A 144,179-nucleotide genomic window follows, 5' to 3' on the forward strand; every position below is an offset into this window, starting at 1 on the left:
GCATTTGCCTGAAATGGTGTTTTTTTAAATAGAAAAATCACACACATATAATTTTTAATTTATGTAATTATGTCTGGCCCTGGATAACCTTGTAGTAGATTAGATGTAAAAGAGTTTGAGTTCATGGCTTGAGGTTGAAGTGTTGGAATATTGTTTCTGGCTTTTATATCTGAAACATCCATATATAAGTTTTACATTCAGAAAATCAAAATATAATGCTCCAGGACCTCCACAGTGATTTAACAGGCAATTACATGTATCTGGAATTTGGAGAAACTTTAAATTTGACACTCTAAATGGTGCAATTTGGTGCATTACAAAAAGGAGAAGATACTGTTGTGATTTAGGTGTTTAACTGACTGCATGTAATTCATGAAGATAGTTTTATAATGTTGGTATTTCTCATATGACATACAATGGACAACCCCGTTTGTGGTTTCAATGTGTAGTAGATTTTAATGTATTGTAGATTTTATACTTTTTTCACAATGTGAGTGGCCAATATGTTATTATTAAACTAAACATAAGCTAAAAGCAATAAATAGACCTAACAAATGATGACATAAGAATCTTACACCACAAAGGTGCAAATGTCAGGGGGATGTATTTAGTTCCTGCACTTGAATCAAAGTTTTTTGTGGCGTTATCAGGTTTTTTTCCACGAAAGTTGTCGGTTTCTGAATTCTTTTTCACATCATTTTTTACAGAACACTGTTTATCTTTGCTATGCACAATTTGTCATTGTTTTTTGGCACTTGGTTTCTGAGTGATAACTGGAAGACAAACAGGCATAAAATTGAAACATCCACTTTTGGTGGTGGTGTAGGTAAATCCATAGCAGAAAAATGAGAGTGATTGAGGCACTTCTGATTGAGATATAATGCGAAATGTACACCAAATGGGCTTTTCATTATTTCCAAGACTTTTCCTGACTTTGACCTATGACCTTGAAAATTGAATCAGTTCTTCAGGATATTAATCTTCAGTAAAATTTTCATAATGATATATGAAAAATTGTAGGCTCCAGGCTGTTGACAAACAAACAAACAAACAAACAGGGGCAAAAACATAACAAATAATACATTCTTAGACATGAAATGCAATTTACTTAATCTTTTTTTTTTTTTTAAAGGAACGAAAAGTGGCACACATTACCTGCAGTATTTTTAAAAGGTAATATCTGTTGTTTTTCAGTCGGTTTGGTAATTTTAATTAGTTTTATACGTATGATAGAAGGAGAAATGCGTTGTTTATAAATGCACTGCATGCGTAATGCACGTTTTCTATAAGTGTGAATGATGTCATAGTTTAAATCCGCCGTTGAATGGGGGGGGGACTTGTAGCCTTCTGCGCCATGTGCTCAACAATGAGAAGATAATCCTGTTCTGGAGATTTCAAAAAAAAGACTGAATGCAAGTATTCGTGACAAAAAAGAGTGTGCACATTTTATTTTCCTTTCACGGATGCGCGTTGATGAGCTGGGAGGAGGAGCGCATCCTTCCGCTCGTTGTCCGTGCGGTATGTGCGTAAAGTTGATTCTTTGGACGCACTCTGGATGTGTTTTTGGACCGAATCGTTACTTGGATGTGTGTGAGAAGAGCTGCTTTGGACTCCTCGGTGAAAAGGTCTGACAAGTGTGTCCGAGAGAGCCGGAGGGAAAAAAAAAAAGAAAAAAAGGAGGAATATAGCTGAGAGAGACAATGCGGGTGTGCGCGCCGCTCACCCCTCCTTATTACAGTTCACACCCGCGTTCAACACGAGGTGATGCGCGGAAGATGTGAGAGGACTTTCTCTTGATTTGTCCAATTTTTTTTATTGCATTTTATTTAACATTCCCGCTTAGAGAAAAAAAAAATCGTTTTGATTGAGAGAAAAATAATAATAACAATGAAATTTCCAGTGGAGAACCCGATGAAGCAAGTTAATTGGGACCCAGAAGCAGGTTGGTAAACGCTGTTTTCTTACTATATGATCACTAATAATAGTAATAGTAATAATAATTAGCAGCCTTTCTCTGTTAGATATATTTATGCTGCATGGTTTTTATTATTTTCACCGCATAAAAACTTACGCAGGGTTATTATTCTTTAATTTTGTTTTTTTTTTCACATTGAGTCTCCTATTTCCTGCTTGTTTCTTTAATGTGTAAACCTTAAACAAAGCATTTGGGTGTATTTTTCTTTATTCTCCATCCTCAGCTGTTAGTTTGATCAAGCTAAAAAAAAATCGCGACCATCAAACCGGAAAAGGTGTCAAAATAAAAGTAGTTTTCTTTCCCCTCCCAAGTCATAGTTTTCAGAATTCAAAAATTTGTAGACATGACATCACTTATGGCGTGTTTTCATAACATTCATTAATTAGTTTATAGATGATTTTAAAAAAAAGAAGCTTAAAACCTGGGGGACAACACCCATTTGCTTTGCTGTAAAAACAGTAAAAACAAAAAGTAAAATGTCTTCTTTTATTAAAAAACGGTCTCTTTCTCTCTCTCTACACACACACACACACACACACACACACACATATATATATATATGTGTGTGTGTGTGTGTGTGTGTGTGTGTGTGTGTGTGTGTGTGTGTGTGTCTGGCATGCTTTTAGTCCAAGCTGTGCAATTTGGTACTACTTGCTGGATATTAAATAATAAATGAAGAGTCTATTTTTACTTTGTAATTTTGTATCTATTATATATGATTAGGAGATTAAGCCAAAATAAAAGAATGAGAAATCCAAAATTGCAACCAGAATAAATAAATATGTCTTTAGATTCCAGCCATTTAGTTTAATTGTCTGTGTTTTGCCCAGATGTAACCACTGACAATATTAATAGAAAGTCTGAATTTATTAAAACACATTTGCTTATTTTAGAGCATCAAATGTTTTGTATTTCTGCATTACATGCTATGTAAATGTCATGTACAACAAAGATAATGACATCAAGGGTGCCCGAAAGACTTGCAGTTGTACAATGTACTTAATATCTCAGAACGCTAAGTAAGATGTTACTTTAGGTTTCTCACCATGACACTGCAAATTCTGACACAGTTAGCATATATTTTTCACATTTGCTTCAAACTGGACAGCAATGCTCAGAAAACATTATATTACTAGGTGTGTCTTAGTTTACAAAGTCATTAACATTAGTCAGAAAATATCACTGCTAATTCAGGGGAGAATTAAGAAGTGGGCTGTAGGAGGAAGCAGGAAGTAAGATGCTGGCCTGTTGTAGACCCAGTCCCTAAGAACTCCTCCACAGGTGTTGACAGACTGATGACACACGTGTGTTTTCAATTGTGACCATCAGAGGGTGCTGTAGAAATGATGATGTAGCTGTTGCGAGACAAGAGCTTCAACAAAAGCTGTAAGCATTAGGGTTGTTTTTAAATTTGAAACTGAATAGTACTTAATGATGGAGGTGGTTTATTAATAGCCAACGTAATTTTATACTACAATGTGATCCTGCTTTTGCGATAACTCATTCACAATGATCATGTCTGAGCTATCAGCCAATCATGTAAACCATCTTTATTATTCATTCATAGAGCCTGTCCCAGCAGCCACAGGGCGTGAGGCAGCATACACCCCGGACAGGACAGGGTCACATATAGATGGACAAACACAGTCACACATGCATGCACAGCTATGGTCAATTCAGCATTGCCAATTCGCCTAACCTGATGTTAACTTACTCATTAGTATGTTGTCTGTCTCCTTGGTGATGATGGAGTATTTATTTCACTGTTATAGCAGTTCCCTGCTCAGTTATTGATGACGTTAATTTTAAAATAACGTTATCTGTTTTTCCTCCTCTTTCTGCCACTCTTCAAAAACACACTTTGCACAGTAGGTGTCTTTCCTCCTCAAAGCTGCAGTCATCTGTTTAGGTATCTCACAGCTAAAACCTGGCTCCAAACTTGTATAATTTAGACTGAAGAAGCCACTTGGATGAGTGGTAGAAAGACATGAAGACCAAAACAAGACCCTAGCTGATTTTGATTTTATTTGTACATGAAGGTACATTAGCTGCTAAGTGTGCTACCTGTGCTCAACACGAATGTAGTTTGAAGATACTTAAAAAAAAAGAGATGTTTAACATGTTAGTCATTTAGTGAGTTTCATAAGAAAAAAAGAAAGAAGAAGAAAAAAAGGTTTCATAGAGGTCAAAAATGGTCAACAACACAGGTTTTTCTTTCAAATCATCGCGTCAGCAGATGGTTTTTACTGGAATCACTTGCTGTCATGGTTGGTATCCAGGAAAAGCTGTACCCTATATGCCCTTAATGCACTCGCCTGATGTTGGTTGCCAGTGCAGCATTTCTGTTACTCTCAGGAAAAGCAAATGACAGCTACCATTTAATTTCCTCAATAAGCGCTTTATTTTGATTTCACTTTTACAGGATGTTGTGCATGCACATGTTCGCTAGGTTACCTTGACATTCAACTGTGAGGTTCAGCTGGTGAGTTAAAAGCTTACAACTTGTCTGGGGCCAGTCAGACTCAGTAGACTGAAAGCAAATTCAAATTATCCATCATATTTACTACATATTGTATTATATTTGCCTTCCAGTGGTGGATAAATGAAGCTTTGGTAGACTAATACACATTCTTCAATAACAAAATGGCCAAAGTGCATATAAATACATAACATTTCAAGGGTAGAATCATAAAATGTGCATAACGAGTAATATTAGTTTTCCATTCTGTGTTCTTTCTTGAGCGGAACTGAGGAATATATCTGTTTTATGGATTTAAGAGTCTCCGGTGCACATTTTCTTTGCCTTAGTAAGACATATTGGAAGCACGGAGCATCACATCCTGTTAGATCAAAACACTGCTTTCCACTTGGGCCTGATCTAATTTACAAAAATCAATATGAAGCATGACTTCAGCGCTTTGAATTTTGCAAAGAATATCAGCAAGAGTGAAGGGGAAAGTTTACAAAACAGTAGTGAGACCAGTTATGTTGTATGGTTTAGAGACAGTGGCACTAACAAAAAGACAGGAGGCAGAGCTGGAGGTGGCAGAGCTGAAGATGTTGAGATTCTCTTTGGGAGTGACAAGAATGGACAAGATTAGGAATGAACATATCAGAGGGACAGCTCAGGTGGGACGATTTGGAGACAAAGTCAGAGAGGTGAGATTGAGATGGTTTGGACGTGTGCAGAGGAGGGACCCAGGCTATATAGGGAGAAGGATGCTGAGGATGGAGCCACCAGGCAGGAGGAGAAGAGGGAGACCAAAGAGGAGGTTCATGGATGTGCTGAGAGACGACATGCAGGTGGTTGGTGTGACAGAGGAAGATACAGAGGACAGGGTGAGATGGAAACGATTGATCTGCTGTGGCGACCCCTAATGGGAACAGCCGAAAGACAAAGAAGAAGAAGAATGCGTGCTGAGACATTCGAAAGCAAACACATGCACATCTTAGTTTGGTTGTGCAAAATCACAGATTGTACCTGTTTATACTGTATAATAATGGTAATGAGTGTGTAAATAAAGGGCCCACCTATAATCACCACTTGATTATAGGTGTGTCCTTGCATTAACGTTCTATACTATGTCCATCAAAATGTCTGCACTAACAGTATTGATGTGGAGAGAAATATTGGTCAACTCTCAAACTTAATTTTCCAGCAAATCTAAAAGTATAGCTACAGCCACTGCCCTTAAATGCCTACAAATTGACAGTGGATGTTTTGAACTTCCAGTGCTTGTGAAAAAAGTTTTCCATTATTGATTCAGTCATGAAATGTAGATTAAATAATAAGATTCATAGCTCCATCCTGGAACAGAGAGTGAGATGGTTCCCGGGCGTCCTTGACTCATCGGGGCGCCGTGTGCCTGCTGGTATGCATCCACACGTTCTGTTTTGCATAAGTGGATATATTTTATTAAGCAAAAGAATGATACTTAAAAACAAAACCTGTTGCTGAGAATTGCATCATTAAAGACAACAAGCTCTGCCCATGGCTCAGAAGCACTCCCATTAGAGGAAGATGGGAGTGTCAGAGGTGACGGCTGTGGCTGAAAATAGCTTATGCAGTGCTTTAAGGAAGTCAACATATGTGCACTGCTGAAGAGCTGTTCAGCGCTCGATGAGCTGATCCAGCACGTACGCACAATAAGCATAGAGATGTAAGCCGCTGCTTACATCAATAATTTAGATAAAGAGAGTAGAGACCTGCAGTGGAGCTAGATCATAAATGATTTTGACCCATATCTACTGGCATTCACATCAAGTATCACCAGTGTTGCCACAGCTACTTTGAAAAAGTAATCCAATTACTGATTACTGATTACTCCTTGAAAAAGTAACTTAGTTACTTTACTGATTACTCAATTGGAAAAGTAACTAAGTTAGATTACTAGTTACTTTTTTAGTTACTTTCCCCAGCTGCCAACAACAACCCTCTGCCACCTCAACATGACAATGATACCTGTTTTGCCAAAACTCACTTTATAGTCACCCTTTCTTCACTTCAATGAAAATAAATACTTGTTTTATAAAAAGTAAAATAAAGACCTCTTTCTTGACCTCATATTTAACTGCTGACAGCACTGTAACAGTAAAACTTGCCATTTCTAACCTACATTGTTTATAAATGTAACTATTGAATTGTTTCTAACTTTTTTCTAACATTTAAATTCTCTCTAAACATTTTACTTGTCCAAATTATTATTATAAGTAGTATTAGTAGTTGTAGCAAACAAAAAAGGCTTCAAAACTGGACCTTTAATCTAGGGGTGTTGAGGGGGCACATCCCTGCCCCACGCCCCCATTCCATCTGGATTCGCCCCTGCTTTGGCGTCTGAGCACAAAGAATGGATAACATATTTATGCAGAAAACATGACCAGATTTACAGGTAAGAAAGTTATATTATGTTTTCACATCATGTGCTCCTCAGAAAGAGAGTTTAGGTGCATTTGAGTGGAAAATACTGTTAGTTGTTGATGCGTCGCGGAGGATCAGCTGTTTTTAACGAGCAGATACGGAGCGGCTCAGCACAGAATTCTAAATAAAGGAGAAAAAAGCATAAAAATGTCTTTGTAAAGCTCAGTGCAGGTGTGCTGTTGTCACCGTGCTTTAAGAGGTGAGGACGAGTCATAGCTGCTGTAGAAAACCGCAGATGAAAAGCTCACAGCTCGATTAAAGTGAGCAGTTCAGTCGAACCCCGACCTCCTGCCCACGGACCAAGTTTAATGCTGCTATCGACCCACAATGCAAAAATAATAGTAACGCACAGTGACTTGGAGAAGTAACTTTAATCTGATTACTGATTTGGAAAGATTAACGCGTTAGATTACTCGCTACTAAAAAAAGTGGTCAGATTAGAGTAACGCGTTAGCGGCATCAGTGAGTATCACATACTCATGGTGGCGGGCACAGCCAAGCTAATCGGCTAACAGATAATCCCCAAAGCTAACATTTTCCGTAGAGGATTTTCAGATAACTTTGTAAACCATTAGCAGAACAATTGGCTTCCACTAAATTTAATTCTGCTAACTTTAACACTCAAAATGGCTTGTCAAGCGACAAACCCAGATGACATCATGAAGCCAATACAGAAGTGCAGTTCCTTGACTGACCACTAGAGGCTGGCTCCAAAACAGAGCACTTTTTCATAGGATTCCGTGTTAAAATGTCCACCTTTAGAGCATTAACATACATGTTTACAACCTGGGGGAGGGTGAATTTTTTTTCTAACATCTTAGTTTAAGGTGTTTCAACCCATAATCCTCTGTAAATTTGGCGGTGTGTTCGCTTTGAGGGACAGCTGCTGAGCTGAGCATCACCGTGACTTGTCTTAGCTCAGACTCTGCTGGTAACGGAGGCTATGTCTGTTGTTTTGGAGTATTTTGTTACAAACACCTGGAATAATCTGTCTTGATGTGAGGTGAAACTTCCTCATGGGTCATATGAGACATTTCTGTAGCAATATTTGAGCTGAGTGAAATTCTTGTCGGATTTGATGCTGTGTGTTAACGGCATTAGCAATTATAGTAGCTGTCAGTAGCTTCATTTGTTAGGTCCACTTAATCCACCATTATTGAGAAAATAAGTGGGTCATAACTTTTAAAGTCCACAACAAAGTAAACCATCAGGAGAACAATCAGTGGCGGTGTCAGGGGGGGACTTGGTGGGGCTTAAGCCCCACCAATAATGAGCCAAGCCCCCTCTCAGCCCCCCCCCCCCCAATAATTCTGCCAATAATGTGAATAGCGACTGACATATTTGTGGATCTCAACTGCAGTTTTGTGCTGAGAATGTCTCAGTATTGCGTAACTGAGCAAAGTGATGAATGTGTGTGTTCGGTGATCCACCAATGCTGAATCACCCTTCACAAACAGAATTTTCAGTTTTGCAAATAAACATCTATTTGTAAAAACCCACACACAAGTTACAAATCAGAAATTTGTGTTTTGGATCACAAAGCACGTGTACAAATCAAAGGATATTTGTAAATCACCCTCTGTGCATTTGCAAGTATTAATGAGACAAATTTAACTCCATACTCCAAAAATTTAGGTTTCCTAGATATTTGTTACGACCACTCTTAAAACTTCACTTACAACTAAGTTTCTCAGGCTATATCTTTTACTTACTTTTATCGAATGGTTATGACCTCGGTGTTAAATTGATAATCAATTTTTGATATAGACGATTTGTGTAAGGTTGATTCCATGCATTGTCTTGAGCACCATTTCAATGAATTCAGTTTGTATACCTATGTGCAAGTTTACTGAACTTGCAATCATTCTAAGTGATGTGTGTGTGCATTGAGACCACATTTTAGAGGAGCACGGGTGACTAAAACATATACCTTGATATTTATAAAGGAATTTACTATATATTGTTCATTTTGACGACATTTTGTGGAGCCCCTCCAACTTTTACCCCCCCCCCCCTCAGCTCCCCCAACAAAAATTTCCTGTGCCGCCACTGAGAACAATCACACAGTCCCCAAAAATGTGATTTAATAAACACCCAAACCCAGCTTAGGCTGTTCGGATCCGATGTGTTCAGGCGTCTTTCGTCACCCCAGGAGGCATCTATGCTCCGCTTCTTTATGCATCAATGAGTTCATCATGCGACGCTCAGAACCTGACCCAGACACGGGCTTCATATCAGCTGTTCTAGGTCTCGATAGAAAACATAGGTGACGCCACACAGGCTTTGTCCAGTATATATACAATACAGTCTATGACATTTGTTTCTGTTGGAGCATGCTAATCCAAAAACATGAAACTGATGCATAGCGTGAAGGCAACAAGCATCATCTCTATGAAAGATGAGGTCAAGACGGAGTAAATGCATTAATTACATAATTAAATAATTTTCCATATGTGTTTTTTTTTATGTTGAATGTAAACTATTGCTTAATTTCATTTTGATCATCATCTGATCTTGGCATGCTACACCTTTTTGGGAAACAACTCTGTGTTTATGCTAACATATTTAAGTTTCAGGTCTTTAGGTCTGTTTGTCAGATTTTTAGTACCAAAGCAGAAAAAAGCAGACATTAATATAATAAAGGTTAGTGGACATTGGTAGCTTCAGCTAAATCTTTTAGCACTTTATCAGTTTAGCATTATCACAGATATCCTTTTGGTTAGCAGATTAGCATGAGTGAAGCTTAACTTTTGGGTTAGCTGTGCCCACCACTGGTATTTTGAGAGGTTTTATTATCAATGTTTGCATAAAATTGTACACTATAACCAATTCAGGTCCTTCCACCAGCTTTTGTTTTATCCATAATTGTCAGAGTTATCTTAATCAGAAAAAAAACATAAAATTTAAAAATCTTTCCACTGTTCTTCTAGCGGCAGTCCAGACCAATTTGGCTCCTCCCAAAAAGGTTCAACCTGGGATGGTTAAGTCAAGCCTGGTCCAGGCCAGTGTGGCAACCATGCAGAACCCCATGGGTTACGACCCAAAAGCTAATGGCCACTGCCCACTGCCACGCCTTTCCATCTCCTCTCGCTCTGCAAGCATGGTGGCCAGCATGGACACCAGCTGTGACTGCTCAATGGCAGCGCTACATTCAGTGATGAAGTGGAAGACGGTGGTGGCGGTGTTCGTAGTGGTGGTGCTCTACCTGGTGTGTGGCGGGTTAGCGTTCAGGGCACTGGAGCAGCCATTCGAAAGCAACCAGAAGACCAGTATCACTCTGGAGAAGGCTTCATTTTTGGACAGGCACCCCTGTGTTACTCCTGATGAGCTGGAGGCTCTTATCAAGGTGAGTCTTCGAGCTCAGTGTGCACAAGTAGGTTATCTGAAAACCAACATTCAAACCCAAAACCTGCTCTCGCCCAATGATAGAGCTTCATGCAGTCTAACAATAGATGAGCACACTTCATGAGCCAATGCAGTATTGAAAAGGGCAGTCAACTCTGGGGAAACACGCAATCAACAACTTTAAATTTCAAAGTAATTATGTTGGTAGCATTTAAACAAAGTCTTTTCTTTTACTGCAGCATTGCAAATGTCATGGGATACGCATTGTTACATATTTTTAAAACAAAAATTAAATCTAGTCATCACCAAAATATTAATTTGTGTGAGAACAGACAACCCAAAGAAAGAAAGAAAGTGAGGTGTTAAATAAATATGTTTAGTTGGTAGATAAGAGTGAGAAACCTACAGCGTATAAGTCCTTCTGCAGTCCCATATTTAACTGTCACAGCTTGTAATATTTTTATTCTCAGCTTGGATGTTTGTGAGTAGAACCAGTTAACAACCTGAATGGAAGATGTCAGTTCTGTATCTAGACAGGTTGACCATGTATTTTTGTCAAACGTTTTGGTAGATTATAAATATATACATTGTTGGAAAGATTATGCTATGAGGACTCTCAATAACAAAGTTTATAGTTGCACAAACTAATACAGGGCCACTATTTAGAAGTTTCACAATGACTGTCATAAAATACATAATTTGGTCACAATCTAAGTAACCTATATACAGTACTTAATGAAATATCATAACATAAGGCTTGTTTTTGGACAGTAACATTTTAAGTGGCATTTGTGAATTTAACTCCGTATTGCAGTGCTTGCGAAAGGTTTCTCAAAGTAATTACTTGCCCATGTGGTTATATCAGCTATTGATGAATAACATTTCTTAATGCATTGCCATCTGCGGGATCAGAGATCATGAGTGTTCATCTTAGGCTTGCACCCGTGTCCTTTATGCAGTGAAATTCCTCCAGCTTCCTTGAATTGTTTGCTAATATTTTACACCATAGAGGGAGATATATGCAAATCTCTTCCAATCTGTCAGTGAGGAACACTGTTTTTAAATATTTCTATAATTGTCTTGCTGATTTCTTGACGAACTTTATCTCTTCTGCCATTCTTTGCCCCTCAAAGACTCAGCCTTTCATGGATACTGCTTTAGTACAATCACCTCTTTTAAATAACATTATTAATTTTTTTAGCTTCATTACGTGCTCCAATTTGCCCCCATCCTGCCTTTTTTGGGGCGCAATATTTTTCAGGCCTGAAATGCAAGAATGGGCGTGTATTAAGAAATGAAATGAAGTTGACCATACAAAACATGAAATATCCTGGTTCATACTGTCTGCAATAACATAGAAATCAAAGAGCCATTTTGTTTTTTGTTTTTATTTGCCTTTTTGTCATATCATCCCAACTTTTTCTGATTTCAGGTTGGAATTTGACTTCTAATATTAACATTTAATTGATGTTTTGGGCTCACTGTAGCTCACCATTAGCCATGGATGTGAATCATATTTGCTCAAACATGATGTCAGTTCCTCTCTATTTTATATTTACGTTTACTTTTTACATTGAATATTGAGTTGTACACAAATATGGATTACACAAATGTAATAACTTACTTTACCCCAAATCTAAACACTTTAGATTACAATTACCTTGATTCTTGTTTTTCCATTATTCCAAACTTTATTTTGATGCATTAATTGGATTCCTTATCTATGAAAACCTAAGATGAGCATAATTATTATGTTTCTGTGTTGATCAGAAGCCCAATCTGTGTTCTACAGATGCCATTTTGGACTTTCAAAATAGTGGCCATAAATGTATTTCAACAACATTAATATTTAGATTTCAATAGCTTTTCTGTATCCAAAAAAATGAATAGGTTTGCTCATCTACCAAGATTTTGAGTGAAATTTAAATTAGTGACATTGTGAACGTGATTAATCGGTAAGTGCGGATTTTGTAATACTTGTTTGCACGGTGTCAGTGTTTTGTACTGGCCGGTCACCCATCAAAGTGACATAAATGGCCAGAGCACAGAACAGAAAGTGATTTCAGATGTCAGTTTATGGCTGGCTGAGCTAAAGATTTGATTTGTGTATGTGTGTGTGTGTGTGTGTGTGTGTGTGTGTGTGTGTGTGTGTGTGTGTGTGTGTGTGTGTGTGTGTGTGTGTGTGTGCTGCAAAGAGGAATGGGAAAAACTGTCCAAAGATAGGTGCACCAAGCTTGTGGCATCATATTCAAGAAGACATGAGGCTGTAATTGCTGCCAAAGGTGCATCAACAAAGTATTGGAGAAAGGAAAAATATAAAAAATTTGTTGACATTCATGATACAATAGAATTGCAACAAGCTTTTACATCAAAACCTCTAGTTTATAAAATTGCCTCTTTGTTGTGTTTCATTGAAAATGTTTATTTGCATTTTTAATATTCATTAAATAATTGTGGCAAATTTCCTCGGTCACAGTTCACAATGCAGACCAGGTAGCTCATAGGGATTAATGGTAAATGGACATTGATGCTTCTCACACACACATATACACACACATACACACACGCGCGCGCACACACACACACACACTGATGTCAGGGTCCTGCCATGCAATGCACTCACTACACACTGAGAGCAGCTAGAGGATTAAGTACCTTGCCCAAGGGCCCTCAGTGATTTTCCAGCCTGACAGGGGCTTGAACAGAGGATCCTCTGGTCTGCCAACATGAGAGTAGAGAGCAGCTGACCACTTTCGACCTGGCTGTGTGAACAGCATGAAGTGCCCCATGAGTGTGCCGTTACCAAGCAACACACATCATCCAAGCCCCCCCCCCCCGCAACACAAGTGTCATGCGAGTCTGTTGCGCTTCCCACCCCATAACACAGATGTCGTGAGGAGTGTGTTGTCCCCTCCACACCACTATCGAGCATTGTCAGGTGCGGCTGAGGTGGCTGGAGTGCAATCGCTGTCCAGCGCAGCGCGCATCTGGACGGCTGTAATGTCCTGCTGGAACAGCTGACTGCTGTGTACTCACAACTCAGCTGGAGGACATATGTCCTCCAGCTGAGTTGTGGCTGAGTTGTGTTGTTGATGGCTATTGCCATCAACAACATGAACAACACTCCACTCAATGCACATGTGTGGGCAGGCTCTCAAGCTCACATCAGTTCCAGCTGACTACATACATAATTACATAAATACATAAAATAAATAATCACATAATAAAGGAACAGAGAGTGAGTCTTTTCTTTGAGCTGAGCTCGTTCGGTAAGGTGGGCGTGTCTGCACCAGCCAATGCTGTTGGGATCTGTGGACTCACAAGTCACAGCTGGAGAACACATACCATGTTATGAAGGACATCACCTTACAACAGTCCACCTTGAGGCATGTGCGTGGGCATGCTGTCCTCATGTGGAAATACGTAAAAACACATATCGCCTTTGCAATGGGTGGGAGCGACCGCATCAGCGCACACAACTTTAGGCTGTCCCATGTGAAATGAACCATCTGATCATGTGTACACTCAGCTGGCGATCTGATTGTCACGTCACCCAGGTCAGCTATGGTCCACATGAGGTAGTGTCCTTTGGCGTGCTGCTCACTGGACACGTGGTGCCAGAAGATGTGGACATGACAAGAGCACACTACTTCATTCATATCATTTCATGACTGTATGTCTATGATCATGGGTCATATACAGAAGAACAGAAGGCTCATACTTGTATAGTGCTCTTGATAAAAGGGATTAAATACTAGAAATCAGGGTGTTTTTTTGGTGTGTGTGTGTTTTTTCCCTAACAGCAGCAGCGCAATGTGGTGTTACACATTCCAGGTGCTCACACTGTGTTCGTGCGCACGTATGAGCGTGCGTATCATTCACGCCTGTCCGATCGTGTGTCGCTCCCGACAGCAGGTGGAATGTCCCCATTTGTTTTTTGTTCGCGGTTTTTCCTGCTTCTTTCGCCCAACTTCGTGGTATGTGTGAAGGGGCCATAAGGGAAGTCGTAAGCTCTTTGGAGATTAGCATCTCCACCAGTGGCCCTACGGGCCTCCATAGGCCCCTTGAGGTTCCATCATTTTACCAACAAAGTGATTTTATTACAGAAGTACATTAAAGTTAGGATGGCACCTTGTATTGTCACTGCTTGCTGTGATTGGTCCAGCTCCATGATGTTGCACACAGAACCTTTTTGGAACAATAAGCTTTGAGATAACCTCACAGAGGGAATCAGCCAGGTGACGTTTGCCCCTTAATTTGACATCTTCCAAATTCTCTGATGATTGTGGCCTGTTCACCGTCTCCCTCGTACACACTCCTCTACACCTTTTGGAGAAGCACCATGCCAACTACTCCTTGCAGTGATACCTTTCTTAGCCAAAAATACACTATCACACATTTGTAAAAAAAATAAATAAATAAAAATAATAAAAAGTCAATATCTCCTAAGGAGAAGTGTGGCCATATTAACCTTTAGCGTGGTGGGCTCAGTCTGGAGGGAATCAATTATTCATTACACAGGCCAGCAATCACACATCTCCTGTTGCTCGAAGGAAGAGCACTTGAGCCCAAGACTGTGTCCTGGACAAATAATCAGATTCAGAGACACGTTGTGCCAGTAATTGAGGAACTAACTGTAGAAAAAGGCTTAGCACTATGTTGCTGTAGAAAATTGCCCAATTACCCATGTATTAACTCAAGAGATTTTACTGATTCATTTAAAACAACTCAGAAAACAAGCCAAAAGACTATCTGGTCTTGTGATGCTCTGTAATGCCTGTCACCCAGCTGGAGATCATATGTGGCAATGCAGCAGTGATGACTCGCTGTTCTCAAGCTGTTTGACAGAAAAACAGCAACCGCGAGGAGCTCGAGCGAGATGCAAGAAGGCTATAAGGTGTAAGAGTGAGGAAGGATAAACGGCAGCTCTGCGTGCGTTTGTGTGCCCGTGTCGGTCTCCTCCCGTGTCCCTGTGCTGTCCACCTACCCACCGTGCACCCGTAAAGATAGCAGACCTAATTGCTTTTCCCCCTCAGCGTCAGGATGACTCACACTTCAGCACAGTGTGAACTTCTGCTGTTACTGTCACCAGTCAAGTCTCATTTCTCAGTGAGTCACTTATGTCCAAAGAAAGTTGTGGCGCTAGCGGAGAGATGGCGTTGCATATCTGCGGAGTTCTGCGGTAAAATATTACTAATATGCTGCATTTGAGCTCTAGAAGCATGAAGTTATGTTTCGTCACTCGAACAGCTCCACTTGCGTCTCCTCACTGTGAGTGAGAGACAGAGGGATAAAGAGACAAAGAGAGAGAGAGAGCACGCTGTCTATTTCTTCCAGACATGGAGCTGCACTTACTGTGTCAGTCGTTTCTCCACTTGCTGGAGTTTTGATCAATCAGAACGCCAGAGTGAATAGTTGGACAACAGCGGGAAAAATCAATGACACGCAGAGGACAAAATGGCAAAAAACAAAAAACAAAAAAACGCAAGCAGCAGCAAAGTTCTCCACCTGATATCCGCTTAAAGTTTTGAACACGCCAAAACTTACAGATGGACTTGGTGGACATCAGCTGACAAGGTGCGCACTTTGCAGATGGGAAAATTACCTTTGTCAAACAAAAATAATGCAGTCTAATCTTTTAGTCTACTAAACTTATTTAGTCGACTAAGGTTAGTTGCCCAACATTAGCTGTCTAATCTCCATTTCACATAGATGGCTAATCTACAAGTTTAGCCATCTAACGCTAGTCAATAATTTTCATGGACTTAGCGGCCTCGAGCGTGCCGTTGGTGATGCCTCCAGTGTACAAGAGTTTTGTTTCCTTCCGGGTTGGTTTTCTGCTACAACCATGGTCGAGTTCGGCACACGGTCGCCTTGGAGATGTGGATGGTGTCGCCGACAACCTGCTGAAAGGTCCCACAGGTGTAAAACCTCAACGCAATCGAAACCTGAAGAACTGCTGGCAGGCCATTGCTCCTCCTCATTTGGTGGTTGATGGCTGGCGCTATCATGTACATGATGAACAGGATTGTAGGTGGACTGAGGCACTATTGCTATTGAACCTCGGCCTCCGTAAACATCTCCAATGGATTATTCCAGTCCTGGAACACCTGTTCCTGCTGCAAGGTTGTCCTTCCTTCCTGCTTCATCAAGTGATGGTACATTATAGCTGCCATTTTTGAGGTAAGGCACTGATGTTTTGTCAACTAAAATAAGATTAGCCTCTTCTGTAGCAGGCTAAAAACTTTAGTCAGCTAACATGAAACTTTTGCCAAATAAGCACTTTGTGCAAGGACTAACATCAAAAGATTAGTCGACTGAGTTATTCAACAAAACAAGATTAGACCGCTTTTTGAAACCGGGTCCTGAGTTTGGTCGAATCAGCAAGACCTTATTAAAATACAAAAAAACAAAAACCATTGACTCAATTTGTACAATTTCTGTCAGTGAATGTCCGCCACAGTACCTCCTCCAGTCAATAGGTGATACACGTTTGATATGCAGTGAGTCACTGCTCCTATACAGTACCATTCATGGCAGTCCCCTTTATTGATGAGAAAGATATTGTCTCTTGGTAGATTCTTGGACGGGATGGTGGAATTCTATATCCAGGGTCGATCCAGAGATGTCTGTGTGATGGCTGGGAAATCCCAGATGACTGGGGATCTGAGGACCTCCTGCAGCCTTCATTTGCCTTCACAGCCATTGGGCTACAAGCCATCACCGCCTCCGCGTAATCCGCCGTTGAGGACTTCAACAATGCCATTACGGAAGACACAAATAGCAACTAATTGCAAAAAAAGGGTGTTCAATATTAGCTTTGCATCTCCTCTCTAGCCCTGTTAGAGAGGACATTTACACATGTTGCAGAAATAATCTGGAAAATGTATTTTTCTGACAATTATGATATTTTCATGTGATTTAAGTGATGTCATCATTACATCTTAAATAAACCATGCAATGACAAATGATTACCTGATTAGTATAAGATTTGAATCACCTTTCTTGATGCATTGGTTTTGGAGATATAACGAAAAATGTTTATTTTTCAAGTGATTATGACATCATTCATTTATTCATTTTCTGAACCTGCTTATTGTAGTTAAGGGTCACAGGGGCCTGGGGGCTGGAACCTATCCCAGAACACCCTGGACAGGTTGTCAGTCTATCGCAGGGCGATTATGACATCATTTCATTACATACTAGTGATGTCATCACAACATCACTTATACCAATGACTAATAATTACTTCATCGACAGAAGCTTCAGATCACTTATCTTGACCTACTGGTTTCAGAGATATCCTGGAAAATGTGTTTTACAAACTATTTTCTTGACAGTGTTGTCATCTAGAGACACTCGCTTAATGAACATTCTGACAACATTCTGTTAACCCATTTGTCCTGCTGCTCTTTTATTAAAAGAAACAGGAAAGATCATTAATGCACCAGACATCCACTATCAGTAAATCACCACTCTGAATTTAATATTTCATAATGATTAGAAATCAATAACGGAACATGGCATTGCATTATCAGAGTGCATTATCATGGAAAGTTTTGATCAATCTCAGCTTCTGTGCGGCTCTGTGAAGGACGTGGTTCATTTGTGTAATTGCTTAGAGGTGTTCAGGGTCAAGCTGTTGATATTGGTGATGGAAAAAGTGCTGCAGAGAAGAGTTCCTGGTAGCACATCACAGCTCACAGAGAGGGTGGGTGCAAGCGAGATGGAAGCATCAAGCTCGCTGGATCGCTGCCACCACCTCCTAGGGTAGGATAGAAAGGTAGATGAAGGGTAGAAAGACTCACCGAGAGGATAAGGATCTGCAGAACATTGGCCTGGTCTGTAGTGCTCCTGCAGCATGCACTCAAGGACTGCATGTAAGATTTGAGGGAGCCATTAGTGGTAGTGACTGTGAAACTAAATAATCTCTTTGTCCATTCAAAAAGCAATCAAACACCAGTGCCTGTCCTGAGTCCCCGTCTGCATCACTCCAAGGTGTTGTCCTCATGACCTAAAGGTGAGTTTGGAAAAGAAGGCTTTTCTGCAACAATAACGCAGCACAAACTGGGCAGTGAAAAGGCAGATATTCAGATAAGTGTGTGGCTATTTATATCTCTCCCTTTACTCTAGAAATAAGTTATTTCAGGGTTATTGGCTAATGCTTTGATATTGCCCTCATAGCTTTGCCTTGACTAGCTATTAAATAACATCACCATAATTTTCTAATTTTAGATGCAACCCCCCCCTTCAGCCTCATTAAAGAGGCTGTGCTGATTGAACCGATGTTAATCATGTGCAGGTTTATGAGTGAGCCTGTGCAGTGATGTGGCATTGTGCAGAAGTGTTCTTCCACTCTGTTTTTAAATGTATGCCGTAAGAGCTGATGCATATTTTATTACCGCCAAAGACCGGACTAAAAGCTCGCGCAGACAGAATGGAGCCCGTTATTTGGAAGCACAGCAAAGGTGCCCTTTGCTATGATGATAGTGTCAGCACAACCGGCCATTGTTTTGTACCAAAAGCAAAATTCAAGTTTTAAGTGTCCACAAGCACAGTATACTATATATATATATATATGTTAGAAAATGTATTAAATTAATGCAATATATAATAGATCCTAAATAACAATAGCTCACTGTTTTCAGAATCAGAATCTGAATCAAATTTATTGCCACATAATTTCTCACATACAAGGAATTTGATCTGGTGTCATTGGCGCATAAATAACAAGAAAAGGAAAAAAATTACTTCTGTAAATAATTGGTGCATGAATAACAATAAAAAGTAAATGAAAAATATTTGTACAGTAGATTTCAGTGCAGGGATGATCAATCTGTACCTTGTGGGAGTGGAGGCAGAGGGTACATTGGAGTGTCTGGCATTATATGTAAGTCCAGCTGTTTTGTGTCTTAAGGTTTTGGTCCTGATGGACATCATCAGCCTGCCAGAGGGGAGGGTAACAAAAAGTTTGTGTCCTGGGTGAGAGGGATCGACCACTATCTTCCTTGCTCGCCTCAGGGCCCTGGAGGTGTAGAGGTCTTGTAGGGATAGCAGATTGTAGTCAATCACCTTCTCTGCTACTTAGATGATATGCTGCAGTCTGCTCCTGTCTTTAGCAGCATACCAGATTAAATTATTATTTAATGATTAAATTAAATATTTCAAAACAAGCAACATATGCAATTGTGCACATACAGTCCCTGGAACAGGAAATTCAGAAACAGTGTGATCTTAGTTTATTCCCTTATGTTTTAACGTTTTTCAACACCAGAAGGGGGAATTCAAATGCAACTTTTGGAAAAATTTGTTTTGAAACAGCTGATAATGTATTGAAGCCCCATTTAAAACAGCTCCTATTTTCTTTTGACATGGACAGCCCAGTCTCACGCTTTTTTTTTCAAGATCCCGTAACATTTTTGTGATGTGTTTTTTTATTTATTTTACTATTTCTAATCCTTTTCCCTAACCATAACCCCCACATACCCCCACATCACTGATATATATATATACGAGGGCTGTCAATAAAGTTACGGTCCTTTTCATTTTTTTCAAAAACTATATGAATTTCATTCATATGTTTTTACGTCAGACATGCTTGAACCCTCGTGCGCATGCGTGAGTTTTTCCACGCCTGTCGGTGACGTCATTCGCCTGTGAGCACTCCTTGTGGAGGAGTCGTCCAGCCCCTCGTCGGAATTCCTTTGTCTGAGAAGTTGCTGAGAGACTGGCGCGTTGTTTGATCAAAATTTTTTCTAAACCTGTGAGACACATCGAAGTGGACACGGTTCGAAAAATTAAGATGGTTTTCAGTGAAAATTTTAACGGCTGATGAGAGATTTTGAGGTGATTCTGTCGCTTTAAGGACTTCCCACGGAGCGAGACGTCGTGCAGCGCTCTCAGGCGGCGTCATCAGCCTGTTCAAGCTGAAAACCTCCACATTTCAGGCTCTATTGATCCAGGACGTCGTGAGAGAACAGAGAAGTTTCAGAAGAAGTCGGTTTCAGCATTTTATCCGGATATTCCACTGTTAAAGGAGATTTTTTTAATGAAAGACGTGCGGACGGGTCCGCGCGTCGGCTCGCAGCCGCCGCGATGCTCCGCCACAGGAAAAACACCTCTGCTGGAAGCCTTAAGGACAAGTTGGAACATGTCCTGCTGTTAAACAATTTCTCATATACTCACTCCACTGAAAGCCATCAAAAGCCGCCTGGATTTTACAAATGGTTATCAACACGGAGGTGTTTTTCCTGTGCCGCCACACCGCGTCGGCTGCGTCCCGACGCGCGGACCCGTCCGCACGTCTTTCATTAAAAAAAATCTCCTTTAACAGTGGAATATCCAGATAAAATGCTGAAACCGACTTCTTCTGAAACTTCTCTGTTCTCTCACGACGTCCTGGATCAATAGAGCCTGAAATGTGGAGGTTTTCAACTTGAACAGGCTGACGACGGCGGCTGAGAGCGCAGCGCGACGTCTCGCACCGTGGGAAGTCCTTAAAGCGACAGAATCACCTCAAAATCTCTCATCAGCCGTTAAAATTTTCACTGAAAACCAGCTTAATTTTTCGAACCGTGTCCACTTCGATGTGTCTCACAGGTTTAGAAAAAATTTTGATCAAACAACGCGCCAGTCTCTCAGCAACTTCTCAGACAAAGGAATTCCGACGAGGGGCTGGACGACTCCTCCCACAAGGAGTGCTCACAGGCGAATGACGTCACCGACAGGCGTGGAAAAACTCACGCATGCGCACGAGGGTTCAAGCATGTCTGACGTAAAAACATATGAATGAAATCCATATAGTTTTTGAAAAAAATAAAAAGGACCGTTACTTTATTGACAGCCCTCGTATATATATATATATATATATATATATATATATATATATATATATATATATATATATATATATATATATATATATATATATATATATATGTATTAGCAAATGTATTAAATTATATAATAGTTGGTGCCGTAATGGTTTGCACATTGGGATACCAGTGATCTGGGTTCCCTTTCCGATTGCAGCCAAGATCCCAACTGCCACTTTCAACAGGAGTGCTGGGGAGGAATGAGAGACACGTGCCGCGGGCCCTTCTTAAAATAAGTTTAGGGCTTAAATAAGAACCTCTTCTTCTTCAACACAGATGTTTCAGTGGATTCAGGATGTTTTGAAGCAGTGTTTGTTATTCACAGTGGAACAAAAAGTTTTTGCACCATCCCCAGGCACACATTCTATCTTCTTTAATTCCAGTTTTACTTTTTTGTTGTATATTTCAACAGCACAGCAATGTGCAGTAATGTGTCCAGTGTTCAGGAGGTAGACAAAAGACATGTTAGTTCATCCAAACATGTCTGTGGGATTTTACATAGCCAAAACAAAGCTTTCAATTAATGTGGTGCATTAAAGCTCACCAGATGTAATAGTGTTTCCAGCAATCCCTTTTCAAAACCTGCTTATTCCAGTTAAGGGTCATGGTGCGACTGGAGCCTATCCCAGCAGTGAGAGGCGGGGTGCATCCTGGACAGGCTGACAGTCTATCGCAGGGCCAACACACATGGCACCGGGAGGGAACCCACTTAAACACAGGCAGAACATGCAAACTCCACACAGAAAGGACCAGATCAGAAGTGAACCTGGGACCTTCTGGCTGTGAGGCAACAGTGATAACCACAAAGACACCATTTTGCCGCAGTAGTATATGTTGTCATGATATGTTCTTTTAATTTGATGAGTTACAAGATGAAAGCATTTATTGTTTTGGTTCTTGTCTACATGAGTTGGCCGTGACCTGCTCATTCGCACACTCACTCACTCACTCACTCACTCACTGATCTGCATTTTTGATGTCCAAGCCCTACATTGTTCATTTGAGTTATAAAGACTCTTCATGGAGTGATCATACATACTGATTGAATATTATTTTTTCTTTGTACAGTGAAAAAGTGACAACTGCACTAAATTGAGTCACTACTATCAAAAGAACAGGCAAATTCCTGCTCAAGGGCACGACCAGCTACATTTGCTACAACTATCCAACAAGCACATTCTTGGATTGGTTTTATCATGTTGATTTTGGTATATTATTATTTTATTTATTTATTTTTACCCCTAAATCTGCTCTCTTGCCTCAGTGGTTAAGATCTAAGTAGTGAGTGAATTTGGTTGCTTTTGGATGTTACCATGGTAATATTTCCGAGACAGTGTTTCTTTGGAGTGGATAGAAATTTGCACCATGCAAACAATTTACAGTCTTTTTTTAAATTGTCCTTTTCAAAATTTGGTCCTTAAATTTGATAAATAATTCAGTGCTCTCTTTGTTTTGTGTTTTTTTTTTCTTTTTTTTTTACATCTCACCCTTCACAACTGCCTCACCCACCCCCACCCGGTTTTGTCTTTCACGATGTCGTGACCTTCAATGGGACCTGAAGCCAGTTCATATGTCAGGGATCATCATGAGTCAGTAGGAGTGGGTTATAAATTCACACAGGAAAGCATCAGTAACAGACACACCTGCTACTGTAGGCAAACCTATGTGCACCAGATGGGATAATGTGCTGATTGTCATCTTTGTGTCACAGAAGCAGGATTCACATGATGTTCTTATCTAGAATTCATTTAATCAGAAATCACAAGGTAAAATACGACACTCCTAATTGTTTGCCTAAAGTCTGTCTGTCTGTCAAGCTTTCAGCCAAAAAGTTGTAGAGAGTTGATTATTGGATCAGAGTTGATTAAATTTCACTTCTTTCAGTTATTGGGACAAAGGAATATTTCTGCAAAGGAAAATAAGAAAAAGCATGCCTATTTTGTTTTTTTTGTTTTTTTGTTCTGTCAGCAATTCATCTGTTAAATGAAAGGGGCCGTGCAAAACAAAGGGCATGATGGTTCTTTGACCAGAACTCTGTGCAGTGATCATTCATATGCAGCACTTGTGTGGTGGAACATATTTTTTATTTTGTTAGTGTGTTTTGCTGTATGTGAAGCATCTATTTATGTGTGTGTGTGGGTGACCATGTGCACAGAGATGCTCTATTTGTGTATGTGTGTGAGTGTGTGTGTGTGTGCTATACTTTTGCATACTGGCCACCTGAATTTCCCAACCTGGGTTAATAAAATGTACTGTAACCTTGCAAACTGGATTTGTCTTAATTGCTTTCCCTTTATCTTTTCCTGTCAAATTCTTGTTTCAGCTGTATTAAACTTGAGATTTCAATGATCTTTTTTTCCCCCCAGCATGCTATCGATGCTGTCAGTGCAGGAGTGAGTCCTATTGGAGACACGTCCTACAATTCCAGTTACTGGGAACTGGGCAGTGCATTCTTCTTTGCTGGAACTGTCATCACAACTATAGGTATGGTATATCTACAAGAATCAAGAAGAAACAAGAAAATCTATCCTTCTTGTATTTGTTTCCAAAAAAAACAACAAAAAAAACTGATGAAATCGAAGCCAGTTGTTTTCTTGAATAGAGGGTGTTATTTTTTTTTTTTTTTTGTAAATGTTCCTGTCCCAGAGCCGCAGTAGAATGCTCTCTGCATTTGAACAATTATACACTGGGATAAGCCAATGCTCCAGTGACCAACATTATCAGTTTATGAATGCAATAAAAATAATGCACACATAAGCAAGCTTTCCCTTTTGTTGCTGCCTTTTTTTCTCCCTCCTGAGGTGATCCTCTATGAGACATGGCACCCAGTGGAGAATGTGGTGGAAAACTGATTTCACAAAGTCTGAAACTATTAAGAGCCGTTATTGCAATAACACGTCTGAGTTTTATTTCTCTGCAGAGAAAAGTCTGGTTGATCATACAGCACGCAGGTCTGCGGAGCAAGAGAATGTTGTTTTGCAATAAGCAGACACGCAAACAAGGGCAGTGAACTGTGGCACATCTGTTATCTAACATCACAAGTACATGAGCAAAAAAAAAAAAAAAAAAGCATATGTAACATTGTTGAGGTTGTTGTTGGCACCTTGCGGTAATCATTTCTTAATCTGTTGAAGACACTCAAGAATGAACTCTGCATCTTGCAGTTATCGAGTTATCCAGTTATCAGGGACACGCTGTACGCAGATAAGGACATCTTTATGCACACAAGGTTATATGATTCACCCAAACTTCTCACAAACAAGAAATATGGAAAATCTCAATAGAAAATCAGCATTACTGTAATTGCCAAAACAGGTAATGCCAATAACTGTTGGTTTAGGTTATTGGTGCATTAATGTATTACCATTTTTGATTGATCGATTGAAATTTCCATGTTGCGTTTGTGGCTCAAAGTCCATAGGTTAATTGTTTGCAGAGCTTTTCAGCAAGCTTCTTCATCTTAAAAACACATATTAAAACTTTCATCCAAAAGTAACCCTGAGAAACTAAGGTCACTCAAACTAAATAGCACATTTTCAGGGGTCTCTTAAAAGCTCTCTGCATCCTCTGACATGCAACTACTTGCCGCACTCCCTATGCATTCGGAAATGGGACGTCTGTGACATATGTCACAGATGTCTAAAACAGGTTGTTTCAGGGCTAAATTGTTATATTAGAGCACAATTTTTATATGCACAGGATTAGAAATATGGGACCTTTGGGGAATACTTACATGAAACACAACCATATGTTGCTATAAGAGATAGATATAAACAGGTTTTACTCAAGATGAGATCTTTAATTCACTGTCTGCATAGTGAATTCATTATTAAATGTCAGATGGCATTATAGACTAGGAGATGGGAAGGTTTTATTACTGTGTCAAGGTTCAAACGTTTAGACCTCATAATAAGATGACCACTATCCCAACATGGAAGAAAACCCATTTCTTGATGGTCGCAGGCTATGTGAACCATGAAAAATTGAGAGTTCTTGTCATTTTTTATTGTGGAAAAGCAGCTCAGAGACTGTAAACGCGTCAGATCCCTACTTCCACATCACAGTAAATTAATAATATATAATTTTGAGAAGCACATATTATATGTCAGAAATGCTTCTATAGTACAGCAGAAAATAACTGTGTGTAAAACAAACATGTAGAGGTGAAGGGACAAAGGCCCAAAAGTTTCAATAATCTTTTATTGCACTTTGTATTTTAAAGATATGATCAGATGAGCTTGAGTAAAAATATGCTTTTTTCTAAATTCTATGCAAATTCTTCATGATATGTACAATGCTTTTAGACTCAGAGAGCAAGTGAGAAGAAAGGAAATGTAAGTAAACGTCATGCTGTCAGGAGGTCGGAGAGGCTTTGTCCTCTGTCTGTCCAGGTCCTATTGTGTCTCTGTCACTGTAAAGACATAATTAATGTAATTTTCTTGAAGGGCAACCTAATTATTGTCTTGGAAGAGTCCATTTACTTCAGAGCTCACAAGTATTACATAAGCACTTCAGTTGTTCATGTTACATAAGAAAGCATCAATGAGCTTCTTCTACTTTGTTTTTTTTTTTTCTTTCTGCTTGCATGTTAACAGGTTATGGAAACATAGCTCCAAGAACAGAGGGTGGGAAGATCTTCTGCATTCTGTACGCCATATTTGGAATCCCTCTCTTTGGATTCTTGCTGGCGGGGATTGGCGACCAGCTCGGGACCATCTTCGTGAAAAGCATCTTGAGAGTTGAGAAGATATTCAGGGTAAGTTGCAGTTTCTTTTAATTACTTACAGATGGAGTGGTCTTTGAGCCACGATAGTGTCCTTTTGCTCTTTTAATGTTCAAATTTGATTAGATTAGATAGAACTTTATTAATCCCTTAGGAAGGCTCCCTCAGGGAAATTGAGGTTCCAGCAGCATTGTATCGTAGCACACAGGGTAAGAAGCACACAGAATATCAAAAGTGAAAGTAAAACTCTCTTGGAAAAGAGATTTTTAATCTCAATGAGCTTTTCCTGGTTAAATAAAGGTTTGAATGAATGAAAAAAACAATTGGCAAATATAAATATGTTGTTGTTGTCCATTCGGCTCCTCCCGTTTTTGTGTTCGGGGTCGCCACAGCGGATACAACCAGATCCACATTGATATTTGGCACAAGTTTTACACCGGATGCCCTTCCTGATGCAACTCCAGTGTTACCTGGAGAAACACACACACAGCCGCTAGTGTTCCAAAGAGGTCTCCCATCCAAGTACTAACCAGGTCCCGCACTGCTTAGCTTCTGAGATCTGACAGGATCAGGCTTACACAGAGCAGACTGGCTGCTTGGCAAATATAAATATAAATACACAAATATAAATACTAAAAATACTGCTCACTACTGGCTACTACTGCTCCTCTCCTTCCCATCCTCTGTCTTCCTGTTACCCCTCCTCCCCCTGAGTGAGGAGTTGTACAGTCTGAAGGCCTGAGGGACAAAGGAGTTTTTCAGTCTGTTGGTCCTGCACTTGGGAAGGAGCAGTCTGTGGCTGAAGAGGCTACTGTAGCAACATGGGGTGCAAGATGACAACCTCCAAATGATCCAAATGACCAACCAAATGATCTGCTTTATCTCCTCAGCAAAAACACAAACAGATCAGCCAGACAAAGATTCGAGTGACATCCACAATCCTGTTCATCCTGGCTGGATGCATCGTCTTCGTCGCCATTCCCACGGTCATCTTCAAATACACCGAGGGCTGGACCACACTGGAGGCCATCTACTTTGTAGTCATCACACTCACCACAGTGGGAATAGGAGATTATGTAGCAGGTAAAATAAATACATCATGTTGATACAGAGTATTTTATGGGGCTGATCTTGATTAACTGTGGCACACGGTGTTGGAGCCTACCCTAACCGTCACAGGGTGTGAAGAGGGGGTGCACCCTGGACAGGACACCAGTCTATTACAACACAGTAAAATTGGCATTGACAATTCTGGGATGAAGATCAGCACCTCCAAATCCGAGGCCATGGTTCTCGACCGGAAAAAGGTGCTTTGCCCTCTTCAGGTCAGTGGAGTGTCCTTACCTCAAGTGGAGGAGTTTAAGTATCTCGGGGTCTTGTTCACGAGTGAGGGACGGATGGAACGTGAGATTGATAGACGGATCGGTGCAGCATCTGCAGTGATGCGGTCGCTGTATCGGACCGTCATGGTGAAGAGAGAGCTGAGTAGGGGGGCAAAGCTCTCGATTTACCGATCGATCTACGTTCCGATCCTCACCTATGGTCATGAGATTTGGCTCATGACCGAAAGAACGAGATCGCGAGTACAAGCGGCCGAGATGAGTTTCCTCCGCAGGGTGGCTGGGCGCTCCCTTAGAGATAGGGTGAGGAGCTCGGTCACTCGGGAGGAGCTCGGAGTCGAGCCGCTGCTCCTCAGTCAGTTGAGGTGGCTCGGGCATCTTTTCCGGATGCCCCCTGGACGCCTCGCTGGAGAGGTGTTCCAGGCACGTCCCATTGAGAGGAGGCCCCGGGGAAGACCCAGGACACGCTGGAGGGACTACATCTCTCGGCTGGCTTGGGAATGCCTTGGGGTTCCCCCGGAGGAGCTGGGGGAGGTGTGTGTGGATCTGGAGGTCTGGGCGGCTTTGCTTGAGCTGCTGCCCCCGCGACCCGACTCCGGATAAAGTGGAAGAAAATGGATGGATGGATGGATGGATGGACAATTCTGAGGATGAATGCAGGCTCCTATATATCAATGCTCTGTGATTCTATGTGTGTCCACACTGAAGAAGAAGGCTTCGTTGTCCATATGTGAACAACATACAGTGAAATTTGTCCTCAGCCTTTAACCCATCCTAATTATAGTTTGACACAATCCATCTACTAGGAGCATAATATTTGATGATACTATATGAATACTTTCTTACCTACCTCTATTCAACTTTTTTTTTCATCCAGATATTATTATATTATTAATATTTATTAGTTTCATGATTTTAAAACTCAAACAATTAAGATCAGCTAAATGACCCTTGTAAAGTTGCTACATAAGTATTTCAAGCATAACTGAACTGAAGGAATGTCAGTCTATGCATTGCCTATGGTTATTATTTTTCTAAGAGTTAATTATGTTTCTTTGATTTGCAGGTGGAAACCGTAAGATTGACTATAGGAAATGGTACAAGCCCCTTGTGTGGTTCTGGATCTTGGTGGGTTTGGCATACTTTGCAGCTGTCCTCAGCATGATTGGAGACTGGCTCCGAGTGCTGTCTAAAAAGACCAAAGAGGAGGTGGGGGTTCATTTGATTATACAACTCGCTATTACATTACAGCAGTACAAAATAAAAGGTCAGGTTGTTCTCTCGGTTGTGCTGTCTCTGTTTTAATAGTAATTGCTGCAGGTTCTTCTTGGCCGAGTTGTTCAATAAGAAGCAATGTTACTGAGTTGAAACATTCATTTTTACCTGAGCAAACAAGATTATGTGATTGCAGCATTTTGGTACTAGGTACTAGATACTTTGGTTCTCTTCGGAGGCTCCTTGGGTGCTATTGGAATTACTGTACAGTGTGTCAAACGGTTAGCTGTTTCTGTGGTACTTGATAGTCTTATGAGGTGGGGGTGTTGACGCTTTGATCATCCCCTGGTTTTATGTTTGGGGTTATTGGTTGAACTGATAATTGCTACCTTCCTGGTGTCATAAGCCCCCCGAAGGTTACAGGTCTGCCATACAGCAGACCTGGGCAGGCACCCAGTAGAAACAAGCTGCTACACCTCAGATGAGAGACATCCCAAAACATCTTTGGAATGGTGACCAGAAAGTGATAAAAGAAAGAGGGGAAAACTGGTGGCTACCTGGGAGAAGAATGGTATCAAGGACTTGGAGAAGATGGGGCCTCAACTGGAGTGATGTAATAGTCATAGCGATGGAGTGAGACATCTCGAGAGATGTTATAGCTGCCCAATGTACCAATAGGAGCTGGCGGAACTAAGTCTAAGGCTAAGTAAGTGTCAAACTGTTACTTATGGAGAGATGATGGCGTACTGTGGCGTGCATTGTTGATGTCTACTTATGACTTGGCTGCAGCAGATGGATGGCATGTGATGGCGACTTTCAGGAAACGGGGATGACCACTGTCTTCTGGATTGTTGGCACCACACAACCCCCGCACAGTTCAATACTTTGGCGCATGTCACACACATTGCAGACTTCTAGACCTGAGTTGACCTGACCCTTTTTATAATGCAAAGTCAAAATTAAACCAGCAGAAGGATTTACACCTTTTCCCTATAGACGCGTTAGCCATGACAGATTTTAACTTTAGACCTTGTTCACTGAACGGTTGGATTTGTCATTTTCCAACCAACCTCTACTGTGTACAACCCCAATTCCAATGAAGTTGGGACGTTGTGTGACATGTAAATAAAAACAGAATACAGTGATGTGCAAATCCTCTTCAACCTATATTCAATTAAATACACCACAAAGACAAGATATTTAATGTTCAAACCGATAGACTTTGTTATTTTTGTGCAAATATTGCTCTTTGTAAAATGGATGCCTGCAACACATTTCAAAAAAAGTTTGGATGGGGCACAAAACACTGGGAAAGTTGATAAATACTCAAGAACACCTATTTGGAAACAGGTGAGTGTCATGATTGGGTATAAAAGGAGCATCCCCAAAAGGCTCAGCCGTTCACAGACAAAGATGGGGCGAGGATCACCACTTAGTGAACAACTGCATGAAAAAATAGTCCAACACTTTAAGAACAATGTTTCTTAACATTCAATTGCAAATGAATTTATGGATTCCATCATCTACAGTCCATAATATAATCAGAAGATTCAGAGAATCTGGAGAACTTTCTACACGTAAACGAAAAGGCCGAAAACCAACATTGAATGCCCGTGACCTTCGACCCCTCAGGCAGCGCTGCATTAAAAACTGACATCATTGTGTAAAGGATCTTACACGCGTGGCTCAGGAACACTTCAGAAAATCATTGTCAGTTAACACGTTCGTTGCGACATCTACAAGTGCAAATTAAAACTCTACCATGCAAAGCAAAAGTCAGACATCAACAACATCCAGAAACGCCGCCGCCTTCTCTGGGCCCAAGCTCCTTTGAAATAGACAGACGCAAAGTGGAAAAGTGTGCTGTGGTCTGATGAGTCCACATTTCAAATTGTTTTTGGAAATCATGGACGGCGTGTCCTCTGGACAAAAGAGGAAAAAGACCATCCAGATTGTTACCAGCGCAAAGTTCAAAAGACAGCATCTGTGATGGTATGGGGGTGTGTTAGTGCCCATGGCACGGGCAACTTACACATCTGTGATGGCACCATCAATGCTGAAAGGTACATCCAGGTTTTAGAGGTTTCAGGGACGTCCCTGCTTATTTCAGCAAGACAATGCCAAGCCACATTCTGCATGTGTTACAACAGCGTGGCTTTGTAGTAAAAGAGTGCGGGTACTTGACTGGCCTGCCTGCAGTCTAGACCTGTCGCCCATTGAAAATATGTGGTGCATTATGAAGCGCAAATACGACAACAGAGACCCCGAACTGTTGAACAACTGAAGTCATACATCAAGCAAGAATGGGAAAGAATTCCACCTACAAAGCTTTAACAATTAGTGCCCTCATTTCCCAAATGCTTATTGAGTGTTGTTAGAAGGAAAGGTGATGTAACACAGCGGTAAACATACCACTGTGCCAGCTTTTTTGAAACATGTTGCAGGCATCCATTTCAAAATGAGCAAATATTTGCACAAAAACAATAAAGTTTATCAGTTTGAGATTAAATATCTTGTCTTTGTGGTGTATTCAATTGAATTTAGGTTCAAGAGGATTTGCAAATCATTACCTCCGCCAAGGAGGGTTATGTTTTCGGTCGCGTTTGTTTTGTTTGTTTGTTTGTTTGTTGTTTGTTTGTTTGTCTGTCAGTCAGCAGGATAACTCAAAAAGTTTGATCCTGATGCTAACGTGTTAGCATGTCTATGGCATTTTCATGTTAAAAGTTAGCATTAAGCAGTTGCAGCTGTCATCACATTCGGGTGCATTTGTTTTCAAATTGTAATATTTCTTAAATTTATTTTGTTTATATATAATAATCTAATGATTATTATATACAATTTTAGAGAAAGAGACAAAAAGAAATTTTTTGTCTGTCTGTTTGTCAGCAGGATAACTCAAAACGTTTTGAACGGATTTTGATGAAACTTTGTGGAGTGGTTGGAAATGACAAGAGGAACAAGTGATTAAATTTTAGTGGTGATCCGGATCATGATCCGGATCCAGGAATTTTTTAAAAGATTCTTCACCATTGTGGGATAGGGGGAATTTTGACATTCTTGTTTTTAACTCCACAAAACAAGGCAGAAAAGCTTGAAAAAAAATTAGGGTGTAACATAGTCAAATGTTCTATCAAACAACAAAGTTTGGTGATGATCGGATCCGCATTCCGGATCTGGTGATCCAGATATTAAAAAATATAGGGAAAATAGAAAATGTGTCAGTGTGAGGTGACAAATGAAGCTAGAGATGCACAACTAACACCACATTGTAGCTGAATCTGTACTGATTCAGTAAGGGTCATCAGATTTGATGTAGCTTCAAATGTTATGGAGCTAGATCCAGAAGAAACCGCCATTACCGAAAAAATCGTTTTTATACAATAACTTTTCAACTAATAAAGACATAAAAGTGATTCCAAGTTCTAGTGGTATGTTTTCATGGTCAAGGATGTCAAATATAAAGGAAATTAAAGTGTATGTATCATAGTTTTGGTTGTAACACTGAATTGTTGAATAGATCACTGTGCCAAGGAGGGAATCTCTTTAGGGTCAGTCACCCTATGGCCTTGGCGGAGGTTTGCACTCTCTGAGTGCTTCTAGTGTATTCTGTTTTTATTTACATTTTACACAATGTCCCAACTTAATTGGAATTGGGGTTGTATTTTCATGTCAGACAGTCCATGATTTAAACACAAACCTGGAAACAAACCTTCTGTGAAGGTGAAAGAACAATAATTCCTTCAGTCAGTTTCAGTTTTGAAGAATGACATCAATCAATCCTAGACGCACAGAAGGCACACAGATGCTTCAAAAAATACGAAAATACACCCAACAGCTTCTAAAGCACTACTAACAAAATAATAATACTACTGTAATAATGTCCTGTAACAGGTGATTGGACCATAAAGAGTTCTGCTGATTCCTTCTTGCTGTGTTGCCACAGGTTGGGGAGTTTAAAGCTCACGCAGCTGAGTGGAAGGCAAATGTCCGTGCTGAGTTTCGTGAAACACGGCGTCGCTTGAGCGTCGAGGTCCATGACAAGCTCCAGAGAGCCGCCACTATCCGCAGCATGGAGCGCCGTCAGCTGGGCCTGGAGCAGCGAGCCCACTCCTTGGACATGCTGTCTCCAGAGAAAAGGGCCATGTTTGCCAGCCTGGATGCCGGACGCTTCAAGACGTCCTCCCAGGAGAGCATCGACACCAAGTTGAACAACCTGAGGCTGAAGGGAGCCTGCGAGCCGTATGACAATCGAGGGGGCGACAAACCGCAACAGACGGCGTCTTCTTCCGAGGATAACCTTTTTAACCTGCGGTTCAGATCCCTCACCAAGTTGGCCAGACGCCACAAAAACAGTGAGCTGCGGAGGAACATTCCCGATGACGTTCGGCGGGCGTGTGAAGGCATCACCAATGACAGTGCCATGTTGGGGGAGGAGCGGAAGGAAGAAGAAGAAGAAGATGAGGAGCTGGATGAGGAAAATGGAGAAAGAAAAGAGGCGAATGCCAGTCTGTCAAACCTGGAGCAATACGCGACGGAGCGCAGTAAATTAAATGAATTCATTCAGTTCAAAGAGACAGATGCCAATTAGATATCAGGTGGAAGAGTACTGTAGCTGCAGGGAAAGACACGCACAGATCGAAGGAAACAGAAATATACTTTGAGGTGTCAAGAAATGTGCCTTCCTATGCTTAGATTGGAACTGCTCCCAGAAAATATTGTGCCATAGCGACGGGAATGCCAAAAAGACAGAAGACGCGATAGTTCAAATACCTCATTTTGGATGCAGCTGTACAAACGGATTTCTACAAAAGTTATCTTGCTGACTCTGATAAGACACTTGGCCATCAACTGTGTTTAGATTTTTTGTGACTGTGGACAGTACATGCTGAAAGTCAGGTCATCTATCTTCAGAAACACTATCGATGTGCACATTGCTATCTCACACTGCGCTGTTCGGGGGGGGGGGGGGGGGCACTAGCTACTGGAGGCTGGAAAGTTCACTGCAGGATCATTATGACCGTTATTCTAGTTGGTACATTTATTCCTACACGATGTATGACTTTAAAACAGTAATATTCTAGGCTATAAACTACAATGAGCTCGTGAAAATATTCATTTTAATTGTGCATGGTTATTACAACACGACCATAGCAGTTAACTGATATATTAGAGCTTGAAATTGCAGCTGTATCCATTAATATGACATTTTTTCATTCAGGTTTTGTACTTTTCAGCCAAATGCAGAGAGAAAACATGTCATTAAGTCAAGAATTCTACAGTTTTTTTTAAATATTTGTCACACTATTTTCAATTTCAATTCAATTTTCAACTTATTTTCATTCATATAGCGCCAAATCACAACAGAGTTGCCTCAAAGCGCTTCACACAGGTAAGGTCTAACCTTACCAACCCCAGAGCAGCAGTGGTAAGGAAAAAACTCCCTCTGAGGAAGAAACCTCAACAGACCAGACTCAAAGGGGTGACTCTCTGCTTGGCCATGATACAGACACAAATTACAGAACCATTCACAGAACAATTCACGGACGAATATACAAGACATGCTATTGGCGCACAGGACAGGAGGGTCTACACTAATGCACATTTAATGACTATCATCATTATTAAAAATCAATCTTGCTTCAAACAATTTCACACACTGAAAAATCGAAGTCAGGTCCATAATTCACTGTCGCTGTCCAAAATTGGGACAGTGACATGGTTTTTGAAAATTTGCTTCTGTGTAAACCACTATGAAGCTGAATGAAGCAATCAAGAGAGCTTGTGGTTTATAGTTAAAGTTCCCCTTTGTGATGTCAAAGTTTGCTCTTTATTAGTGAGGCATTTAAACACCATAAAGATTAAATGAATTTAGTGGGTTTTAAAGCTTATTTGTTCAGGCATTGTTTATATAACACCACAAAGGCTCAGGGTGGGATTTGAACCAACGCCTTCTGGGTATGAGGCACTAGCACCATCATACCTTCCTCATTAAAAACTCAGAGACACTGATTTTCTCATTTCTCACTCAACTCAGGACGGCGTTAAAATAACACCTTCATAGAATTAAATTACACATGGTATAGAGTTGAATCGATATTGACAAGATTCATTCTGAAAACAACTTCCACAAATGACTTGGGTTTTTAAATTATCTTTGATTTTATATTCCTGTCATGTTTGTATCTTTTTTTTTTTTTTAAATCAGCTTGTGTTTCATTTCTTAAGCACAGGCCTCTTGAGGTGATATCAGGATTTACATTCTACACTTCAGTTTCCTCACTTTGAAATGTGCTTTTTTTTTTGTTTCCCCTGCCGGAATGTTTGAAAATTTTCTGACGTGCGATCAATTTAGAAATTTTGTTTTTTCGAAGAAATTCTCTTGCATTCTGCACAAACAGGTACTGATACGACTGCCTAATGCGTATTTAGTTTTCATAGAATTTGCAAATGTATCACTGGTGTGCATTGCATGGATTTCTAATGGTGACTAATATATCATAATACAGATATCAGTTGTACTTTTAACCTGTTTATCTGATAACAGTAACCTTAAGCGGGACAAATTGCACTGATTGCTGTGTGTAAAGTTTATTTAATGAAAATGATCACATTTAAATGTGTGAGTGCCTTTTTGTAGATAATAAACATGACAAAAGAAATGTAACAGATGTCTTTTGGTGTGGTGCATTGGTGCAGGAGCATGTTGCTTGTCAAATCTGCTTTACAGGAACGTGTCAATATTTAGTCTCTCTCTCTCTCCCTCTCTCTCTCTCTCTCTCTCTCTCTCTCTGTACTGACGTGTCAAAACTTTCACTGATGTCACTCAACGTACATGATCCATACTGACTTATTTATACAAATATTTTTGGTTTTAAATTACACAAGATGTAGTAAACTGATCAGCAGCGGTTAGGGTATCTTATTAGAGCTTAACGAATATATGAACATTAAGAACCATTCAGTTACTTTAACTGTACAAGGTAATGGTACCGGACTACCAAAATATAGCTTTTGACTCCAATGACGTGACCTTCCCAAAATGAATGGCCTCTGGCTGAACTAGTCACGGCAGCTCTAGAATCCACTTAATTGTGTGCCATATTTGGCCAAAATCAGGTTGAAAATCAATTTCCTGAACCTTCACCTTTGCCAATATAAATAATTTAATGTCAACTTTGGGGCAAATTTCGTAGAAATCACCAAAGGTACCAACAGACAGACATGATTTTTGCCCTAATGACTGACCTGTGGCAATTCTGGAACCCACTTCCATATGTGTGCCATGTTGGGTACAAAGTGGAATGAAAAACTTAAATTTTGACCGCTGCCCCAATGATTGACCTTTGGTAAATTTTACTTCACCTAGGCAATTCCAGAGCCCACGTACATATTGTGCCCTGGTTTGGTAAGCATTGGAGTGAAAAATCTAACTTTTGACTTTTCACCCCAATGACCTTGACTTTGGTAAATGAATCCTTTGAGGGTAATTCTGGTGTAGGCTGTCATACACATATCGAGTTTGGTGGAAATCGGCCAAAAGACCTGGGCCTGGCAGGAGTTGGCGAACCTACAAATGTTCCTCAAATTATAGCATGATTCCAACACTGTTCAGTTCTATGCAGTCACCCTAAAGCTGACCAACTGCACTATAAATTCAAATGACTTAATTTTAGGTCTATTATAGTATGATTGACAGCTCCAAATGTTCTTTTATCTTTTTTTTTTTTTTTTTTTTGCTAATGTCCAAATAATTGTGATCCTATCATAGTTAATTATCACATGCACAGGATTATGGTGTAAAAAAAAATCACAATCTTCTCACACATTCTTTCTCTGCAGAGTTTATTATTAACCTATTTTTCCATTAATTTAAACATTTTAACCAAAGTAGTTTTACAAACATTCACACCAAATTTGCCCTGATGAAGCTTTTGGGTAATTAAATGACAGACCTCGTTATTATGTAACAAAGTCCGGGCGTTCTGCAGGATGCTGCGGAACGCCTGAGGTCAGTCATGTGTGTCACAGTGTGTTAGACACCCAGTCAAAAGACACAGCTGGTGGCACCGTAAAGGAAATTAATCAGGGAGACACGTGAGTAAGGGCACAACCTAAGCAAGTGTGTGTGTGTTGCTCTCAAGATAGCAGTGACCTCAGCCTGCCCCAGGTCTTCCCATCTTATTCTCCCTGTCATTATTTGTCACACATGATGAACTGACATGTATTTGTTCATTAGTTGGTTCAGCCTTGTTTTTTAAAGTGTTAGTCGGCGCTGGCGGTCAGTAAAGTCGTTGTGACAGCAGCAGTGGCGGCACCACAGGTGTTTTTCTGGTGGGGCTGTGCAGTGCCTATTGACTCCATGTTGATAATTCACACTTAAGACAATATTTGGAACTAAAGTAGCAAATGATTAAAAAAACACAACAATCAATAAAGTGCAAATGTGGAAAACTGTCAGGCAAATAATACAGAAACTACATAGCAATTAGCAGCACAGTAGTGACAGAAGCTGCTCTTCTTTAGGATGCACTAGGGCAATCCTCACAGATAAATCCACTTTAGCCAAAAATAAAAATACTTAAAGAGGTACATTATAAAGTAAATTAAGGAAGTATATAAAAGTGCCAAATAACAAGAACTCACCATTTTACAGATTTTTGTTGTTGTTGTTGTTGTAGTATTGATGAAATATAAGTTAATACATAAAATATACTTTATTATGATGTTTTTACGCAGACTCAGAGTATTTGGTGTAGACCAGAGAATTATGTTTTTATTCTATCAGGCTGAGTTAGAGAGTTTAGTCAGGTATGGGATGTCAGCATGGTTTTGACACCTCACTGTGCAACTGAAGGAGTCAGGAAGGAAGGATCACCTTTATGTCCTGAGGCCGGCTCAGAGGATAGCAACTGACCCGTCACATGTCCTATTAGTGGAGGCAGATAAAGGAACAAATCATGCATTTGGTGGTACAAGCACCAAATTTGGCATGGTGATTGTGTATGATATTACTCAGCCATATCTGGTTGATTGGTCACTTGAAATTCAAGAAATTACCCCTCAAAAATCCGTTTTTGCATAGAAATGCTCCTATTTGATTGATTAAATTCCATTTAGTTATAATAGGTTTTATTTTAGTTGTTATTTATGGTATTTATGATGTTTTTGTTTCGCTTATGTGCCAAATTAGAGTGACGTTTGTTACATTTAGTATTAATGGTTGCCACCCGGCCCATGTTTTGAAAGTGTTCATCTCTTGAAACTACTGCATGCAGGGCAACTAAAAGGTGGTAAGTGTTGAATATATTGTGTTGTAATTTTTAGCCGAGGCCATCAAAATATTGCCATTGGGTATTGCGAAGGCTTTGAGTCTGTCTGTTCATCCAACCTTCTGTCTGTCTGTGTTCAGCATAAGTCCATTCCTATTACTGCCAGTCTTCAAATTCACCGGGACACAAATCTTGGACAAGTTCAAAGATAGCCAACCTTGACCTATTTTAAGAGTCAAGAGTTGTTAAGAGTATGTTAAGAGTTTAAAAAGTCACATTCTGTTTCCTATTTTATGTTATGAATCATGCAAATCCATTTTTTTTTTTGGGGGGGGGGGGGGGGGGGGGAGCAGCCAATCAGCGTAGAGTGGAACTGTGACGTCCCTGACTGGTCTCTCTGGAGCTCCAAAACTGCTTCATTTCTGGCTAAATATAACATGTTTCTCATATACTAGATAAAAGCTAAAGGGAAATAAGCACTTATGAAACTAAAAATGCTGTTTTGTAACCTGATAACACCACTGGAGTGATTTACAAGACATCTCGTGGACGCTAGCCTGGTGATGTCACTGGCTGGTCTAGCTAGCTGCTAACTCTGCTTCATTTTTGTGTAAATATAACTTCTTTCTCATATATTGTGTAAATGCTTTTTGTAACCTAAATAACATATTTCACAAGACATCTCATGGACGTCAGTGTGCACGCGCATCACACGCGGTCAAAGCTAACCTCTGCCCTTTTCAAAAGCTCATGTATGTGTACACGCACACCCTCCTGGAGATGCCGTTAAAATGTAAATAAAATATTGTTTATGATTGACTAATTGAGTGCATTCTGCAACATCAATATAGACATGCAGAGGTGAATGTATCAATGATACACTGAGAAAACAATAAAGCAAAACATTTATTCCATTGTGGTCTTTGTGAAATTATCACGTCACAAAATACACTCAACAAAAATATAAACGCAACACTTTTGGTTTTGCTCCCATTTTGTATGAGATGAACTCAAAGATCTAAAACGTTTTCCACATACACAATATCACCATTTCCCTCAAATATTGTTCACAAACCAGTCTAAATCTGTGATAGTGAGCACTTCTCCTTTTGCTGAGATAAGCATCCCACCTCACAGGTGTGCCATATAAGAGGCTGATTAGACACCATGATAGTGCACAGGTGTGCCTTAGACTGTCCACAATAAAAGGCCACTCTGAAAGGTGCAGTTTTATCACACAGCACATGCCACAGATGTCGCAAGATTGAGGGAGCGTGCAGTTGGCATGCTGACAGCAGGAATGTCAACCAGAGCTGTTGCTCGTGTATTGAATGTTCATTTCTCTACCATAAGCCGTCTCCAAAGGCGTTTCAGAGAATTTGGCAGTACATCCAACCAGCCTCACAACCGCAGACCACGTGTGTCCACACCAGCCCAGGACCTCCACATCCAGCATGTTCACCTCCAAGATCGTCTGAGACCAGCCACTCGGACAGCTGCTGGAACAATCGGTTTGCATAACCAAAGAATTTCTGCACAAACTGTCAGAAACCATCTCAGGGAAGCTCATCTGCATGCTCGTCGTCCTCATCGGGGTCTCGACCTGACTCCAGTTCGTCGTTGTAACCGACTTGAGTGGGCAAATGCTCACATTTGCTGGCGTTTGGCACGTTGGAGAGGTGTTCTCTTCACGGATGATGTGAAGGAGATGTGTTGCACTGCATGAGGCAAATGGTGGTCACACCAGATACTGACTGGTATCCCCCCCCAATAAACAAAACTGCACCTTTCGAGTGGCTTTTATTGTGGGCAGTCTAAGGCACACCTGTGCACTAATCATGGTGTCTAATCAGCATCTTGATATGGCACACCTGTGAGGTGGGATGGATTATCTCAGCAAAGGAGAAGTGCTCACTATCACAGATTTAGACTGGTTTGTGAACAATATTTGAGGGAAATGGTGATATTGTGTAGTGAAAAAGTTTTAGATCTTTGAGTTCATCTCATACAAAATGGGAGCAAAACCAAAAGTGTTGCGTTTATATTTTTGTTGAGTATAGAAGAGGTTGATTGAACATGTATAAATTGTAAGACAATAGGATCTCAATAATGAATGTAAATAACTATTATCATTATATATATATATATTATATATATATATACTATATATATATATATATATATATTATATATATATATTGCACTGAGATACCAATTAAACAAGTGCAAATTATAAAGAAGACAATGCTCATACAGCTGAGGGTATTTTAGCATTGCATTATATTTTAATGTATTTTATTATTATTTTTATTGAACAGCGAAGGCATATGAGACAAATGTCCCTACGAGACAATAAAGTGTATCGTATCATATTGTACTACATGAAAGCTGGACATGACACTGATAAATGCTTCAGTTGTTCAGTACCTACGACACTTGTGCTGTACCGTGCATGGTTTGTGTCACACTGAAGATAGGGCCCCGAAAACAAAGATAAGGTTTTAGATACAACCCCCACCCCCTTCTTTCTAATGTCAATCATTTCCTCACATTAAGAGCTCATAAAGCTGTTGATGAGAAGTGAGGAAGTGAGAACATATTGAAAGTGACAGGGGGATGACGAAGAGGAAAGTTTGGAGATGCAGCATGCGATAAATGTGAGATGTGTTTGACAATGTGTGTAACTTCCTCGATGGTGACAAGAAATGATGTGTGACATCATGTCACTGAAAGCGCTCATGAGGAATTGACAACATCTCGCTATCATGATGCACCACAGAATGGATGGAAAAGTGCTGGAAAGAGTTGAATTTTTGATCCATTTTGACCTGAAACAGGTTTGACAGGCAGCTGATTTGCAAAATCACTCACATAGCAGTAAAGGTGAACAAGAGTTCAGTCAGGTGTTTAGAATTCATCATAGTACAGAAACAGCATTAGTGAAGGTTACAAATGATCTTCTTATGGCTTCGGACAGTGGACTATCTCTGTGCTTGTTCTGTTGGACCTCAGTGCTGCTTTTGATACTGTTGACCATAAAATTTTATTACAGAGATTAGAGCATGTCATAGGTATTAAAGGCACTGCGCTGCCGGTGGTTTTGAATCATATTTGTCTAATAGATTACAGTTTGTTCATGTAAATGGGGAATCTTCTTCACAGACTAAAGTTAATTATGGAGTTCCACAAGGTTCTGTGCTAGGACCAATTTTATTCACTTTATACATGCTCCCTTGGGCAGTATTATTAGACGGTATTTGCTTAAATTTTCACGTTACGCAGATGATACCCAGCGTTTATCTATCCATGAAGCCAGAGGATACACACCAATTAGCTAAACTGCAGGATTGTCTTACAGACATAAAGACATGGATGACCTCTAATTTCTGCTTTTAAACTCAGATAAAACTGAAGTTATTGTACTTGGGCCCCACAATCTTAGAAGCATGGTGTCTACCAGATCGTTACTCTGGATGGCATTACCCTGATCTCTGGTAATACTGTGAGAATCTTGGAGTTATTTTTGATCCAGGATATGTCATTCAAAGTGCATATTAAACAAATATGTAGGACTGCCTTTTTCATTACCGCAATATCTCTAAAATCAGAAGGTCTTGTCTCAGAGTGATGCTGAAAAACTAATTCATGCATTTATTTCCTCTAGGCTGGACTATTGTAATTCATTATTATCAGGTTGTCCTAAAAGTTCCCTAAAAAGCCTTCAGTTGGTTCCGAATGCTGCAGCTAGAGTACTGACGGGGACTAGCAGGAGAGAGCATATCTCACCCGTGTTGGCCTCTCTTCATTGGCTTCCTGTTAATTCTAGAATAGAATTTAAAATTTCTTCTTCTACCTTATAAGGTTTTGAATAATCAGTGTCCCATCTTATCTTAGGGACCCGTAGTACCATATTACCCATTAGAGCGCCTTCGCTCTCAGACTGCGGGCTTACTTGTAGTTCCTAGGGTTTGTAAGAGTAGAATGGGAGGCAGAGCCTTCAGCTTTCAGGCTCCTCTCCTGTGGAACCAGCTCCTAATTCAGATCAGGGAGACAGATGCCCTCTCTACTTTTAAGATTAGGCTTAAAACTTTCCTTTTCGCTAAGGCTTATAGTTAGGGCTGGATCGGGTGACCCTGGACCATCCCTTGGTTATGTTGCTTTAGATGTAGACTGTGGGGGGGTTCCCATGATGCACTGTTTCTTTCTTTTTTTGCTCCGTATGCATCACTCTGCATTTAATCATTAGTGATCGATCTCTGCCCCCCTTCTCGGCATGTCTTTTTCCTGGTTCTTTCCCTCAGCCCCAACCAGTCTCAGCAGAAGACTGCCCCTCCTGAGCCTGGTTCTGCTGGAGGTTTCTTCTGTTAAAAGGGAGTTTTTCCTTCCCACTGTGGCCAAGTGCTTGCTCATAGGGGGTCGTTTTGACCGTTGGGGTTTTTCATGGTTATTGTATGGCCTTGCCTTGCAATATGGAGCGCCTTGGGGCAACTGTTTGTTGTGATTTGGCGCTATATAAGAAAAAAGTTGATTGATTGATTGACTTTCTATGTATGTTACAGTACTGGTCATTGCAGATTCAGTAACTGTAACACAAAAATCACAACATATAAACAATACAGACACTGCGTAACTTAAAAGCAAACTCACAAAGTCTTTATGATAGATTATGACAGATTATATAGTCATCAAATGTCTCAACTCTTGGTAAAATGATTTCGACAGTGTACCAGAATTAAAGGGGCCAAATTGTATACATTAGTTATTAGGTTTGTTAAAAACAAAAAGTGAACCTTAGCTGAAACACCCACAGACACAGAGGTGATCCGCCTCAAAATAAATACATTTTTGGCACTCTCTGCATGTTTTCTCCCATTTTAAAGTTTAAAGGTAGGAAAGAGTAAATGCTTATTTGGGTAAATATTTATATTAACTTAATTATTTACTAAGATTTAGTTAAATGTTTAATTATATTGCTGTTTGCTGTATCAAAATACAGTCTTACATTCAGCTAAATATTTAGATACACGAGTGTAAATATTTAGCTAAATATCGAGCAATATCTACAAAAATATATAAATGTTGAAGCATATGTGTAAAACATTGAGATAAATATTTTCTGTATCTACTGAAATGTTTTAGCTAAATAAGCTAATATATTTGCTGCATATGTAGCTAAATATATAGTCTGCAATTCAGCTAAACATTTAGACACATCAACCTAAATATTTAGCTAAATATTTATGAATGCATGCAAAATATCAAGTCATATGTGTAAATAGATTTCGACAAACACTTATTTACTGTATCTACTGAAATGTTTAATTCATTATTTGACTACATTTTACAATATTATATTTGCTGCATATTTAGCTAAATATATAGTCTACAATTCAGCTAAACATTTAGACACATCAACCTAAATATTTAGCTAAATATTTAATAATACATGCAAAATATTAAATTAAATATCAAGTCATATGTGCAAAAAAATGCTTGATAAACACTTAAAAATTTACTGTATCTACTGAAATATTTAATTCATTATTTGACTACATTTTACAATATTATATTTGCTGCATATTTAGCTAAGTATATATAGTCTACAATTCAGCTAACATTTAGACACATCACCCTAAATATTTAGCTAAATACTTAATAATACATGCAAAAATATTAAATTAAATATCAAGTCATATGTGTGAAAATATTTTTGATAAGCACTTCAATATTTACTGTATCTACTTACGTAAATGTTTAGTTTTAGATATTTTTAGACTAAATTTTGCATTACTAAAAATTCTAGCACAAAATTGCAGTTTTCATCCCATGAAAATGTCAACTAAACACATGTAAGATGAATATTTTGTTGCAATAATGTTGAAAAAGTCTATGTAGTTTTTGCAAGTCCCAAGAATGGTGTAGATCCACTGTGAGTGACTTACAGTGAGTTTCTATTGGCAGTTTATAGGTTTGTAGGTTGAAGGGTTGGTTAATTTAGGATTATTATGATTGAAGAGCTTGTTGCACTGAGGCAGTGATGAGCGCCTATCTAGAATTAAGAAATACAATGTAATGTCCACCTATTTCTTGTTCATATAATGTTGTGTGCCTGTTTGGTTGTGAGCTTCTCAGCAGCTCATCGACGTGTACAGAAAATGAACTTGGATGTGATTATTCTCATTTTAAAAATAAAACATAGCATAAAGTGAAGATAACAACCACATTCAATTGTCACTCTCAGATGAGAAAACTATTGATCCCCGCTATCCCCATCATACTGCATAAAATCTGTTTATATCTTCTCACATCTCCAGGGTAAAGGTGCTCCTGGAGATCATCTGACCTGTATGTCTCTCCACATCCTACTAATTAACTAATCAAGGTGTGCTCGGCCAATCAAAAGTGACCAAACTCCAAACCTGACTAATCAGCTGTGGTTGCACCAGGTTCACAAGGAAAAATGACCCCCCTGACCTACTTAATATCAGCCTTTTTGAAACAATAACCCTGTTAAAGCAACATTAAGATAAACACAGTCCTGGTCATATGAAGATATCTCTGGGGGCTCTAATCAGCTTTGATGATTGCCTTTAATACTAATGATAATTTTAAAAAAGGTTGACTTGAGCACTGACTCACCAATTCCATTTAATGAAAGCAATCTGCACCATTTGGATGCTTGCTGAGTTTCACTGGAAAATTTCTCTTTGCATGATTTGCATTTCTTCTTTTGTGCTTTTTTTTTCTCTCACTCTTTTTTTGCTGTTTGGTTAGTGTGGGGTCATGGTCTACTTTAGTGGTTAAGCAGTGGGCTTGAGACCAGAGGATCCTTTCAGTTCAAACCCCTTATGGCCAAAAAAAAAAAAATCACTAAGAGCCTTTGGGCACGTTTCTCCGGGTGTGCATCGGAGGCATTACTGGAAAGCTCTTTGAGATTCTGATATAGATGGAACAATAGTACAATAGTACAGCCAATGCAGATGGTCACCCCACCGAGTCTGGTCTGCTTGAGGTTTCTTCCTGAAATCAAAAGCCCCCGAGGAAGTGTTTCCTGACCACCGTTGGAATGTGCTTGTTCAGGGAAAGGTCAGATCTTATGCTTGAGAGGTGCCTTGGGGCAACTTATTTTGTGATTTGGTGCTGCATACATAATATAGATGAATTATCGACAAAAAAAAAAAAATCCCTATAAAATAGTTGAGGAAGTTAATCATAGTCAGTAGGGTAGCCATCCCAGAAGTTAAAATCTACCATATACTCAAAATGCAAGTAGACTATGCAGAGGCTTTATAGTGAATAAAGTTGTTATAAAGCATAAAATTGTCCTTCAAGGTAAATCACATGTTGTATTTTCTTTGCTTTTGCATGATTGTTGAAAATTTAAAGAGCAAATTTCAGATTAGTTTTTTCTCTTTATTATTATTATTATTATTATTATTATTATTATTATTATTATTATTATTATTATTATTATTATTATTATTATTATTATTATTCACAATAATAATAATAATAATAATAATAATAATAATGTTATTATTAAGCTCAATATTGATGAGTCATTTTTGTAAGACAATATTAGTGCAAAATTTATGCAGCATGATTCAAGACATCCTGCGATAATAAATCATATATCTACCGAATAACAAAGTTATACGTGAACTGACTAAATATTGGTTTACTTGACACAGTGCTGCACTGTTATACCTGACCACTAGAGGGAGGCATATGACCACATTTGCGCTGTTCCTCTTTGTGTTCACAAACCCAAACAGCAGTAAGCAGCTTTACAAATTTAAGAAACCGACACATTTATTTCAAAATATATGTGTAGTTTCAAAATCACATATATGTTGAATGCAGAGGCGCACAAATTCCCTTCTGGAATGGGCACAAATGAATCTGAGTGGATCGAGAACTTTACAAAGTGGCTCATTGAGTAAACACGGAGTCTTTAAATCTGACCTGTTGTGTCCTTTCAACCGGATTAAGCAAAAAGATGTTAGTATTGGCTCTTATACAGTGTCGCTTTGATTATACCAGTGCGTCTTGGTATTCTGGTCTTACTAAAAAGAAGCAAAATCATCTGCAGACTACTCAAAACAAAATAGTTCGATACCTTATCAATGCTCCCCCAAGGACCCATATAGGTCATGTTGAGTTCAAACAGATGTTACCTCCAGGTCAATCAACTTAAACTAAAGCACAGGCAGAACATCATCTATGGTACTGCTCCTGAGTATCTAACATCTGCCGTTATTCCAAATTCATTCCACTCTCTTCTGCTCTCTGTTTATTCCCTCTGTGAAATCCTTTGGTCAATCCTCTTTCAGATATACTGGCACTTGCCTCTGGAATAGTTTATCTAGTCATATCCAACCCCAGTCATCCAAAGGTACTTTCAAAAATTTAGTCAACTTTTTTTTTATCTCAACATTTTCTGGAGGAAAAACACAACTCTTTCGTCATCATCATCATCTATATTATAATAACCAAGTGGCCTCTGTGCATGTGTATGGCTGTTTGCTATGCTTATGGATTTTGGGTCAAGGATGAACGCTGCAAAAACGTAAAGTTGACAGAACAAATATTTTTGGAGAAATTAGCAATTTTAGGTAACCAGTAAACAATGGATGTTGTACTGCAATGCACCATGGGAGTTTGGGGTTTTGAGGTTTTAAATGTTGTTATTGTGGTTTATGTTAGTTTAACAGTGTTGTTACTGTTATTGACGTTTGTAGTTCAGTTGGTTTAGTCATTTTAGATAATTCTCATTTCATATTTTTTATGTTCTTGTCATTGTATACACACTATTATTATTATTATTATTATTATTATTATTATTATTATTATTATTATTATTATTACTTCTATTTTCCAATTTGATTTTTAAATGGACCACAATGGAAATAAGTATTTTCACTTCTTGTGTCATCCATGTATTTTTAATGTATTTACAATTATATTATGCACTTACATTAAAATTATAAAATCAAATCAATCAATCAATCAATCAATCTATTGAGGATCAAAACAAAATATTGATGTGTCAATTACATACATACAATTGCATTATAAACAAAGGCATTCCATTATTACAGAGAATTAGCAGTTTATATATAAAATAAAATGTAAAAAAATGAAGACACCGCTCTTTAAAAGTGCTAAAAGTACTTTATTAATTGGCAAAAAATAAATAAAATAAAATAATCCTTCCTGTGTTTGTATTATATGTTTCAGAATAGAACCATTGTTTATTTCACAGTTCATTTCTCTGATTTTGTAAATTTCTGTATGGCAATACTCTCTCTCTCTCTCTCTCACTCACACTCTCTCTCTCTCTCTCTCTCTCACTCACACTCTCTCTCTCTCTCTCTCTCTCACTCACACACTCTCTCTCTCTCTCTCTCTCTCTCTCTCTCTCTCTCTCACTCTCTCTCACTCACACTCTCTCTCTCTCTCTCTCTCTCTCTCACTCACACTCTCTCTCTCTCTCTCTCTCTCACTCTCTCTCTCTCTCTCTCTCTCTCTCTCTCTCTCTCTCTCTCTCTCTCTCTCTCTCTCTCTCTCTCTCCCTCTGTGCATATCTTACTTGACTATCTCCCTCACTTTCTTTTTCTTTTTTCTGTCTAAATGCTTACAAAATCTTTACTGATGACTTGTGTGAAGCTATGATCATGTTACCTGAGTTTTAGAACGTTAAGTGCTGTGAAAAAAACAGTTTTGGCGGAAGGGGAAAAAACTTCTCTGATGCACATTTCTGTGCAGAAACCGCCTGTGTGTGCATCCACCAACTGTCCAGCAGGTGGCAGACATGTCTACGAGATACAACATAGGGAAAGTAAAGTTGCTTTTTCAACTTCAAGGTTGGGTTTAAAGATAGGGTTACATCTTTTGGACTTTGGTGTAGGGTTACATTAGATAGTTTTCCATCATTTAATAACATGTCAAGTCAAATCGCCGTGTGTGGGGAGTGGGCACCATCTGTGCACCTCTGCATGTTGCTGACTGCACCTTGTCCACATGGAAACAGAACTTTCCCGATAGTACAATCTGTTTTTAGGATCAGGGTTGGTGTTGTGATTAGGTCAAGGTACAGATCTAACTACAGATTTTGCCCTTTCCCTTTCTGAACCTTAACAAAGCATGTTGCTTCTCCCCGCAAAAAAACATGAGATCTGCTGTGTTTGCAGTTTGTGCCGCGGCATGGCTAAGATAAGCTAAGCTAAGATGATACATACTGGAGTCTTGCTGAAGAACCCGCTTCTATGATCACGAGTGGGACAGTTGTACATGGAGTGATCGCTGTTAACAGGAGAACCGTAATGTGGATCAGCTTCTAGATATTTTTTTCTGTTATTACTAAACTGAGCTAAACCGATGGCTAAGCTAAGTGATGCTACTGAAAGATGTCCAAAGAAGGCTGTAGAGGAACGCCCACAGAACTGTCTGCTCCACACAGATTTACCGTAGAGTACCATACTGTTTGTATTTCTTCATAAATGCCGTAAAAAAGTCCAAGACATAATCTGTGTCTTGGAAATGTTCATGTATCCATCCCCTGACTTGTCTGACAAAAACTGGATGTAAAAGTAATGGTTTATATGTGTTATACCAAAGGGTGCACTTACTTATTCACACCATCACTTTGGCTTTTAGATTTTTATTTCTTTTAATTCCTGATGTAGAGATGATATTTCACTTTGAGTTTAAAGGGCATAATTTTAGAAATTTTAATATAAAAAGCCTGAATTTTTGTTTGTTGTTTTGATGTCCTAAAAAAAGTCCAACATGTAAAACCTCAAGGGTGTGCAAACTTTTCCACAGCACTCTGTATAACTAATATGTGCTATCATGTACTTTTGTGCAACATGTACGTATTCCACTTACTCATCATGAAGACAAATCAACATTTTTGCCTGTTACATGCAAATAACATTTAAATTACAGCACGTGAGTCACATTCAGCTGGACAAACATTAACTTTAAGGAATTAAAAAGCTGAAGTGGACCTTCCAGTTCAGTGCACGTGTAGTATGTAATTTTATTGGGTTTGTTTGTTTAGGGAAGGCTTTTGCAGACAGACAGTGAAAGTTTAATGAGGCTTCAGTACAAAAAGACAACAGGATTTTCATCCAGAATGTGCACGATTTAATGACCCACCAACCCATGTGACCCATTGTTGATCTTGGGATCATAGTTCTGGTGATGAGGTACTGTCTTCTAATCTCGTGTCTGTGATATCACAGAGCTGTATAATATGATGGCACATATGCTTTGTGCCACTTCATTTCCCTCGCAGACCAATAAAGTGTTATCTCATAGATACTTATGAACAGGATTGTACCTACATTTCTGAATGTCACTGTTGATGTCTTTGTCCTCAGTAGGAAGTCAACAATCATATAATCCTTTCGTTTGAAAAAGGCCATTCAGATCGCACGCTGGATTACTTTCACTTATTTTTCTTTCTTCGTAGAAATATTTCCTGTAGTTTGTCAAACACTTCCTCCTCACAGACTTTAGATGTCTGCTTTTACACTTACCTTTCAGTACTGTTGCATCACATTACTGTTAAATTTCAAATTTCAAATGGATATATTGTGTAAAATATATATTTTATCCATTCGAATGAATGGGGAAAGCGTTGTCCAAACTTTTAACTCCGACAACAGACAAAAGTTCCGCTGCAGTTTCTTTAATCACAGCCACAGAAGTGTAACTCCTTCAGGGTTTAACATGACAGCTGTTGTCTGTTGCTTAAAAAGATGTGAAATATTAGCTACACTTTAACCAGAAGGCACATGGGAGTTTTGAAATGATCTACACTCACTGGCCACTTTATTAGGTACACGTGTTTAATTACTTGTTAACACAAATCAGCCAATCACATGGCAGCAACTCAATGCATTTAGGTGGACGTGGTGAAGACGACTTGGTGACGTTCAAGCTGAGCATCAGAATGGGGACGAAAGGGGATTTAAGTGACTTTGAACGTGGTCGTTGGTGCCAGATGGGCTGGTCTGCTGATCCACTGGGATTTTCATGCAGAACCATCTCTAGGGTTTATGAAGAATGGTCTGAGAAAGAGAACATATCCAGTGAGCGGCAGTTATGTGGATGAAAATTTATTGTTGATGTCAGAGCTGAGAGGTGAATGGGCAGACTGGTTGGATGAGGGGACTGCTTGATGCTATCATGTCAATATGGACCAACATCTCCGAGGACTGTTTCCAACACCTTGTTGAATCTATGCCAAGAAGAATTAAGGCCGTTCTGAAGGCAAAAGGTGGTCCAACGTGGTACTAGCAAGGTGTACCCAATAAAGTGGCCAGTGAGTGTATTTACTTGTTTTAAAAATCCTTCACTGCTCCACTCCACCATGAAGGTGTGACTGGTGACACAACAGGCAAAAGTTGCACCATTTTCACTTTCTCCAATCACATCCACAGAAGCTGTTAACTCTTTCAGGGCTGCACATGGGTATTTTTGAAAACATAGATTTTCAGCTTTCGGTTAAAAAAAAAAAAAAATCTGCCCACACAAGCACTGTTTTTAAAAAATATTTCCGATCAGAGGAAAATGCAAAATACATTGTGAAGCGCTGTCAAGAGCATGCCAAAGCAACAGGTGGTGACATAATGCTAACCGTATAGCCACGTTAGGCAATCAGAAGAAAAAATAGACAAAAACTTTGTTTTAATTGTACACATAAACATAAAAGCAGAGTTTCTGAAAAGCTTTGCCTTGGAAGGAATATTGCAGAAGTTCAATTTTCGATGACCTAAAATGCAGACTGCATGTGGACAAAAGGCAAATGCATAGCAAAAGCTACACTTTCCAAAATACCCATGTATGTGTGGGCAGGGCCTGGGTGTCCTGGTGGCTTCCCTCATGGCTCACTACACACTCACTTCTCATCACTACACACTTGCAAACATATGGTTTAATCAAAGGTTAGCGAGCCCGTTAACATGAGTTAGCTTTGTAACTTCAAGATAGGTGGACATATTTTGTACTTAATTTGTCCCACCCAAGTCACTGCCAATGCTCCCCCCCTTATCAATTTATGGGTTACCTAGAAGTAAGGTGTTTTCCTCTGCAGGCCTCCCGTCCTGGACACCAGCATGGACTCCCAAATTTCCCGTATAATTTCCTAAATTGTCTATTGTGTCGGTAGCATGGCCCAAGCAGAGGGTCACTCCCTTTGAGTCTGGTCTGCTTGAGGTTTCTTCCTCAAATCAGAGGGAGTTTTTCCTTACCACTGTCACCTGTGTACTTGCTCTAGTGGTTGGTAAGGTTAGACCTTACTTATGTGAAGCGTCTTGAGGCGCCTTTTTGTGATTTGGTGCTATATAAATGAAATAAATTGAAAATTGAAAGTAAGGCAGAGTTCTGCACTTCAAAAATCCTATGGGTGATGTCACAGAGGGTTTGTCAATGATATGTTGTGACCCACATTATCGTGCTGACAGCACTCAATAATTCACATTCAAAACTGCACTTTTCACCATTTCTATATAACTGTGTTTGATACCTTAGAACTGGTAATTTACCATACAGTGCTTTCAGTTCTTCACCCTGTACTTCGGATTTGTGTATCTTGTTACTATTCCGCACTTTGATCGTTGCTTCTCTTCTTTCTCTGGCAGTAGAGGACCACCTGATTGACTTTTGCTTTGCCAGCTCGAGTTATGAAGCAGTAAAGCAGCGGATCCACAAGGCAGTTGAAGTTTGACATGGCGATGCTGATCTTGTAGGGGTAGAGGAGACTCGTAATCGCCCTGCAGTCTTCCAAAAACGTGCGAAGAAACATGATGATGTGGACCGGGCCGAAGCAGAGCACAACGCAGAGAAGTGCCACTCCTAGGAGCTTTGCGTTACGCTTACGCTCCTCATCATCTGTCGCTTGGTTGGATGTCACAGCTTTACGGATCCTCCAGGTGGAGTATATCATCAAGAGAACCGGACCGAGGAACCCCAGGAGGAATCGGACTATGTTAGCCCGAGCTGATTTCTCAGACAGCGGAAGCAACATATCAAAACATGACACCACCTTATCGTTTTCGTAGTAGGCGTCCTCCCAGGTGATGGTGGCGGCATTGAAACAGATTACCAACATCCAAATGGTGACACTGACCGCCGCCGCAGTGCTGACTTTCCTCAAGGATGTGAATTTAAAAGGATGAACCACTGCCAGGTAGCGGTCAAAGGCAATGCAGCAGAGCAGGGCATCACTGGTGTAGAAGTTAGTGAAGAGGATGTAGATGGAAAGCAGACATACAAAACCCCCATGGACCCAAATGCCTCGCCAGAGGAATTCCATCCACAGAGAAAGACCCATTGTGAAGGTCAGGTCGCTCAGCGCCAGGTTGAATAGATAGACGCCCAGCTCGTTCTTCTGTCTGATGTGCTTCCAGGATACGTAAAGGGCAAAGGCGTTGGACGGTATGGAGGTGATGATGATACCCAGGTAGAAAAACAGAAACGACCTCTGTCTCCCCGCGCTGTCGGCTGCGAAACATTCTGAATGATTGGCAGCCAGGCTTAAATTTTCCATTGCAGATGTAGAGTTTGGATGCACACACCTTATTGGGAGACACAAGAGATGAAACACTGTATGTAAGTCAACGCTTAGAAATCTCACACAGCTGAGCAGCAGTATCCAATTTGAGAAACTGTCTTTCTGGTCTTATAACAACCTAGTTTGTCCAATTTCCCCCAAACTTGATATGTGGGTGACAGTCAACCCCAAATTTCTCTTAAAGGGTTTGTTTTTTGGCAAAGGTCATGCTCATTGAGGTCAAGGGAAATATATATATTTCATGCTCATTCAAATGTCCACCAAATTTGATACACATTTTTGGGGTTCTGGAATTGCCCATTTGCCAAAAGTCCATCACTGGGGACAAGATCATGTGTGTCTATATGTTGGCCTGCCCCTCTCAGGTCCTTGAGCTGATTTCAACCAAATTTTGGGATGTTGATGATGGTTGACCTTAAAATTGCCCTTAAATTACCCATTTTGGCAAAGGTCAAGGTGATGGGATTTGATTTTCATCATTTGGATGAAGATCAATGTCATTGTGGTCAAATGTCAGCTCGCCAGTCGTGCTTTCTGTCTTCATGCCCAGGGGTACTATTACTCAGACTTAATAAATAACTAAATAAATCCCACTTTCAGACATTTTCATTAAATTTTGATCTTCACTTCTAACACATTTTGCATTTCAGAAAACTGTAACCCTCAACTTGTACAGACTGATGATGATGATGATGATGATGATGAATTCTTTCTGGCTGCTCCAGTTGTGTATTTAATTACTGCAGCGTGTTCTTAAACACTGGAACCAGCACACTTCTCTATTCCTCACGTTCCAAGGTTTTATTAAACAATCTGGTTCGAAACACCACTGCCAGAACTTTGCCAAATATTTCCATGCCTCCAGTGGAATGTCATCTGGACCAACTGCCTTTCATAACTGTCTGCACTTTATCCTTTCTGATCCTCCTTATTTAACTTACTGTTCAGATGTTTGGGGGAACACATAAGAGTTGTCTACATGCACTGTTTATACTGCAATAAAGAGCCATTCCAGTTGTTCACAGTGTTGGATTTCAGGGTCAAACTAATTCAATATTTTTAACATCTAAAATACTCAAACTCTATGACATAATAGAGAAAAGCAAACAGCACTGTTCATGTATAAAGTCAGAAATAATTTATTATCTAAGAACTTACAGGCAGTGTTTGAAGACAGACGACGACAGAGAATTTTAAGACTCGCTCTAATTGAGCTACACTGAACAAAAATATAAAAGCAGCACTTTTGTTTTTGCTCCCATTTTTCATGAGCTGAACTCAAAGATCTAAAACATTTTCTATATACACAAAAGACCTATTTCTCTCAAATATTGTTCACAAATCTGTCTAAATCTGTGTTAGTGAGCACTTCTCCTTTTCCAAGATAATCCATCCCACCTCACAGGTGTGACATCAACAAGGTTGGGTAGGATTACTTTGAAAGAATACATGTGGATTACATGTATGTATGTACATACATTTGGATTACTTGTAATCTGATTACTTTTGGATAACATTTCAAAGTAATCCTACCCAACCTTGCTGATGAGACAGAATGATTATTGCACAGGTGTGCCTTAGGTTGGCTACAATAAAAGGAGTAACTGTGCAAGAAGGAGACTTGTGAGGGAAGCCACCAAGACACCCAGACACCCAGACAACCCAGAAGAAGTTACAGGCTTCTGTGGCTGTGATTGGAGAAATTGTGCACAGTGCATGTTTTGCATTTTGTATCCTCAGTTACACAGCTTCATGACGAAGTGGTACAGAAGAGGATTTTCTTAAAAAGAAGACCCGAAAGTTCAGCTATAATTTGCCAGAAGGTACATCTGAGATGCAAGCCTAGATTTAATGTTTTGGTGAAAGAAAATCCTATGGCTTTTGTGATATTTTAAGCAGGCTCAGATGTAATTTCATCTGCTACTCACTTCTGCTGTTTCAGCTTTTTCATGAACAGCACATCTGGATATCCAAAGCAAGACCCAGTGGTTAGTGGAAACATTTTTTAATGCCTCCGCCAACGAAGTTGGATGCAAGTTATGTTTTCACCCATAAGCAATTTCCTTCAGGATTAATAAAGTTCTTTCTTCTTATTATTCTTTTTGTGAACAGCCTGTAACCCACAGTTTTTCATATATTGCTATGAAATTTTTACAGAGGATTCATATCCTGATGGGCAAGAACTGAATCAGTTTTCAAGGTCATTTATTTTTATTCATATATTTTAGCAACAACAATAATAGTCTACATAACAGACAATAATAGTCAATAATAATAAACTAATAATGTTACAATACAATTTTAGAGAAAGAGACAAAAATAACCTAATGAAACAAAACACAACAGAAAAGATAAAACAATGTAACAATGAAAATAAATAAATGCATATAGAAATAAATAACTGTTTCCTGTGAACATCTAGTGAGTAGCCTACTCTCGTTTACGTTTTGAAACCTTGTTTCTAAAGTGTTTTGTGTGATGTGCACAATTTTCAGTATTTTGACTAATACTACGTCATTTACAAGCCCAGATAAACTTTTATTTAAAAAAATCAGTCCGTTTTTGATTATTAACATTTACGTGTACTTTTACTTTCAATACTTGAGTACATTTAGTTGTACATTACTTGTCATACTTAAGTACAATAAATACTAGATACTTTAAGACTTTTACTTGAGTAGCATTTCAATCAGTGACTTGAACTTCTACCAAAGTCATTTTTTTTAATGGGTATCTGTACTTTTACTTAAGTGTGATTTTCCGGTACTTTATACAACACTGAAGACAACAGAAGAGGACTCATTGGTTTCCTCTCCTATACATTGTCAACTGGTTGCTAGTGCATGCTAACAAGTTTGAGGACCTTAATTTTTGTGAAATGGAGGATCATACATATTATTTATCACAACAGAAGATAAAGGAGCATGAACCCCCCATTTGCAAAAGAATGACATAATAATGCAATCAGCACCCTCATTACTAGATGGCACTAAACCCACACACTGCAGCTTTAACATATGCATGCTGCACATTTATCTTTTTGCACAAGTTTGTATTTAACATCACATATGCACTGTGCAAATTTAACTTCACAGACACAAAAGCAGATTCTTACAACACTAAAAGTACAAAATACAACTTGCCCTATTTTGGTTTTGGCTGACAGTTTGGTTTGATGAGCATCACCTGTTTTTCTTTTCCCTCCTGTTAAAATCTTTGCATCTTCTACTTTAAATACTCATGTTCTGTCTAAACAGCACACAGCTTACTGGATGTTTGAATGAAAACAAGAATGGTCTTGTTTGTCTTCCTCACTGAAATCAAATTAAAATGTCTATTAACGTGTGCTGATGTTTCCATTTTTTTCTTCTATAACATGATATGATGTAGTTTTGGAGTCTTGCCGATAAACGAACAAACATAAACCAGATGCAATACTGAATTCATGGCTCCAAATCTATCTAAAAAAGTTATGCATAGGAAATTACTTGTCAAAAATGTACCTGAAATTTAAAATACACAGACTTTCTATATGTCCTTTTAGCAGCTAGAATTACTGTACGCACAAACTCACAGTAAATATTAAATTGAAATATTTATAAAAAGGATTCTTACTCTATTCCATTGCATTTTTGCTCATCCAAATTCTTTCCATAAAATTCATGATGATGATGCCAAAATAAAGCCAAGTGCAGAGTGGGTTCATTCTGTAGTCTCTTCCTCTGCTGCTTGCTCCAACACCTTATATAAATAAAAAAAGACAGCAGCTTCCTGGTCCTGCTTAGTGAGCGTCCTACAGACGTTATGTCACTGAAACGGTTAAAGGCCACCACTGGACAAACTACCCGTGACTGCTGGGCAGATTTAATTTGGATAACAAGTCTATAATAAGACCGCGTTATGTTTGGTGTGTCAATACACATACGCAGCCTCAACAAGTGTGGATTATTGTCCATGTGCTGATACATGGACACGCATCTTCTTGACTTTTTCCATAAACACAAATTAAGATCAGTTGTTACACGAACTGGCAGACGTCAACTCAACAGGCAATCAGGCTCAGTCAGGACAGACTGATCTTAGATGTGGCTATATTTTTAAGGTCACAAGGCAGTATGTAGGCTCTGCCGTTCATAATGAGTCAATGAACTCTTGTGGGATCAAACTCATGGTCAAGGATCAAGGTTGGCTATGAAAATGTGTAATATGACCGATAATGCAACAATTGGAAATCTATTTACTTAGGCCAAAGAAGTTATGTTTTAACCCCCTGTCTGTCTGATTGAATCAAAGATAAGTGAATGGGATCAAAGACGAGTGATCGTAACAAGCACCAGTATCTGATCACAGGTCAGCAATCATAAAAAAAGGTTCAAGGTCTCTATCAGGACCAAAGATGTTTAGTTCAGATCCAGATCACAATCCAGAGCTGGTGGTTAAAAATGTATTTGTTTGGACATGGATGGATCACAAGAGTGGACTAAGGATGTAGCCTTGGCACACGTTTGACTTGTTTTACCCAGTGCTCTTCTAGTTTACACTACAATCAAATAATGCATTCTGCATTCAGTGATGGAGATGATCACTATGGTGACAACAGCAATTACAGCTAGTATTTTCCAGTTCATTTGGGATAACAGTAAACATGTACATACTAGAGTAAGTATATGTGCTCTACAATGACCCTAGCCACACGTTCTATCCATTCTTTAATTCTAGTTTTACATTCAAGTTCTGCTGTATATTTCATCATGTATTTGGCCACATGTTTCTCTCCACAGTTGCCATCTTGTTCGGTAATGCTCACATGAAGGTGGCCGATGCATCTATGGGACAATAATAATAATAATAATAATAGTGCTATGTGACTAAAAAGATTAATCCAGGTTTTGAGTATATTTCTTATTGTTACATGGGAAACAAGGTACCAGTAGATTCAGTAGATTCTCACAAATCCCACAAGACCAAGCATTCATGATATGCACACTCTTAAGGCTATGAAATTGGACTATTAGTAAAAAAAAAAGTAGAAAAGGGGGTGTTCACAATAATAGTAGCATCTGCTGTTGATGCTACAAACTCAAAACTATTATGTTCAAACTGCTTTTTTAGCAATCCTGTGAATCACTAAACTGGTATTTAGTTGTATAACCAAAGTTTTTTATGATTTCTTCACATCTGCAAGGCATTAATTTCGTTGGTTTGGAACCAAGATTTTGTTCGTTTACTAGTGTGCTTGGGGTCATTGTCTTGTTGAAACACCCATTTCAAGGGCATGTCCTCTTCAGCATAAGGCAACATGACCTCTTCAAGTATTTTGACATATCCAAACTGATCCATGATACCTGGTATGCGATATATAGGCCCAACACCATAGTAGGAGAAACATGCCCATATCATGATGGTTGCACCACCATGCTTCACTGTCTTCACTGTGAACTGTGGCTTGAATTCAGAGTTTGGGGGTCGTCTCACAAACTGTCTGCAGCCGTTGGACCCAAAAAGAACAATTTTACTCTCATCAGTCCACAAAATATTCCTCCATTTCTCTTTAGGCCAGTTGATGTGTTCTTTGGCAAATTGTAACCTCTTCTGCATGTCTTTTATTTAACAGAGGGACTTTGTGGGGGATTCTTGCAAATAAATTAGCTTCACACAGGCATCTTCTAACTGTCACAGCACTTACAGGTAACTCCAGACTGTCTTTGATCATCCTGGAGCTGATCAGTGGGTGAGCCTTTGCCATTCTGGTTATTCTTCTATCCATTTTGATGGTTGTTTTCCATTTTCTTCCACGTGTCTCTGTTTTTTTTTGTCCATTTTAAAGCATTGGAGATCATTGTAGATGAACAGCCTATAATTTTTTGCACCTGCGTATAAGTTTTCCCCTCTCCAATCAACTTTTTAATCAAACTACGCTGTTCTTCTGAACAATGTCTTGAACGTCCCATTTTCCTCAGGCTTTCAAAGAGAAAAGCATGTTCAACAGGTGCTGGCTTCATCCTTAAATAGGGGACACCTGATTCACACCTGTTTGTTCCACAAAACTGACAAACTCACTGACTGAATGCCACACTACTATTATTGTGAACACCCCCTTTTCTACTTTTTTTTTTTACTAATGGCCTAATTCCATAGCCTTAAGAGTGTGCATAGCATGAATGCTTGGTCTTGTGGGATTTGTGAGAATCTACTGAATCTACTGGTACCTTGTTTCCCATGTAACAATAAAAAATATACTCAAAACCTGGATTAATCTTTTTAGTCACATAGCACTACTATTATTCTGAACACTACTGTATATTTCAGAGATTTCAAACAGTAAGGGCAAAATTGCTTTTTTAATTGATGTGATGAATTAAAGATAATCACCATCTAATGTTGTGCTCTTTAAATTAGGTGAGTGACAAGATGATAGCATTTATTGTTTTTGAGTTATTGCTTACACAATGTTGCTGGGATGGACACGCCTACCCACTCACTGACTCATACACACTCACTGACATTATTGTTTTCCAAGCCTTACACTGTTACTGGCTGTGTGTGTGTGTGTGTGTGTGTGTGTGTGTGTGTGTGTGTGTGTGTGTGTGTGTGTGTGTTTGGGTGGGTGGGGGGGGGGGGGGGGGGGGACCAATAATGTAGGATGGAAACCATTACAGCTCTATGATCACTTCCTGTTTGTAAAAACCACATTACATTAGCGAGCGCTCTGACAGATTTAAAAATACTTCAGAGAATCTAATTTACGGTTCACTGTGGAGAAAGCATGTTTGCTGTGTTTTTTTTTTTTTTTTGGAGCCGCCTGCTGGTTCCAGTCAGACTCCATGCAGAAACAAAGGCCGTGGTGTACATGTTGTTTGGGAGGAACAGGTTAGACAGTAAAGTGACTTCAGATTCTGATTCCAGCAGAAAGTCATTAGGAACACTGAGGATGAGTGCTGCAGAGGAGATCTGGCCTTTATTTCTGTTGCAGATATTTATTTGTCACACCTTCAGGAGGAAGCTTAAGTTGCCCTTGTGTGGTCAAATACAATATTAGCATCAAGCAGGCCAGGAGTCAGAATTTAATGTGAATTTTTGAGCGAATTATTTTATTTAAATATTCTGGAGGGAAATGTTGAATCTGTAGGTCAGGCACTACGAGGTATCTTATAAAATTAACCAGCAGTTTATAAAAAAAAAAAAAAACTATATGGATTTGAATGACATGCGATTACACCAATCATGCTTGAACCCTCGTGCGCATGCGTGAGTTTTTTCACGCGTCGGTGACGTCATTTCCCTGTGGGCAGGCTTTGAGTGAGCACTGGTCCAGCCCTCTCGGCTGAATTCCTTTGTTTGAGACGCTGCTCGAGACGGCGCGCGTTGCTTTATCAAACTTTTTTCGGGACCTGTGAGGGATATCCGAGTGGACACTATTTGAGAAATTCAGCTGGTTTTCGGTGAAAAGTTTAACGGCTGATGAGAGATTATGGGGTGTTTCTGTCGCTTTAAGGACTTCCCACAGAGCGGGACGTCGCGCAGCACTCCCAGGCGACGGCGTCTGGCTGTTTCGAGCTGAAATCATCCTAATTTAAGGCTCTGTTGATCCAGGACGTCGTGAGAGAACAGAGAAGATTCAGAAGAGGCCGGCATGAGGAGTTTATGCGGACATTCCACCGTTAAAGGTCATTTTGTAATGAAAGACGTGCGCGCAAATTCGCCAAGTTGTTTCCGTGACGACGCCGCAAATCTGTGTGCGCCGCGACAGGAAAAACACCTCCGTGTTGAAAACCATTTGTAAAATTCAGGCGGCATTTGATGGCTTTCAACAAGTGAGTATCTGAGAAATTGTTTAACAGCTTGGGCATGTTCCAACTTGCCCGTTAAGGTTTCCAACGGAGGTGTTTTTCCTGTCGCGACCCCCCGCGGTCGGGTCCGGCCTGACATGCGACTCTGCCCGCACGTTCTTTCATTACAAAATGACCTTTAACAGTGGAATGTCCGAATAAACTCCTCATGCCGTCTTCTTCTGAAAGTTCTCTGTTCTCTGACGACTTACTGGGTCAACAGAGCCTGAAATGTGGAAGTTTTCAACTTGAAACAGCGAGATGACGCTGCCTCAGAGCGCAGATCGCCGTCAGGCACCGTGGGCCGTCCTTAAAGCGACACTACCAGACCAAAATCTACCAAAACCAGACCGTATGTTTGATGCTTACTGTATGTTTAATGCTTACTGTATGTTTGATCCATATCGTATGTTTGATGCTTACTGTATGTTTAATGCTTACTGTATGTTTAATGCTTACTGTATGTTTGATCCATATCGTATGTTTAATGCTTACTGTATGTTTAATGCAGACCGTATGTTTAATGCTTACTGTATGTTTAATGCTTACTGTATGTTTGATCCATATCGTATGTTTGATGCTTACTGTATGTTTGATGCTTACTGTATGTTTAATGCTTACTGTATGTTTGATGCAGACCGTATGTTTAATGCTTACTGTATGTTTGATCCATATCGTATGTTTGATGCTTACTGTATGTTTGATGCTTACTGTATGTTTGATGCAGACCGTATGTTTAATGCTTACTGTATGTTTGATGCAGACTGTATGTTTAATGCTTACTGTATGTTTGATCCATACTGTATGTTTGATGCTTACTGTATGTTTAATGCTTACTGTATGTTTAATGCTTACTGTATGTTTGATCCATATTGTATGTTTGATGCTTACTGTATGTTTGATGCAGACCGTATGTTTGATGCTTACTCTATGTTTGATGCAGACCGTATGTTTAATGCTTACTGTATGTTTGATGCAGACCGTATGTTTGATGCAGACCGTACGTTTGATGCTTACTGTATGTTTAATGCTTACTGTATGTTTGATGCAGATCGCATGTTTAATGCTTACTGTATGTTTGATGCTTACTGTATGTTTGATCCATATCGTATGTTTGATGCTTACTGTATGTTTGATGCTTACTGTATGTTTGATCCATATCGTATGTTTGATGCTTACTGTATGTTTGATCCATATCGTATGTTTATTGCTTACTGTATGTTTGATGCAGACCGTATGTTTGATGCAGACCGTATGTTTAATGCATACTGTATGTTTAATGCATACCATATGTTTGATCCATACCGTATGTTTAATGGATACTGTATGTTTGATGCAGATGTATGTTTAATGCTTATTGTATGTTTAATGCTTACTGTATGTTTAATGCATACCATATGTTTGATCCATACTGTATGTTTGATCCATACCGTATGTTTGATGCATAGTGTATGTTTAATGCTTACTGTATGTTTGATGCAGACCGTATGTTTGATGCTTACTGTATGTTTAATGCTTACTGTATGTTTGATGCAGACCGTATGTTTGATGCTTACTGTATGTTTAATGCTTACTGTATGTTTGATGCAGACCGTATGTTTGATGCTTACTGTATGTTTAATGCTTACTGTATGTTTAATGCATACTGTATGTTTGATGCAGACGTATGTTTAATGCTTAATGTGTTTGATGCAGACTCTATGTTTAATGCTTACTGTATGTTTAATGCTTACCATATGTTTGATCCATACCGTATGTTTAATGCAGACCGTATGTTTAATGCTTACTGTATGTTTAATGCATACCATATGTTTGATGCAGACCGTATGTTTGATGCAGACAGTATGTTTAATGCTTACTGTATGTTTGATGCAGACCGTATGTTTGATGCTTACTGTATGTTTAATGCATATCATATGTTTGATGCAGACCGTATGTTTAATGCTTACTGTATGTTTGATGCAGACCGTATGTTTGATGCATACTGTATGTTTAATGCATACCATATGTTTGATCTATACCGTATGTTTAATGCTTACTGTATGTTTAATGCTTACCATATGTTTGATCGATACCGTATGTTTAATGCATACTGTATGTTTAATGCTTACTGTATGTTTAATGCATACCGTATGTTTAATGCTTACTGTATGTTTAATGCATACCATACGTTTGATGCAGACCGTATGTTTAATGCTTATTGTATGTTTGATGCAGACCGTATGTTTGATGCAGACCGTATGTTTAATGCATACTGTATGTTTAATGCTTACTGTATGTTTAATGCTTACCGTATGTTTGATGCAGACCGTATGTTTAATGCTTCTTGTATGTTTGATGCATACCGTATGTTTAATGCTTACCGTATGTTTGATGCAGACCGTATGTTTAATGCTTATTGTATGTTTGATGCAGACCGTATGTTTGATGCAGACGGTATGTTTAATGCATACTGTATGTTTAATGCTTACTGTATGTTTAATGCTTACCGTATGTTTGATGCAGACCGTATGTTTAATGCTTATTGTATGTTTGATGCATACCGTATGTTTAATGCTTACCGTATGTTTGATGCAGACCGTATGTTTAATGCTTATTGTATGTTTGATGCATACCGTATGTTTAATGCTTACCGTATGTTTGATGCAGACCGTATGTTTGATGCAGACCGTATGTTTAATGCTTATTGTATGTTTGATGCATACCGTATGTTTAATGCTTACCGTATGTTTGATGCTTCTTGTATGTTTGATGCATATCGTATGTGTAATGCTTACCGTATGTTTGATGCAGACCGTATGTTTGATGCTTATTGTATGTTTGATGCATACCGTATGTTTAATGCTTACCGTATGTTTAAAGCTTATTGTATGTTTGATGCATACCGTATGTTTAATGTTTACCGTAAGTTTAATGCTTACTGTATGTTTGATGCATACCATATGTTTAATGCTTACTGTATGTTTGATGCATACCGTATGTTTAATGCTTACTGTATGTTTGATGCAGACCGTATGTTTGATGCATACTGTATGTTTAATGCATACCATATGTTTGATCTATACCGTATGCTTAATGCTTACTGTATGTTTAATGCTTACCATATGTTTGATCCATACCGTATGTTTAATGCATACTGTATGTTTAATGCTTACTGTATGTTTAATGCATACCATATGTTTAATGCTTACTGTATGTTTAATGCATACCATATGTTTGATGCAGACCGTATGTTTAATGCTTATTGTATGTTTGATGCAGACCGTATGTTTAATGCATACCGTATGTTTAATGCATACCATATGTTTGATGCAGACCGTATGTTTAATGCTTATTGTATGTTTGATGCATACCGTATGTTTAATGCTTACCGTATGTTTGATGCAGACCGTATGTTTAATGCAGACCGTATGTTTAATGCTTATTGTATGTTTGATGCATACCGTATGTTTAATGCTTACCGTATGTTTGATGCTTCTTGTATGTTTGATGCATACCGTATGTTTAATGCTTACCGTATGTTTGATGCAGACCATATGTTTGATGCTTATTGTATGTTTGATGCATACCGTATGTTTAATGCTTACCGTATGTTTAAAGCTTATTGTATGTTTGATGCATACCGTATGTTTAATGCTTACTGTATGTTTAATGCTTACTGTATGTTTGATGCATACCGTATGTTTAATGCTTATTGTATGTTTGATGCATACCGTATGTTTAATGCTTACCGTATGTTTAATGCTTAATGTATGTTTGATGCATACCGTATGTTTAATGCTTACTGTATGTTTGATGCAGACGTATGTTTAATGCTTACTGTATGTTTGATGCAGACTGTATGTTTAATGCTTACTGTATGTTTGATCCATATTGTATGTTTGATGCTTACTGTATGTTTGATGCTTACTGTATGTTTGATGCAGACCGTATGTTTGATGCTTACTCTATGTTTGATGCAGACCGTATGTTTAATGCTTACTGTATGTTTGATGCAGACCGTATGTTTGATGCAGACCGTACGTTTGATGCTTACTGTATGTTTAATGCTTACTGTATGTTTGATGCAGACCGCATGTTTAATGCTTACTGTATGTTTGATGCTTACTGTATGTTTGATCCATATCGTATGTTTGATGCTTACTGTATGTTTGATGCTTACTGTATGTTTGATCCATATCATATGTTTGATGCTTACTGTATGTTTGATCCATATCGTATGTTTATTGCTTACTGTATGTTTGATGCAGACCGTATGTTTGATGCAGACTGTATGTTTAATGCTTACTGTATGTTTAATGCTTACCATATGTTTGATCCATACCGTATGTTTAATGCATACTGTATGTTTAATGCATACCATATGTTTGATCCATACCGTATGTTTAATGGATACTGTATGTTTGATGCAGATGTATGTTTAATGCTTATTGTATGTTTAATGCTTACTGTATGTTTAATGCATACCATATGTTTGATCCATACTGTATGTTTGATCCATACCATATGTTTGATGCATAGTGTATGTTTAATGCTTACTGTATGTTTGATGCAGACCGTATGTTTGATGCTTACTGTATGTTTAATGCTTACTGTATGTTTGATCCATACCGTATCTTTAATGCATACTGTATGTTTAATGCTTACTGTATGTTTGATGCAGACCGTATGTTTGATGCTTACTGTATGTTTAATGCTTACTGTATGTTTAATGCATACTGTATGTTTGATGCAGACGTATGTTTAATGCTTAATGTATGTTTGATGCAGACTCTATGTTTAATGCTTACTGTATGTTTAATGCTTACCATATGTTTGATCCATACCGTATGTTTAATGCAGACCGTATGTTTAATGCTTACTGTATGTTTAATGCATACCATATGTTTGATGCAGACCGTATGTTTGATGCAGACGGTATGTTTAATGCTTACTGTATGTTTGGTGCAGACCGTATGTTTGATGCTTACTGTATGTTTAATGCATATCATATGTTTGATGCAGACCGTATGTTTAATGCTTACTGTATGTTTGATGCAGACCGTATGTTTGATGCATACTGTATGTTTAATGCATACCATATGTTTGATCTATACCGTATGTTTAATGCTTACTGTATGTTTAATGCTTACCATATGTTTGATCGATACCGTATGTTTAATGCATACTGTATGTTTAATGCTTACTGTATGTTTAATGCATACCGTATGTTTAATGCTTACTGTATGTTTAATGCATACCATACGTTTGATGCAGATCGTATGTTTAATGCTTATTGTATGTTTGATGCTTACTGTATGTTTAATGCAGACCGTATGTTTGATGCTTACTGTATGTTTGATGCGTACCGTATGTTTGAGCTTAGTGATTATTATAGTTTGCCGTTTCACAATTTTTTTCTATTAGGAAGCCAACCTCACCGAGTGACTGATAGAAAGATTTGTTGTCTGCAGACATGGATATTGACCAGTCATCCATACTGTCATATTTGTCCAGAGCTAGAATAAGAGAAATCAGTAGCAGAAAGCTTGACAGGAAAAATTTGAGATGTTTTAGACATGGCAAGATTTGGTATTTACTGAAACATCAGAAGACACCATAAGCACTGATGAACAGATTCACATATACTTAAAAATGCACAAAGCTGACATTTTACTGTAAGCGCTGTTATTAATGCATGCTGTTACACAAAGACACAAAATATGTTCTCATCTTTCCTGGAAACCACTTGGATTATTTCAGTTTAAGTCCATTAAGGAAAAAAGCGTATGAATCAGAACTTGGTAGTGCCATTTCACAAGGTTATTATCAAGTGTTAAAACACCCAGAAGAAAAAGAAATCACATTAGGCAAAAGTGCAAAATGCTGGAGCATTAAATACCATAAAACAGACTTTCTATAGTGGGTGCCGATTCTGAAGCATATTTCTTGAGAAGAAATGCTCATCACATTTCAAAAGACACTCATATTCATGTATCATTGTCACAAGATGCAAAATAAAGTGCTTAGCTGCACGCCAGAACCAGTTCAGGGTTCAGTGTCATGCCTTGCTTAAAGCTTTAACATTTTTCATTTGAGGCTCTATTTTTAGATGTTTTTGGGGTCAACTATTCACTCAACACCAAAATAAATAAACTGCAATATTTATTTAGACTGCAAACACTGTGGCTGGAAATGGAAGCTAACTGGCTAATTAATGGCATTGGAGGGCAGAATAAAGACTCTTGTTGTCACTGAAGAGGTAAAAACATCATTAGAAGTGGGCAGTTGCATGGACTGTTTCCACAAGGGGTTAAACATGCGTATACTGACCTTACAGCACCAACGGAGAAGGATGGCTAAAGTTACCCTAGCATACCTTAGCATACCTGAGCTACCTTAGCATAGTTCATCATGATAAAGTCACACCGTTTCACTAATCCACTGATTAACATCACTTTGAGCAGATGGGATGCGTTCATCAGTGAATCCACCTGGTTCAGTCAGCGGTTACAAAAAGAACCTGCACCCTCTTGGCCCTTTCTGGAATCTCTTTGGACACTGTGTAATCAGGCAAAATAAAAAGAGTATTTATATTTCGTGAGGTGAACAGGCCTCCGTGTACCTCAACCGGACACTTCTAATGCCATTTTCACCTGTTCATTGGCAACAAGAAGTGATTTACTCTCCATCATTATTGCACAGTCCAATAACATGAATTAGCCTGTTAGCTGCTACGTGCTGTGACAGTGTTCAAAATAAGTAATGCACTGATTAAGTTCATTTTTGTCCCGAATATAAAGATGACCCCCAAAACACACACAGCCTTGGGCATGCTAAGTACTACAAAGTAGTGGAGCCAACTGGATGGAAACTATTTGGCATACACAGTTCACATACTTTTTTCCGGAATGACCTTCCAGCAATGACGTAGAGGATGGGGTTGAGTACACTGTTGAAGAAAGCCAGATAACCAAAGATTTGTAGGCTGTTTTCCAGGGCTATGATAAAGTCACACCGTTTCACTAATCCAGCTCCTTTGAAAATATTCAGAATTTTGACCACATGAAATGGCACCCAGCAGATCAGGAAGGCCACGAGCACAACCAGCATCAGGGTGGTAGCCTTATTTTCTGTATTTTCAGTGGTGTACCTTTCTGATAACCGGTTCCTAAGAGCATGAACAATTTTGGCAGTGCAGTAGCAAATAATGGAAACAGGGATGATGAAGCCCAAAATGGCCAACAACAAATCAGAGACCAGCCTTACAATTTCATCTTCAATGCACTTGTGAGTATCATTCTGTCCAGAAGGTACAACTTTTCTGTAAATAAATGTAGGGAGTCCTAAAAGAAACCCTACCCCCCACATCATCAGACAGCCCAGTTTGGCCAACTTTGGACTCCGCTTCCTGCCATGGGAAAGTGGGTAGACCAGTGCCACATAGCGATCAATGCTGATCAGAACCAGGAAATATATGCTGCAGTAGGCATTCATCCTAATGCCCATGTTGACCAGTTGGCACAGGAACTTTCCAAATATCCAGTTGAATTTTTTGGTGATATAGACAGCCCAAAAAGGCAAGCAGGACACTAAGACAAGGTCAGCAGCAGCCAGGTTGGTCAAGTAGATTTCAGGTACATTGCAGGGTTTCTTGTGGAAGCAGAAGACTGACAGGACAAACAAGTTGCACACAATTCCCAGCGCAGCAATAAGGAAGATATACACAGGCTGCATAGTGTAGAGCCACCAGTCTGTGCTGTGACACGCAGTCCTGTTGGTGCTGTTCTGGATAACATCTATAGCTGGAGAGGTGACGTTGGAGATGCTGTGGAGAGATATAAAGAAAAACAACATTTAATAGAAAGGTGACTTTACTTAAAGGAAAACTTGACATTTTTTAATCTGGGACCTATTTTTAGATTGTTTTGGTTCCAACTTCAAATAGTACTAAAACATTTTAAATCAGTCTAGCATTTAGTTTGACTGTGGACGGATGAATGACAGATGGAAGCAACAGAAATGTGACAATGGCAGTCGGACTTTTTAATAACCATGATGTGTTTGTACGATTGAACGTCTCCAGGGAGATCTGAAAATAGCTGTGCTCGACTCTCCCTATAGAACCTGATGGAGCTTGAGAGGTGCTACAAAGAGGAATGGACAAAAGTGCCCAAAGATAGGTGCACCAAGCTTGTGACATCATATTCAAGAAGACTTGAGGCTATAATTGCTGCCAAAGGTACATCAACAAAGTATTGATCAAAGGGTGTGAATACTTATGTACATATGATTTCTTTGTTTTTTTTATTTTTAATGAATTTGCAAATTAAAAAAAAAACTTTTTCATGTTGTCATTAGGGGGTGTTGTGAATAGAATTTTGAAGGAAAAAACAAATTTACTCCATTTTGGAATAAGGCTGTAACAGAAATGTGGAAAAAGTGAAGCACTGTGAATACATTCTGGATGCATTGTATTTATTAATACTTTGTGCTTAATCTTATTTAGACATACGAGGTCTGTCAATAAAGTATTGGTCCTTTTTATGTTTTTCAAAAACTATATGGATTTCATTCATATGTTTTTATGTCAGACATGGTTGAACCCTCGTGCGCATGCGTGAGTTTTTCCACGCCTGTCGGTGACGTCATTCGCCTGTGAGCACTCCTTGTGGGAGGAGTCGTCCAGCCCCTTGTCGGAATTCCTTTGTCTGAGAAGTTGCTGAGAGACTGGCGCTTTGTTTGATCAAACTTTTCTAAACCTGTGAGACACATTGAAGTGGACACGGTTGGAAAAATTAAGCTGGTTTTCGGTGAAAATTTTAAGATTTTTTTAATGAAAGACGTGCGGACGCAGCCGGCGCGGTGCGGCGGCACAGGAAAAACACCTCCGTGTTGATAACCATTTGTAAAATCCAGGCGGCTTTTGATGGCTTTCAGTGGAGTGAGTATATGAGAAATTGTTTAACAGCTGGACATGTTCCAACTTGTCCTTAAGGCTTCCAACAGAGGTGTTTTTCCTGTGGCGGAGCGTCGCGGCAGCTGCGAGCCGACACTGCAATCCACCCGCACGTCTTTCATTAAAAAAATCTCCTTTAACAGTGGAATATCCGGATAAAATGCTGAAACCGACTTCTTCTGAAACTTCTCTGTTCTCTCACGACGTCCTGGATCAATAGAGCCTGAAATGTGGAGGTTTTCAGCTTGAAACAGGCTGACGACGGCGCCTGGGACCACTGCGTGACGTCTCGCACCGTGGGAAGTCCTTAAAGCGACAGTATCACCTCAAAATCTCTCATCAGCCGTTAAAATTTTCACTGAAAACCAGCTTAATTTTTCGAACCGTGTCCACTTTGATGTGTCTCACAGGTTTAGAAAAAATTTTGATCAAACAAAGCGCCAGTCTCTCAGCAACTTCTCAGACAAAGGAATTCCGACGAGGGGCTGGACGACTCCTCCCACAAGGAGTGCTCACAGGGGAATGACGTCACCGACAGGCGTGGAAAAACTCACGCATGCGCACGAGGGTTCAGGCATGTCTGACGTAAAAACATATGAATGAAATCCATATAGTTTTTGAAAAATATAAAAAGGACCTATACTTTATTGACAGCCCTCGTATTTAATAACCTGGATTCATGTGCTGTTGTAAATCCGAGCATAAAACTGTAACTGGCAGGCGATGTGAACTTCAGGAACCTAAAAGTCAGTTCCAATAGTTATGTATTGGATCAAAATGGCTGTAGATCTGTCCTGCATTTTACTGATGTACTCTGGCATATTTTACTTTTATCAACTACATCAGGACCTGCACAAATTAAAGACTTGGAAGAAATGTTGTATAATCTGGTATATAATCTGATATATAGTTTTTTAACCTACAGTATTGACTGGAGTGAGATATGGACTTTCAAACCATCACAGGCTAAAGAAGCATTTTGCTGTGCAGTAAAATGCTTCTCCTAGCCACTGAATATGCTAAAATATTGTTTGACGTGATAAGCACTGCAGCATTTCTCTGCAGATGTGTGAATATTTTTCTCAGTAAATGTCAAGGAAGGAAATGACTAATTTGAAAGCTTACCACAGCACGTCAGCATTCATATGCAGTTGTACTGTGCTGTACAGTCCACTGATGTCCAAAGCCAACTAAGGCACTAAGTAATTTCATGTTATCAGGACAATTATTCCAAATGTTAACACCTTTAATGGAAACACAATGACTTTTTACAGTAGTTCGGATCTTTAATTTCTCAAAAAAATATTCCTCTCAAATTATAACTGGAGTCCCTCATTTTAAACAGATCCTGGACATGTTGAGGCAATATGTTTGTGTTTAAACAACAAATTAGTGAAGTCTGTTTTCAAAATTATGTCTGAACATTTAGATAATTTGGACAAATGAGGCATTTCAATTTGATGGTCATCTAAATTTATTTAAACCAAATATGTATACTGACGAATGGTTGTGATGCAGAGCTCTGCCTGCTACCGGCAGTGTTACCAGGATATTCTCACAGGGAGGAAGCTGCCATAGACGCATGTACATGGTGAAGACGACTTGCTGCAGTTTAAACCGAGTATCAGAATGGAAAACAAAGGCGAATTTATGTGTCTTAGAACGTGGCATGGTTGTTGGTGCCAGATAGGCTGGTCCGAGTATCTACTGGGATTTTCACACACAACCATCTCTAGGGTTTACAAAGAATAGTCTGAAAAAGAGAAGATGTCCAGTGAGATGCAGTTGTGTGGGAGACAGTGTGATGCTATCATATCAATATGAGCCAACATCTCTGATGAATCTTTCCAACACCCTGTTGAATCGAAAAATTAAGGCAGTTCTAAAGGCAAAAGATGGTCCAACCTGGTACTAGCAAAGTGTACATAATAAAGTGGATGCTGAGTGTATGAAGCACAGCCGATATTTATACTTATGTTCAATGAGTACTCGCAGATCTAGAATTTGGCTGATGGCTGACTTTGTCAATGACTATGACTGCTGTAAGTATAATCCTTGCAAGCACCTTTCCTGACACAGAGAGCAGTGAAATTTCCTTGTAGTTGTTGCAATCCATGCTATTACCTTTTCTTTCCAGAGTCTATAGCGATGATACGCACCTCCCAGATTGAATCAAAGATTGTTTGCAATGCCTCCCATTGTGGAGAAGCTCATCAACGATAGTGAGGCAGATCCATGGAGCTTTCCCCACATTCTGCTCTTTCACAATCTTTACAATCGTACCAGCATTTGATGGTTCACAATTGACTGCAGAATCAGCCAAAATAACCATGGCACTGGAGATGTCTAACATCTGAGCAGAAGACTCAGCCTCATTCAACTACTCAAAGTGGCTGGCCCAATGTGACAATTATAGCAGAAACATCTGTCTGGACTGAATCACTAACAGATGCCTTCCTGTCCAATCTCAGAGCCATCACAGACCACTTTCTCAGCCCCTTGTACAGCCTGGAATTTCCATCAAGTCATGCACCGTGACTCCTTTTATGATATTCAAACTACCCTCAGATAAGAAACACCTCCTTCAATGTAGAATGGCAACTTCAAAACAATCCACAGCAACTTTTGAAGTCTGATTGCAGAAGAAATGTGATGTAGCGTAATAAGTCTCACTAGGGAGACTCAGATTTCAAAGCTTTCATTCAGATTCATCTAATAAGTAACAGTTATAATCACTAATAGGAAGCAGCTAGTCCTCCTTCCACTCATCAGCTCACAAACATTAGGAAATGTTCATGTTATTCAATAACGTCAGTTGTAAATCACCTCTCTGACCTTTGCAGTCGCTGTGAGAAATGCTACCTCGCTCAATGAAGACTGTTCTCACACTGTACTAAACTCTGTTTCTTGCCTCCTGAGGTTTAGGGTAGAACTTCCACATTCCACTGAGCAGATGGAAATTGATACTTCAACTGAACCCCCAGGAAAGCCACAGGTATGTGGTCAGAAAATCACCACCTGAGCAGTCCTATACAGTTCTGTAGAATTGTCCAACGTTTTCCCATGGCAACACGATCAATCTCCTTGGCAACACTGTGGGTTTTAGAAAACAATGTCCTGCTCATGGCTGATTTCAATGTTCTGATCAAAAACTCATTTATACCTATAAATCAAAACATTTATTTTTTTAAATTTTCAAATTAAAAGATTACAAATACCCTGTAAACCAAGGACTCATGTTGCAGTCACCTTTAGACATTGATAATGATTTCTGTAAACATTTTTATGGAAAAGATAACTTTCTCAAAGGAGTATTAAAGATCTTAAAGTAACACTGATTGAAAATTTGAAATTACAAAGCACTGACGTGTCTCTGAGCTCATCATGAAAAAGTCACTTCAAATCACTGATTGTTCTTGTAAGTTTAACAAATGTGTTGCTGTGGATGTGTTATCATTTATGACATCTGTGAAAATATAAATTGCCTGTGACTGAAGAGAAATAGAGGAGATGAAAACTGCAAACTGAATATCTGGGGAAACAGCATTTTATTCAGATGAAATCAATGTAAAATTGTAGCATCACTAAAAATAACAAAAATGTACAAAACATATCAAAATGGAAAAACATAATATGATTTCAATCACAAGCAGGGTTAATTTCTATATCATCTATTCGTAATGGTGATAAGGTTTTACCTTTCTTGTCTCACTCTAACCCCTTTTAGCACATAATTTAGTTTTTTTGTTCATTTACAAGCCTTTGATTTTGTCAAAGAGTGGGTGATTAAAACAGAACATTTTGTGCACCCACGACCTTTATCGATGAGTTAGTAAGGTAATGATAGATGGGATAAAAAATCAGTGAGAGTGTGAAATCACTTTTAGAAGACCTGATTGAGAAAAAATTTCATAAGCCAAATGAAGGTGATACATACCTTTCAAGCAGAAGAAACATTTTTCCAGTTGGAGTTGTGATTTCCAGTTACCCGTCGACACAGCAGCACACACTGATACTCATTCTCTCCGCCTCTGACATACCCTCTTAAAGGAGAAAGGAAAGGAAACTCAAATTACTTGAATGTCAGCCAAATAACAACCACATTTCAGCTTCCTTTTCTTTCTGACTTACTACCTGCGGTAATGACTGTTTTGATGTTATTTCACACTTTACAGAATGTCTTGAGTCTTCAGTTATGGTGCAGCAGGAATGAAGACACAGAGCATTCTGTTAGTCTTCCAGATCAGATATCTTATTCTGTGGGTATTTTTAAAATTCTGTATTACATCGTTATTATCACAGCATATTGCAGTGAACTTTTGATTTCTGAATTCTTCCAGAATAAGACAATAGTGTCTTAATAATTAATGTAAATAACAATAAATGTGTATATATATTTGCACTGAGATACCAATTAAACAAGTGGAAATTATAGGGCCCCTTCACACATAGTGCAAATACGTACAACTCAGGGTGACTCACGGTGGTAGAGCTTGTATGAGTGCACCACAAAACATCACGGCGATGGGTAGGCGTGCACGATGCCGGTGCACCCGACGGTTTCTTTCAAGCAGGAACACAGTGAGAGCTGCTGCAGCTGCTCACACTGTGTTCCATGGGACAAGCTGCACCACATCGCACCACTGATGTGGAGTTAAATAATATAAAAACCAACTGCATAATTAGTGAATATTACTGGGTTGATATAAATAATACATAAAAGGGGACGTAATACAGAACCCGTGGTTAAATAATCCTGGTTAAAAAAATGCCACTCATGGGATTTGAACCCACACATCTGATTACCAGATGGAAACTTTACCACTGTGCTACAATCACTGTCTTGTAACAGGAGCGTAAAATGGCTAAAATCAACAAGCAGATAGATGTATTTTCTAAAAAAAGAGAAAAAAAAACAAAACACTGTGATAACCAACCAAACTGCATTTGGTATGGTGTATTTCTGCTGATAGGTGACTGAAAGTGGCATATTTGTCATACTGTTGGCTTGCCCTGGTCTTGCGGCGCACTGCTCACAGCGTGAACTACACGTACACGTGTTGGGGGGGCCGGGAGGGAGCGCGTGAAACACGTACACATGTTGTGGGGGAAGCCGACACTCTGGCACGCCACATGTGCAACTTTACAGTCGTGGGGCACTTAGACAAATTTCACTGCCAGCTCGACAGTGACTGTCTGCTGACTGTTGTTGTGTTAATAGTGCTGATGGCCACACATCTCAAGTGCCAAACGAGCGGTGTTAGATGTTCGTGTGTGTCAGCTAGAATTTGGCTGACACCTGCCACGAGAGGGATTGAATGGGTTCGCACAGCGCACACTCTGTCTTTCAGCCGCTGGTGTGCACAAATAGTTGTAGCAACAGGTGTACGAGGCAGCTACGATTTTACTTGTTTTGCACACGATTCCTACTTCATGCGCACTTTGTGCAAATTGACCAAATTCGCACTATGTGTGAAGAGGCCCATAACAAAGACAATAATTTATGTAAATAGCAACTGTATACCTATGTACACACAACAACAAATCACACCAAAATCAGGACTAGAAAAACAATGGACTAGAAGATAGGCTAAACATTTGAACTAAAGTTCACATTAATAACAAATAAAAGGGTTGAGTTTCTCTTCCCTTAACTGACTGACTAAAAATGACTATAACTGTATTTTAAAACTTACCTTGTAGCTTAAGACTAACCTTGACCTATTTTAAAAGCTCAAAAGGGCACATTCTGTTTCCTAATTTTATGGTCATATGGCAGACAGTATTTTAGCATTGCATCATTTATGTGTGTGTGTGTGTGTGTGTGTGTGTGTGTGTGTGTGTGTGTGTGTGTGTGTGTGTGTATAAAAATATATATGTTCATAATATACAATATATCAATGTATTTTTGAGGGTTTTATGTACATTTTGGCAAACAAGAGGTTCATTTAGATGGTTGGCACATTTTAAATGAGAACAACCACTCTTTTCTCAGTGTGAGAAACCAAGCACAAAAACATCAGAAATTTTTGGACCAAAACAAGTATTATGCATTATTACTTAAATTACTGTGTTAAAAATACAACCAGTTTATAAAAAGAAACATACATTTGATTAATTTCAATATTCTATAATAGTTTTGATTCATAACAATTAACAAGAAGTTCTACATAGAGAAAAATCTTTAATGGGGTAAAATATTTTATCATCTTGGGATTCCTCAAGTGTATTCTCCACCTATAAAATCTACAAAATTCCTCTGACAACAATGAAAACAGCATAAGACATACTTAATCCGAAGACCTTTCACACTTTCATTTTCTTCTTTATTAACATGGATGGAAGATGTGTCTTAATGAATTAACAACAAATCAAGTTTCCATGGCTGTACTAATAAACACAGTAAAAGTAGAAAAAAATAAGATGGTCAGAGTTAGAACTCTGAAAAATTACCTGTAAATGCCAACATTAAACAGGACGGAAATGCTGCTTCTCTTCTCTTCTGATGTTTTGCTGAAATCCAGAAAGGAATGTTGTTATGTGAACTTGTTTCAGCTTGTGCTGAATCAGAAAAATAACCCAGACACCAATGCAGGTTAACTAGTAAATTTAGTATATCCTCAACTAATTACATACAAACTAAAGTATTTCAAGCATTTCAATTTTGATAATTACAGCCTATAGCTTAAACAAATTGGAAAAAAAGGGGTCGGAAAAATGATTTTTAATTACGAAATTCTGAGAGGTGGGTTCATTTATGCACTCAGTACTTGGATGGACTCCTTTTGCATGAAGTACTGAGTTACCAAATGTGTTACCCAGCTAACCCAGACACGGGGTACCTGTGAACAGTTTAGGGTGTCCTGTTTTATACAGTTAATGTAGAGCAGGGGTTGATCTAGGATTTTTTAAAGTTGGGGGGGGGGAGGGGGAATTAGCAAAGTTTAGAATTTTTATGTGCCATTTCCCACATTTTGGTGTGTACTTTACCACAAAACACACCACAGGAAAAAAAAAAAGAAAGTTTATAAAGTGTTTTTAATCATTTGAACTTGAATTGTACAGTGTTGAATGTGATGCTATGACATTATGATGACAAGTATTTCAAATGTTTGTAACTAAAAAAGTGAACACCTTTACACACTTTCCTGAATCATCAAACTATCTATCGGAGTCACTTCTTGCTGAGTAGAGAGTTCAGAAACAGTATTCGGCAGGGATTTTATTTATTTATTTTGGTCCATAAAAAGGATCTGGCCCTGTAGAGACAGATAATGCTGGTTTTGTTGATGTTCAGCAGGCTGTAATAACTCTGAGGACCAGCATCCTCTTGCAGTGGCATGCCTACAATCAGCGCTCGACCTCTGTTGTTACGCCTTGGCGTGACGTACATGAGTGCTACAGGTCATCAATCACAGCCAAAGTAATACAACCCTTGGCAAAAATTATGGAATCACTGGCTTCGGAGGATGTTCATTCAGTTGTTTAATTTTGTAGAAAAAAAGCAGATCACAGACATGACACAAAACTAAAGTCATTTCAAATGGCAACTTTCTGGCTTTAAGAAACACTATAAGAAATCAGGAAAAAGAATTGTGGCAGTCAGTAACGGTTACTTTTTTAGACCAAACAGAGGGAAAAAATATGGAATCACTCAATTCTGAGGAAAAAATTATGGAATCATGAAAAACAAAAGAACGCTCCAACACATCACTAGTATTTTGTTGCACCACCTCCGGCTTTTATAACAGCTTGCAGTCTCTGAGGCATGGACTTAATGAGTGACAAACAGTACTCTTCATCAATCTGGCTCCAACTTTCTCTGATTGCTGTTGCCAGATCAGCTTTGCAGGTTGGAGCCTTGTCCTGGACCATTTTCTTCAACTTCCACCAAAGATTTTCAATTGGATTAAGATCCGGACTATTTGTAGGCCATGACATTGACCCTATGTGTCTTTCTGAAAGGAATGTTTTCACAGTTTTTGCGCTATGGCAAGATGCATTATCATCTTGAAAAATGATTTCATCATCCCCAAACATCCTTTCAATTGATGGGATAAGAAAAGTGTCCAAAATATCAACGTAAACCTGTACATTTATTGATGATGTAATGACAGCCATCTCCCCAGTGCCTTTACCTGACATGCAGCCCCATATCATCAATGACTGTGGAAATTTACATGTTCTCTTCAGGCAGTCATCTTTATAAGGGTGATTCTTTAACTACGGGCACTATTGGCCTTGTAAATGTAATTTCCACCACACCATTGCCTTACAATATAAAGCACCTTGGGGCAACTGTATGTTGTGATTTGGCACTATATACATGTGCTCTGATGTCACTGTTTATCTCCATAGAAACTACCCAAACAATCTTTCATACAAACTGTTTAAAGGGACATTACAGTGTTGTGGTGGAAATTACGGCAATAGTGTGGGACAACTACATTTTGTTTAAGAAAATCACAACAGTTGTATGATATTGAATACCCCAATTATGTTTTGATTATTTTACTGATATTTTATTCAGAGATATTTTAAAACATTAGAAAAAAAGTTTCTTTACTATTCATTTTTATCATTGAAGATCAAAAGTCTGGGTGTGGGACAAGCACAAAACGGCAATATTTGCATATAATGATGCTGAAAAAAGGTGAAAAAGTCATCATAGACTACTAGAACAAATTTCTTAACACACTTTCATTGTAAAGATAACTATAAAAGTGTGAAATTTCCCCTTTTTTCTGTTTTTCATACAATATGATCAAAGGACATAATAAGTGCCCGTAGTCTAAGAATCACACATGGATTTGAATCACGTGTGATTGCATCAGCCAAGCTTGAACCTTCGTGCGCATGCGTGAGTTTTTTCACGCCTGTCGGTTGCGTCATTCGCCTGTGGGCAGGCTTTGAGTGAGCAATGGTCCACCCCCCTCGTCGGATTTTCATTGTCAGGGAAATGTCTGAATGATTTGGAGCTTTGCTGCATCAAATTTTTCCAGAAACTGTGAGAGACAGCCAGGTGGAAACCATTCGGAAGATTCAGACGGCTTTCAGGGATGATTTTACGGGGATCACACAGACTGAGGAGTGGTACAGCCAGTTTAAAGACCACCCACAGCGGCTGAGAGCGCGCCGCGTTCCGAGTGGCGATCGACAGGCTCAAACGATCAGATCATTTCCAAACTGAACGCTGTGTTGATCCGGGATGTCGTCTGACTACAACAGAAGTGGCAGAAGACGTGGACATCAAGACTTTTTCGGCACATTCCACTGTTACAGGAGTTTTTGTCATGGAAAGAGGAGCGGAGGAATGCGCCACCGTGCCGCGAATGGCGCTGAGTCACTTGTTGCTGAATAGAGGGTTCAGAAACAGCATGCGGTGGGGGATTTTTACTAATTTATTTTTTGTTTCATGAAAAGGTGGGGGGACGTGGGCCCCCAAATAGTGATATTTTCAACCTGTACAATAAGTAAATTATAGCAAATCATAATTTTGAAGCCTAACCCGTAAGACACATCCTTATTTATCAAACCTGGTTATGAAAACCCTGTTGAAAACTAGTCTGAAAGCAAATGTTTATTCAACATCTATAAACAGATATTTTGCATGGACAAATTAAGTAAATGAATTCATAAAATTAAATCTGAAACATTGTTCTGGCTGTTGAGAGATAATTACAACACCATCAAATATTACATACTCAGTAATAATAGTTTACAAAAGGCAAAACAAACAAACAAACAAACAAAAAAACATCACACAGGACATAAATTTATTTAAGCAACAATTTAAATACAGTATGAATAATGTATTTGAATTGTCCCTTGGGTATTCTTCAATATTAAGTCCACATAAAATTTTCAAGAAATAATAATAAAATCAACGACACTTGAGATACAGACATTTTATATCTACACTGAACAAAAATATGAAAGCGACACTTTTTTGCTCCCATTTTTTCATGAGCTGAACTCAAAGATCTAAAACATTTTCAAAATATATAAAAAAAAGGCCTAGTTCTCTCAAATATTGTTCACAAATCTGTCTTAATCTGTGTTAGGGAGCACTTTCTCCTTTGCCGAGATAATCCATCCCACCTCAGGTGTGGCATATCAAGATGCTGATTAGACAGCATGATTATTGGACAGGTGTGCCTTAGGCTGGCCACAATAAAAGGCCCCACAGCAAGAAGTCTGTAGGATTGCTTTTGGCCTGGTCCATTCTGTGTCAAGTTTGTATGTTCTCCCAGTGTTCACATGGGTTCCGGGTGATCCAGGTTCCTCCCACTTCCAAAAACATGCAGGTTAGATGAAATGGTGCCTCTAAAGTGGGTGTAAGTACGAGTGTGATGGGTTTGTGTGATTCTGTGATGGACTGACATCAAGTCCAAGGTGTACTCTGCATCATGCCCTACAACAGCTGGGAAAGCCCACCCTGACCCTTAATTGGAGTAAGCAAGGTGTAGAGAATGAATAAAAAAAAGGGTTTACCACAAAAAAGCGATGGTGAATACAACAGTCAGAGCATTTATTGCTTTGATTTTTATGTGACTGAGTGAACATGCCCTTTTTAAGTTGGTTTGTAGCTAACAAAAGTTAACAACTGAAACATTGCAAAAATAATAATGCTTCCACAAGTGAACTTTGTATGTGACAGTAAATCTTGCACAATGCATCTCGTAGTAATATTCTGCATTTCAAAGCTCTGAGCAGTTTGTGAATCTGCTGTTAATATTGTAAATAATTACACCGACTGATACAAAGAGTAGGTCATGAAGAAGAAAACGTCTTACCGTGAGTCATAAAAATTTCCATCAAAGTGCTAATAGTCATCGAGGAGCAAAACGTTGGTGACTTTCTGTGCAGAGCAGTCACCAAATTTGCAGAGAGATCGACTGTGAGTGGTTTTGTATACACTTCGCAGAGTTGCATTCCTCCACACCCTGGACTCAAAGAACTCAATATATCAACTTGTTTATCAAAGAGTCAGAAACTATTTCCTGCAAAATGTACATGAGTTTCAGTGCGAGCGTCCACACACCGGCTGATTAGTACAGTCAAGATCTAGTCCATTACTATTATTTTTACATTACCATGTATATAGGTAGGGGAGGTGATGGTCTAGTGACCGTAGTGACCGTGATGGTTAAGGTGTTGGGCTTGAGTCCAGAAGATCATGGGTTCAAATCCCCGCCTGACTGGAAAATCACTAAGGGCCCTTGGGCAAGGCCTTTAATCCCCTATTGTTCCCGGTGTGTAGTGAGCGCCTTGTATGGCAGCAACCTGACATCGGGGTGAATGTGAGGCATAATTGTAAAGCGCTTTGAGCATCTGACGCAGATGGAAAAGCGCTATATAAATGCAGTCCATTTACCATTTATATGTCGTAGAAATGAACAAGTGAAGTTCACCATGTCATTTAGGTTCTTCATGCTTTTTTGAGCATTAGCATGGCTAAAACCTTTCATCGACCCCCCCGAACCCCCACCTTTTTAAGCATTTTCTTTATTTGCCTCTCACATGACTGGAAGCTCCTCACCATCTAACCATGTCATTTAGGTCCTTCAGACTTTTTCAGTAAAATGGTTCTGGGGAGCAGGAGCATGGCTAAAACCTTTCAGCTTCTGGGGGGAGTCCACTCTCCAGACACCCCCCTCCCTCCAGTTACAGCCCTCTTAACCACCTGCCACTTTTTTTATGTGGATATAAATTAATATTCAAAGTTTTCAGCTAGTTGACAGTAGGGCTGTACAGTATGGCCAAATTATCGGCCACAGTCTGTCAGGATCGGGAGAAGGACGTCAGCCACCATCACCAACAACATGGGGACCCCACAGAGCTGTGTCCTCTGCCCCATCCTCTACACCCTGTTCACCCACGACTGCGTCACCTCCCACCCCAACAACACCACCATCAATTTTGGGATGGCACCCAAGATCCTCAGCAACTTCTACAGCTGCATCATTGAGTCAGTCCTGACGACCTGCATCACTGTGTGGTACGGCAGCTCTACTGTGTGGGACTGCAAACGCCTGCAGAGAGTGGTAAAGACTGCGTCTAAGATCACCAGGACCCCACAACCTTCTCTGCAGTGCATCTACCACTGCAGAGTCCACAGGAGAGCTGTCTCCATCATTAAAGACCCCACTCACCCCCAACATGGACTATTCACACTCCTCCCCTCAGGCCGCAGGTTCAAGACTGTGAGATGCAGAACCATCAGGTTCAAGAACTCCTTGTTTCCCACAGCTGAACACCCCCCCCCCCCCCCCCCCCCCTTAAGGACAGAACCCTCCATCACTGGTCACTTTATCTTCCATTGGACACTGTTGTTGTTTGGCGATTGTGGGCCACTTTTGTGCGCATTCCATCCGCAAATCCTCCTAAACGCCAGTGGGACAGGGCCGTGTTAGGGCAAACAACCGCAATAACCGTGTAACATTCCTGTATGAGTCGGCCGCCATCCGAACAAGTCCGTGATCATCCGCAGAGGCATGCATGTCCGCAGCCAGGATTTTTGAGCGGCTCAAAAATCCTGCTGCGGATGAGATCAGCATCACTGCCTGAACACATACTGAAGACATACACAGGACATACACAACCAACGCGCCGCATATCCCCTGCCATCCGCTGATATCTGCAACCGACGGGTTGGCGCGGCTTGGCGGCGGACCGGGACAGCGTGCAAAACAGATATGACGCGTGCCCAGCACGGCCACATCACGGTCGCAAATGGTATGTCGCGCATGCAGACAGAGTGGGCACGGATGAGGCGAGTGCATCACGGCCGCTGTGCCCCTCATGTGGGTGCCTCCACGGTCGCCTTCACTTCTGTTCCCTATTATATCCGCTTTTCTTCCTCATGTATTCGCTGATCCACCCCGGGACATTTGTCATTTCCGCCCACCTTTGTTGCGGACGCTCAGCTTTTGTCTCCTCATTTCATGCGCAAATCCTCCTAAACGCCAGTGGGACAGGGCCCTTATATTCTATTGTTCTTACCAGCATGCTTATTTTATGTTGTTTGTTTTTTTTATCCCCACTTATATTTAGATATTTTATACTTGGAGTTGGAGTCATTTATATATATATATATATATATATATATATATATATATATATATATATATATATATATATATATATATATAGTGTGGGCAGCAAAATAAGAATTGCATTGTACAAGGAAATGTGTTTCTTTACTGTGCACATGACAATAAAAGCTTTGAATCTTGAATCAATAATGTCATATCAATATGACATGACTATGATTTCACACAAAGTGCAGCAACAGTGAAAATTAAATTTCTTAAACAAAACAGTAATAATACCACACTCATTTTGCACTCACCATAAGGTTAGGATACAGTGCCCTCCAAAAGTATTGAAACAGTTATTACAGATATTTCACACATTTAAATTTGTTTATGCCATTTCAAATACGAGAAATACAAAAAATATAAAGAATAAAAATTTCTAAAATTATCTTCCTCAAACTCAAACTGAAAGCAAATCTCTAAAACGTGATAAAAACCTGTAAATAATAATCAGTTTTATTGCCAGTTTTCTTCAGATAGTCAGGGGATGGAAACATAAACATTTCCAAGTCACTGAATATGTCTTGGACTTGATTTCCATCAATTATGAAGAAATACAAAAGTTTCTTTCATCAAAACATCAAATCTAGGCTTGCATCTCAGATGTACTTTCTGGCAAATTGTAGCTGGACTATCGGGTTTTCTTTTTAAGAAAATCCTCCTTTACACCACTTCAACAGGAAGTATATAGCTATATAATATATAAGTAGCTATATTTTATAAGTTGTACAGATTTGCTTTCAGTTTGAGTTTAAGAAAGATAACTTTAGATTTATCTGAAGTTGTGTCACTGGTGTGTCACTCAGATAGCAAAATTAAGAGGTTATTTAAAAATAAGTCCTTCAGATACCAAAATTAAGATGTTACACAGGTTTTATACAGAACAGAGGAGGAGTAAATTACCTGTATTTCTTTCAGCCTGAGCATCTTTACTTTATATCTCATGAATCAACAGCTGTCTGCTCTTTTAAAATCACTGGAGAAACACGTGTATATATAAGGCAACCCGAATTAAAGGAGAAATGCTGCTTTTAATAACCTGGACCTCATTTCTGGCATAAAATACAGTTGTTTACTCACCAATATAACTTTGGTGTCATTTGGAATCCATGGTTCAGATGACGTGTTCAATTTCAAATCTGAGTCAAACATTTTTCTTCTTCTACTAAGTGGATTAGAAGTTTTTATGGTACACAGCACCAACTACTGTACAGGAGGGACCTAGCAGTCTTTTCAACCAGACGTGCGGTGCTGTGACATGTCAGTCATCTGTGTCCAATCAGATTTCAGGGGAGTCCAGTGGAACCTTGGCCTCTGCTCTAGCTCCAGCCATGCCAGGAAGTGTTCAACATTTGACATTTCCTGTTTCACTGTGGACTCAAAATTTGCCGCTTCTTGTTCCAGTCTCAACTTGCCACAGAATTCCCATGAGATCTCGGCTTGTGGGATCCAGGAAGTGTTTGACATTTACTCAAAATTTGGCACTTCCTGTTTTGGACTCCCTGTACCATGAGCGAGCTTCGCGCTGCTGTGCATCGCTTCCCTCGTAATATTTTCCAAAAAAAAAAAACAACACTACTTCCATCATGCTGTTATATAATCACAAAAATATTTGTCAGCAGCAAAGATCAGGGTTTACTGCTTTATTGCATTTTATGTTTTTGTTAGAATGCAAAAATCTGTGAATGTGATATTTAAAAAAATGTTGATATTGAGATAATATATATTTTATTAAATATTTAAATTATTGTAATTTTATGTGAAATGTGTTGCACTTCTTGTTATAGTCACAAAATCTAAATTTTAGAAAAATATTACATAATGTTGTGACTTGCTTGTGTGTGTTTCTGCACTTGTAATATATATATTTTTAGTCATTACGTCACTCTTGCAATATACAAGTTTTCAATATGCCGATCTATGCTAAAAGCACAGTATATGTAGTGCATATAGTAAATACTGTGCATACGAAATGGTTTTCAATATATTGCTTTTTTAAATGTTTGATTTTTGCTTGTTGGTACTATGCTCCACAGTGCAAGTTTGTTGTTGGCTTTATAACAAATATCAATAATTTGTGAAGAAGAGCAAGAGAGAGAATTAAATTTTGAATTATATATTCTGTTAAAACGTGCCAGACATGGAGCACTATATATACTCAGTACTTTCAAATTAAAACAAAGACAATGACAATATTTATAGGCGATTTTATTCATATAAATAATCATCAGCACAAGAACATTATGATTAAGTTTTTAAACCTGTAATTAAATGTATCAAATTGACAGTTAAATCACTTTTTTTTTTTTTTACATAATTACAGTGGTGGATTAACACACAGTAAATTAGGCATCAATTCAAACTTATTTTTGGCCATAATACATCTGTGAAAATAAAATCCAGTTTCAAAAAGTTATTCAAGAACAACAACCCAGCCTTTTCACAATAAGACTGATATTATCAAATAAAAAATGTTGTTAAATCTTTTAGATTAATTGAAATTAGGCTTTGTTAAAGACAGCTTGCATCTGCTTTGTTTATCACAGATGTCTCCAAAATAACTATTTCTCAAACAATTTATGAATACAAAAAAAGACAAAAATATGACATTAATAAACCAAATTAAACATCCAATGAAACATTGCAGACACACAGAGAGAGACAGGCCAACACAGGGACACAATTGCAAGACTATAAGATGAGATAAGATAAGATAAGATAAGATAATCCTTTATTGTTCCACAGCAGGGATAAAGGATTATCTTATTATCTTGTCTTGTAATTGGGTCCCTGTGTCTGTGCCTGTATATAAAGTATTATATACTGGTGCATGTACTATGTTAAGTAAAGCTTTTTAACCTTGTACACACAAAATGCTTTACAACATTTTCACAAACAGAAAGAACATAAAAGCTGTCATATGGCTCCAGCAAAGACATAAAGGAACATCAGCATTAGTCACTGTCAGTTAGTATTAATCATTCAGTATGCTTCAGCTATTTTTAAAAGAACTGTTAAAATAATTAAAACTTTGCAAATAGCAGCAGTATTTTTATCCTATTATTATTATTAAATTATCTTACCTCTTTTATCCAACCTGAGATGGGGTGACTGTGTTGCACTTGAGTTTAATAGCATATTAGTCTTCTTTGCAACAATGAAAAACATATCACTTTGATTCCTGCACCATCTCGTGCTGTAATTCAAATGGTCTTTGCAGTACATGCAGCATAGAATGAAAGATTTTTCTCCATGTTTGGACAATTTTAAAACATATGAGCTAATGAAGCTGGCATTTGTCCAAATCGATTCCAAGCAGAGCTGACTGATGGCTATATTTTTTTAGACCTTCTGTTTCAAAACATGTATTAAGCCACACTCAGGCCCTGAGGCTCATTTGGTCGGTGCTTATCCCTGGATACCATAGTATAAGGATGAGAGCCCTGGTTGGGACACTAGTCCATCACAGGTTACTTCCCCAGCCTGTAACCCATTTATAGTTGGGGAGACTGGGACAATGCAGATGTAGTACCTCAAAGGACACATACAGGTAGCATCTAGTTCGTAGAAGGCACAATCCAGAAATGGCACAAAAAAATCTGCCCATAGGGGAAAAAGCAACAAACCGGACAACATTGTCATAAAAAGCCACAAACCGATGGTAGACGAAGCCACAAACCAGAAATGACATGGTGAGATGCTGAAGAGCTTCACTCGTTCATGTCCGTGACATATACATATTATAGAACTAGAGTCGAACCCCAGTCTACACTCAAAAAAATTAGTCATATTTACTGGGGGGAACGGCAGCTGTGGTTGCCAGAATAATTCTGTAAGAAATACAGTAAAGATATTGGAATACCTTTACAGAAACTACTGTGGGCTTTTCAGGACAAAACCATAGTAATTAAAAAAAAAATAATAATTAGTAGAACAGTGTATGGGCAGCCCTGAACTGGGGATATTTTATGTGGGAAGCAAGCGCACCAACAGCTTGTACCACCATTCAGTCAGTGTTTTACACTGATAGAGGCAACTAAAGCCTTTAAAACTAGGATTTAACGTTTCTTTTGCACTCCCCCAACAGAACAATCTGTCCATTTACAGTATATATTACTCAGCATCTGTTGACTGAGTGACATTTTTCATCGGCTCTGATTTTTTTGTGGTTGAGTAGTTGACTTTGGCTTGATTTGATTTTCGTTGTTGCCATTTATTTCTGCAGAGTATGAGTATAAACACCTCTGACATCTTCTGCTGAAACTGCTTCCCCACAATCACATACAAGTAAGGGTTTATTGAACTGTTGCTATAGCCAAGGTAAGTAGCTAACTGTGTTCCAATGTCCAACACATGAGCCCATGTGCATCCGGAGGTGATCTCATAATAGTCTAACGTGTCCAAAAATATTAGAATCTGGTATGGTAACCAGCAGATTACAAAAACAGTTAGGATGACTAGTACCAGGAAAGCTGCTTTCCTCTCCACACAACTTCTGCAGTTTTTTCTTATCTTCTGGCTGCTCCGCAAAGCTTTACTGATGTGGTAGGTACAGAAGGACACAACAGGAACGGGGACGAGGAAGCCCACTATGTTAGCAGTCATGTTGTAGCGCAGTCTCCAGCCTTCATGTGGGTATGCCATGTAGCACACATCAACGCCCAGATCAGGGTAGAACTTAACAGTGCGGAACAGGAGAGCAGGGAAGCTGAACAAGAGCCCGACGATCCATATACCGCAGCAGATCCCATGTGTCCAGAGTGTCCTTCTGCCCCGTTGTTGGGACAGCGGTCTAGTGAGGGCCAGGTACCGGTCCACACTGACTAGTGTAAGGAACAGCACACTGCACAAATAATTCATCCCAGTGATGGTGTTGATAAGCTGGCACATATGCTCCCCAAACCTCCAGTGGAAGTGGTGAACAATAGTCACCACCCAGAAGGGCAGGCACAAAACCATGAGGAGATCAGCCGCTGCCAAGTTGCTGAGGTAAATGTCAGCCACAGAGCCGCAGCGCCTCTGGAGACAGAACACGCAAAGCACAAAAGAGTTCCCGAGCACTCCAAGAAGGCAGACAATGGACATATACACAGGTTGCATGGTGTAAACCCACTCCCACGCATCCGTGTGGTTACAGACAACCTCAGCTTTGGCATCATCCATGGTCTCACCTGCCGGGGTAGAGGTCAGTATGAAATCTGGTGCACCGTAAGGCTAATTTAAGGGGGATAATGTTATGGGTGGTCCAAACAAACAGGACAAAAGGTCTAAAACCTTTTAACAGTGTCAACACGTGTTCCTTTCAGGATGTGTTCAAATTGTGGAGAGATAATTGAGTTAATGGCGTAGGAGCAAATAACAGAAAGACCAACAGCAGCTTATCTGTCACAGTGCACACACTCAACATGCTGTTGTCAAAGACAGGACTCTTAGCAACAGATTAAACTCGTGCTTGACTCACAGAAATAAATGTTTTGGACAAAAATAAAACCGGGCAATTGGATAGCCTTTATTTTTATATAGGGCTGTCACTCCTCTCTGAAGACAGAGTTCACTGAAACAGATCCAAATGCTTTCAATCGAAATGGACATGCCAGGTTTTGGAGCTGAACTTACGCTATGCGTTGTCACGTCCTCCACCAGGAAACAGTTTTGAGTACTGACTCAAAGCTACATCAGGGGCATGATGGTAAAGTGCACTTGAAACTGTGCCTGGTTTTGCACCCTGTAGAGGACCCATCTGACGGTAGGGGTTGGTAGTAAGATGAGTCAAAGCATTGACAGATCAAAACAGAGCAAAAATGGACTGCATTTATATAGCACTTTTCCATCTGCATCAGACGTTCAAAGTGCTTTACACATCAATGCCTCACATTCACCATGCATGTAAGGCACCCACTGTACACCGGGAGCAACGTGGGGTTTTAAGGACCTTGCTCAAGGACCCTTAGTGATTTTCCGGTCAGGCTGGGATTTGAATCGAGGATCCTCTGGTCTCAAGACCAACGCTTAACCACTAGACCATCACCTCCCCACAAAAAGGTTTGTTTCTGCTCCCCAGGGAAGTCAACCCTTCATGCCAGGAGCAAAAACAACAATCTGATGCCTCATGCTTGGAGTAGATGAAACCGTTGGGAAGAGCCAAAGCTCATGTTCCTTGAAGTTGGAGATGCCAGTTGTGGGTGAGCACATTGAACTGGCATATAGGCCAATACAAAAATGGACCACATAACATCTAAGCTTCTATCCCCTTTTAGCTTCACGGTTAGAATGTCTGCTTCCCATGCCAGCGACTGTGAATTCAAGCCAAGTGGGGTCCGCAATGAAAGTTATATTGGCTAGTATCTTTTTCATCAATTTTTAAAAAAAAAAACAGAATGTTTCTACTCTTAATTGAGAATGGATGAAATACACCAAATCTTTATATCTGATATTTTCTGAGGCTGAAAAACAAACAAATGAAACAAAACAAAAATTACTCACCAATCGCATACCACCACCATGTCCCAACAATCCTCCATTTGTGCTGCTTCACCAAAGTACAAATAGTTTAGAAATCAATGGGAGACATTAAAACAATATTAATTAAAATGGTCCTGAGTTGACATCAGCCTCAAAAAGACCTACCTCTGCATCAGACTTCCTTAATATCGATTAATGTGTTTGAGATATCCTGTTAAAAAAAACAAACAAACAAACATACACCAGTGACCAAATAACCTGCTTGGAGGATGTAAATATGAACTAGACCCAGATCCATCTCAAAGTTCATTCACCTGTTTCCTGAGCTAAAGGTCACCTGTTCACACAATATTCACTGTAACTGGCGCATTATGTTGTGCATAAATAGATAAACAAACAGTGAACGTTCAGGCCTGATGGTCTGGCAAAAATACATGCCAGAAGGAACAGCTTTATTTCTGGCAGAAAAATTTTACCCCTTGTTCCAACACTGTCTCCAGAATGTTTTCTGTTCCACAACCATTTTTCTTCTGTGGAAATTCCAGTAAATCCCAACTCCTAACAATTTTTTTTCTACTTGGCAGAGCATACCTTCATTTTGGGGATAAACATGGGCGTAGCCATTTCTGCTGGTCACGCTGAGTCAACATACAACCAAGAAATAACGGCGTGGCGAGACAGCATAACGAGACATCTAATGTTCATGCAGCCCACAAAAAGGAGTGCGCTTGTGTCACCACTGGAAACTTTAACGCATTCCACATTTAGTGAGTCAGGAACAGCAGAAAACACTTAGCAGCTGTCTGGGCTGCAGATCTTTTTTGTTGTTCTGCAGCACATAACATTTAACAACATTGAAATCACATCCACAAAAGCATCTTATTGAAACACATACAATACTGCGAGGTACAATTTAAATTTTAAGTCACCAAAATAAAAAAAAAAGCCAGTAATATATATAAACAGAAATTATTTACAGAAGAAATAATGTGCAACAACATGCCCAATGTTTGCTTATATTTGGCTTCAAAAAGTCCAAGAGGTCCAACTGTTACAAATATACTTATGATGAGTGATGATTGTGTTGTTGCTGAACATCGGGAGAAAAGATCAACATTTAAATGCTTATTAAAAGTTCATCCAGCACTTACTCTATATTAGTCTCTTTCTCAGGTGAACACTGTGGACATATTACAGGAAGGTCTTCAAAGTAGAGGACGTGTTAGAACGTGAGGATTCTGACATCAGTATTCTCCTCACAGACAGCTGCTGAAAAACTTCCTGAGCTTTTTTCCTGAAGTTCTTTCCAACAATGACGTAGAGAATGGGGTTGAGCACGCTATTGAAGAAGGCTAGGTAGGTGAAGATCTGACTGCAGATGTCTATGGTCTCGATGAGGAGGCAGTCTTCCATCGCCATAGCTTTTAGAAACACGTCCACTGTGGTGAGCAGGTGGAACGGCAGCCAGCAGAACAGAAACGCCAAGAGGACAGCCAACACCAGCTTGGTGGCCTTCCTCTCGCTGTTCTCGGAATTGAACCGCTCCACTGCCTGGTCCTTCAGAGCCTGAATAATCTTGATGGTGCAGTAGGTAATAATGGAAATGGGGATGACAAAGCTGACAACGATCATTATCCCATCACACACCAACTCTACAGTGGTGTTTGGATATTCAAGGTAGCATGCAGTAATATGGTATTCTGGTATGTATTTAACCACCCGAAACATAAGTGTGGGGACACTCAAGATCAAGCCGAAAACCCACACCAGTAGACACCCAAGTTTGGCATACTTTGGCCGACGCATTCTGCCGTGAGACATTGTGTGCACCAGTGCTACAAAGCGATCGATGCTAACCATAACAAGGAAGTAGATGCTGCAGTAGACATTCATTTTGATGCCCAGGTTGACCAGCTGACAAAGAGATGGATGAAAAGGCCAGTTGAATTCATTAGCTACATAAGTAGCCCAGAAAGGCAAGCAGGATGTCAAGACCAGGTCTGCAGCAGCCAGGTTGCTCAAGTAGATCTCAGCCACAGTGCAGGGCTTCTTGTGGAGGCAGAAAACCAACAGGACAAAAACGTTGCATATGATTCCTAACACAGCGACGATCCAGATATACACAGGCTGCATGGTGTAGACCCAATCCCATGCATCTGTGTGCGGGCACTCACTGCCATTGGTGCCATTTTGGCCTCCGTATGCAGTTGTGGTCATGATGTAAACTGGAACGCTGCAGAGGGAATTTAGAAGATAAAGAGTGGGGAAATGTTAAAGAAAGGTCACGTCTCAGAGCATGCGCTGGCACTGGTGCTAACTGCTGCATCCACCACCCTAAGTAAATAAATACCCGGGGTCCTGATTGGTGCCACGGTTTGGTTTCAGGTTACTTAATTTGAAGTAGGTAGACTTGGCTGCAGAGAGTCACATACAGTATAGTCTATAAACCACAGACAGATAAAGTGCCAATGCTCATAGGATGTGCAAAAGTGCAGAGTTGCAAAAAGTGCTGTTTCCAAACCTCACATTCTCAAATTGCATAAATAAGACAATATGATATGTAATAGCTGCAGAATCTGGGAAGTGTTCAAATAATTCTAAAAACTTCAAGTGGCAAGAGAGGGAAGCATTTTCCCACTTGTTGTATTGAATAATGGCACCCACTCGAACTAACCAGTGGTCATTCCCTATTTCCCAAAAGAACCATCTCTCAGCAATAAGCTGAATCCTTGACACGGATGAAGAGAACTTAATACTTGAACTACTTTTAACTCATACTATTTTAGTAGCACGGCCCAAGCAGAGGGTCACCCCTTTGAGTCTGGTCTGCTTGAGGTTTCCTCCTCAAATCATTCAAGGAAGTTTTTCCTTACCGCTGTCACCTGTGTGCTTACTCTAGGGGTTGGTAAAGTTAGACCTTACTTGTGTGAAGGGCCTTGAGGTGGCTTTGTTGTGATTTGGTGCTATATAAATGAAATAAATTTAATTACATTTCTTTGTCAGATCAATGCCAAGCTATTAATGTTTACACTTTGAATATCCCAGAAAGGAACAGTTTTGGCTTCCATCTGCCACCTCCAAATATAGCTCTGTCAAATTTTGGACTGCATTTATATAGGGATTTTATAGTTTATTAGTAAGGTGTAATGGGAAAGCACTTGCCTCCTTAAATGTCATAAGATGGTTGTTTGAAAAAGTTGTGACAGTAATCACTGACCTCTAAAGTTTTTTTTTGTTTAAAGTAGTCCAACCACAAAAATGTAATGCGATCTTACAAAAATGCAAGTCTGCAGCAGGCAGAACTATAATCATCCTGTGAAAACATTAACGTCAACCTTGAAGAAAACTTTCTTGTTGCCATAAAAGTAAGATACGAACAAACTGTGGTGATAGAAGCTTGTTTACAAAAGCAATGGGAACTTTAAGATAAAATGTTCTCATTTGTTGCACCTGTTTAACTGTATTTAAAACCACTTTCTTAAAAAAAAAAAAAAAAATGAAAAGATACAATCAATATGATTTAAATTGAAATCTTTATCTAAACATGTTTCACTCTTATTTCTGGTAACTAACTGTATTTCACAACATAAAAGCTTGTCAAAATCATTCTGTGAGCTATGGCTCACTGCCATCAAACACAAATACGTTCATGTAGAAAGAAATGTGGAGCAAATAATTAATACTGAGAATCGAGAGAGTACTAGTAATAATGTGAAATGAATTTTAAAATACAAAAAAAAAAAAGAGCTCATATGTACCTTGTAGGCTGAGGAGTCATGTCTTCTGAATAAGTCCAAATGAGAAATGCTCACGTGCTCCACTGTGTTGCTGCTCTGCCCTCCGTCTCAGAGGAAACTCAAAGTTAGTGACTCAGAAGAAGGTCTTCAGTTTCCAAGTTGTATTTTTTTTCTCTTGAATTTCCCCTTCTTCATCTGTTGCATCAGCTTTGTGATCTTTGCTTATTTTCTTTATACATCTTCAGGCAATTCTGATTAGTTGAATTTATCAGGTTTACACATAATGTCATATTTTCATTCTAGTTTATATTAATTTTAACAGAGTATGTGATCATCATTTCTGAATAAAAGTGTTTTTCCTACTTATATTCTTGCTAATTATGGTGTATTTACATATGTTTAATTATGTACTTGCGCCTGATAAAAGTGAATTACAATTTTAATATGCTATATACAGCTATTTGAATAATGGTATTGAAATTCTTATTTTTTTTAAAGTTGCTCTGTTCTTTGTGAAGATTTCAATGTGAATTTCAGGAGATACCATACTTAACCTACTGGAACATCAAGGAAATTTCAATTTGAGTGTCAAAGATTATTCAGGACTTTTTTTTTTTTTTTTTTAAACAAATTACAAAACCAAAAACCTGTAAACCTGCAACTGCCCTGATCAGGTCTGACTAAGGCCTTGTCCACATGGAAATGGAACTTTTCCTATATGAAAATTCAGTAACGTACATCTTCTATAATATATTCCAGTTCTAAGGTAGAACTATAATAGTGTACACTAAGGTATATCTAAATATATAAAAAAGGAAGAGCAGAATAGAAGAGTACAGTAGAGCCACTTAGGTGCCTGGTCTTGAGAACCGGGGATGGTAGGTTATGATCTTTTTCTTTGTCATTTTCAAACAGTGTTCCATAAACACGGTACCGTTTAGAGAAATATATGTATGTCTCAGCCTGAGCCGGAGGATACCGCCAGTAGGAAATATATAGTGCTTATGAAAGTATTCACAGCACTTTTTTCCATATTTTGATATGTTATGAGCCTTATTCTAAAATGGAGTAAATAATTTTTTTCTCAAAATTTTACTCACAACACCCCATAATGACAACATGAAAAACTTTTTTTTTTGTAAATGTTTGCAAATTTATTAAAAATACAAAAACTACAAAATCACATGTACATAAGTACTCACACCCTTTGCTCAATACTTTCTTGATGCACCTTTGGCAGCAATCACAGCCTCAAGTCTTCTTGAATATGATGCCACAAACTTGGTGCACCTATCTTTGGCCGGTTTTGCCCATTCCTTATTGCAGCACCTCTCAAGCTCCATCGGGTTGGATGGAGAGCATCAGGGTATGACCATTTTCAGATCTCTCCAGAGATGTTCAATTGGATTCAGGTCTGGGTTCTGGCTGGGCCACTCAAGGACATTCACAGAGTTGTCCTGAAGCCACTCCGTTGATATCTTGACTGAATTTTGTTTCTCATGGTCTGAGACTCCTTCAGGTGCCTTTTGGCAAACTCCAGGTGGGCTACCATGTGCCTTTTAATAAGGAGTGGCTTCTGTCTGGCCACTCTACCATACAGGCTTGATTGGTGGATTGCTGCAGAGATGATTGTCCTTCTGGAAGGCTCTCCTCTCTCCACAGAGGAATGCTGGAGCTCTCACAGAGTGACCATTGGGTTCTTGGTCACCTCTCTGACTAAGGCCCTTCTCCCCCGATTGCTTAGTTTAATTCCATCCACTTTGGGCAATGCACCAGTACCACTGGCAGCAAAACAGCTCCAGAGCATGCTGCTATCACTGCTAGGTTTGAAAGCCTCACCCTTACTCCTGCAAACATATCTCTTTTCTTTGTGACCAAATACCTCAATCTTTGTCTTGTTTGACTATAAAACTCTTCTCCAGAAGGCATTTGGCTTGTCCATGTGGGCAGTTTCAAATTTCAGTCTAGCTTGAAGGTATCGTTTGTGGCACAGGGCTTCTTTCTCTTTCAGCCCATAGTGATATAAAACTCACTTCACTGTGGACAATGATGCCGGTGTTCTAGCAGTATCCATTTCTTGGCAGACTTGAGCTTTGCTGGTTCCTGGGTTGTTTCTGAACATCATAACTAATTTTCTCTCATCTCAGGGTGACAGGTTGGGTCTTCTTCCAGACCATGGCCTTCCAGACCTATGGGCATTTTCTTGGATAGTCACACGACTGAAAAGCCACCGAAAGCCATCTGAATCTTCCGAATGGTGGAAGAGCTTGGCATGTCACAACATGTCCTGTGAGGCTTCAACACGGTGGCGCTTTTGCTGCGCCATCAGGTTCATGCCGATGAATTTCGCCACCACTCTTTTCATGGCCAAATCTTCTGTCACAGTGGAATGTGCCAAAAAAGTACTGATGTCCACCTATTCCGCAATTTCTCGGACAGTCACACGACGGTCCCACATCACCACAGCGTTCACTTTGGAAATGATCCGGTCATTTCAGCATGTTGATGGCCGCCCGGTGCGCGGCACGCTCTCCACCATTGTGTGGCCGTCTTTAAACCGGTTGTACCGCTCCTTAATCTGTGTGATGCCCATAGGATTGTCACCGAAAGCCGTCTGAATAATCCGAATGGTTTCCACCTGGCTGTCGCCCAGTTTCTGGCAAAATTTGATGCAGTTGTGCTGCTCCAGTCGTTCCGCCATTTCCTTGCAAAGAAAAAATGATGACAGACTCCACCCATCTTCACACAAAGGCTGCTTACAAGCAAATGATGCAACCGACAGGCGTGAAAAAAATCACGCATGAGCACGAAGGTTCAAGGTTGGCTCATGCAAGCACACATGATTCAAATCCATCAGGTTTTTGAAAAAAATAAAAAGGTCGGATACTTTTCTAACAGACCTCATGTATATATATACGAGGTCTGTGAGTAAAGTATCCGACCTTTTTATTTTATTCAAAAAATATATGGATTTGATTCATATGTTTTTACGTCAGCCAAGCTTGAACCTTTGTGCGCATGCGTGAGTTTTTCCACGCCTGTCGGTTGTGTCATTCGCCTGTGGGCAGGCTTTGAGTGAGCATTGGTCCACCCCTCTCATCACTGTTTCGTTGCGAGGAAATGGTGGAATGATTTGGGCTTTTTTTCCATCAGAATTTTTTGAGAAACTGTTAGAGACAGGCAGCTGGAAACCGTTCGAAAAATTTATCTGGCTTTTGGTGAAAATTTTACGGGCTTCACAGAGAATAAGGAGTGTTACTACAGCTTTAAGGACGCCCCACAATGGCGCAAGGCGCGCCACGTTCCGAGCTGCCATCGAGAGGCAGAAACCACCACATCATTTCTAAACGGATCGCTGTGTGGAGCCGGGACCGTCGTGTGCAATTTCTCTGGTTATCACAAGAGATGGACATCAGCCATTTTTCGGTAGATTTCACTTTTAACAAGAGATTTTGTCATGGAAAGCCGCGCGGAGGTGTTAAAGATTTTATATATATATGTTATCACTGTTAAACATTTGTACCTTTTGTCTTCTTTCTGATGAGAACGGTGTTGTGCTGTTTGCACTTAAACCCGAGAATGTACGTGTCATTCAACCTTGTTTTAGCATGCTGGGGTCAATCTGAACTGGGAATGAGGAGCTGGATGTACTTATTATTATTATTATACAACTTGTTTTCGTAGCCGCTAACGACTGGGAGTAAAAGAACTTTGACTGATTGTGATGTGATGCTTAGTGTTCCAGGCAGATGCAGAACAGCTGATAACTGCAACAGATGAACGAGATGTGCTGATCTTCGACGATAAGAGTAAAAGAAAGAAACTGTTTTTGCTTACAGCTGCACTTATTGACGTGTGTGTTTATGTTACGGGAAGAAACTTGTCTTGCGTCATTCCCCCACCCTTAGGACAAGTTTTTGTTTATGTGATGAGGGATTCACTAATAAAAAGAGCGGAGCGCAGGCCAGACTTTAGTGTAGCCTTGGTGTACAGCCTGACTGCACTCCGCGTGTAAAATTTGACTTTCTGTCTCACTGGTGTTTCTTGACTCTGTTTGTCTTGTTAAAGGTTTTAAAAATGTTTGGAGGAGAAAATACCCAACATTGACTGGGGGCTCGTCCGGGATCTCAACAATACCGGAGGTGTCCAGCGGAGGTCGTCAAGTCCAGACGTAAATCCTTGGCCAAGGTCCGATCGATTGATCGTGTCTGCAATTGTCGACCACCGTTGGCATCGTCTGGTTGACGAGATTTTCCCGAAGAAGACAGACAGGAAGTCGAGTCAGTGAGTAAAATTTCTTTGTAAACAGTACTGAGTGAGTGGTGATCAGATCACATAAAACAGTTAAATTCCGCAAGCGATGATACAGAATCGTCTGTTAATGCAAAGCAGTTAAACTCTGTAAGGAGGGTGCGGACTCCTCTGTTTATATACGCGTACCGGTAGGGGATAAAAGTGATCACATAAAACAGTTAAACTCCGTAAGCGATGATACAGAATCGTCTGTTAATGAAACACAGTTAAACTCTGTAAGGAGGGCGGACTCCTCTACGGTTGCGAGGGACGCACGTAGTTCAATTCCGGAAGGAGGATACGGACTCCTCTGTTTTAATACGTAAAGGAAATCCCGGGTAGAAATACGTGCACTGTAAAAAAGCAGTTAAATCTCGCAGGGACGGTGGAGTCCCCTAATGCAGGACATTAGTTAAATTTCACGGGAGGGCGAGCTCCCCTGGCATAAGAATACGCGTACGATTATTAAAAGTGTTTCTATGTGAAAATAGTGTTTTGTGTAAGTGTAAATAACTGTGTGAAAGTGTAATACTTTGGACAACGTTAGTGACAACCGTGCGTGTGGAAGCAGAGGCAAGTGATTCCGCTTCCTACGGGGAGGTGAAAGGAATCAACCACACGACGGCAAATTAATTGTCACGTCCAAAGAAAGTGTGAAAACTTCAGATTTAGAACGCCCTAGGTGTGCCCCCGTCTGAAGTCCAAATTATAACAAGGGATAATAAAAATGGGGGGTAAGATGTCTATAAATAAGGGAAATTTATCAACTAACGACTGGAAATTTATGGAAGCAAAAAATCCAAAAACAACAAAAAATTGGAGACCTGGATTAATAAACATGACTTTGACGGACGACTGAACCTGATCAGTATACAGAAGCTAAAGAAGGAGTTAGAACAGAAACATAAAGGTGATGAGAAAAAGATGCAGAAAGTAGGGGCAGATTTAGTGGCATTTTGGGAGGAGGAAGCAGAGAACAGACAGAAGGGAGCAGAGAAGCGACGATTAGAGAAAGCAAGGAAAAAGAAAGCTGTAGGTAAGGCAGAAGAAGATGTGATAATTCAGCACAGAGAACCAGAACAGCCTCAGCAACCACCGCCGGCTGGATCGTCGGTGACAACAACACCCTTATCTCCTCTACCAGAGGATGACGATGTACCGCCACCACAGTATGATTTGGCAGTAAAACCTAAGGTAAAAAGTGAAAAACCAGAAAAACCAGAAAAACCACAAACACGCAGTCAAGCGAAAGTGCCCACAGCCCCTCCCATGGTGGAACACAGTGACCAGGGAGGTGCCTATCCTATGGTAGAAGTACCAAATCCTCGTGCAGGAACAGCAGGACATCGATCAACCATGCTCGTATATCGAACATGGAATGCTGATGATATCAAAGCAGCAGTCGACATGATACCATCGCCACATGTCGATATTGAGGGATTTATGCAGGATATAGAAAACATTAGAAATTCTTACCACCTTAATGGACCTGAAGTCCAACAGGTGTGGATGAAAGCATGTGGCCCTAAATGGAGTTAGATACGCGGAGACTGGAATCCTGCAGACCAGGATGGCGTACCGTTGCCACATGATGATCCAGTCTTGAAAACAAGAGTGGAAGCTATGATTACACGAGCAAAAGGTGTGTTAGGGCCAAAAATAAATTACACTGAAATTACCAGGACAGCTCAGAAAGAAGGAGAGCCATGGACAGAGTTTAGATGCAGATTTGAGAGTGTATTTAGAGTCCATAGTGGCATATTGCCAGGAACACCAGTGTATGAAAACAAATTGAAAAACATTTCACCTGTGAAGTTGACAATGACCGATTTGATTCATGATGGCAACTCAACAGCTGTCATAATAGTGACAGGTGCCACTGAAGACATTTTAAAATTGAGATTCACAGGTATGCCTTTGCATGTGTCACTTTGTAAGCCATATTTGACAGAATGGCAAGAATTGGGACTGACAGTCATAACAGCTTTGTCAGCCACTGATTGGAGCAGAGTTGGACCACGAACGGAGTTCAGTCCATCAACTAAATTGTATAAAGTGCCAGTTAATGTCTCATTGGTGCTGACAGCTGGAACACATATTGATGTGTCCACTTCACAATCCTGAGTGTTTCAGTTGAGTCCTGAAGAGGATGATCTTCTCTCTTCGGTACCATCAGGATTGTGGACAACAGGTCCTTCAGACGTAGGACTGATAAAAAATGCACAACCTGTAGTTATAAGACCAAAAACAGAATACAGACCATGTGTAAGACAGTATCCATTGAAACCTGATGCAATTGAAGGAATCAGGCCAGTAATAGAGAATTTGTTAACAGCAGGAGTAATAGTGTCATGTCCAGATTCACCATGTAACACACCCATATTTCCTGTAAAAAAAGGCTCCGCCCTCAGTGGGATGGAGAATGATTCAAGATCTGCAGGCAGTAAATGCTGCTGTAGTAAAAAGAGCTCCATGTGTACCAGATCCACACACACTGTTAAACTCATTGAGATTAAATTCTAGTTGTTTTTCTGTAATAGATATCAGTAATGCATTTTTTTTTTTTTTCTGTACCAGTACACCCAGATAGTCAATTCTGGTTTGCTTTTACCTTTAAAGGACAACGATATACATTTACCAGATTACCGCAGGGTTACGCAGAGAGCCCAACTATTTATTCTCAAGTCATGTCAGCATGTTTAGCTAATTTGGTTCCACCGGCAGATAGCCAACTATTAGTGTATGTCGATGACATTTTGATTGCCTCTGACACACGAGAAAACTGCATAACTGACACAGTAGCATTATTATGTTTCTTATTTGATAATGGCCACAAAGTGAGTAAAAACAAAGTTCAGTTGTGTAGGGATAAAGTAAAATATTTAGGACATGTATTATCAGCCACAGGGCGCCCGATCCTGTCTGACAGGAAGGAAGCAATTTTGCACGCTCCAAAACCACAAACCAAAAAGCAGATGATGTCATTTCTTGGACTGACTAATTACTGCAGGGCATGGATTCCCTGCTATGCAGAATTGACTAGTCCACTTTCTGATTTGATGTACAAGGATGATATTTCAATGTCAACTGTGTTGGAATGGAACAAAGATGCTGAGGAAGCTTTTGTAAAAGTAAAACACACATTAGTGTCATCCACAGTTTTGGCACTACCAGATTATAGTAAACCATTCATTCAAACAGTTGATTGTAAGAATAAGTTCATGACTAGTGTTTTGGTACAAGTGTATGGCTCAAAATTGAGGCCAGTTGCCTACTACTCATCTAAATTGGATGCAGTGGCAAGTGCTCTACCACCATGTGTACAGGCTGTTATTGCAGCCTCTATGGCTGTTCAAAGTAGCAGTAATGTTGTTCTATTCCATCAGTTGACACTGAAAGTTCCACATGCAGTTTCTGCACTTCTGTTGCAGACAAACATGAGCCTTTTGTCCCCAGCAAGACATCTTTCGTGCATGTCCTTGCTATTATCACAACCACACCTTACGGTAGAGCGCTGTACAACATTGAATCCATCCACATTGATACCTTTACCTGAGGCTGGTGAGCCACACCAAAGGCTCTGACAGTGTTTCAAAAGGAAATGACGTTGCTGACAAAACCGCAAAGGCAGCAACAGCTCTTTCTATTTTTCTCCTATATGACACCCCTCCGGATATGACCACAAAAGAAACCCATATTGCCAAAAAATATGTTTAAATGGGCAGCTATTATGAGCCATGGCGTGACGCATGTCTCATCAGGGGGTATGATATCGCAATTGCAATCTATTTTTTTTGTCTTTATGGGTTCGATGCATATGCAAAACAGCATTGTAGAGCATGCATGATATGTGCAAAACACAACTCACAAGGCAATTTGAGACCCCAAAGAGGCAAATTTCCAACACCACAATATCCCTTTCAAGTGATTCATATGGATTATATACAGCTGAGTAAACATGAAGGGAAGGAATTTTGTTTAGTCATAATTGATGCCTTCTCAAAATGGGTAGAATTGTTCCCTACAAAACATGCAGATGCACTTACAGTGGCTAAGGCATTGTGCAAAGACATCATTCTACGATTTGGAATACCAGAAACAGTCTATTCAGATAATGGAGCGCATTTTGTTAATACAATAGTGCAATACGTAGGAGAAGTGCTACAGGTCAATCTCAAAAATCATTGTGCTTATCATCCACAAAGCGCCGGATTAGTGGAAAGGATGAATGGAACAGTAAAAAACAGACTTAGAAAGACAATGGAGGAAACAGGCAGACCATGGACGCATTGTGTAGATTTGGTAAAAATGTATATAAACATAACTAGTACCATGGGGTTGACACCGTATGAAACATTGTTTGGCAGAAAATATTGATTGCCATATTATGGGCAAATTTGGGATGTACCTGAGGAAGCCAATTTGGCGGATTACATGAGAAAAATGTTAGGACAACGAGGGAGAGTTCCAAACACTGATGATCCCATTTCTCCACAGGAGGACCCTAAAGTGGTACCTGGAGACTGGGTGTTGATAAGAAGCATCAAGAGAAAACACTGGCATTCACCTAAATGGGAAGGGCCCCATCAAGTACTACTCACAACACCCACAGCCTTGAAAATTGGGGAAAGAAGTACATGGATTCATTTGACTCACTGTAAGAAAGTCATTTCTGCAGACACAGACAAACAGTAAGAACAGTAGGACAAGACTAGTAATAGTGTGTGAGCTTGGTGTTAAGATCCAGGTTAGACACGAAAGCTAGCAGAAGACATTAAGAATCCACTGTTCTGAACATAGGTGTGCTGTAGTGTGCAGAAATGGCGAAAGAAAAAAAAAACAAAAGAACGAGGGTTTCTGGACCCCATGGACAGTCCTTGTTATGCTACTTTTCTTTTTCGGATTGGGCTTATTATTAAAAGCCATAAGCACGGGACATGATAATAAGGATCACCTCCGCAGATTGCAGAGACCAAAAAGAAGTAACGAAGACCCCAGTCCGATAATAAATGCCACAGTACATAGCTGTGATAGGAACAATGCGTACCGATTTGGTATACAAGCCTGCATTCCTAGAAAAGCTTCTGTGGTCATCTCTGTACCATATAGTGCTCTTACCCATGGAATATGGGGTGGTGGTGTGGTGATAACAGAATCTTTGACAGACTGCCACGAAATGTGTCAGGTTATTGTGCATTAATATCATTATTGTTACCAGTTAAAGCCATACCCATGACCCCTGAAGACGTTACGACATATGCAGCCTCTCTTATTCCTGAAGATTGGCAGAAAGGCATAGCCAGACATAGAGTAAAAAGAGAGTAGAAAGGAGTAGGAAATCCAACATATATTGACGCAATAGGAGTCCCCAGAGGAGTGCCTGACGAGTATAAACTGGTTGATCAAATAGCAGCTGGATTCGAATCTTCCATCTGTTGGTGGTGTTCAATTAATAAAACGTGGACAGAATAAACTACATCCACTACAATGTACAGAAATTAGGAAATTGGACTGAGGAAGGATTTAAGGCTGTCCATTCACAGTTAGAAGCCACGTCCCTTATGGCCTTCCAGAACCGTATTGCTCTGGATATGTTGTTGGCGGAGAAAGGAGGTGTTTGTGCCATGTTCGGAGAACAATGCTGCACATTCATTCCCAACAACACGGCTGCAGACGGCAGTCTCACTCAAGCCATTGACGGGCTGAGAACGTTGAACAGGAAGATGAAAGAGCACAGTGGAGTAAACACCGAAGACTGGGATTGGTGGCTGGAAGGGATGGGAAGATGGAGGTCTTTGATTTCTTCACTATTAGTGTCTATAGCAGTATTTGCTGCAATTCTAACATTGTGTGGATGTTGTTGTATTCCATGTCTCCGAGGCCTTGTAAATAGAATGATAACCGCAGCAATAAGTCCAGGACCAGGAGGGGGACCAGCATCATATCCACTCCTGGGGCAAGACGACACCGAGGAGGACGATGACTCCCATGACCTGTACCCAGACCCATGGAAGTATGATGACCCAGACACCGATGATGGTGACAATGATGACATCACCTCTGGGGTGTAAGCCTATAGAACATACCATGATGAACCTCTTAGTGAAAATCTCAAAAAGAAGTGCTAAGCTAGGTGATAACTACTACTGTATGTTTAACAGGTGATAAACAGGAGGGGAATGTTAAAGATTTTATATATATATGTTATCACTGTTAAACATTTGTACCTTTTGTCTTCTTTCTGATGAGAACGGTGTTGTGCTGTTTGCACTTAAACCCGAGAATGTACGTGTCATTCAACCTTGTTTTATCATGCTGGGGTCAATCTGAACTGGGAATGAGGAGCTGGATGTACTTATTATTATTATTATACAACTTGTTTTCGTAGCCGCTAACGACTGGGAGTAAAAGAACTGAAGGTTGAATTTTGACTGATTGTGATGTGATGCTTAGTGTTCCAGGCAGATGCAGAACAGCTGATAACTGCAACAGATGAACGAGATGTGCTGACCTTCGACGATAAGAGTAAAAGAAAGAAACTGTTTTTGCTTACAGCTGCACTTATTGACGTGTGTGTTTATGTTACGGGAAGAAACTTGTCTTGCGTCATTCCCCCACCCTTAGGACAAGTTTTTGTTTATGTGATGAGGGATTCACTAATAAAAAGAGCGGAGCGCAGGCCAGACTTTAGTGTAGCCTTGGTGTACAGCCTGACTGCACTCCACGCGTAAAATTTGACTTTCTGTCTCACTGGTGTTTCTTGACTCTGTTTGTCTTGTTAAAGGTTTTAAAAATGTTTGGAGGAGAAAATACCCAACAGGAGGCTTCGCGCGTCACGACCGATTCGTTGATGAAGTGAGACAAAGGAACACTTCCGTTTCGGAGTGTCAGAGGACAAGTTGGGACATGCCTATCTCGGCTTTTAGTGCTTACCAGTCGAGTGAGTATAAGAGAAATTGTGGAGAGCTGGACCGAAACGGAGGTGTTCCTTTGTCTCGCTTCATCACCGAATCAGTCGTGATGCGCGAAGCCTCCGCGTGGCTTTCCATGACAAAATCGCTTGTTAAAAGTGAAATCTGCCAGAAAATGGCTGATGTCCAGCTCTTGTGATAACCAGGGAAATTGCACACGACGGTCCAAGCTCCACACAGCGATCTGTTTAGAAATGATGTGGTGGTTTCTGCCTCTCGATGGCAGCTTGGAGCGCGGCGCGCTGTGCGCCATTGTGGGGTGTCCTTGAAGCTGTAGTAACACTCCTTATTCTCTGTGAAGCCCGTAAAATTTTCACCGAAAGCCAGATAAATTTTTCGAATGGTTTCCAGCTGTTTCTAACAGCTTCTAACAGTTTCTGAAAAAATTATATATATATAAAAAAATATATATCATTCACTCGGTCACTCGGGAGGAGCTCGGAGTCAAGCCGCTGCTCCTCCACATCGAAAGGAGTCAGTTGAGGTGGCTCGGGCATCATTTCCGGATGCCCCCTGGACGCCTCGCTGGAGAGGTGCTCCGGGCACGTCCCATTGGGAGGAGGCCCCTGGGAAGACCCAGGACACACTGGAGGGACTACATCTCTCGGCTGGCTTGGGAATGCCTTGGGGTTCCCCCGGAGGAGCTGGGGGAGGTGTGTGTGGATCGGGAGGTCTGGGAGGCTTTGCTTGAGCTGCTGCCCCCGCGACCCGACTCCGGATAAAGTGGAAGATGTTATGTGTCGGACGCAGCCCGGAGAACCGACCAGCGTTTGAAGGACCCAGTATGAAATAAGCAGAGCACGGTACAAAGGATAACAGAGTTTAATAAACATAACAGTGAAGTGATACGAAAACAACAAAAGAGTGCGTGGTCTGGCGTGGTGGATTGTGGTGCGCTCCCAGCAGCGCTAACGGTCCGGAGCCAGAAAACTGTTCGGACCCAAGGACCCCGCCGACACCCCCCAGGTGGCCGCGACAAACCGAGTCTGTGAAAGAAGAAATCATTATGTGAGTCCACACTCAACACACAGAGAGACCACTCAAAGGTGTACAAACAGCAAACACTTCCTGGCTTAATTGCAAATCAGCTTCCCACCCTGCAGGCATAGAACACCCTGTTCACAAAACTCCACTGCAGTGGAAGCTGATTTAAACGACTAACATACAGCTCAATATAATAAGATGTGAGGGACACCACATTTACTGACTGTATAAATGTTAGTCACAAAACCAAACGTACCTCAGGAAGTGTGCTGACGAGCGTGAGACCTCACCCCCTCCTCTTTCACAGACCATGCATCAAACCTGGACGTTCTCTGCATCCACTGATGGGAGATGGCTCTAGAGACGACGATCTCACCCGTCTGGTCACAAGGTCGAGTCTCTGGCAAACACACACTGTGCACTCCAGACTTAAATGCCACCATGTTCCAATCCGTGTAGATGCACCACAGCTGTGAGTCCTGACGAGCTGCACGTGATCAGCCTCAGGTGATCAGGGTGAGGTCCTGATAAACTCAGCTACACAGCCACTCAGTCCCAAATGCGCACCACCTGGGAGGAAAACCAAAAGACAGAAACAGAAGACACACAAAAGCCAGCCAGGCACGCCAGCCACAACAGAAGAAAATGGATGGATGGATGGATATATATATATATATATATATATATATATATATATATATATGTGTGTGTGTGTGTGTGTATATACGAGGTCTGTCAATAAAGTAACAGTCCTTTTTATTTTTTTCAACATGTCCAGCTCTCCACAATTTCTCTTATACTCACTTGACTGGTAAGCACTGAAAGCCGAGATAGGCTTGTCCCAACTTGTCCTCTAACACTCCGAAATGGAGGTGTTCCTTTGTCTCGCTTCATCAGCAAATCGGTCGTATCCACAGAGCCATCCGTTTAGAAATGGTCCGGTGGCTTGTGCCGCATCGTCGCAGCTCAGAGCGCGGCGCGACGAGTGTGGGGCGCCGAGCGTGCTTAAAGGGGTCCTTAAAGGGGTCCTTAAAGCTGTAGTAACAGTCCTTATTCTCTGTGAAGCCCGTAAAATTTTCACCGAAAGCCAGATAAATTTTTCGAATGGTTTCCAGGTGCCAGTTTCTAACAGCTTCTGAAAAAATTTTGATGGAAAAAAAGTCCTTTTCATTCCGGCATTTCCAGACAATGAAAATCCGACAAGGGGGCGGGACCACTCCTTCCCAAGGCGTGCTCACAGGCGAATGACGTAACCGACAGGCGTGGAAAAACTCACTCATGCGCACCAGGGTTCAATCATGTCTGACGTAAAAACATATGAATGAAATCCATATAGTTTTTGAAAAAAATAAAAAGGACCGTTACTTTATTGACAGACCTCGTATATATATACATACACATGCACAATTTTGTTCTGTATTGTATTAATTCATGTTTTAACAGTGAACAACTATTCCATGATGGTCCTACTGCAATATACTGTTATATGGCTGGGGGGGCCTGGCTGCCGGTTTGTTTGTCTTTTGGTTTCCTCCCAGGTGGCTTGCGTTTGGGACTGAGTGGCTGTGTTGCTGAGGCTGTCAGGACCTCACCCTGATCACCTGCGACTCGTCAGGACTCACAGCTGTGGTGCATCTGGATGGATTGGAACATGTTGGCATTTAAGACTGGAGTGCACAGTGTGTATTTGCCAGAGACTCGACCTTGTGACCAGACGGGTGAGATCGTCGTCTCGGGAGCCATCTCATCAACAGCGGATGCTGAGAACGTCCAGGTTTGATGCACAGTCTGTGAAAGAGGAGGGGGTGAGGTCTCACGCTCGTCAGCACACTTCCTGAGGTACGTTAGATTTTGTGACTAACAGTTATACAGTCAGTAAATGTGGTGTCCCTCACACCTTATTGTATTGAGCTGTTTGTTAGTCATGTATCAGCTTCCACTGCAGTGGAGTTTTGTGAACTGGATGTTCCATGCCTGCAGGTTGGGAAGCTGATCAGTAATCAAGCCAGGAAGTGTTTGCTGTTTGTACACCTTTAAGTGTTCTGTGTGTAGAGTGTGGACTCACATAATGGTTCCTTCTTTCACAGACTCGGTTGTTGCGGCCACCTGGGGGGTGTCGGCGGGGTCCTTGGGTCCGAAACAGCTTCTGGCTCCGGACCGTTAGCGCTGCTGGGAGCGCACCATGCCAGGCCGCACCTTTTTGTTATATTATCACTGTTATGTATTAAATTCAGTTAGCCTTTGAACCGTGCTCTGCTTATTTCATACTGGGTCCTTCAAACGCTGGTCGGTTATCCGAGCTGCGTCCGACACATAACATATACATATGTTTAAAGGACAACATGCACTGATTATTGACCAATTCTTTTCCAAGCATTAATAGATGAATTTGTTTGTGTTTGTGCATGTGTGTGTGGTTTATTAGTGGTTGATATCAAGTTCACACAATGCAACAGAAGAGTGGATTTGTAAATATTTCTGTGGAAGAAAATATTGTCAAATTAGCTTTGATTAGAATTGATATAGCTCTGAAAAGCATTCAGTGCTGTTAAAACTGATTTGCCGTGTCATATTTGTATGGTTATTGTGTCATAAGTTGATGACCGTGAGGAATTAAATCAAGAAAACGATATGCTATAATCAGATTTAGTTGTTGCTTGAACTAATGCGCATTTGAGTTAACCATTTCTAAATGACACGCTTCCTGTTTGTCCTGGTAAAACCGCTCAGTTGCTTTGGATCTTGCTCATGAACATAAACCTTTCCTCCAGTTTCTTAGAGAAAAGGTTATTGTGGTGGATATACTGTGAGAAAAAAAGTTCACAGGCTGGATCCTGTTGTGTTGAAAGTGAAATCAAAATACAGCAAATGACGTTGCCACTTTGCTATGTTTGCATGACCTGAGATGTGCACAGTAAATAAATTGGCCCCATTTACATAACCATAATAATCAGAATCAAATAACTACTAATCTGATCTCTTGCGTTTGCATACACTTGAGTAAACCAATAATTGGAAAAACCGGGTTTACATGATTTCAGTTCATTAGTTGTGTCTCTCATTGGAGAGGTTCGCAGAGATGATGTCCTCACAGTCAAAATATGACTTCTTGGTTTTAAGAAACTCTGCTCAACTCATGTATTTGTCTATAAACTTCATACAAGTAGATCGCCAAGAAATATGCTTTTTACAATGCTGAAACAACACAGGGTCGCTCAAGGACTCTTAGACATCCTGTCAAAATTTTTTTTGAACACACGAACTCTCTGAACTCTGTGATCTGATGAAGGATCTTACAAGAACCCACCAGACAACAGGTCATCCCGCTAAACCTGTGGAAATGTGAGTGACAACTGCTTTTACACAGCAGATGTAAAACAACAAAATAAATCTGATTAATGGTTTACATGTACCGAAGAAATTGGAGTATTGGGGAGAAATCCAGGTCTGTTAATCAGAAATTGGTGATCTACTGGGATTTTCACATACAACCGTCTCTAGAGTTTACAGAGAATGGTCTGAAAAAGAGAAGATATCCAGTGAGCAGCAGTTGTGTGGAAGAAAATGCCTTGTTGATGTCAGAGGAGAATGGGCTGACTGGTTGAACTGGGCGACTGCGTGATGCCATCATGCCAATATGGACCAGTGTCTCTGAGGACTGTTGGCAACACCTTGTTGAATCTATACCACAAGTTCTGAAGGCAAAAGGGCGTGCAACCCAACGGCAATTCACCTATTATCATCTCGTTTCTGCTTAAACTGCACTCCAATCATCATCTATGTCAACGACAGATATTTGAAGCTTTTGTATAACAATCATTTCCACATAAATTCAGCATTATTTCATAATAAAAGTCAGGAGAACGATCAGAGCGTGACAGCAGTATGTCTGAGCCTGACACCCAAAGCGATCAGTGTGATTATTAACCATCAGATGATAACGTAAAACCTCTTAAATCGATGCAATAATCGATGAATCGCTGACGCTCCAAAATAAATGAAATGAGGCATGTGCAGTGAGGGCAAGGGGGACTGATTTTTAGGGGGGACGGTTCAGTCGGTGACACCAGTACTAGCACGGTGTACCTAATAAAGTGGTGAGTGTATATCAAGAGGAAGGTGCCTTATGCATGTACAGAGACATAATAGTGAAGCACCATGGGATAAGTTATTTGATGTTAATCTGTGACCTCATAGCCACTTTCAGCTGCTGCGCAGCCTTGTAGCTAAACTATGGCTGAACGTCTTGAGTCATAAACTTGCGGCGGTGTTGGTGCCATCCTTCTTTTCCAAGCCTGAGCAGGTTTGGCACAAAGTTCCTCTTGTTTCAATGAAAAGATTGCTTCCTCCATTTCTAATCCATTCTTTCCTGTCCTTGTTTTCTTAAAATGATAAGACTCTGAATTCAGTGCCTTATTTGAGAATGTTTTGATAAAGCTGTGTAACTGATGGCTGCATATACTGTGTTTAATCACATCTGTCTTCTACTTAGAGACACTAATGATATTTTTCCCCAGACATTTCCTTGAAGCTACACCCATTGCAAGAGAAGCAGAATTAATACTGCGACAGCCAAACACAACAAAAGTTTCTACTTTTGAACTCTGATAAGACTGAAATGATGGTTCTTGGCCCAGCAAGACATCGGCACCAATTTGATCAGCTGGCGCTTAGCCTAGGTTCATATGTTATACATCATACTGACAAAGTGAGGAACCTTGGGGTAATCTTTGATCCTACGTTGTCCTTTGACCTCCACATTAGGGACATTACGAGGACTGCTTTCTTTCATCTGAGAAATATAGCAAAGATTCGCCCCATCCTGTCTATGGCTGATGCTGAGACTCTGATTCACGCATTTGTCTCTTCTAGATTGGATTATTGTAATGCTTTATTTTCTGGTCTGCCGCAGTCTAGCATTCGAGGACTTCAGTTGGTGCAGAATGCTGCTGCCAGAATTTTGGCACAAAGTAGAAGGTTTGACCACATTACTCCCATTCTGGCATCCCTTCATTGGCTACCGGTTTGTGCCAGATTGGATTTTAAAGTTTTATTGTTGGTTTATAAAATTGTTCATGGACTGGCGCCTTCCTACTTGGCGGACTTGGTTAAGCCCTACGTACCTGTGAGGCCTTTGCGTTCGCAGGGCGCAGGGCTTCTGTGTGTTCCAAGGATGAACAAAAAGAGCCTTCTCCTACCGTGGTCCGGCTCTTTGGAATGATCTACCTGCTGTTATTCGGCAGTCTGACACGGTGGAGATTTTTAAATCAAGACTGAAGACCCACTTTTTTAGACTGTCTTATCATTAATTTTTTAATCTGTTTGTGTTTGCTTTGTAATTTCTTTTTATTCTACTGTGTTTTATCTTTTAACTGTGCTTTTCTTGCTTTTAATTTTGAATTTAGATTAATTTGTGTTGTGAATTATGTGAAGCGCCTTGGTGCGACTTTGTCGTGATTTGGCGCTATATAAATTAATAAATTAAATTAAATTAAATTAAACAAAAGTAGTTATGTAAGATGCACTTTACAAACAGTGAAAATCCTCAGTGCACATTCATCATTTACTTGTATCCACAGCAGATGTTTCATTGCTCCTAATTCATCTTCTCCGCATGCATCAAGTTTTTATTTTACATTATAATGCACACACTCTGCCTGCTTTTCATCATTCCACATTTTCTTCTGCCGTCATTTAAATACATATCTATTTTTTCCCCCCAACACTCGCTCAGACTTGCATGACAGTTGATTAAATTGGCCTCGGCCTGCTCTCTTTGTAACTCTTAAATGAATAAATACTGCATATTCACAAATACTCTTTCGTTGCGTCTTTAGATGCACTCACATATTGAGTCACAAATAACATTTAGCCTCTGGAATTAAAGTAATAAATTTGCTGCTGCCTGGAAAAGTTTGTATTATGCAGATTTGAGTCATGTACAGTGTTTTAATACAAAGACTTTAATTTTTTTAATAAGTAAGCTCTTTTATTCTATGTGTTAATGTAAAATAGCATATTCAGGGCTCTGTGAAACAGCCTGTTGCTTTTTGCCCTTCACAACGGGGGCGTGGACCCATGTAGACTGTAGGGGTGTCACAGAGCACATACTGACACAGTCAATCTCACAAATCTATTAGCATTCCAGATATGGACATCTGTCACATATGTCACAAAAATCTAAAATAATCTGTTTCACACTAAATATTTTGTTTATAGCTGGAGACTTTCTGAATATACAAACATAATTGAGACTTTGAGGATGTTTAATGTGAAACTCCAACACTGTTTAACTGTAAGATAGGTCCTTTTTTTTCCTTCATTTGGTTTGCAGAACGTGATCCCTTTAACTAGAACTTTTGACCATTGTCTTTTGCACTGTGTGACATGGACAAAAACTCAATGTATGTGACAGAGAAGACAAACCAGCCCTGAATTGCACAACGCCAACAATAATTTCATCAGTCACTTTGTTGTTTGTGCAAGTGCCACCACTCTGAATTAACTCAGAATGAACTAAAGCCGCTGGCACAGAGGGAAGGTCAATAAAAGTGTTATTTTTTTATATAGTGACATATGAATGTTAATGTGCACCTTCAAATGCAATATGGAACCAAGGACAAAATTAGGTGAGAATGATACTTCTTGTTCTTGCACTGAAAGACCCATTTGATAACTGAACTGTGACTCAACACATATGATTTGTGCTCAAACATGAAAATGATGGTTTGATGCATTCACTATCAGTTATTAAGATAACATGAAAGTTCACATGAAAGGCCATAACTCAGAGGTGTCCTGAATAATCATAAAAAGTCTCCATTTGCTTGTGGGTAGTAATAGCGTATAAAACGTAGAACGCTGTCTGGATGAGGGAGTGGCAACGCCCACGTCTCTCTTCAAAAATACTCAGCTAATTTCCTGTTGCCGTCTGTCTGTCGGAATATTTCCAGACTATTAACTCTGCCAAACCCACCCTAATGTCATGTTTCTTACAGTCTAACAGATTTGAGACATTTGAGCACAGCTCTGTACAGTTTTGACTTCCAAGGTACAAAGACAGAAAAGCCCACCACAGGGTCTGATGTAGAGCTGCTACGTCTCAGCTGTCGTGTCAAACCACAAATGTGGTGTTGAAAAACACTCACCCACCAGTGTTTTTTTTTTTTTCTTACCAGAAAAGAAAGTCATATTTAACCCCTTAAACCCTCACACTACCATTGTGTGCGTATACTGTCTGAGAGACTGAAGAGGTCCTGTATAGGCCCTGAGGCCAGTTGGTACTGCTGCTCATCCTCAGATTCTGTACCGTGGACCTTTGTTTTTTCCTGCAAAGATATTGGCATCACCTAACTTCTCATCACTCAATAAGCACTTCCCAGGCGCTTCTCAGTTTCAAAGGCCAAGAACCCAAAGAAGGACTGCATTTCTTTTGCGATTTTCCATCATGCAGATACTCAAAGTGCTTTACAATGATGCCTCCCATTTACCTCCACAAACAAGGCTGGTACCCATTTTTAGAGCTGGGCAGACTGAGACATTGCAAATTAAGTGTCTTGTCCAAGAAAACAGACGGGTAGCATGAGCAGGATTTGAACCCGGGTCTACATACTGGCATATCAGCTCCTGGCCCACAAATTTACTGTACCTGCTTGGCAGAAACATGAATGTCACAGACCAAATAAGTGAATGTCTCTGAGACCCCATTCAGATTGGGGTTGGCAGTCTGTCTAGAGTTGGATTCAATCCAGATTGCTTTCTACTTGGATAGCATTCAGACTTGTTTTTCCAATCCGGTTGATCCTACACGTGTCCAAACTCAATCCAGCTCAAGCCAATGTCTTTCTCTTCTTGCATTGTGAACCTTCACCTGTTTGTACATGGTCTTGAGGCTCTGTCTTGCCAAGACACTGGCTTGCCATCTTATACCATGTGTTACTTGCGCCCAACCGATGTCCTCAAATATGTTCTGATACGTTCCACCCTTGTTTTGTGTTTCCTGATCACTAGAATCATCACCAACTACCACCAAAGACAAACAAAAAGCTATACAAAATTTGGGTAAAGTTAACTTCAGAATGTGGTTTGTGCAGGGTTTTTGCACAAGACCCGAATGCTGACCCCTTGAACTCGGAGGTATGACATTATGATCCCTGCACTAGCTAGATTCAAGCTACACTTGTGTTCAGACCTTGGTGAATCTGGTTCAAATCTGAACAGTAGCGTTCAGATTAATAAAAAACCTAACCACCTGAAACCAAATTCAGACCAAATCCCACTGCGAACTCCAATCTGAACGGGGTCTAAAATCTCAACACTTTTGCCACATACAGATAAACTTCTCATGACCAAGTCCAGTAAGTGACTGAAAGCCTGGATCTTTGTCTTGATCCAGGACAACTGCAATCACTGACCGATCTGCTCCTGAAAATTGTAGCCTTTGTTGATACTATTCCTTACATATCTCCAAATGGCACATTATTTCTAACTTCCGCAAAAGTAGACAGAAGTAAATATAAAAAGATTCCACACTTCTGCTTTTATTGCAACAACAACCATCACAAGACACTACACAGCATGCTGAGTCAGCTGGCAGTGAGATGCCACAATCAAAATATATCTGTGTGTCATCACACACACAGAAAAAAAACTTCCTCCCCAATATATTGAGATCCAGTTCATGGAATCTGCTGTTTATGGTGAAAATAGATGCCCGTTTATTGCTATCTACTAAACTGACTGTCTGTGTTTCAGGCTGTGGATGTTTATAGGATTGACAGGTAAACTGTATGACAGAAACTCTGAGTGGAACGTAATGCACCTGATGCAGACGATATTAAACTAAATGATACAAATGACACCTCCTGGGTTTTTCTACCACCATCACGTATGTCTTTGTATACTGCAGTGCTCCTTGAGCAACATTACAGTTTTGAATCTCAACCAAGATTGGCGATAGGACAGTTACAGCAAATTTACAAGTGGACCCATACCATTTTACAGGGTATGGTCCTAAAATGCAGTGATTGAATAGATTAATGAATGAGTCGATTCTCTCCACTTTATAACAATGATAACTCAGAAATACAACCCCAGTTCCATCAAAGTTTGGACATTGTGTTAAATGTAAATAAAAAACAGAATACAATGATTTGCAAATCCTCTTCAACCTATATTCAATTGAATACACCACAAAGACAAGATACTTAATGTTCAAACTGATCCATTTCAAAATGAGCAAATCTCATTTTGAAATGGATGCCTGCAACACATTTCAACAAAGCTGGGACAGTGGTAACAAGCTGGGAAAGTTGATGAATGCTCAAAGAACACCTGTTTGGAACATTCCACAGGTGAATGGGTTAATTGGAAACATGTGAATGTCATGATTGGGTATAAAAGGAGCATCTCCAAAAGGCTCAGCCTTTCACAAGCAAAGATGGGGCGAGGATCACCACTTTGTGAACAGCTACATGAAAAAATAGTCCAACAGTTTAAGAACAATGCTTCTCAACATTCACTTGCAAGGAATTTAGGGATTCCATCATCTACAGTCCATAATATAATCAGAAGATTCAGAGAATCTGGAGAACTTTCTACACGTAAATGGCAAGGGCGAAAATTAACACTGAATGCCCGTGACCTTTGATCCCCCAGGCGGTACGGCATTAAAAACTGACATCATTGTGTAAAGATCTTACTGCGTGGGCTCAGGAACACTTCAGAAAACCATTATCAGTTAACACAGTTCATTGCTACATCTACAAGTGCAAGTTAAAACTCTACCATGGAAAGTGAAAGCCATACATCAACAATATCCAGAAATTCCGCCGCCTTCTCTGGGCCTGAGCTCATTTGAGATGGACAGACGCCAAGTAGAAAAGTGTGCTGTGGTCTGATGAGTCCACATTTCAAATTGTTTTTGGAAATCATGGACGTCGTGTCCTCTGGACAAAAGAGGAAAAAGACCATCCAGATTGTTACCAGCGCTAAGTTCAAAAGACAGCATCTGTGATGGTATGGGGGTGTGTTAGTGCCCATGACATGGGCAACTTACACATCTGTGATGGCAGCATCAATGTTGAAAGGTACATCCAGGTTTTGGAGCAACACATGCTGCCATCCAAGCAACATCTTTTTCAGGGACGTCCCTGCTTATAGTCCATAAGTCCATAAGTAGATACTGTGTGCAGGTTGTGGCCGGTTGTAGCCACAGCCTCTATACACAGCTTGCAGCTAATAGGTCGACATCACTAGATGGCTGATATATCTGCTCTGTAGTTGTATATAACCACTCTATTTTTTCCAGCGCCAATCCAGTCTATGCTTGAATGTTGTCACATTTGCTGCGTTCACAATTTCTGCTGGTAGGCTATTCCATGTCTGTACCACCCGGTGCGTAAAACTATATTTTCTGAGATCCAGCTTAGCTCGCCATTGTTCCAGCTTGTGGTCGTGCCCTCTAGTCCAGGTGGTGGTGCTCTTTGTCAACAATTTTTTAGCTACTTGTTTGTCATAGCCACAAATGGGGCGTAAGATTTTAAAAACTTCTATCATATCCCCTCTTATCCGTCTGTAAGCAAGAGAAGGAATGTTGAGTTTTCTAAGGCGTTCCTTATATGACAGTCTTTCTAGTCCTGGTATTCGTTTGGTAGCTCTGCGTTGCACGTTTTCTATTAAATCAATGTGTTTCTTAAGATGTGGTGCCCAAACTGGGTTGGCATACTCTATATGAGACCGTACTACTGATCTAAATAGCAAGCAGAATGTTTCAGTGTCCAAATACTCGAAAGTTCTCCTTATCAGCCCCATAATCTTATTTGCTTTATTAACTTTCTCTGCTATATGCTTATCAAAAGTGAGATCGTTATCTATAACCACCCCAATGTCTTTCTCTGCTTCAGTGCTGCCCAGTAAAATATCCTCGTCGGGTCCCATGTGGTATGAAAAGTTCATGCTCTTGGCTTTTCCTATATGTATAGCCTTGCACTTATCGGGATGGAACAAGCGAAGTCACTCCTGGCTCTAGAGTTGTAGAGCACTCAAATCTCTGCAGTTTTTCACAGTCTTGTACTGAATTGATCTGGCGGTACACCTTGGTGTCATCTGTCATATAATAAGGACAAACTGATGAACACCTGGTTTAATTTGATTGACTAGACCAATAGAAAAAGCAGCTTTGTTTTGCTTATTTAATATCCCATAGAGCTGCCTACTGGACACTGCTACCTGCTGCATGGTTAGTTTACTGGAAGGATGATGGAAATAAAGAGCAGGTGTGGTTGTCAGTGAGACATACCAGATTACTTGTAACTGAAGGGAACACAGGTCTACCTGAATGAAAACCTGTTTTCTCTATCAGCTGCTCTCTTTCTCATAATCTTATCACTGGGAATGCGGTGTGGACCAGCATATTAATTTGCCGTAAGTATTACACCAGATGTCCTATCTGACACAACAAGGAGAAAGAACGTAATGTGCCTGTTGGGTGGAAGGACAACCTTGAGGATACCCACACAGGCAAACTTTGAGATTCCAAAACGATCGGATGAATAAAACAAGTTAAATGACCTTTTCAGATGATTGTTCCAGAATTTCTGAACTAGAGTACTACACTGTACTTACTGTGTGTATATTACACTAATGTGCATCCTCTCGAATATGAGCATCTGAAATAAAGTGTGCTAGAGCCCTCTGCTGGACATACAGTATAAAGTTGTTAGTTTTATTTCTGTCTTGCTCACCATTTCCCATAAATACAAAACAATAGGGCAATTAAACTATAATGAGTACAGAAAAAGAAAGTAAATTACATATTGACAATTAGAATAATAATGTTAGAGAATTAAACACAAAAAGTAATGGTTTTATTTTTGACTAATAATGTGCCTTTATGACCTTTGTAAAGCTGAGTTTCATGTTAAGTGGTTGTACGTTTTGTTTAGGTCACACAGAAGTGACCTTACATTATGCATGTTGATTTATCTCAGTGTTACTGTTTTAGGAAGCCGACAAACCTGCAAATGTTTTGGACTGAGACGGTGATGACTGACATCACCATCAGTCATTTTCTACTTTCTTTAGAGAACCCCTGTCAGACATTCGTTACTTCACAGAAAAATGGATGCAGGCCTCCATTGTTAATCCTGATGCTTTCCCTTCCTATTCTCTTGCATTTTCACTCATCTCAATCATTCTGTCTTTTCTCATCAGACAGTGCATCCGTCTATTCATCTCTCCTCCTCTCTGTCATTGGCTCTTCCATTAGCCCTCGGAGTGGTTCCCACTTTAATTTTGGCAAGCTGCCATCGAAGTTACACTTAAATGAGTCCGCCTGTGTCTGCCAGCCAATGGTATAAGGCAGATGGGGAGGCACATGTCTGTATCCATGGTGATAGTGAGCTGCATCTTCTGCGTATTGATATCCAGTCACATTCTCTGTGGTGTTTCAGAGGTCACACGAGGGGTGGGTATCTCCCACCCCCACGTATCTTGCAGTGTACAGACACACCTAATATTAAATAAATCATAGCGCTGCTATGATTTATTTAATATTAGGTGTGTCTATACACTGCAAGACACCTGCTCTCATTTTGCATTTTAAGCCCTGGTCACACGGCACAAATGAAGGACAACAAAGCCCAAACGAAACAAGAAATCTGGATTTTCATTGATTTTATTACAGCTAATAAACAGCTAAAAAATTTGAACGAATACCCACAACAGCCTCAATTCATCCATATTTCATTCTGAGTTCATTTTTGATGGTTTCTTTACTTAGGCTTTGTAATGTTAGTGTTTCGTTTGACTTTTGTCCAATTTTGTTCAACCTCTCAAGTCCGACGTATTGAACGAAGGTTGATGAATGCAACGATAGCTGAACGAATCAATAACTAAAGCTCTGATGAGCTGAATGACGCATCCTTGTATCGCCAATGAATAGTTCATTTTTGGGACGAAAAAGCAAAGTTTTCACACGGAAACAATAGCATTAAGAATGTTTTATCAACTATTTTAACTGTTTATGCACATTATAACTGTTTGTGGCTGCCCTGCGTGTGCGCGTCTTCGGGAGTAGCCTTCATCTGTCAGGGACAGTTCCCCATGGCTGATGCCATGGATTCGTCAAAGGTACTCTCACAGATAAAGTGTACAACAAGGTACAGACACACTGCAAGAACTCAGAATGTGAAGACAATCAAAACTTGTTGTAAAGACAAACAAAATCTTGCACCTGCAAGCTGTGGAAATGAGGACAAGGCTGACCCACTTTTGGTCACGTCATTGTGAATGTTTTGTTTGATTTAATTTAATTTAAAGGGTCGAGGTAGACGTTCGCTTCAGTTTTCTTTCGTTAGTTTGGGGGGTTCGGCCTTCCGTCTACCTTTTCTTGCAGATTTTTAACTTTTTATTCTTTGTCCAGCTATCGCTGTGTGACTGGGGCACTGCAGAACATGGCTGCTTTTAGAGGTTTGCAGCACACACAAGTTAACACCAACTCTTTGACACACAACCTGGGTCAAAAGTGACCCAGCTGTGTTTATTTATTGTATGTATGCATTTATTTATTTTTGCAATAAATTATTTGCATTGTCCGACATTTCTCCATATTACACCCAGTGAGTCAAAACTTCACACATTCTCAAGAAATGTTGGTTTCTCCCAATGCAAAAGATGGAGAACCACACCCTGATTTTTCTGGGTCAGGCTCAAAACTTCTCAATCGCCCCTTGTACGTTGGATTCTACAGTGTATCGAAAAACAGCGCCCATAAATCCACATCCCAGCTCTACAGACGTGTACTGCACGTGTGTCCATCGCCTTCTCAATACAATTACTCAACACTAAATTGTTGCAGAGCAAAGATATTTGGACATAAGATCATCTCACAGTTTTTTGTTTGTTTTTTGTATGAGTTTAGAGGGTAACTATTTTTAACTACCTTTTATGGGTCAAAACTTAAAAATAGATCTTTGCCACATGATTCCTCAACATCAAATAATCACAGTTGCAAGATATTTGGGATACAATTTCCTCTCCCATGAGTTTCGAGGATGTTGACATTGACATACTTTTGCTGAGTCAAATTAGCGAGGACTTAAATATCAATGAAGGCCCGGAAACAGTATCTGTCACTCTATTCTGCAGTAACAATTAAACGGGAGCTACTGGACCTTCAGGACAGATGTTTTCTTTGATCTGGATCAGTTCATGCAACTTGGCAGACATTAGAGAGATGATGTCCACTCTTTTTAAATGTATCGTTTCAGCATTAGACCCCTATCTTTATATGGTAAATTGTCCAAAATGAATTCTGGTTCAGATACAGATAAACTGTCAACCTTGAATAAAATATTCAATATGGGTAGTGATATCACCAAATATCAAAGATACTGTTTTGTTTCAATGTTTCAAACCTGACAGTTCGAACCTATCACCAACTTAATCTTTCCCATGTTGGTTAATATGGCACCTTTCAATAGAAGTTATAAGTCTTCAGGTTCTGCCGCCTATAGCCCAGATTGTGATGCCTATCAACATGACAAAAGTTGTACAAACTTTGTATTTGGTTCATCAGTCAGTCAATACTATGTCTCTAAAGGACAGATTTAAATTAAAATTGGTAGGAAGAGTTGGTTAAATTATAGCACCAATCCAGATAAAGGACTAGATGTCACCTTTGATCTATGATCTTGATTTCCTTGATACCAGTCCTGCCTTTTTCTTTCATGCTTAATCCTTTGACCCTCATCAAGGGGCGGATCCTGCTTTTCAACCTGTTTAAGGGGCAGATGATGCCTTTGATCTTTGAGTCTATTTTTTTATTCTGATCTTGTCTGTCTCTCAGTTATTGGATATTTGGTAAATGTAACAGTACAGAAAAATAAGTTGGCTAAGTTCAAAGATCAGTGATCAGATTCAAAACTGAGTCATAAGGATCAAATATAGAGTAGAATAGAGCTATTATTGTCATTATACATATATACATACACTGAAAATTGTCCTCTGCATTTAACCCATCCTAATTACATTTAGACACAATCCAACAAATAGGAACAGTGGGCAGCCATAGTCTGGCACAAGGATGAGTGAACAGGATCAAAGAGAATTTATTCCTTTATTAGTACCATATGGGGACATTTGTAATTGTTGTAATAGCTCAAAGTTCAGTCATTCAAAGATATTTCATAAGGATGAAAGAACATTGATTGAAGATGAGTGATGAGAATCAAATAAACTCAAAGCTTGTCCAAAAGGTCACCAACCAGCATCAAAGATGCATCATAAGGATGAAAGAACAGTTCCCCAAAGATGAGTGATCAGTATCAAATATATATCATAAGCTCAAAGAACCATGGTGAAAAATGAGTGATGAGAATTAAAGATCAGATCAAAGGTCATCCATCAAGATCAAACGTAACAATCAGGATCAAAGATATCCCATATGGATCAAAGCACAGTGATGAAAGATATGTGGAGAGAATCAACGATATGATCAAAGATTGTCCATCATAATCAAAGGACATCGATCAGGACCAAAGATGTGTCACAAGGATCAAATAACAGTCAAGGATGAGTGATCACAATAAAGGATGAGCTCAGTGCTCATCCATCAAGACCTAATGGCACCAATCAAGACCAAAGATGTGTATAAGGATCAAAGAACAGTAATCAAAGATGAAAAATAATATCAAAGAGTTGTCATTAGATGCAAAGTTATTTCAACTTAACTAGAGACGTCTTGTGGCATTAACTTAGATGAAAGTTGAAATAACTTAAAAATCTATGCAAATTGTTACATCAGTAATGTAAATGGGGCCGTTAAACTTTGGTGTCTGTCTGTGCTTTCTGAGTGGCCTTTACAGTGCATCCAGAAAGTCCAATTAAGCTGTAGAAACATCTCAAGGGTGATCAGTGGAAACAGGATGCACCTGAGCTCAATTTTGCGTTTCATGGAAAAGGCTGTGAATACTTTAGTTTAGAGTAGATTAGATAGAACTTTACTCATTCCATGAGGGAAGACTCCCTCATGGAAATTGAGGTTCCAGCAGCATTGTATAGCAGCACACAGGGTAAGAAGCACACATTATCAAAAGTGAAAGTAAAAAACAATTTGCAAATATAAATACACAAGTATAAAAACCATAAATACTGCTCGCTACTGGTTTACTGGCTACTACTGTTCCTCTCCTTCCCATCCTCTGTCTTCCTGTTACTCCTCCTCCCCCTAAGTGAGGAGTTGTACAGTCTGATGGTCTTAGGGACAAAGGGTTCAGCTTGGGACTCCGACGAGGGCAGTCGCATCTCCTCCACTCTCCCTTATTTCTCTGCTTTTAACCTTCAAGCCCCTACTTCTCCAGACTGTGAATTCCTCAAAACTATATTGGATTCTGGATCTATTGGACTACTATTGGATTAACCATGGAATTGATCAGCTGGTCTCTGAACGCTATTGACACCATTTTTTCTACAAGAAGGTCAGGACCGGGGGATCCTGCCTGCCCAGATGGAACGTATCCTGCCGGCTATGTCCTCGACTCCTGGAGTTCCTGGCGTGTGGCATGCTTGGCGCCTTTCTCTGTTGAGGATGTCGAGGATTTATTTATTTTTGGTCTCATGGCAGCAGGGCTGGTACTTTTTGGCTTATGTGCTGCCCTGATCTACTGGAAAATTGGCAAGACGGCGGCATCAAGAACCACGGGCCCTCGCTTCTCCGTCATGATTAACGAGGTTGGCAAGGCAGTGCATTCTCAGTCTGCGTTGACTCTTGCAGTTGAAGCTGAAGGTTTCTGAGGCCGGTGAATATTCTTAATTCATAATTGGGATTTGTCTGATCGAGTGGAACTGTTAAAAGTGTTTTTCACTGCTCGGCTGCAACACTACAGGCTATCTAGCATCAAGGTCAATTGCCCGCTGTTTACCTCCAGAGGAATTTATCCAGGCTCTGGTGAGATTATTCGGCTCCATTCTTATCTCAACCCACAAGGACAATAAACTAACAGACTTACACATGGACTGAAGCATGCCCCAGCTTTCTCCTTTTACCTCCCTTCCTGCCCCTCCCTCCCTGCGGCAGGCCTCTGTCCTTCCCAAGCTGGCAGGTGGCGCGACTTGACAGTTGCAGGCGGCCTTCACCCACTTTGCCTCAATTCGGAAGACAGACTACTTCAAGTTCAGTGCACATAAACAATGTCAAATGTATATGTGTTGTCTTTAATTTTGATGTGTGTCATTATTACGGTAAACAAGTAATAATTGCAGATAAATTGCTGTATCTTGTCTGAGGTAATTGGAGTGTAAACATAATCGCCCTTTTTTGGGATCAATAAAGTTGTCTGAATGAAAGGAGTTTTTCAGTCTGTTGGTCCTGCACTTGGGAAGGAGCAGTCTGTGGCTGAAGAGGCTCCTCTAGTTGCTAATGATGGTGTGCAGAGGGTGACTCATGTACATGTGATTCCTTTGAGTTTTATTTTTAATAAATTTGCTAAAATAAAAAAACTTTTTCACATCATCATTATGGGGTATTTATGTATAATTTTGGAAAAAATTAACTTAATCCGTTTAAGGCTGTAACATAAAATGTGAAAAGCGCTGTGGATACTTTCAGGATGCTCTGTATGTCTAAATGATGTGAATACTGTATGTGCTTGTCAACACTGTTAAATATAAATATGATGGTACAAATAAAACAAGAAGGTTTATATAAGCAACCTGGGGCACAGGTGGGTGGGGGATTATCCATCTTTGTTGAGGAGGCAGCTTCTTCATAATTTCTGTTTTCTTTCTAAGGATGATTTCTACATGAGATGAGTGGCAGAGTCAGATCCTCATGTGTTCCTGTACCTCATACGTAAGAGAGGGTGCCCTGGCCGTCCAGTCTACACCGATAATAAATCAAAAGACAAGGGCTCCTGCTTCTGCAATGACAGCTGATGCAGAGCTCCCATCATGGAGTAACAGTAATGAAGCGATTTCAGTGAGGCTGCTGCAGCATCAGGAGGTGATGGACCCACAGGATCGAATTAAAGACGCTCTGTTCCCTGTCACACTTGGCAGACTGTTTGCCATCTCCGCAATTCAGGGCAGAAAAAGAGAACCTAATACAGAAATGGATTACAAGAGGCTCTCTTTTACATTTATACTGCGTGTTTCATCCCCACAAAATGACAGCTAGACAAATTCATTAACAGGAGAGCTTTCGGTTATGACCCCTGTTTTGGCGAAAAAAAAAAAAAAAAAAATCAGTTTTATTGAGGATACACATCATCAGTTAATGATTTGGTGCCAGTTTTTGCAGGATGCATGTCATCAGTTTCAGCATGCTGTCATTTTCTCTGCAGGAGTGATGCTATTACATCACAAACAATTCTTCTTAGGGGACTTATCGTCTTGTTTAATCGCCCTGATTAGTGACGCCATAATATAAGGCACAAGCCAACCAATTGGTGCATCACGAATGGGTGCCACAAGCCAACGGTACTGTCCAAATGCATTACAGCTTGCTGTTGCTATGGCAGCAGCCATTCGAAAATCCTTTTCTCATCAGCCTTTCCTCACCGTTACAGTTTGTGTTATCAAGAAGCAATCGCACAGTGATGCTCGATGAAATTTTCTTTCATGGCTCTGTCATGACAGCTGTCGGGATCGAGCCATCGGACCCAAATCGAGGATTTTCCTGTGTGTGAGCTCAAAACCGTTTATCATGCAGACGCCAGAGTCACTTACAGATGATGCAAACACAGTTCTGATGTCCTGGCTGTTTCTGTTCCTCACTCAATCGGGGGATGAATTTCATAACTATTTCCTTCAGTGGAAGCAGGTTGTTATGCTGATGAGCACAATCAGTCTTTTTCTTCGGCAGTGACCTCAACAAGGACACACCGCCATCAAAAGGCCAATTCTGATAACAACTTAATCCCATGAGTCAGGAAAACTAATTAACATTAACCTGCAGCTAAGTGAAGTATCTCCATCAATCATCTCCCCTTGTGATCTCCTGTCAGGAGCTCAGCTGGCGACAGACTTTAAAGTTTCGATGGAGCTAGCAAGATGCTTTTAAAACCCAGACTGCTGCAAACCTGAAACTTGGAAAAGTGCAAAAAGACATTCTCTTTCTGATGCCACCAATGAAGCACAGATTAGAAGGCTTCACCGTGATCTTGAGGCCTACAACACATTTTTGGATTTTCCTCACTTGATAACCTCAATCTTGGACTCCTAGCATTTTAGAACACTGTGGCTGTGTCTCATTTCAGGGGGAACATCCTTTGAAGGCTGTGTTCTACAAAGATCTGGCCTTCCAACTGTTCAACCATTCGGAAATGAGACAGTGTAGCTCATGGAGCATTTTGCAGTTGTGTCAGTTGCTTAAAACGGTCCTACCCTCTGTCAACCTTGACAGTTGCACACAGCAAGTTAGCATCACAGGTATAACCTGTAGTTTAGTAATCATTTTTCTAAACTTATTTATACAACTATATAATAAAAGGCAAGTGGCCTCTGTGTGTTTATGTATCCGGAGCATCTACTGATATCCAGTAAGAGCTGACTTTCCTTTGGCATACTTAATGTATTTTTTCACAAGGATTCAAGTCGTGAAAACAGCTAGGTGACCAGACCAATATTTTTTGAGAAATCAGTAATTTTTAAAAACAACAAACCTGTTTGTCGCATTTCCACAATATCAGCCTGTATTTCAAAATAAAAGCCTGTGAGGATGCTGCAGACCTGACAGAATTCATCAGTCTGTAAATCCTCCAACATCCCAGACAGCAGATTCAAATCTGAGCATTTTCTGTATGGTGGTTCCCCATGGGTCAGCATTCTAGTTACTTATTTATAAGTGTACATCTGCAGCCAAAATTGCCCTCCCCTTTTTATTTTTAAAATTTACCAACCATTTTGTCTTGGGGGGGGAAGTTGCACAACCACTCTTGGGATTGCTTGGGAATGATGCACATGTTGCATCCTTTGTTTTCTGGTGAAAGAAAGCTGCATTTGTCTTCCAAGGAGCCTTAGAAATGAGTCATCCTTTTCACACCTCTATGGTCAAATGCAGCCTTTGAAGCATGTTGCCCCTTGATTGAGGCACAGCCACGACCAGACGTTACTTAATTAACATACAATAGAATATGGCAGCCATTCCCAAATGTAAAGAGGAACTCCAATGTTTTTCAACCTGGTAATCATTGTTTCATTTGGGACAAAGCATTTTAATTAGTGTGATATTGATTTATTGACCTTAAAGATCAAATGGCTACCTAATGTAATTGTATGGCGAAAGCCAAAAACACCCACAGAAAACCATTTCTTACGGCCACTAAAGGGGCAACAAGAAGATCCCTATAGAGGTAAATGTGTGCATGTTTATTACACTAAATGTAAAAAACAAACTGCTTTTTAAAATGACCAGCTATAGAGTTAGCCGCTTACCTTAGCCTCCAATCCATTTGTCAGCTGCTCATACTGAGTCACTGCCATTGGCCTGTGAGGGTGTTTGCATTCTAAAATCAATACTACACTGATTAAAATCATTTTTGTCACACATACAAAGATGAACCCGACAACATTTAAAGATCGAGCTCAGCTTGAAAAATAGTTCCCTTTAAGAATGCCATAGAACCACTTTGAAATCTGAAAATCTTTAGCAGCCACCCAAATCTTTATGAAAAACTAATGTGTCAAAATTATTAATTTAATGTCTTACACAAAGCCTGCCTAAAACCTTGCATTTGCATCTAAACTCTATTCATTGTCTTTATGTAACATTGCAGTATTGAAACTCACAGTCTATTCTTCAAGGCCAAAAACTGTGATAACATTCATTTTCAGTGAGAGTTTTCATGGGAAACTCGAAGTTTCATATTCTGGTAAATGTGTACATGACTGTTTGCTGTGGCCCCGCCTTTCTCTGAAAGTGCAAAAACAGCTCCCTCAGAAATTCTGGGCACACACATATTCAAAATCCTGCTGTTCAGATTTTTGACTATTGCATGTGTCTTTGAGGCCTCACATTAAAAGCCTGTTATTTAATGTGTTAATTGCTTGACTTTATTTCCACAAGCAGCCTCAGACACTTTGACTTAAAATAATTTCTGCCTCCACAGTAGCTGTGTACAGCATCAGCATGTCACACTTGCTCCTCATTTCCATCAACCAGCCAGCATCCATTGAGCATCCAGCAGGAGGCAGTAAGCAAAACAAAACTGATTTTTTAAAATTAATCTGGTACATGCAGCCGATCTGCTCCGTGTAAGCCTGATCCCGTCAGATCTCAAAGCTAAGCTGTGCAGGACCTGGTTAGTACTTGGATGGGAGACCTCTTTGGAACACCAGCGGCTGTGCGTGTTTCTCCAGGTTGCACTGGAGTTGCGTCAGGAAGGGCATCCGGCATAAAACTTGTGACAAATACGAATGCGGATCAGACTGTATCCGCTGTGGTGACCCCGAGCACAAAATGGGAGCAGCCAAATGGACAACAACAACAATCTGGTTGCATAAAATTTTACCAAATTTTAAATCAGTTTATTCCATTTAAATATGAAGACTCCCTTGTTTTTGAGTTGTATTAACAAACTGGAGGTGATGGACTCTTATTTAGCCATTTATCTCTTTATTCACTCTGCAGTTTAGAAGGTGCACGCCTGCCTAAGCTTTCATACACAGTTTCACAAATGGTGTACTTAAAGAAGATGTGCTAATTTGTCACATATGCATGATTTCGCCTGTGCAGCTAAACAATATTTTTGGGTAGAAGCTGCATTTCAGACTGTAGTGGCTCCTAATGATCCTCTCCAGTGTTGCTCACATGCCCACACCCCGTACGCTCTCACACTGTAACAGATCGCCTTTCCTCCCTCTCCGCTTGCTCTTGCAAAGCGTTTTCCCACACACAATTATTTGTTATGCGCATATTTAAGTGACGCATTATATAAGCGATAACGTATAGCCTTTGTTATAATTACAGACCATTACTGTGTCTCTGAACGTACAGTTAATGAGACGTGTGGTGGCTTGGCATGCATCAGCATAAGGTCCTCATCACTGAGTGGTTAGTCTCAACCGGACATGTGTGAGATTCTGATTCCGAGAGATGAATTCAGTTGAGTAAGTAAGTCAACCCCTGCCTATGTTTCTCACCCTCTACTATCACATCCGTAGAGTTTTAGACTGATAAATTTCATCCGTGGTTTAAATTAACAACAGCATCTATTATTCACAAGAAAATCCAGCTTCATCTGGCACGACACATATAAATGAAGTTGGTGCAGATTTCATTCAGTCAGCGAGAAGTCAATTACCATGCTTTAGCATAGTTTTGTCCCATCAGGATCAGTGATCATCTACACTCAACAAAAATATAAACGCAACACTTCTGGTTTTGCTCCCATTTTGTATGAGATGAACTCAAAGATCTAAAACTTTTTCCACATACACAATATCACCATTTCCCTCAAATATTGTTCACGAACCAGTCTAAATCTGTGATAGTGAGCACTTCTCCTTTGCTGAGATAATCCATCCCACCTCACAGGTGTGCCATATCAAGATGCTGATTAGACACCATGATTAGTGCACACGTGTGCCTTAGACTTCCCACAATAAAATGCCACTCTGAAAGGTGCAGTTTTATCACACAGCATAATGCCACAGATGTCGCAAGATTTGCAAGATGTCAACCAGAGCTGTTGCTCGTGTATTGAATGTTCATTTCTCTACCATAATCCATCTCCAAAGGCGTTTCAGAGAATTTGGCAGTACATCCAACCAGCGTCACAACTGCAGACCACATGTAACCACACCAGCCCAGGACCTCCACATCCAGCATGTTCACCTCCAAGATCGTCTGAGACCAGCCACTCGGACAGCTGCTGAAACAATCGGTTTGCATAACCAAAGAATTTCTGCACAAACTGTCAGAAACCGTCTCAGGGAAGCTCATCTGCATGCTCGTCGTCGTCATCGGGGTCTCGACCTGACTCCAATTCGTTGTCGTAACCGACTTGAGTGGGCAAATGCTCACATTCGCTGGCGTTTGACACGTTGGAGAGGTGTTCTCTTCACGGATGAATCCTGGTTCACACTGTCCAGGGCAGATGGCAGACAGCGTGTGTGGCGTCGTGTGGGTGAGTGGTTTTCTGATGTCAATGTTGTGGATCGAGTGGCCCATGGTGGCGGTGGGGTTATGGTAAGGGCAGGCATCTGTTATGGATGAAGAACACAGGTGCATTTTATTGATGGCATTTTGAATGCACAGAGATACCGTGACGAGATCCTGAGGCCCATTGTTGTGCCATACATCCAAGAACATCACCTCATGTTGCAGCAGGATAATGCACAGCCCCATGTTGCAAGGATCTGTACACAATTCTTGGAAGCTGAAAATGTCCCAGTTCTTGCATGGCCGGCATACTCACCGGACATGTCACCCATTGAGCATGTTTGGGATGCTCTGGACCGGCGTATACGACAGCGTGTACCAGTTCCTGCCAATATCCAGCAACTTCGCACAGCCATTGAAGAGCAGTGGACCAACATTCCACAGGCCACAATTGACAACCTGATCAACTCTATGCGAAGGAGATGTGTTGCACTGCATGAGGCAAATGGTGGTCACACCAGATACTGACTGGTATCCCCCCCCAATAAAACAAAACTGTACCTTTCAGAGTGGCCTTTTATTGTGGGCAGTCTAAGGCACACCTGTGCACTAATCATGGTGTCTAATCAGCATCTAGGTATGGCACACCTGTGAGGTGGGATGGATTATCTCAGCAAAGGAGAAGGGCTCACTATCACAGATTTAGACTGGTTTGTGAACAATATTTGAGGGAAATGGTGATATTGTGTATGTGGAAAAAGTTTTAGATCTTTGAGTTCATCTCATACAAAATGGGAGCAAAACCAAAAGTGTTGCGTTTATATTTTTGTTGAGTGTATTTCTTTTGGCTCCTTCTGAAAGAAGTTTTGGGGCTCCTTTGCCTCAGGAGGTGTAGTGAAGTCCCCTTTATTACTTGCAATGGAGATCCAATGGAAAATGTTGTTCAAAGATCATCTGCAGCTGGAGGCCCCTAAAACGGCCTCAAAGCAAATTTGAGCCAAAGCAATAATTCTCATAACGGTAAATCAAACCACTTTGTCAGCGGTGAGTCAGTTCTACAACCCCTGGCAATAATTATGGAATCACCGGCCTCGGAGGATGTTCATTCAGTTGTTTAATTTTGTAGAAAAAAAGCAGATCACAGACATGACACAAAACTAAAGTCATTTCAAATGGCAACTTTCTGGCTGTAAGAAACACTATAAGAAATCAGTAAAAAAAATTGTGGCAGTCAGGAACGGTTACTTTTTTAGACCAAGCAGAGGGAAAAAAATATGGACTCACTCAATTCTGAGGAAAAAATTATGGAATCATGAAAAACAAAAGAACGCTCCAACACATCACTAGTATTTTTTTTTGCACCACCTCTGGCTTTTATAACAGCTTGCAGTCTCTGAGGCATGGACTTAATGAGTGACAAACAGTACTCTTCATCAATCTGGCTCCAACTTTCTCTGATTGCTGTTGCCAGATCAGCTTTGCAGGTTGGAGCCTTGTCATGGACCATTTTCTTCAACTTCCACCAAAGATTTTCAATTGGATTAAGATCCGGACTATTTGCAGGCCATGACATTGACCCTATGTGTCTTTTTGCAAGGAATGTTTTCACAGTTTTTGCTCTATGGCAAGATGCATTATCATCTTGAAAAATGATTTGATCATCCCCAAGCATCCTTTCAATTGATGGGATAAGAAAAGTGTCCAAAATATCAACATAAACTTGTACATTTATTGATGATGTAATGACAGCCATCTCCCCAGTGCCTTTACCTGACATGCAGCCCCATATCATCAATGACTGTGGAAATGTACATGTTCTCTTCAGGCAGTCATCTTTATAAATCTCATTGGAATGGCACCAAACAAAGGTTCCAGCATCATCACCTTGCCCAGTGCAGATTCGAGATTCATCACTGAATATGACTTTCATCCAGTCATCCACAGTCCACGATTGCTTTTCCTTAGCCCATTGTAACCTTGTTTTTTTTCTGTTTAGGTGTTAATGATGGCTTTCGTTTAGCTTTTCTGTATGTAAATCCCATTTCCTTTAGGCGGTTTCTTACAGTTCGGTCACAGACGTTGACTCCAGCTTCCTCCCATTCATTCCTCATTTGTTTTGTTGTGCATTTTCGATTTTTGAGACATATTGCTTTAAGTTTTCTGTCTTGACGCTTTGATATCTTCCTTGGTCTGCCAGTATGTTTGCCTTTAACAACCTTCCCATGTTGTTTGTATTTGGTCCAGAGTTTAGACACAGCTGACTGTGAACAACCAACATCTTTTGCAACATTGCGTGATGATTTACCCTCTTTTAAGAGTTTGATAATCCTCTCCTTTGTTTCAATTGATATCTCTTGTGTTGGAGCCATGATTCATGTCAGTCCACTTGGTGCAACAGCTCTCCAAGGTGTGATCACTCCTTTTTAGATGTAGACTAACGAGCAGATCTGATTTGATGCAGGTGTTAGTTTTGGGGATGAAAATTTACAGGGTGATTCCATAATTTATTCCTCAGAATTGAGTGAGTCCATATTTTTTTTTTCCCTCTGCTTGGTCTAAAAAAGTAACCGTTACTGACTGCCACAATTTTTTTTCCTGATTTCTTATAGTGTTTCTTAAAGCCAGAAAGTTGCCATTTGAAATGACAACTGAATGAACATCCTCCGAGGCCGGTGATTCAATGGAATCACCGGCCTCGGAGGATGTTCATTCAGTTGTTTAATTTTGTAGAAAAAAGCAGACATGACATAAAACTAAAGTCATTTCAAATGGCAACTTTCTGGCTTTCTGGCTTTTAATTTCTACAAAATTAAACAACTGAATGAACATCCTCCGAGGCCGGTGATTCCATAATTATAATATCACCTCAGGGTGACAGAGATTTGCAACAGAAGGCACAAATTGCAGAAAGTGAGCCAAACAAAATTCAATCATCAAATGGATGCAGGAGTTATTAAACTATGACCCACGCTCCCACCTAATGTGCCTGTCACCTCAAGTGTATCCCTGAGGTGTATGTAGTTTTATGTTCAAAGTTCACCCATCTGACCTTCAGTTTGTGAGCTATTTCTGCTCTGCTTAGGTAAGATAAAAAACCAATGGCGCTGGTCTCAATGCGAGTTCATGGTATCAGTGTTCATGCAGATCTACTCCAGAACTGTCAGTGGTGCTACACATTTTTACCATTGCTTCCATTGCTAAATACTGATTGTGTTATTCATGTCATAAGCTGCTTATATTTCAAACTGTTTATAATAATCCTGACAGCTGCATTTGGAAGCAAACATTTCCTGATGCAAGGTTGCTGGTTGTGTTTTTTTTTTTTTTTTTTTTTTTTACTTTGGTCTTGTTGCACAATTCTGGAAATTCTGAAATTTATGTCATTAGCGTTAACTTCTGCTCCATGGTGAGCACCTTCACCATCATATTCATTCATTCATTCACACATACATGCACAAAATAAATTTTAGTGACAATAACATGAAATTTAGTGTACCTTAAGTGCTGCCAGCAACACCCAGATTTCAAAGCTTTCATTCAGATTCACCAAATCAGTAACAACAGCTGTAATTTATAATAGGAAGCAGCTGGTCCCTCTTTAAGTTATCAACATGTGACGAATAGGAAACATGCATGTTATTTCAAAATGTCAGTTCTAATTCACCTCTCTGCTGCTTGCAGTCACTGGGCTGAACACTACCTCCTCCACCCCTTCCACCAGTCTGTCCCTGTCTGACACCAGGGGTAGGTGCTGCCTCTGCCTTCTGCCAGTGGCAGGATTTGAGATTTCCATGTCCCTACATCATCATGTCTAGGACCTCCACTAAACACTGTTCTCTCATTCTGTACAATATCACTATGGATTCAAATTTTTAACTTCTTCTGTCTGAAGAGCTTTTTTTATGGCAGAAGTAGAGTTGAGTGATAGACTGGTTTCATAGTCATCCCCGTGTGATAGTGCACCACCATATGGATTACACAATACTGTCAACACAATAAGAAATCAGGACAAGAACCCCCAATAAGCTGGAAATGTTTATAATGATTGTAATGCAAGAAACAAAGAAAAACAAAAACAAGTGCAGATAAAATAATGAAAAATAAGATCAACTAACTATGAATTTGGAAATCAATAACCATTTTAGAGCATCCACAGCTAGGTTAGAGCAGCACTGCAGCACTTAGGTTGTGCTAATCAAAGATGGTTATTTCTTTCTTTCTTTAATATTTATTTCATTCATTTAAAAGAAAAACAGAAAAGCAAAAAACAAAAGCACCACAATACCAGAATGAAAAGGAGCAGAAAGAAGAACAAGTCTTATGATTTCTGCCCCTTTTAACAATACAATCTTTCAATATACAGCATCATAGTCAACATTATTTAACAGATTGCATTTCTTTAACTTGTCACATACCACTGACCCATTTCATAATTATGACCATTAATTAATAGATTACATCACTGACAGGTTACATTTAAACTTAAGACACTCCAAACATTATTAACAGTTTACTTTTTTTTGACTTTCTTGCAGCCCACTGACTTACTTCATAGTTTCATACTTACTTACTTACTTCCTGTTGTGCTGGGCTCTAAATGTAAATTAAAACAACTGTTAAAACATTTTTCTTATTGATGAAACTGATTTTCACACGAGGACACTGAAGGTCATGGAAATGCTTAAATTGTGATTGTGTTGTGTGAACCAGTGGGCTTTTGCTGCAGAATTGCTGCAGCTTCCATGATCATCAATTAAACACAATCAGATTTGTTCAACATAAAACTGCAAAAATCTTTGGTGAAATATGAAACTGATGTACAAAGGATATTTGGTAAACCAGACCAGGAACTGTTGAAACAAGTTCTGTTAGTTGGCAGCAATACAGAAGACAAAGAAAGCAGATAAAAACAAAAGCATAAAGTTTACCTCAATAAATGTTCTAAACCTTCCTGATGTAGACATGACCAGTGTTCCTCTCTCTTGCACACTGCGTTAGGGTCAGAAAAGATGATGAGAGTTGTGGTGATCCACAGAGGAGCTCATCCACGTGGTGTCGAAACAATCTCTACCTGTGTCAAAGTGACAGATGGCATCATCCAAATTTAGCATCAATCTCACCCAATGGTTCAGCAACGGCTGCTGATGCTTGCAAGTTGGCGAGCTTCAGTATGAACACAGCCAGGAGACTTTAGACAGGCAAAAGATGGAGACAAAACACCTTTTCACATGACCAACCACTGTGGTCAAACAAAACACTAAATTTTGTCTTTACTCACTAATAGACACCAATTAAAGTGTGATCACACAGGCAGACAAGTAAGGGAAGCAATCAACACACCCATGCCTAATGATGCAACATTTGTCTGTTGCAAGACGTTTCTTAAAAAGATTTGAGCTAATTTCAAATAGTTTGCCAGAAGGCACATGAGAGGAGAAAGTCTAGAAATGATCATCCTCCTGGATTAAAATCCTCATCTGTTCCAATCTACTTTGTGTCAGATTAGTGCAGCAGCTAAGAGAATATTTAGAGCAAAATCATGCAAATGGTGATACAGGCACCAAAGTTGGCACAAATACTCCTTAGACATTATTCTTTTGAAAAAAACGACTGGCCACTTGAATTTTCAATATGCGGCCAGGTAGGGGTCAATTGAAGAATTACACAGAGGTCAAAATTAAAAATGCTCAAATCATTTTGAAAATTACACTACAATATTTGTCTGATCGTAAAGATTCCAAAAAGGTATAGTTTGGACTATCTATGACTGAATGATCAGGAGTTATGGGGTAAAAACAGCAAAAATGGTGACAAAGGTCAGTGTCAGTTTGTACAGGGGTCAAAAGTTAAAGTTGCTCCAATTTTGTTAATAAAAAAAGATGCAAATTATTAGTTGAGTTGACAGGGTTTTAAAAAGGAATAGTTTGAACCATGTATCATGCATAGTTATATATATATATCATTTTATTATATATCATATTAATATCATCAATGTCCCCCAGCCAAGCTCTTTTTTATTATTCACTTTTTTGGATCATGATTTATCCTGATGTCACAAAATTTTAAATGTTTAAAACTTTCCCCGATTGCTCATAGTGTTCCACAGCACTACTTGTACTACTGATTAGAGCCTAATTTGGTATCCAGTGTTTTGGATGGCCAAAATTGTAGACAATTGTCTATCAAATATAGGTAATGGGACACAGGCTTAACACACCAAATACTACATGTCCTTTTTAAATGCAAGCTCTTGAATTATTTATGCAAATTTTTGTGAAATGTTGAGCCAAAAGAATTATGGCGTGGCCTTCTCAGCCCTCAGTGGACTGTTGGTGTGGATGCATGTGTTACTAAGAGAAAAACACCAATACTCTGTAATTCTGTCATTTTAATACTACCATACAGCTTTACAAAAAGAGCATTGTGTAGTGTATGTGGTTTACAACATGTCTATGTTTCTACACCAACCATTTAATAAAAATAACACTTTTTAAAACGCCCTGTCAACACTGTGGAAGAACATGTGCAGTATGAGTAACTGTCTGGATTTCTTCTATGAGGTTATGTATTTTTACACTTGGTTACAGTAAGTAGTATTGTATTTTGCAGTGTATGATTACTGGAACATGTACAGCGTATATACGTAAGACGTTTGTAGTTTTCAACCAAAGCACATTGATGTTAACGGAGTCATCGGAAATCCCCACATGGGTTAGTCTTAAAAACAAAAGGATTTTTGGCACAGTCTTAAGCCACAGATTTGCCAACGTATAAATACGGGCAATTACAAAATAATAAAAATATTACATAGAATATGAACTATAAAACATCAACATGTACAAGTATATAGATGTAAGCTGTCAATGTCAGTCTTCCGTAGTGTGAAAACACAAATCAGCTTCTTTGAGAAAGGAAAAAAAAAAGATTCTACAAATAAATAAAAAAGCGCTCGTGGGATGGCAACAGACAGACCTTGCTTGTGCCCTGTTTACACCAGACTGAGACCTATATAAGATCTACAAGATCATGACATTTTGTCAACTCTCAAGTCTTGGCTGGTCTGGGTTGTGATGTTATTTGCATTTACACCAAGCTTGCATTGCAACTGGATTGTGCGAGTGAAAAATATGTTAATATCCACGATCATTGATGCAACTCCATGCAGAGTCAATTGAGAGTCTATTACGACCCACAGGATCATGTTGACAGTGTGTTGAGACGTGAGTTTATCAAGACAGATTATGAGACCCATGTATTTGTTAACTGGTAGCACAACTTGTGCAAGTGTTTTAAACAGTTCAATACACTTGCACACCTGTTGGAGACCGATGGGAAATGATGGAGAGTGATGGCAACCAAGTGGAATCCTTCTTCTGACCATGGTGACCCCACTGTGACCAGCCTGCAATCCCAGTGGGAGCCAGTGAGAGTGATGCCGAGCAGAGACCATTTTTCGATGGCAACTCGGTCGTGAACTCGGTGTAAACGGGGTGTTACTTTGACCTCACATTTGGGAAAGACAGACAGGCTCCATGGAAACCACATGGACGTAGAGGGGAAACTCATCTTTGGTTGCATTCTTGCTCTCTGCCTTTCCTGTCATTGGTCAAATAGAGGCAAACATATACTCAAAGAAAAACTATTCTTGCTGCTGTCTTAGAAACGGAACTGCGACTGTGTAAGGCGGAGAGCACAAACTGAACTTACGTCAGAAAGCTCCAACACTACCCTCTGTAGTATTTATGAAAATCCTGTGTGATGTACGGTTTTATTTGATGTATTTCTGTCTGCGTAGAATACTCCAAACGAAAGGGCTTCAGCTGGCGCTTTGTGTCAGAGTAAAGTTATTTTCCCCAATTAGGGGGAGGATTAGTTGCTATGGAGACAGCCGCCTCCAGATTCCAGAGTAACATAAAACTAATTTGCTAAAACACTGACAGGTTTAGAAACATTACAGTTTCTGCTTCAGCTCCCGAAATTAAAAAAAGGTACAGCAAGTAAACTAGGCTTGTGCTTCTGATTCGAAATGATTAAATCCATTAAAAAATGGACACACAATATACTTTATCTCTCAAAGCCTGGTGGATTTTGCCAGCATGTGGCACAAAAACAAGCCTTTAAATATTATATCTAAAAGATGGAAATGCAGGAAAGGTTGTCAGTGTGCAACAAAGGGACTTTCACGACTGTCAGTGCCCTATTTTCATTTTCCTCTCATTAAACTGTTTGGAAAAAGCAGGTAGATTGATGACTGTTGTTCTTAAAATACTTCATCCTCTAATTAATGGCATATATGAGCACTACCATCGTGTACCAGAGGGTTGCTTGTCAGTGAAATAATCCCACTACCCTTTAAATGTTTTAACATTTTGCTATCTTCTTTCAGACGCATAATTAAGCAGCACTGCCCTAAATTGCAAAGCAAGTATAGAGCAGATGCTCAAGATCTTAAGACCCATTTAATCTCCATTGTCAGCTCTGCATTACCAGTAAGTGCATTGTCTGAAAAGAAACATGGAAACAAACTTAACTGGAAAAGATCATTATATCCAGGCAAGGGAATCCCAGACTTGTTTCTGCATTTTAACTACAGGGCTGTTGTCCACAAATGCTTGGTCTCTATCCAAACCCAGTCCGTGCCAACAAAGGAGACAAATTTCCAGTTATCACCCTAAAGGAAGACATATCAATAAATCGATACATATAAATCAATATTTTGATATATATCAATATATCACTGTTGATTGTTCCACGCTCTGATCCAAAAGCCAATTGACAAGCAGAGAGAGACAAAGGAATTTTGTGTGTCCGCCTACAAAGTATGTCCTTGACGAACGTTCATCAGAAAGTGCAGGCGTAAACAACGCCGACCACCACAATGTTGCCAATGGTGGCCACAATGGCAATCCACAGCCAGATGGCATCACTGGACATGGACTGTGGCTCATCCTGCTGGCCATGTATGGAGACAGCTGAGGCCGCCGCGTGGACGCTAGCCGAGGAATTGAAGAGTGAGTGTTCGCCGCTGTAATCATCGTTGGGCGAGGAGTCCATGAAGGCTCCCGTCATTACTGGGATCTAGGAGGGAGAAAATGAAGAATGAAGGTTAGATTTGTTTTTCTGTTTCAACATTTGTCCAGTCAGTAATACTGTATTTACATGACGTTTATGTTGCAAATCAGTATTCAAAGATAGATTACTGCTTTGGTGAGGATTCTGCTGGGAGCACTAATCCCCTGTAAGTCTCTGTTTATCTCCTCTGCAAGATGAGACACTCAAACAGGTAATATTGGAATCACCTATGTGTTTCTCCATCCATCCAACTCTAGACATCATCAATCAGTGAATGAATAGTAGGCACCTTGCCAGTAAACACCAGCAAAAGTTTCATAATACATGCTGCAGATTTTTAAAGTTGATATTTACTGCCCTCTTAAGATTGTATGATGATAACATTTAGCAGCCCTTCCACAGGTTCTTTCAGGTACCCAGTCAAGGATATGAATCAGATCAGCTTGTCACATCATCTTGTCCCTCAGTCAGGTTTTACTTTTCAAATCACCGGCCACTATTTTTGTTTTTGAAACAATAATGCATTTTGTGACTGCATCTTTTGAAAGTGATTGATTGGATAAAATTGGAAGTGCCATTTCTACTGGAGAACAAATTAGACTTCTAGTGCAGTGAGACAAATCTTGAAGCAGATTTGTGAGTCAAAATTCTCACATTCATCATCATGGCATAATGAGTAAAAGGATTATTTTTCAATCAGGTGAACAATATCTCACCTTTGTCACATACATTGTACTGTATGTCTGTCTATTCAGTACCTTGATTAACAGGTCAGGGCTGGGTGCATGCATGTTGCTGCATACATGAACCACAAATCTTGAGCAGTAACTACGAGTGTCGGATGAAACCACAGAACCATTTTGGGTCTTGGATGGCAACCACCTAGGCAGACAACCTGTCCATCCCCACATCTCAAAAGTAAACATCTGTCTGCTCCAACAAAGTGAAACATGGACAATCCCTTGACCTTGGCCACTGAAGTCCTCAAAATGGACACACCTATATGCTGGATCACGCAGAGAGAAAAGCACCACATGACCAAAATATTGTAGCTGATGTTCTGTCAAAATGTAAGTAATACTTCTCATCAGGTACCAAAGACATCTCGCCATCGCTTTACATGACTGTTTATCTGGTTATCTATTGATTCACAGAAGAACACGGCATCTACTATGACATCAAGACTAAAAAAAAAACAAAACAAAAAAAACTTTCCTTGCCAACAAAGGCACCAAAGCCACTGATTTCCACAACCTGATTCAGCACTTAGTCCATGCAACTGCTATGAGCCAGAACATATCCCTGATGAACACCACAATTCACTTAGAACAATTACCGTATCCATCCACCAGATCACACCTCCTTAAACATCAGCTCATCCCCTTTTTAAACCAAAGTTGGTTAAATGCCCACCCTAAATTAAGTACATTTATTATTAAAGTTGATTAAATGCACTCAAAATTAAATAATTTTGTGAACCAACACATCGTAAAAAGAAAAAATAATGAGTTTCATGATATTTTTCTTGTCCTCCCGCGCCTTACCTGTGACAACGTCATCAGTATGTGCTGGTAATAGTTGTGGTGGAATACAAGTTTATGTTGAAATGTGCTCTTATTTTGAAAGACTCTTGTAAAGAAAACAGTAAGTGCTCTGGGACAATTACTAGCTTAGTGAAGGTTGAGGTGCGAAGTTTAGTATTGTTGCAACAGCTAAATAAAGGCTCAGAGGTTAATAAGCATAAAGAATCTGCTGGAATCATTCAGGCATAACACAACATGGTGTCAGAAGTGGTGAGCAGCAGTGACAAGCAGAGGAAAGGCAAGGGCAGAGTTTAAAAAGTTGAGACATCTGTGAACAGCGAGATGGCACACAAAGAAGTTACACAGGATCCACAGCCAGCAGCTAACCTTACTAAATCATCTCTGAATGCAACATTTATGATTCAACCTCCAGATGCGTTTGACTTTGCAAAACCCAAGGACTGGGAAAGCTGGATCCAGAGATTTGAGCGAATCGCATGACAGTGACAATTTGAAAATTTGCAGTCCGAGAGTTGCTGCAAAAAGTCATACTAAGACAGACTGAGTAAACTGAGTACAACAGATTTAATGAATGATTTGCACGGCAGAAAAAAAATAAACTCACCCACATGGGGTGTACAGCCAGTACACAGAGTGCTTGTCCCAAGCCCAAATCAATCAATCAATCAATCAATTTTTTTTATATAGCGCCAAATCACAACAAACAGTTGCCCCAAGGCGCTTTATATTGTAAGGCAAGGCCATACAATAATTATGTAAAACCCCAACGGTCAAAACGACCCCCTGTGAGCAAGCACTTGGCTACAGTGGGAAGGAAAAACTCCCTTTTAACAGGAAGAAACCTCCAGCAGAACCAGGCTCAGGGAGGGGCAGTCTTCTGCTGGGACTGGTTGGGGCTGAGGGAGAGAACCAGGAAAAAGACATGCTGTGGAGGGGAGCAGAGATCGATCACTAATGATTAAATGCAGAGTGGTGCATACAGAGCAAAAAGAGAAAGAAACAGTGCATCATGGGAACCCCCCAGCAGTCTACGTCTATAGCAGCATAACTAAGGGATGGTTCAGGGTCACCTGATCCAGCCCTAACTATAAGCTTTAGCAAAAAGGAAAGTTTTAAGCCTAATCTTAAAAGTAGAGAGGGTGTCTGTCTCCCTGATCTGAATTGGGAGCTGGTTCCACAGGAGAGGAGCCTGAAAGCTGAAGGCTCTGCCTCCCATTCTACTCTTACAAACCCTAGGAACTACAAGTAAGCCTGCAGTCTGAGAGCGAAGCGCTCTATTGGGGTGATATGGTACTACGAGGTCCCTAAGATAAGATGGGACCTGATTATTCAAAACCTTATAAGTAAGAAGAAGAATTTTAAATTCTATTCTAGAATTAACAGGAAGCCAATGAAGAGAGGCCAATATGGGTGAGATATGCTCTCTCCTTCTAGTCCCCGTCAGTACTCTAGCTGCAGCATTTTGAATTAACTGAAGGCTTTTTAGGGAACTTTTAGGACAACCTGATAATAATGAATTACAATAGTCCAGCCTAGAGGAAATAAATGCATGAATTAGTTTTTCAGCATCACTCTGAGACAAGACCTTTCTGATTTTAGAGATATTGCGTAAATGCAAAAAAGCAGTCCTACATATTTGTTTAATATGCGCTTTGAATGACATATCCTGATCAAAAATGACTCCAAGATTTCTCACAGTATTACTAGAGGTCAGGGTAATGCCATCCAGAGTAAGGATCTGGTTAGACACCATGTTTCTAAGATTTGTGGGGCCAAGTACAATACTTCAGTTTTATCTGAGTTTAAAAGCAGGAAATTAGAGGTCATCCATGTCTTTATGTCTGTAAGACAATCCTGCAGTTTAGCTAATTGGTGTGTGTCCTCTGGCTTCATGGATAGATAAAGCTGGGTATCATCTGCGTAACAATGAAAATTTAAGCAATACCGTCTAATAATACTGCCTAAGGGAAGCATGTATAAAGTGAATAAAATTGGTCCTAGCACAGAACCTTGTGGAACTCCATAATTAACTTTAGTCTGTGAAGAAGATTCCCCATTTACATGAACAAATTGTAATCTATTAGACAAATATGATTCAAACCACCGCAGCGCAGTGCCTTTAATACCTATGGCATGCTCTAATCTCTGTAATAAAATTTTATGGTCAACAGTATCAAAAGCAGCACTGAGGTCTAACAGAACAAGCACAGAGATGAGTCCACTGTCCGAGGCCATAAGAAGATCATTTGTAACCTTCACTAATGCTGTTTCTGTACTATGATGAATTCTAAAACCTGACTGAAACTCTTCAAATAGACCATTCCTCTGCAGATGATCAGTTAGCTGTTTTACAACTACCCTTTCAAGAATTTTTGAGAGAAAAGGAAGGTTGGAGATTGGCCTATAATTAGCTAAGATAGCTGGGTCAAGTGATGGCTTTTTAAGTAATGGTTTAATTACTGCCACCTTAAAAGCCTGTGGTACATAGCCAACTAACAAAGATAGATTGATCATATTTAAGATCGAAGCTTTAAATAAATGAATATGGTTGTATCAGGAAGAGCATTCTACATAAAACAAGCCAAAATAAAGATGCAGAGTACAATTCAAATTTCCATATCGGCCTGGGGCAACAATGACTGCCACCGGTGCCAATGCCCAACAGGGTGCTGGCAGAAATTGGGCCACTGCTGGGCAAAGCAGAAGAAGAGGAGAAGAATGTGTCCAGAGACAGCGGGATAAGAGGAAAACTAGAAGGTGGAAGTGAGAGTCGGAATTTGAATGTTGGCAGTACGACTGGTAAAGGGAAAGAGCTAGCTGACATGTTGGAAAGGAGAAAAGTAGACATATTGTGTGTGCAAGAGACCAAGTGGAATGGAAGTAAGGCCAGAAGCATAGGCAGTGGGTTCAAGTTATTGTATCATGATGTGGATAAGAAGAGAAATGGTGTTGGGGTCATTTTAAAGGAAGAGTATGTTAAGAGTGTGTTGGAGGTTAAGTGAGTGTCTGACAGGGTGATGAGCGTGAAGTTAGGAATTGAAGAGGTCATGATGAGTATCATCAGTGCATATGCCCCATGGGTATTTTGTGAGACGAAGGAGAAAGAAGATTTCTGGAGTGAGTTAGATGAGGTGGTGGAGCATCTGCCCAAGCATGAAAGAGTGGTGATAAGGAATGGACTTCAACCGGCATGTTGGTGAAGAGAACAGAGGTGATGAGGAAGTAATGGGTAGATATGGCATCAAGGACATGAATGTGGAAGGGCAGATGGTAGGTGATCTTGCAAAAAGGATGGAAATGGCTGTGGTGAATAGCTACATTTGAAAAAGGGAGGAGCACAGGGTGACATATAAGGGTGGAGGAAGGTATGACAAAGATGAAGAATGGAAAGGCAGTTGGTCCACATGACATTCCAGTGGAGGCATGGAAATGTCTAGGAGAGATTGCAGTGAAGTTTCTAAACAAATTGTTTAATAAAATATTGGAAAGTGAGAGATTGCCTGAGGAGTATAGAGACAAAGTGTGCTGGTTCCTATTTTTAAGAATGAGGGTGATGTGCAGAGCTGCAGTAACTACAGAGGCATTAAGCTGATCAGCCACAGCATGAAGTTATGGGAAAGGGTACTAGAAGCAAGGCTTAAAAAACTGGTGAAGCTCTGTAAACAGCAATATGGTTTCACGCCGAGAAAGAGCACGACAGATTCAATGTTTGCTCTGAGACTGATGATGGAGAAGTATAGAGAAGGTCATAAGGAGTTGCATTGTGTTTGTGGATTTAGAGAAAGCTTATGACAAGGTGCCAAGAGAAGAGTTGTGGTATTGTATGAGGAAGTCTGGAGTGGCAGAGAGGTATGTGAGGGTAGTGCAGAACATGCACAAGGATAGTGCGACAGTGATGAGATGCACAGTAGGAATGATAGGCTCAATCAAGGTGGAGGTGGGATTACACCAAGGATCAGCTCTGAGTCCTTTCTTGTTCGCAATGGTGATGGACAGGTTGACAGATGACATTAGACAAGAGTCTCCATGGATTATGATGTTTGTAGATAACACTGTGATCTGTAATGAAAGTAAAGAACAGCTTGAGTGTCGCCTGGACATGTGGAGATATGCTCTGATGAGCAGGGGTTTGAAAGTCAGTAGGAGCAAGACTGAGTATGTGTGTGTGAATGAGATGGAGCCCAGTGGAATAGTGTGGTTACAAGGAGTAGAGGTGGTGAAAGTAGATGAGTTTAAATATTTGGGGTCAACTGTCCAAAGTAATGGAGAGTGTTTTCAGAGAGGTGAAGAAGAGAGTGCAGGCAGGATGGAGTGGGTGGAGAAAGGAAGCAGGAATGATTTGCGACAGAAGAAAATGTGCAAGAGTGAACGGGAAAGTCTACAAGACAGTCGTGAGACCAGCTATGCTGTATGGCTTAGAGACGGTGGCACTAACAAAAAGACAGGAGGCAGAGCTGAAGATGTTGCAATTCTCTTTGGGAGTGACGAGGATGGACAGGATTAGGAATGAACATATCAGAGGGCCAACTCAGGTGGGACGGTTTGGAGACAAAGTGAGAGAGGCAAGTTTGAGATGGCTTGAACATGTGCAGAGGAGGGACCCAGGTTCTATAGGGAGAAGGATGCTGAGGATGGAGCCACCAGGCAGGAGGAGAAGAGGCCAAAGAGGACGTTTATGGAAATACTGAGGGAGGACATGCGGGTGAGTGGTGTGACAGAGGAAGACACAGAACAGGGTGAGATGGCAATGGTTAATCTGCTGTAGCGACCTCTTAACGGGAACAGCCGAAAGGAGAAGACGGTCACAAAAAAATCATCAAAAGCGCTGGTTTTCCGGTGGATGTCGGGCTCTGATGGAATGAGATGATAAACACCGACTGCTGGTGTGCACTATGCCTCATGTTACCTCCTGCAGTCTGTTGCTGAAGACGAAATTCTGCTATCATAATATCCGCAACTTGTGGAATCCCTGCAAATTCTCAGAATGTTCCAAAGAGCCGCCTACTTAACACAAAAATCAACACAGGCTGCAAAAAATCATTGTAGGATATTCATACTTTGATGAATGTGTCATGTATATTTCAAGTCTGAAAAGTGAAAATGATGTATTACTGATTATTATTACTGATTTATTACATACTCAGAGTCCTATATAGCTTAGCCTTTACAGCAGAAGCAATTTGCCCATCTGTGTGTGAATGAGTGTGTGTCCACGGCAGGATGCATGATTGAGAAAGGCACAGGAGATCAGTATCACACTGGGACTGGAAAACAGACTGCAGAAAGACGCTAGAAAGCAAGCTAAAAATACCTCAGAGGTGATGTAGAGCATTTGCAGACACAGAAATTCTCTCTTGCTCAACTTCATGCACTCTCACACTTGCATTCACTGTCTCCCTTATGCACACAAAGGCTAATGCACAAAGACATAAGGACCCATACGTCAAGTCTTCCTTGCAGAGAGTAAAATACTCTTTGGAAAGCAGTCTGATGTTCTCCATTCATTGGCCCTTGGTGCTGAATAATGACACGGCACATCCTGTGAAGCGGCTCCTGTTTGCATGAGCTTGATGTGGGCAGACAGTCATGCATGGAGTGCAACAACCTGGGATTCCCACCCACACTCGAAATCAGTAACTGCTGATTCTTGCTTTTACAGTATCCTATGTGGACCTTTCAGGCTCACTAGATTCTGTATTATTACCAGGGGCGCACTCACAAAAACAAAATTCATGTGGGATTCAAAATAAATAAATAAATATCTACATTTTGCAGAAATAAACACCTCAGTAAAATTATGGTGCGTAAAATGTAGTATGGTGCGAGTATTAAAATATGATTACTGATAAAAAGCAATCCTGAAAAAATACAACTTACTATAATAACAATAATGCAGACACCACAC

The 144,179-nt window shown here is 40.0% G+C and overlaps 6 protein-coding genes across 6 annotated transcripts in view; 1 reads left to right on the plus strand and 5 right to left on the minus strand.

The window, feature by feature from the left end:
- The first annotated feature begins 1,465 nt into the window (after window positions 1-1,465).
- Window positions 1,466-33,200, plus strand: kcnk10b (potassium channel, subfamily K, member 10b). Its single transcript, XM_034195459.1, has 7 exons — window positions 1,466-1,942; window positions 9,824-10,239; window positions 23,479-23,596; window positions 25,708-25,868; window positions 26,726-26,918; window positions 28,242-28,384; window positions 32,334-33,200. The coding sequence occupies exons 1-7, from the start codon at window positions 1,888-1,890 to the stop codon at window positions 32,976-32,978; spliced, it is 1,731 nt and encodes a 576-aa protein (XP_034051350.1). The 5' UTR covers window positions 1,466-1,887; the 3' UTR covers window positions 32,979-33,200.
- An 18,068-nt stretch (window positions 33,201-51,268) lies between these two features.
- LOC117531912 (psychosine receptor-like) lies at window positions 51,269-54,245 on the minus strand. Its single transcript, XM_034195100.1, has 2 exons — window positions 54,172-54,245; window positions 51,269-52,247 (listed from the first exon to the last, which is right to left on the minus strand). Exons 1-2 carry the CDS (start codon window positions 54,243-54,245, stop codon window positions 51,269-51,271), a joined length of 1,053 nt encoding a protein of 350 aa, XP_034050991.1.
- An 11,296-nt stretch (window positions 54,246-65,541) lies between these two features.
- Window positions 65,542-75,532, minus strand: LOC117501031 (B2 bradykinin receptor-like). Its single transcript, XM_034159833.1, has 3 exons — window positions 75,464-75,532; window positions 72,948-73,053; window positions 65,542-67,879 (listed from the first exon to the last, which is right to left on the minus strand). The coding sequence occupies exons 2-3, from the start codon at window positions 72,965-72,967 to the stop codon at window positions 66,895-66,897; spliced, it is 1,005 nt and encodes a 334-aa protein (XP_034015724.1). The 5' UTR covers window positions 72,968-73,053; window positions 75,464-75,532; the 3' UTR covers window positions 65,542-66,894.
- An 8,804-nt stretch (window positions 75,533-84,336) lies between these two features.
- Window positions 84,337-89,156, minus strand: LOC117500831 (B2 bradykinin receptor-like). The gene has a single exon (XM_034159617.1). The coding sequence runs from the start codon at window positions 87,271-87,273 to the stop codon at window positions 86,224-86,226; it is 1,050 nt and encodes a 349-aa protein (XP_034015508.1). The 5' UTR covers window positions 87,274-89,156; the 3' UTR covers window positions 84,337-86,223.
- A 142-nt stretch (window positions 89,157-89,298) lies between these two features.
- LOC117500830 (B2 bradykinin receptor-like) lies at window positions 89,299-92,433 on the minus strand. Its single transcript, XM_034159616.1, has 2 exons — window positions 92,331-92,433; window positions 89,299-90,805 (listed from the first exon to the last, which is right to left on the minus strand). Exons 1-2 carry the CDS (start codon window positions 92,348-92,350, stop codon window positions 89,764-89,766), a joined length of 1,062 nt encoding a protein of 353 aa, XP_034015507.1. The 5' UTR covers window positions 92,351-92,433; the 3' UTR covers window positions 89,299-89,763.
- A 43,302-nt stretch (window positions 92,434-135,735) lies between these two features.
- The window catches only part of LOC117500878 (uncharacterized protein C14orf132), an 83,459-nt gene continuing 75,015 nt past the window's right edge, over window positions 135,736-144,179 (minus strand). The window contains exon 2 of the mRNA XM_034159664.1: window positions 135,736-136,736. Within this exon, the coding sequence (XP_034015555.1) occupies window positions 136,500-136,736 (237 nt within the window). The 3' untranslated portion in view covers window positions 135,736-136,499. The remainder of the gene's footprint in view (window positions 136,737-144,179) is intronic.

The sequence above is a fragment of the Thalassophryne amazonica genome, chromosome 19, assembly GCF_902500255.1.
Source record: "Thalassophryne amazonica chromosome 19, fThaAma1.1, whole genome shotgun sequence".
Lineage (NCBI taxonomy): Eukaryota > Metazoa > Chordata > Actinopteri > Batrachoidiformes > Batrachoididae > Thalassophryne > Thalassophryne amazonica.

Excerpts from the sequence above, each read along its gene's own strand:
- kcnk10b (XM_034195459.1), top strand. The coding sequence starts at position 1,888 with ATGAAATTTCCAGTGGAGAACCCGATGAAGCAAGTTAATTGGGACCCA. Across the intron at positions 10,240-23,478 it reads AGCTGGAGGCTCTTATCAAG|CATGCTATCGATGCTGTCAG; the intron begins GTGAGTCTTCGA and ends TTTTCCCCCCAG. Across the intron at positions 28,385-32,333 it reads CTAAAAAGACCAAAGAGGAG|GTTGGGGAGTTTAAAGCTCA; the intron begins GTGGGGGTTCAT and ends GTGTTGCCACAG.
- LOC117531912 (XM_034195100.1), bottom strand. The coding sequence starts at position 54,245 with ATGTTTCCACTAACCACTGGGTCTTGCTTTGGATATCCAGATGTGCTG. Across the intron at positions 52,248-54,171 it reads AAAAAGCTGAAACAGCAGAA|GTGTGTGCATCCAAACTCTA; the intron begins GTGAGTAGCAGA and ends TCTCCCAATAAG.
- LOC117501031 (XM_034159833.1), bottom strand. The coding sequence starts at position 72,967 with ATGTTTCTTCTGCTTGAAAG. Across the intron at positions 67,880-72,947 it reads ATGTTTCTTCTGCTTGAAAG|CATCTCCAACGTCACCTCTC; the intron begins GTATGTATCACC and ends ATCTCTCCACAG.
- LOC117500831 (XM_034159617.1), bottom strand. The coding sequence starts at position 87,273 with ATGGATGATGCCAAAGCTGAGGTTGTCTGTAACCACACGGATGCGTGG.
- LOC117500830 (XM_034159616.1), bottom strand. The coding sequence starts at position 92,350 with ATGACTCCTCAGCCTACAAG. Across the intron at positions 90,806-92,330 it reads ATGACTCCTCAGCCTACAAG|CGTTCCAGTTTACATCATGA; the intron begins GTACATATGAGC and ends TTCCCTCTGCAG.